Source organism: Carettochelys insculpta, chromosome 5, assembly GCF_033958435.1.
Source record: "Carettochelys insculpta isolate YL-2023 chromosome 5, ASM3395843v1, whole genome shotgun sequence".
NCBI lineage: Eukaryota > Metazoa > Chordata > Testudines > Carettochelyidae > Carettochelys > Carettochelys insculpta.
This window is the reverse complement of record NC_134141.1, coordinates 64759761-64903939: the sequence shown is the minus strand read 5'-3', so window position 1 is coordinate 64903939 and position 144179 is coordinate 64759761. Positions and strand designations below refer to the sequence as shown.

At 42.0% G+C, this 144179-nt stretch overlaps 1 protein-coding gene across 3 annotated transcripts; it reads right to left on the bottom strand.

Moving 5' to 3' along the window:
* Positions 1–43527: 43527 nt before the first annotated feature.
* On the bottom strand, positions 43528–112751 carry PJA2 (praja ring finger ubiquitin ligase 2). Of its 3 annotated transcripts, none has more exons than XM_074995244.1 (9): positions 112721–112751; positions 96980–97180; positions 91254–92313; positions 70574–70759; positions 62858–63043; positions 60425–60536; positions 48941–49055; positions 48508–48629; positions 43528–46454 (listed from the first exon to the last, which is right to left on the bottom strand). In XM_074995244.1, the coding sequence occupies exons 2-9, from the start codon at positions 97176–97178 to the stop codon at positions 46326–46328; spliced, it is 2109 nt and encodes a 702-aa protein (XP_074851345.1). In that variant the 5' UTR covers positions 97179–97180; positions 112721–112751; the 3' UTR covers positions 43528–46325. The 3 variants fall into 3 exon arrangements, with proteins under 3 accessions (XP_074851345.1, XP_074851346.1, XP_074851344.1); XM_074995245.1 differs by lacking the exon at positions 112721–112751 and adding an exon at positions 112272–112280; XM_074995243.1 differs by lacking the exon at positions 112721–112751 and adding an exon at positions 106163–106184.
* Positions 112752–144179: the final 31428 nt, after the last annotated feature.

Sequence of the window (144179 nt, the reverse complement as noted above, 5' to 3'; positions counted from 1 at the left end):
CTGATCCTGGTCCTGGTCCAGCCCTGCTAAAAGATCAGAGAGAACCCGGGTTGGCAGGGAAGGAAATGGGGCAGAAGTATCCAACAAAAAAACCTACAAGCAGTAAGAAATCTCTAGTCTGTGCATATTTTTGTTGTGCATTTCTAGCACGCTTTCCTGAAATAGTCCTTTTTAGGGTGAATGTCCAAAAATCAGGAAACAAAAAAGAAATAGGAAGAAAAAATAAAAACCTTCTGCAATAATTTTTTCAATTTGTCAAAGGATTTTTGGGCTTGCACAATAGGCAACATGTTAAATATGCTTAGGCTTTAATTAAGCTCTCTAAACCTCTAAATTGAGGCCTTCCAATTGATCATACAAGGCTGGACTAGAGCAGTTTGTGATCTAAATCCCTCATGAGTGATCCCAAAAGCCAAGCTTCTGTGCCCCTATTTCAGGTACAGCAGGCCACTTACATAAGACTAGTCTTCTAGGGTACTGGGGCAAACACACCACTGGATTTTTTTCCTTGAAAGAAGCTATACCCTTGGCCTTATCTGTTTACAGATGAGTTCTACTCTGTCCAAAGCAGGGAAGGGTACCCTCTCCAACAGAAAACTTACTGGGTTAGTAAATGTGTTACTGCTATCTCTTCCTATACCAGCCAAAAAACAAAAATAGGGGGTGGAAACAAGGGTACTTCATACACAACTCTGGCACCACAACTCTGCACTACTCCCTATTCCAGTAGTATAGGATAAATGCCACTATCTTTTATAGGAACACTTTGCTTGGATACTATTCCTACATATTGCAAACCCTACAACATGTATATATCTGCAGAACAATTGATGCTGGGTGCATACACTCAGCATGCACCTGCAAGAAAAAATACTGCAAACACTGTAAGAACTTTATAATGAGAATTGTACTAAATTCTTACATGCACTAAATTCTCAACAACAAAGCAGAGACCTTATTTTTGTCCTTAATAAACTAAACTTCACCTACAAATTACAGTTCTTATGCATGTTTAAAATTACCTATAAAGACATAAATCAACTTTATTTCCCCTGTAAGTGCTATTACTTAAATATATCAAAAGACAGAAAGCTTAACATATTACCTCACTATTTTATGTACAAGGTGGTATAACCTGTCAAATAAATGTAAATTTTACCTTCACATGCAATTTCTCTTCTCTGTGAAGGAATTATTTTAAAGCCCCACTTTAACTAGCAATAGAATCGGGGCAGTTTTTGAAAGAATCATTATTTAAGTTTTCACTAAGAGAGATGGGGAACAAGGAGTCCTTTGCTACTCATTGAGAACATTTAACAATGCATCTTTTGTCATTAGGGCAAAAGAAGATTTGCAAAATGCTTTACTTACCCAATAAAAATGCTGCTGTTAAATACCAGAAACTTCTACTGCAACTGAAATCCATTCCCACCTTGCTCTGGAGAGCAGTAATCATGGTGACTGATTCCACTCATGCACAAACTCTCAGCACCTGATCCTTTCTACTGCAGCATGAGGGACACCTTTGCAGTGCTTGAAAGGCATATCTGACAGTTATACAGTCCAAATGAATAATCGTTTTAAATGAGGGGAAAATACTTTAGAACAGTCCTGTACAGTGTCATAGTGAAGAGGGCATGATAAAATTACTTTAAAATTTAATAGAGCGGCATGTGCTTTCTGCAGAATGATTAAACCATTCTACAGTATTTAATGGGGCATAAATATAAAGTCACATTTCTGTCTAAGATTTCCATTTTTTCAGTGTGTTCACTCTTTTACTTACAACAATTTGTGTTTTATCTCTGATCATGGGTATTAGCTGATTATGCCGATCTTACAAACATTTATATGGGTGCAGACTCCTGAATACAGTCCAACTGATTTCAGACTGCCTTTTTAATCAGTTTCCCCCTTTTTTTTTTTTTGAGGGAAGGGGGCTCTTCAAAACTCAAATAATTAGCAGGGAGCTGTCAGGCAGTACCTGAAAGTAGATAATGATTTTAACATGACTAGATTTCAATATATCAGGGTCCCTTTTAATAAATAAAGTATCATCTTGCTATAAAATTCTATAGGTAGCTTAAAAAGCCTATCATCTCTATTAATTTTATCATTTCTGTCCATCTGACTCTCACTCTGCTTTCTTTGCATGGGTCTAAAGTAGCAAAGGGAATGTAAACTGATTGCACCTACAGGGCTTGTGGACTCCCAAACAAATCTAGAGCTGACACAGTTTGCCTCCCGTTGCTCAACCCGCCTCCACAGAGGCATATGGAGGAGGAGGAGAAGTGGCAGGGCATTTTGTTTATACCCAGCTGACATCTTACCCAGCTAAGCAAAGTTTAGGAAAGCCTCAAGGCCTCAGAACCCCCTTCCCCTCCCTTCGCCCCTGCCTTCATCTACTGTTCCCCACTGACTAAAACTTGGTTCCCAGCTACCTCTTCCTGTGAGCAGGTTTCTTCTTCATTCCAGTGAAATTTGGAACATCAGTACAATAGGGTCACTTGCATCTCCATGTCTTAGGCGTTAGATGGCAGGTCTGTTCCTCTTTCTATGCTGTGCTACTTCTCAGGCTTCTCCTTTCCACCTGTGGCATCCTCAACCTCTACCTTGCTCTTCTCAATAAAGCATAGAGTGCTTGTATATGGCAGCTGTATTTGCATTTAACAGAGTGTTTCTCAACCTTTTTTTATAAAGTATGCCCCTTTAAATATATATGTACCCCCAGCACCCACAATTTTCAGACATGCATTTTTTTCTACCATTACAGCATATTTGTTTAAACAACTTAATTGTAACTGGCTGGTTGGAAGAAATTGCCTATAGGCAATAAACTTGCCATTGTACTTATGATTGAGCAAAGAGGATAAATAAAAATTAGATGATCATAAAATGAGTACAATTTTTTATGCATACATATATGTATATTTTTATGCAAACATCAGTGAACAGTGATCAATAAAATTACAAGAATTAATGTGAAATCTGAGATTGTTTGGATGAAATCAAAATGTTCAAACCTAGGTTTCAAGCTGCTCATGGCCACAATTAAATCAATGTTTCTGATACGGTTTCCTGTGTACTACTTTCTTCCAAATCTGCAGTTTTATTCTTTGTTTTCACAAGGATTCAGTCCATTTTAAACCCTTTCAGTTGTAATTATGAATACTAAGCTAAAATTGTACTACAGCAATTTTATCACTTACTTCAGTTAACAAGCATAATACTCCAGGGCCAGGCACCCCCAGCTCCCCGCTTTAACCCAATTCCCCCACACCCCTCTTTCAGAGCCTGGCAGCCCCAGCCCTCCCCCTGCCCCTTTAACGCAATCCCCTGTCTTCCAGTGCCAGGTATTCCACCCCACCCCACTCCCTGCTGTAATCCAGTGCCAGCAACTCACCAGAGCTGATGCCGCTGCCGCTGCCGCTGCCGCTGCCACCACTGAACTCTTCCCTGCAAGTGCTAGGGAGGGACATGTGCACAGAGTGGTGCCCAGCTCTGAGCATTTTACTGGTCAAAGAGCTGCATGTGACTCCAGCGCACGTACTTCCCAGACTTCTCTTGCCTACCCATAAGGGTACAGGTACCACATGTTGAGGAATGATTTAACATCAGAGAACACAGTTTGCACTTCAGAGCCCCACCTTCCAAGAGAGAGATGACCTTTGGCCTCTGAAGTTATACCTGGTACCTTGAGACAACAGTTACAGCAGATCCATATGCCATCCTCTCCTTTTCTCCAGGACACCACACTGTCTGTCCTGTTCCAATAGGTCTCTCCAGCAGAGTTCTCCTTTTCCCCGCCTCCCCAGAACTCTCACTTCATCCCTGAACAGGGCTTGTGTTGCCCCTCTCCTTAGAGCTGGCGAGTCTATATGAAGAGCACCATACTCAGGGTGACTAGCCTTTACCACCGTTTGTATTGCTCTGGGTCCACTTCTATTTATAGCCTGCCAACTGGATCAGAGCGAGCACAGGTACGTCTCCTTGAACTGGAAATTATGCCCCCCAACTTCTGTATAGGTGCACCTTGAGGCACTCATTGGGGAGTAAAGCAGCTGGTAAGAGGTGCAGGAACAGAAGCAGATTTCGGCAGCTCAGCTATAGTGGGAGAATGGACCCTAACAACAACAACAACCAAAATGTTCAGTCCCCGCTGCCCAAGATGGAGAGGTGAGCCATGATGCAAGACAGACACTCAGAACACTGAAAGAGTTGACAAGTACATTCAATTGCTCACTTCCTTTCTTCTTTCCAGAGGAATTGTAGCTGGTTTGATAAAAGTTTTGGTGGTGTATCTATTGATTGAAGTACAGCTGAGCTACTTGGTTAGTCATTTAAATACAGAATCCCAGTTGCGTGTAGTAGTTTACTGACATGTGATGTGCCAAGAGCAGCCAAAAGAACAGCCATACTGGGTCAGACCAGTGGTCCAAATAACCCAGTAGCCTGTCTTTGACAGTGGCCAGACCCAGATTCTGGCACTTGGAGGTTTAGTGATACTTGAAGTTACGCCCCAACCACCTTAGCTAGTGACCATTAGACAAAAGCTATTGAAGAATATATCTCCATTAATTTATCTAATCCTTTTTTGAACCCATTTATACTTTTGGCCTTTACTATTTCCTTTAACAATGCGTTCCACAAGAGGACTGTGCATGGTGTGAAGAATCACTTCTTTCATGTTGTCTTGACCAGCAGATGATTAAGTGGAATGACAGTGATTTTCTTGGTGAGAATTGTACAGCAAGGTTATGTTAGCTCTCCAAGAGCAGTGGTGAGGGACACTGTGTTTTAACATGACTGCCCTGATTTTAAAGTCCTCAGAAGAGGCACTCCTAGGGAAACCATGGCTTTGCTAGAGCTTCTCCTCTTCCAGTCAGGTTCTCCACCCAATGGCATGCAATCAGGGAGAAGACGTTGCCCACCACAGTACAGTGGAGAGACAGAGCCCCTGTTCCCTCTGCCAGGTAAGGTGCTGGGACGGAGAGTGAAAGGATGGGGCAGCAGCACTCTCTGGAGTCCCAGACAGACTACAACCCCCACTGCCTGGGAGTGATGCTGCTTGTGAGTGACACAAATACACACACACACACACACACACACACACACACCCCCCTTGTGGGGAGCTATCATGTACACCGCATGTCTCCTGCTGAAGTGAAGTGTGCACACAACCCATGTTCCTTTCTTGGTGTTTTTCTACAAAGGTTGTCAGTCATGATTCCACACCTGAGTTTCAGTTACATTTTGCAGTCCCAACAGAGATTCAACCTCTGTGTTGTGTGTGAAAAATACAGTCTATCCTCCCCAAACTCACCACACCCACTGAGTGAAGAATAAATTTTCTAAGAATTTGCAAATAAATCCATCACTGAAACCTGCTTACTGTTCAATTCTGAGAGAAAGAAAGTGAGAGGGTAGAAAAGCAGAGAGGAAAGTGAAAAAACAAACAAATCCTTAAGTTCCTTGGTAACACACACTCACTCTACAACACTTTCTCCACTTCTCTTCAGGGGCAGCGTCCTCGTTCTTCAATTTGGAAAGGGTTTTCTTACACATGTCTGAGTAATGCTCAGTAAGATGATGAAAACCAAGGGAGCCATAAAAGTAGTTAAAGTGTAGCATTTCTTTTCTGTGAAAGAAACATATGTAAGTTTTTCTTTTTTATTTTACTTACATACAGTGAAAGCACTTCAAGGCTCCACAACAATACAACTTCCTTTTTGTTGCCAGAGATAGTGAGAGAACAGAATAATCTCTTCTTGACCTGCAAACAGACGTGTGTCTTTCCAAGCTAGCCACAATGAGCCAAACTGAACCTGGTAAACCTACGGAATTCAATAGTTTTCACATAGGAGAAACACAGCCCAACATCTTAAGAGTATTCATGAAAAATGTATGAGCAGTTTATTACTCTGACAGCCTGTTATTTGAAAACCAACACAACAGCAAATACAGACACCCAACAGAAAATAAACTGAATTCAGTTTCGCAGCCAGTAATAAACAAAGTATGTTGCTGTTTGTGCTGTTTGGAAAAATTATTTCATTTTAAGCAATATTGCACTTGGACATAAAACCAGCAACACTGAGCTCAGGTATAATGAACAAAACATTATAATTATATAAGAAATAACAAAAGTTAGATATGTGCATTTGTTAAGAGATTACTTTTACATTTTGTATATAAAGTTAGGGGGTACATTATAAATACACATACATACATCACACAGTGCGAGACACACTATGTTCAAAAACATAAATGAGTATGTGGGATGCACTTATACGCCATCATTTTAAATTCCATAAAGTGCTTCCAAATTGCCTCAGATCAGGATAAAATTGTACTGCAGCTTATGAGGTTTTTTAAAATTGTCTCGACACTTCCCTGCTAGCAATCACTGGCACAGCTTTTTACTACCATCTCCCAGGATAATGGGTGTAGGGTTACTGTTTGAAGTACACCATCTGCCCAGAAAAGAAAAAGTACCATCTAACGCGGCTTTTGAGTATATCTGCTGCGTACCACCAAAGACATTTCCATGAACATGGAGTATTATAATACCTAGAAAATATGTATGGTTTCACAAGAGGACTAAACCAAACATCCAACTAGTCTTCCGAATCGTGACTTTACTTTTTGTTAATTATTTCTGGGGGGAGGGGGCAGAAGAGGGAAGGGAAGGTGGACAAACTAGCTTAAATTAAAAAAAAAAATGAAATAAGAACCCCAATCAAATTGAATTTTTTCCTGATATTTAAAAAGACATTGCTACTTTTTTTTGGTGCTTTTATTTTAATTTTTGTACTACAGGTTAAAACTCCTTTATCTGGCACTCTCTCGTCTGGCAACATCCCTCATCTGTCAGGACAATGGATATTGCTGGGCCAGAGAGTAGTTGTGGGACCCCAACTGGGGTAACCCTGGCAGCCCTGCAGCAAGAAGACATCTGTGGTACAGAGCCCTGCTGGCAGCCCCAGCCATGGGTACTCCTGCCTAGCAGGGAACCCTGGCAGGGCTGAGGTTGGGAGCCAGCTGGGGTGTATAGCCCCTTCAACAGCCCCAACTGCAGGGACCCCTGCCAGGGTGAGGGTACTCTGGCAGCCCCGCAGCTGGGAGCTGCCTGGGGCACAGAGGTCGCACCGACAACCTGCAACTGTGGGGACCCCTTCTGCATGGGGGGAGCCCAGCAGCCCTTGGGGAAAGCCATGCAGAAGTGGGGGGGCCCCCTTTCAGGCAGCTGGTCTGACTTCCCCTTGTCTGGCAAATCCCCTTGTCTGGGACCACTCAGGTCCCAAGGGTGCCAGATGAGGAAGGTACAACCTGTACTCTTCCAGAAATGGAAGTGAAAGAAAAGCTTCACAGCTCCTAGGTTTGTGCCTTCTTTCGTTCTACCTGCTATGCATAGAAGCACCTCTGAGACTCGAGTACCAGTAGCTACCTGTTCAAACCACTTCTAAATTCTCATTTCTTCCTGAGTGATTTTTTAACTACTTGTAAAATGTTATATTTACATGAGGGGAAACAGAGAATAGAAAACTGTAAAACTGCAGCTCCTCCCTCTGCAGCTCTCTGTGCACTTTCTCTTTGTCTGTTTTCTAAACCATAACACAGGGAGTGGCTTACTATTTTGTTTTGTGTAGTGCCAAACCCATTATTGCTACATAATAAATAACTCATAATAAAAGGTGTTGTAATAGCTTTTCCCAGAAATTTCATATGAAAAAGATTTGTTACAACAATATTTCTAGGCCTCTACTGGAGCAAAGAAATAAAGAAAAGTTTCTCAGCCAACTCTTCTGAGGTTGCCCATCTCCAGATGACAGGCTGCACAGTTCCAGACTGCCAGACAAGAAGTATTTGCCACAGTTCTTATCTCAATAGTGAACCTTCGCATAGGAACAGCCCAGAAACATCACATTTCAGACACATATTTAGCAAACCCAAAGTTTACAACCATATTCTTAGAGCCAATTTCTACTAATTTTTTTGGGTGACACTGGACTTGCTTGTGTACTTGCTAATTGGCAGAACATCATCAAAATACAATGCATTAAAAGCATCTTTGATTGTGTCCTTCTTATCCTCCTGAAACTTCCCCTCCTCTGCCACACCAGTTTAATTTTGGAGCTCCTGTAGAATGTACAGAACAACATTCTGAATACAGTAAGAAGTTCATTGTTAACAGGTTCAACCCTAGCCACAAACAAAAGCATAAAGGTCACTCGGAACCCTCTTCTTCTGGGGGGAGCTTTGCAGTTCAACATCAGATTTGCAAATTGGGGCCAGACTTTTCCCCCTCCCTCTAGTTATGCTTTGAGAGTGGGAAGCTGACTCCATTCCTGGAACCAGAATGGTAGGTCTACTCTTTGCAGGGCCCCACTGTTGCTTAGTAACTTGCAAATAATAAGGCTTATCTGCTTCTACATGTATCTGGGGCACATCACTTCAAATTAAACAGTAACAGGAAATAAAAATAACCAAGAAACTCAGTTGAAAAGTCCAATTACCAAATGAATTTGTCTTGATAATGTAAGAATTAGTACCAGAAATCTGATCAAGGATTTCTGTTGTTCTGAACTTGTCAAAAAATAAAAATGGTTGAGAGCGGAGGAAGAGCTGCAGGACCATCCGAACTTGTTTTTTCAGAGCAGCTTTGCTTTTCTAAATTGGGATTAGAGATGCCATTGAGTAGTTTTTTGTGTTAATGAACCAATTTATGCCTTTGTGTATGTTTGCCTTGAGGTGATGCATGGTGGGGTTTTTAATTAAGGATAAAACAGATGAAATTGATCTTCTTGAACAGAAAAACTTCCAAGCATGATGGAAATCAATTGGAACAATGTTAACTTGGAAATGGTTTTCAGAAATGGTTTTAGGTAGTCTGTCATAATATTAGTCACAGACCTCAGAAGACATTCAGAACGTATTACACACATATTATGCATATTGAGCCTTTCCCTCAACTATTTAACTTTAGAGTAAGATGGTCTGTCATTTCATTTAGATTTATCCAGTTTGGAGGATCCTGTGGTTCTTCCTATTTTAACGTAAATCCTTGGACTGATATAAGGAAATTATATTGGTGCTTTCATGTTAGAATCCTGAAAAGCAAAACAAAGCGAGAGAAAAATTTATCTTATACACAGGAAGGAATTTTTGAATAATCGATTGGGCACTGAGAGGGGATCCAACTGACACTCTCTACCCTGGTGCCTGTAGCTGTTGCTCAAGGATTGCCTCCATTGACCAAATCTAGGGAGGAGGTGGTGTCAGACTGAAATTGCAATCACAGCAAAAAACTGTCCTGAGACTCTCTGAATAAATGTGTTGCTGTTTCTGCACGACTCCATCCCTACAATGGACAGTAGCATCCAGGCTACAGATTTAAAGCTTGCACTAGCCAGCTGACATCTTCCTAGTGATGCTCAGTTTGTAGGTCTCTTGCTACAATGTCCTCCAGGCTGTCCTTCTAGTGCTGGGGGTCCTATTTCTTTTGGCAAATCCTAGAGTTAGGTCTGTTTCCACAACTTCAGAGCACTGTACAAGAGTTTCATAATTAATCATCTCAACACTTTTGCAGGCTATTATTAGTTTATCTAGGGTCAACTTTGTGCTAGGCCTTCAAATCCCTAAACGTTATTATCCCATTTTTATAGCTATAAAACAGACAGAAAGGTTACGGTTCTATGCCCAAATAAACATTTGCAGAGACGAGACTTGGAACTCCACAGTTCCTGGTTTCCAGATACAAGGGAACAAACTGCCAACCAGTGGTGAGTGCTAATGTTTCACACAAGAGAATCCTACAGAATTTCTTCTTCTTAGTGCTTGAAAAATCAGATCTAGAAGGGGAATGGGTGCTGCAGAGAAGTGGGGAGGGGAGGTGCTGGGTAAAACGCTGGAGATGTTTTGAAAATGCTATTTGGTGCAAATACCGTTCTTCAGACATATTTAAAGAACCTCAGAGACTGGTGAGGGAGGTCCCAGAGGGGGCACAGGCCATTCTCCACTCCAGTCTGGGGAAGGGCTGGAAACACCCCCCCCCCCCGCCCCAAGCCCTGCCTTTCTCCCCTCATTCTCTGGCCCCACCCTGCCCTTGCTCCACTCCACCTCTTCTCCATGCTGAGGCAGCACAGAAGACTAGCGAGGCCGTAGGGCCAGCACCAGCGGCAGGAGGTGCCACCCCTGACTCTGCACTCACTGGCAGTGAGCATGGGAGAAGTACAGCAAGGCAGCTCCAGCTCACGCTGCTGTCCGGCTGCTGCATCATGCCGCTTCCAGGAGGTGCGAGGATGGTCCTGCCCCTCCCCCCAGAGCAGTGGTTGGAGAGCTCTTTGACATGGGGCCACCTTGCTGTGCTTTCCCCACCAATGTTCCCATCGCTTCCCCAATGTTTCCATTCCATTATTCAGGCAGTTAGTTGCATGTTGTACTATCTGCAGATTGCAAACCATGGTGACTAAGGAATTCTTTCAGAGAGATTCTTCAGGCTTGAGACATGGTTTTGCTTGTCTGTTAGTAATTTGGATGATTCATTAAGTTAAATTTATGTAAAATGATTAAGTTTGAAACTGTGGGCCAAATCGCCTCCTACATAAGGGAAAATCCCACAACAGGTGGTCTGGGAAACAGCTGATTTTTCATAGCATCATTCAACAGTAGGAAAATGCTCGCAATGCAATAGGTGGGGGAAGGAGGGTAGGACCTGACAAACCTGTGAGATGTCTCTTGTTTATGTGAACATCAGAAAGCACTTGATCTATATATATGATAACTGCTGCCCAAACGGTTTAGTTACAGAGCTGAACAGTGCCTTATTCCACAAGTGCAGTACAGAAATTCATGGGATAAAAATAATCCAGGAACAATTATCTCTGGTTTGAATTGTGTTTCATAGTGAGTAGCTATCATACGTTCTGTGAAAGATGGAGAAAGATCTTAGGATTATTGTAAGAAACACAATTTATTACTCTAGATCCTGCAAGGCTTTTGTGTGTCATTTGCCTACAGACCTGAGCAGTTCTGGAGTTTTGTAGAACTCTAGATCACTCTGGATCTCTCCACATGAGTTCTTTTGAAATAATGGTCACAAGCATCATAATGGGAACTGAGACCATTTTTGAAAATTTGGCTCTTGGTTAGGTGTCTCTTGCAGCAGGATGTCTGAAAACCAGGTCTCAGCTCTTTAGACAATTGCAGAACAGTTTCTAGCCTACTACGGCTTGGTCTACAACAGTGGTTCTCAACTAGGGGCCCATGGCTTGGTTTCAGGGGAGATGCCATACGGGACTGGCATTAAACTTGCGAAGGCCCAGGGCAGAAAGCCAAAGACCCCCGCCCAGCCTGGGGCTGAAGCCCAGGGTCCCAAGGCCTCTCACCATGGGGTGAAGCCCAAACCTGAGCAACATAACCTCATGGGGCCTCCTCTGGCATGGGACCCCAGGTAACTGTCCTGCTTGCTACCCCCAATGGTGGCCCAGGCTTTTATATGTAGAAAAAGAATTGTTGTACCCAGACAGGGTGTGGGGTTTCGAAAGCATGTTTTGGGGAGGGGAAGGGGGAACTCAAAGGAAAAGGTTGAGAACCCTTGGTCTACATTAGTTAGTTACAGTAATGTAATTGTATCATTCAGGGGTGTGGAAAACACACTCCTGAGCAACTAAGTTATACTGACTTATACCATAATGTAGACAGCACTATATTGAATAGAAGGTTTCTCCCATCAACATAGCCAATGCCTCTCAGAAAGGTGTAGTTACACAAGCAGCAGAAACTCCCACCAATCTATTTTCTGATTTCCTCTTGGGCCCACCCCTCAAATCTCCATAAGGGATTTTCTCACCTCCTGTCCTTTTGTACCACCATTATACCACAGACTGCAACTTCTGCTCATGCTCATTTGTAATGTTGGGCACTTTCTAAGCTCTGGTAATCAACTTTAATAGCTAAGTAAACATGCTTCCCTCATGTGATATGTTCCAGTACTCACTAGGACCCAGATTCAGACATATTTGGAGTTTGTAAGTCTAGCCATTTTAAAGTTGGGTGTGAGCCAAAACAAATTTCAGATAAAAGTAGTAAGATCACTGTGGAAATTGACCCATTGTAACTCCAAATGCTTTGACTAATTCATCTCAAACTTCACAGAAAAATTGCTATCCCAGCATAAAATCATGGGTGAAATTTCACGCAGGAAGCTTTAGCACTGATAAAATTAAGGATAAGCTGGTAAAAACCAAATTTATAAAAGAAGGTTAGCTTCAACCTTAATGAAGAAATTAATGTCTTTCTGTAATGTTAAAGTATTCTGCCACCACCTCTGTCAGGTAGGGATGCAGAGAACTACAATATAACAAACAACATATTTTAGGAACTCCCCATTTAAAAAAAAAAGATGTTGTAATGGTGAATCAGGCATAGTGGTTGAGTGTAGTGGACACAACCCATTATAGCACATGAAGCCTTCTATTCTTTACTGTCTCTCCAAGAGGCAGTGGTAAGCAGTAAATTCTTTCATTTTTGTCCTGAAAATTACACCCTTTCCTCAAAGAGGAAGACCCTCTTACAGTGATGTGTGCTTTTCTCTCCTCCCTCAGACTAGAGCAAGCATAGCAAGAAAGATCAGCAAGAACATATCATGGGGCTGACTCAGCTTTGCATATGCCATTGACTTCCCCTTTAATTTCAAAACAGGACTGAAAGTCCCAGTTCAAAAATCCAAAGCTCTCAATTCCCTTGGAGTCCAGTTACCCTAGAAACTACAAGACTCTCTGAGACATTGGGGTATCTACATCGCAATAGAATGCCTGTAGTTGGCTCATGTTAGCCGCCATGCCCTCAAGGAGCTTTGGCTGTGGAGCTATAAAATAGCAGTTTAACATTTGGAGAATGTTTGGAGAACATTTGTTGGAGAATGTTGGGGATAACTTCTTGGTACAAGTGCTGAAGGAACCGACCAGGGGCTGTGCGAAACTTGACCTGCTGCTCACAAACAGGGAAGAGCTAGGAGAAGAAATAGAAGTGGGAGGGAACCTGGGCTGCTGCGACCATGAGATGGTAGATTTCAGGATCCGGACAAAAGTAAGAAAGGTGAGCAGTAACATACAGACCCTTGATTTCAGAAGAGCAGACTTTGACTCCCTGAGAGACCTGATGAGCAGGATCCCTTGGGAAATGAAGATGAAGGGGAAAAGAGTTGAAGAGAACTGGAAGTATTTTAAAGAAGTCTCACTGAAGGCATAAGAACAAACAATCCCACTGCGTAGTAAGAAATGCAAACATGGAAGGCAACCAGCTTGGCTTAACAGGGAAATCCTTAGTCAGCTTAAATTCAAAAAGGATGCATACAAGAAATGGAAACGTGGACAGGTGACTAAGGAGGAGTATAAACATACGGCTGGAGAATGCCGGGCAGTAATCAGGAAAGTGAAAGCACAATTGGAACTGCAGCTGGCAAGGGATGTGAAGAGTAACAACAAGGGCTTCTACAGGCATGTGAACAATAAACAGGTTATCAGAGAAGGTGTGGGGCCATTACTGGATGAGGGAGGTAACCTAGTGACAGATGATGCAGGAAAAGCTGAAGTACTCAATGCTTTTTTTGCCTCAGTCTTCACAGACAAAGTCAACTTCCCCATGATGGTCCTAGACGATGCAGTATGGGAAGGTGGAGGGCAGCCATCTGTGGGGAAGGAACAAGTTCTGAGCTAGCTAGAAAAACTAGATGTGCACAAGTCCATGGGTCTGGATTTAATGCACCCCAGGGTACTGAGGGAATTGGCAGAGGTCATTGCTGAACCTTTGGCCATTATCCTTGAAGACTCTTGGAGATCGGGGGAGATACCGGATGACTGGAAGAAGGCAAATGTAGTGCCCATCTTTAAAAAAGGAAAGAAGGACAATCCAGGGAACTATAGACCTGTCAGCCTTACCTCAATCCCTGGGAAAATAATGGAGGGAATCCTCAAGGAATCCATTTTGATCACTTTCCCCTCTTCCAAGTGCTCCAAAAGTAGCCAACATGGATTCACCAGGGGCAAGTCCTGCCTGACCAATCTGATTAGCTTCTATGACGAGGTAACAAGCTCTGTGGACATGGGGAAGTCAGTGGATGTGATATACCTTGACTTCAGCAAGGCTTTTGATACGGTCTCCCACAACATTCTTGTCCATAAATTAAGGAAATATGGATTGGATCCTTGGACTATAAGATGGATAGAAAGCTGGCTTGATGGTTGGGCCCAACGGGTAGTGGTCAATGGCTCAATATCTGGATGGTGGTCTATTTCAAGCGGAGTGCCACAAGGCTCGGTTCTGGGGCCGGTGTTATTCAACATCTTTATTAATGACCTGGATGAGGGACTGGATTGCACCCTCAGCAAGTTTGCGGATGACACAAAACTAGGGGGAGAGGTAGATATGTCGGAGGGTAGAGAGAGAATCCAGAGGGACCTGGATAAATTGGAGGACTTGGCCAAGAGAAATCTGATGTGGGACAATAAGGAGAAGTGTAGAGTCCTGCACCTGGGGCGGAAGAATCCCAAACATTGTTACAGGCTGGGGACCGATAGGCTCAGCAGCAGTACAATGGAAAGGGACCTAGGGGTTATGGTGAATGAAAGACTGGATATGAGTAAACAGTGTGCCCTTGTAGCCAAGAAGGCTAATGGCATACTAGGGTGCATTAGGGGGAGCATTTCGAGCAGATCTAGAGAAGTAGTTATTCCTCTTTATTCGGCACTGGTGAGGCCACATCTGGAATATTGTGTTCAGTTTTGGGCCCCCCAGTATAAAAAGGATGTGGATTTGCTGGAACAGGGTCAGTGAAGGGTAACAAAAATGATTAAGGTTCTGGAGCAAAAGACCTATGAGGATAGGCTGAGGGATTTGGGCTTGTTTAGAAGAGAAGACTTACAGGTGATTTAATAGCAGCCTTCAACTTCTTGAAGGGGAGCTCTAAAAAGGAGGGTGAGAAACTGTTCTCAGTGGTGTCAGATGGCAGAACAAGGAGTAATGGTCAGAAGTTGAAGAGGGAAAGGTGTAGGTTAGATATTAGGAAAAACTACTTCACCAGGTGGGTGGTGAAGCATTGGAGTGCGTTGCCTAGAGAGGTGGTGGATTCTCCATCCCTTGAGGTTTTTAAGTCCTGGCTGGACAAGGTCCTGGCTGGGATGACTTAGTGGGGGTTGATCCTGCTTGAAGCAGGGGGCTGGACTAGATGACCTCCTGAGGTCCCTTCCAGCCCTTTGATTCTGTGATTTGTGGATACTGGGTTCCAAGAGCTCAGGCTGCAACCTGAGCCCAAATATCTGCATTGCAATTTTATAATCCTGCAGCCTATGCCCTATTAGCTCAAATCAGCTGACACAGGCCAGTCGTGGGTGTTTTATTGGACTATACACGTATCCTCTGAGACAACCAAACTCCACTGCAATGAGCCAGCTAGAGACTATAACCATGGACTGAACTTTTTCAGCAGCCTGATCCTGACCATAGACCTCCTTACCAGAAAAGATCTGAACTGGAACAACGAAGCCCAACTGTGTTCTAATCAAAGGCCATGTTTAGACTGAAGAGATCTGTCGGCGAAAGATACATACATTGCGCAAGGCACTTGTATCTCTCCTGATGACAGTTCTGTCGGGAGAGGCTTTTCCGATGTTTGGCCCCACGTACATGGGAAAAAACCCCTCTGCTGAGATCTCCCTTCCTCCTTGTAGAACGAGGATGACCAGGATTTTGGCAGAGGGCTCTCAGAGTGGCAGATGTATGTTGCTGGAGCTGCAACAGCCATGGAGAGGCACTTCCCACCTGGCCCTAAGCTGCCGTAGTGAAAAGGGGCTGGGGTTGTTCTCTGTCCCCAGGGCAGTCTGCATAATGAATCCCTCATCTCCCAGCCCCACATGAGCAACGATTCATATGAAGCATGTACATTTTAATTTCGTTTTCCAAAAACCAAAAAAAAATTAATTGAATTAGGGACCTGAGCAATGCCAGATAAATCTTCTAATGTACACACACACACACACACACTATTACAAATAAAAGCCTATCAAGAGCATTACTTCTAACAAAGTTAACAAAAGAACATGTTTAAGTGAACATACCATCTGTTTCCACTGCCTTTTCGTCTTAATATTGACATTTCACTGTTCTCACATATATACCTACATGCATGGACGCACATTGTATATTAATAACAGGGCAAGCAGATGCTATGACTTCACTTGCACATATAAAATGTAACAGATTGTATTTATTCTGAGATTATATTGTCTGAATAATGATCAAGGTATTACACTGATTTTTAAGTAGACAAATCTAAACAGTAATCCATCTTTTTTGTTACCTAAGGTGACAAATGATAAATTAAGAGACGTTTTCAAAGATGATAACATAATGAAGAGACAACAACCCTTTCAGCCTCCCATTAACAATACTTCAAAATATACAGAAGATCATAATTTCTTTCTTACAGTGAAGTCATAAAACTGATTGAAACAGTGTTGGCTTGATTCCCTTCTTGAACACCAAGGTACTACATTTGCTTCTTCTTGCCTGGGCAAAATAAGTATTTCTGTTCTACAGGAAGGCAACACGAGAGAGCACACGTGTGAGACAGCCTCTAGCCACCACAGACCACCTCTGTGAGAGATCCCCACGTGTGCCATTGTGCAGAACGCACCTGAAGACATGACGGCTAAAGGTCCAAATGGATATACGGCTGTCCAAAGGCCACTTCCCCTACCCAAGGACTCAGGGAACCAGCATCATTGGTACTACTGCAACCCTAATGTCATAGCAGCAATTTTGAGCATCTTTCTGCTACACTGCAAAGTGAGGATCTTTTCTTTCCTCCTGAGATGTAGCCTAGTGCACAGTCTCGCTGTTCAGTGTGAGCACCAGAGAAGCCATTTGGATCATAGCGGCTAATTCTTCAGGCCTGACTCAGAACTTCCTCTGACAGAGAGGAATTTTTACAAGTGTAACAGCACATATAACATAAAAACTCTCATTCAGCACCTACGAGGCCAGCCACTCTCCCCTACTAGTTCTCAGCTACCTCAAGGACAGTATTGCAGGAAGTGTGAAAAAGTAATTTGTTAAAATCTATAAAGTGACTGTCACCCTCTCCTTCAAATCCTTCCTTAACCCTCTGTCCTGATGACTAACATTGCCAACTGATAACAGTTAGACAGGTGGAAGCAAAGACTAAATATGTATGCAAAACACGTTGACATTCTCTCCTCCCTCTATCCCTCTCACCTCTGTTGCATTTTATAATCCTAGATGTGTACACATTAAGCAGCAACCATTTCTTTCTCATATTTTCTTTTAATGTGTTCAGCCCTACCGGGGCCCTAATTTCTGACAGGGACCTGTAGGAATTAGTCATACAAATAACTATAAAAATAAAAATAAGATGACTAACAGTTAAGGAAAACAGATGGCAGATTTCTTGTGGTTAGTGGCAAATACTGAATGTTTCTATTAATTCAACAAAGAGGTATGTTTCTAGATAAAATGACACTAATGTGAAGAAAGCCAAGCAACGCTATTTAAAGAAATAGGTATGGGTTTTATTACATTACAGTAAACCCTTGATTTAACGGACCAATGGGGGGGAGGGATGTCCATTAAACCCAAAAGTCCATTAAATACAAGGGTTTACTGCCAACCCACCACTGTGAGGCTCCCCACCCCTCTCCATTCCTGCAAAAACATGTTGGTGACTCACCAGAGACAACGCCATGCAGGGCTGGAGTGGCTGGAGCCCGCCACTGCGTGAGGCTAGAGCTGTCAGAGCCCACCTTGGTTGGAGCTGCTGGCGCCTGCCACCATTGGAGCAGCCCTGCTGCCGCACGGCTGGAACAACTGGGCCACCATGGCTGCAGCTGTCAGAGCCTGCCACCACTGGAGCGGCCCTGCTGGAACCGGCTGTGGCTGGAACCGCCAGAGCCTGCCACCTCTGAAGCAGCCCCAGTACCAGCCCACCCTGGCTGGAGCCACTGGAGCCCTCTGCCATGTGATGCTGGAGGGGCTGGCCTGCCACGCTGCCGCCACAAGTGCCTCCCACCAGTGGTGGGGGTGTACACAAGTGCCAGTCTGCCTGTGTATGTGCCCCATCCCTGGTGGGAGAAGCGCGTGGTGGCTCGAGCGGTGGCAGTCCAGGCCACAGAGGAGGGTTCAGCAGTGGCAGCTCTGGCAGGTAGGGTAAGTCGCCTTTCTTTTTTGCGGGGTGGTGGAGGCAGGATTTAGGATTTTATGGGCACTAGTTAAGCGGACTTGGGGAACAACAGGGGTTCTGGGAGATGTCCGTTGCTCCTAAAGTCTGCTAAATCGGGTCCATAAAAATTGAGGGTTTGCTGTAATTTCAAGAAGAATTTTGCCTGAATAAGGACCGCGTGATTGTCCTATTTTCCAGTAATTTTACAGTTACTGGCTAATTGCAGGCCATTTCTTTCCTATATTTTTAAACTTATTCCTCTTAGACAGTACATTTTCTAAACAGACTCTTCATTACACAAATGTCTGTGTAAACTAAGAATTTTGTGATTCTTGCATTAAAAATACCCATTTTTACATAATCCTTTGAAATACAAAACCATCTTCTAGTCATTTTATTAATTGATCAGAATTTTTGAATGAAAATCTATGGTACTACTCCCTCCATAAAAGCAATGCTGATTCTGAAAATAAAAAAAAAACCCAACAACCCCAAACCCTGACAATCTAATCTCTACCACTGTTGGCACTAAGCTTCATGGATAGTGATCTGTGTATGTCCTTGCCTCCCACAGAAACTGTCAATTGACTTTATAGACGTAACTATATGTGACAGCAGGAAAAATCTTTTATCTCTTTTCACTCCCTATACTTCAGGGCAAATCATTACCCAAGTGTGACGACTACCTACTCAGGGCAGATGTTATCATATAACATATACTGACGTAAAGGACATCTTTTCAAGCAGTGGTTTAGTAGTTTAACAGCATTCTGTTAGCTTTGTTTCCAGAAACATAAACCATCAATTAACAAATATCACTGTGTTACATTTTATCATTTTTCCCCAGGCTCTTCATTTTTGCTTCCCTCTTCTTAATTATGTAACCACAATATAGTAAGAATACATTTTACAGCATAAAGCCATAAGTGATGCCTACTCACCAATTTCCACCAAAAATAAAATAAAATCCTTCACACCAGAAATTGTTTACATTTTGCAAAATTTAAGGTGGACCAATTTACTGACATCATACTATACAACTTCCAGGTGGATTGGTATTCTGTTCTTGGAAAAAGCTTAACTTTTTCCTACAATATATCTCAGAAATGGCTAGGTCTGGGAACTTTCCCTTTGGGCTTAGTCAATGCAATAGTTGTGATTTTGAAACACATCACTGAAAAGTATATGGGAGATTGAGATCGGCTGCAAAAGAGCAGAATTAATGTTGCACCTGGAACCTTAATGAGCATTTCCATGGTTTCTGGTACCTACATTTTGTTATTGCTGCAACTTTAAAAAAATACATTTTACAGTTAAAAAACTGTCTGAAATGTCAGGAAATTATTAAGTTACTGGAAACTTATAAACATGTTCTAAAGCATGCTGAGCATTTAAACATTCTTCCCTGGAACTCCTCTATAACATGTTAGTATATGGGGATGGGAGGGATTGGAAGGTTATGTGCTCATTCTGGGGAATTAAAATCTCCTTTCAAATAGGAGACAATTATCAAGAGTATAAATGGCAAACAGCCCAATATTAAAAACCCCTGTGTGATTCTGTAAATCTATCTGAACCTCAAAAGGGTTAGAGTTCAATTAAGTAGTCTAATATCTGGATACTCAATTTAACCATCAGATCTCACAATCCACAGCAGCACTCCAAAAACCCCTCACAACGTGCATCTGTCTTCCTGGGAGATGAGGGATGCAGAGATCTCCTGTTCACATGCAGTATATTCAGACAGGTCCTTCCCAGCCTCTCCAGATTCTTCAGCACTCAGATGAGCAGCAATGCCAACCAGTCTCGTGTGGGGCTCAGGCGGGACTCATGAGAGCAGTGACCCCACCCTGGCACATGAGGCAGGCAGGCTTTGGAAGACCAGTAGCAATCTCAACACTGCATAGTGGGGTGGGGGAGGGGGTTGGGCTAGCCCCATGCAGTCTCCTGTTTTCCCAATGGGAAATATGGTCACCCCTTCCGGGAGGATAAAGCTTTCCTCGCTCACCCCAGACCCTGCAATACCCCATGGCAATAATTTAAAGGTGCTGCAGTTGTACATAAAGGGCAGGAGGCAGCTGTCAGGGATTTTTTATCCCTGGGGCCTATTCGCCCCCATGTGTCAGGGAAAACAAGCCTCTGGCTGTGGAAAAAACAATACAGGTACATGGAAGAACTAAAGTCTCACAGGCTGCCATTTCGCAGCCCCACCAATGGTCACTCTGAGGCAGTTGGTTTCCCCGGTAACTTGAACTCATGAAGCCAGGATCAAAATGGAGTCCTCCGATTGGCCGGAGAGGAAGACCTTCCAGAACCTTCCGCCGAAAGGAGGACCTGCTTGAAAATCGTGGCACAGAATCATAAGTATGCTAATCAATTCATAAATAATCATGAGAACCCTCTATAAATTCTGAGCCCTCAGCTCAGTCGGGGCCCTTGGGCTACGTCTACACGTGCACCCAACTTCGAAATAGCTTATTTCGATGTTGCGACATCGAAATAGGCTATTTCGATGAATAACGTCTACACGTCCTCCAGGGCTGGCAACGTCAATGTTCAACTTCGACGTTGCTCAGCCCAACATCGAAATAGGCACAGCGAGGGAACGTCTACACGCCAAAGTAGCACACATCGAAATAAGGGAGCCAGGCACAGCTGCAGACAGGGTCACAGGGCGGACTCAACAGCAAGTCGCTCCCTTAAAGGGCCCCTCCCAGACACACTTTCATTAAACAGTGCAAGATACACAGAGCCAACAACTAGTTGCAGACCCTGTATATGCAGCACGGACCCCCAGCTGCAGCAGCAGCAGCCAGAAGCCCTGGGCTAAGGGCTGCTGCCCACGGTGACCACAGAGCCCCGCAAGGGCTGGAGAGAGAGTATCTCTCAACCCCCCAGCTGATGGCCGCCATGGAGGACCCCGCTATTTCGATGTTGCGGGACGCGGATCGTCTACACGTCCCTACTTCGATGTTGAACGTCGAAGTAGGGCGCTATTCCCATCCCCTCATGGGGTTAGCGACTTCGATGTCTCACCGCCTAACGTCGATTTCAACTTCGAAATAGCGCCCAACACGTGTAGACGTGACGGGCGCTATTTCGAAGTTACTGCCGCTACTTCGAAGTAGCGTGCACGTGTAGACGCAGCTTTGGAGATTCAGGTAAGAACCCTGATATCCAACACAGGGAAGTGTGGTGGCACCAGCCATGTCTGCTAAACCCCTGAGGCCCAGCTTCAAGAAGAAAAGCGAAAAAAGAGCTAACAAGCCTGCACCTCCCTCAGGGGGAGCTGCCTCAGAGCTGACAATCACTGTACCAGCAGTCTCCCTCGGGGGAGCTGCCTGAGAGCTGATTACCACAGCTGCGGCTTCCCACAAGGGAAAGACCTAGGCAGCTGTGAAGCGGTGCCATCGTACAAGCACCCCCACGTTCCCTAGCCTCGCGTTTGCTTCAAGGAGCAGCAAGTGGGTCTCCAGGTGTACTCACCGGGTGGCGAACTGGCCCGTGGCTCCGGCTACGGGTACTGTGTACCCGGTGAGGAAACTGGGGGCCCACCAACGTCATCCAGCCTTCCTTGCTCCTCCGGCAGCTCCACCGCCTGTGCATTTACCTCAACGACCTCGCAACCAAACTTGACTACTGGACACGACCCTCTTTACCGGATTCGACTACCGGACACCACCTTCTTTACCGGCTTTGACAACTGAACACGACCACTCACCTGATCTTGACATGTAACTAAACTAGACACCCCATTTAAACCCACCTGAGACATTGGGGTCCCCATCGGGGAAGCATTTGGTCAATATCTTAATTGTATATAGTTATTATTATTTGCTTGTTATTTCTTAGTTAATGATAGTTAAGTAGGTATCATAGTTAAGAGTTATATAAAATATTAATGTTTATGGTGCAGTGTAATACATGTAATTTGTAGGCTATAGTATAAGTACTATTGATTACCCTATCCTAGTTTTGTTGTCCACATTCCCATGCTATTACTGTTGCCCGGTGAGTAAGCTTAAGTGCGCCTCCGGGTGGCAGGGTTGGTGTGGACAGATTACCGGGCACCAGCATGGGTCGGGTTTAGCACCTTGGCCCCAGGGATTCAGGCGGGGAGTAGCTCTGCCGCCTGCCCACCAATAGCCTGGAAATCTGGACACTTGTTCCCAGTTTCCTATTTCCCTCAATCAGTGTATATTTGTATATTATAATATAGCATAGTATAGCAGTATAGGGATTTTAGTGTTGAGTCATTATAGTTAATATTATAGTTAACATAAATATATTTGTATAAGTATATGACATCTTTGCTGTTAAATTGTGTCCTCCAATAAATCCTCCCAGTTTCTGCTTCCTTTAACCGGTGTTTTCACTCTCTCTCTCTCTCTCTCTCTCGCTCGCCGGCCACTGTCCGCCAGCGTGGGTTAGCAAGTTCTAGGCAAAGGATACGTGCTAAACCCCAGGTTCCCCCACTCGTCTGGGGGGCGGAGTGGGTCTGCACTAGCATCCCTCTTTGAGGGAAGGCTCCCGGGGTTCCAGATGGACGGAGCGGGCGGTGAGGCACCTTTAGGTGGATGCCCGCTTTCCGCCCGTGACATGGCGACCACGAAGGGACCCTCGGAGCAGCGGACCCCCTCGTTCTCTCGGGTGGGGGAATTGGGATCGCAGGGGCACGACCTCCGCTGCCCCTGGCTGGCTGGGGCCCACGCAGTGGGCAAGACTGAGACTCGACAACACCTCTCTTTCCATCAACTGGAAGCGGCAGAAAGGGGAGGTGGAGATCAATATGATATTACGTTTAATAAAAATAAGACAACTAAAGTTTATACCATTGCTAATTTAACATCTGCAGGTTTAATCTGCCTGTTAAATGATCATCCTACTGTAACTTTTAAATTACATAATAATCCCTTTGAAGTCATTGGTGTAAGTGCAAAAAATCTCAGTTCTGTGGAAGAGGCATTGCAAACAATTAAAGGAGTTATGTCAAAAGTGGGAGTATCTAATGGTGAGGGTGATGTGGCCCAGTTAGAACCACCCACTCCAAGGGTGGTCAAGTTGTTTTCTGGCTGGGCTGAGGCTCTTCATCGTATAAAAAAACAACGGGCCTCCAGGTGGTCTAAGTACTTTAAAGTAAAACTTACGTTCAGAGAAGAAATCATGTTAAAATTATTACAATCATTGATTGAATCGGCCAATACTATCTCCCAACTGGAATCTCAGTTGGAGGTGGTAATGGCCCAGACCAGTACTTTTAGCAATTGTAATCAGGATGTTTCAGTTAATCAGGGTAATCTAAATAATCAAGAGTTATGTATGCCCCTTACTTCTGCACACCCTATAGTTGTTGCCAAAGCGGTACCAAACTATACTGTAAATCAAATGGCAATAGGTGCACCGCAGAGGGAAAGCTGCAAAGCTAAACTACAGACTCCTACGTTGGGAAGGACCTCCAAATCTGGCCAATTTGGGGAGGACCTTCCTAACTTTAATAGTGGACCCCTAGATGCCACCCTAAATAATCATGAAGCGTTGTGTTTTTTAGAAAACCAAAGACCACCCCTACAATTAGGTAAGAGTAATCTTTTAAAAACCCAACAAAGTGAGGATAGTCCCTTTAAATCCACAAAGTGGTTCTCTTAGGGTCAAAACTAGTACTATTAATCAAGTTAAGTGTCAATCTTTGAAGTCTTCTATCCAGCTAACGCTGGGGTCTAACCCAAATTCTCACCCTTCTCTTTTAAAACCATATTGAGATGCTTTGATTACCTATTTGTTGAAAAAGGGTAATACTATGGAATTCTTGAAGGTTGAATCAACTACTAATTTAGAGAAAACAGCCATAGCCTTAGGCTGGCAACCTGAAAGGTGGCGTGGATGTCGTCAAGTTAAAAAATCAAAATCAACAATCGGGGTGCAATTAGTAGAAGAGCAATTTAACATATATTAAAGGCTAAATCAACTTGTTTGTATATTCTAATAAGATTTGTAAATATGTTCTTAATCATGAGCCACGTATTGGTGACTCTCACTCTAATCATTGTTGTAATTAATATGATTGTAAAGAGTTTGTAACATGTTTTCAACTTATTGGAAAAATCAAAGGGCTTAAAGTGACCAGTAATTGGCATTTAATTGGCTTAATGGAACTCCTTGTGTTCCCAATCTCCATGTTACCTGTGAGGCCAGAGAGACTGCCCTTCCACACGTGGCTGCAGGGGCATGTCAGGGATTTTTTATCCCTGGGGCCTATTCGCCCCCATGTGTCAGGGAAAACAAGCCTCTGGCTGCGGAAAAAACAATACGGGTACATGGAAGAACTAAAGTCTCATAGGCTGCCATTTCACAGCCCCACCAATGGTCACTCTGAGGCAGTTGGTTTCCCCGGTAACTTGAACTCATGAAGCCAGGATCAAAATGGAGTCCTCCGATTGGCCGGAGGGGAAGACCTTCCAGAACCTTCCACCGAAAGGAGGACCTGCTTGAAAACCGTGGCACAGAATCATAGGTATGCTAATCAATTCATAAATAATCATGAGAACCCTCTATAAATTCTGAGCCCTCAGCTCAGTCGGGGCCCTTGGAGATTCAGGTAAGAACCCTGATATCCAACACAGGGAAGTGTGGTGGCACCAGCCACGTCTGCTAAACCCCTGAGGCCCAGCTTCAAGAAGAAAAGCGAAAAAAGAGCTAACAAGCCTGCAGCCTCCCTCAGGGGGAGCTGCCTCAGAGCTGACAATCACTGTACCGGCAGTCTCCCTCGGGGGAGCTGCCTGAGAGCTGATTACCACAGCTGCGGCTTCCCACAAGGGAAAGGCCTAGGCAGCTGTGAAGCGGTGCCATCGTACAAGCACCCCCACGTTCCCTAGCCTCACGTTTGCTTCAAGGAGCAGCAAGTGGGTCTCCAGGCGTACTCACCGGGTGGCGAACTGGCCCGTGGCTCCGGCTATGGGTATTGTGTACCCGGTGAGGAAACTGGGGGCCCACCAATGTCATCCAGCCTTCCTTGCTCCTCCGGCAGCTCCGCCGCCTGTGCATTTACCTCAATGACCTCGCAACCAAACTTGACTACTGGATACGACCCTCTTTACCGGATTTGACTACCGGACACCACCTTTTTTACCGGCTTTGACAACTGAACACGACCACTCACCTGATCTTGACACGTAACTAAACTAGACACCCCATTTAAACCCACCTGAGACATTGGGGTCCCCATCGGGGAAGCATTTGGTCAATATCTTAATTGTATATAGTTATTATTATTTGCTTGTTATTTCTTAGTTAATGATAGTTAAGTAGGTATCATAGTTAAGAGTTGTATAAAATATTAATGTTTATGGTGCAGTGTAATACATGTAATTTGTAGGCTATAGTATAAGTACTATTGATTACCCTATCCTAGTTTTGTTGTCCACATTCCCATGCTATTACTGTTGCCCAGTGAGTAAGCTTAAGTGCGCCTCCAGGTGGCAGGGTTGGTGTGGACGGATTACCGGGCACCAGCCTGGGTCAGGTTTAGCACCCTGGCCCCAGGGATTCAGGCGGGGAGTAGCTCCGCCGCCTGCCCACCAATAGCCTGGAAATCTGGACACTTGTTCCCAGTTTCCTATTTCCCTCAGTCAGTGTATATTTGTATATTATAATATAGCATAGTATAGCAGTATAGGGATTTTAGTGTTGAGTCATTATAGTTAATATTATAGTTAACATAAATATATTTGTATAAGTATATGACATCTTTGCTGTTAAATTGTGTCCTCCAATAAATCCTCCCAGTTTTTGCTTCCTTTAACCGGTGTTTTTGCTCTCTCTCTCTCTCTCACCGGCCACTGTCCGCCAGCGTGGGTTAGCAAGTTCTAGGCAAAGGATACGTGCTAAACCCCAGGTTCCCCCACTAGTCTGGGGGGGCGGGGTGGGTCTGCACTAGCATCCCTCTTTGAGGGAAGGCTCCCGGGGTTCTGGACGGACGGAGCGGGCGGTGAGGCACCTTTAGGTGGATGCCCGCTTTCCGCCCGCGACAGCAGCTGTCAGCTTCTCCCAGCTCCCCTTTCTTTCTGCCACAGCCCAGTGCCACTGGCCAGAGAAGCCAGGCACAGCACTGTAGTGGTGGGAAGCCAGGACCACTTTAAAAAGGAAGTGGATGTTACAGCTGTTGGAACAATAGGACTGTAAGTACCACAGACAGGTTAGTCTAACATTTGGCACAATGGAGACCCTTTTGGTGCTGTTCTAGGCTCATTGATAAACTCTGTTAAATAAAATCACAGGTTGCATATAAGAGGGTGCAGCTGCATTTTTATATCTATGTTCCAACCCAACTTTGTTTCTGGCAAACCTGCTACTAAAACATGCATCTGAACTCTACTACAATGAAAATAAAAATACTAGCTGTGTTCGACCTAGGTCCAATCAGTACATTATTCCAAAGCCATTGAAAAAGGCTTCAGTTTTTAGTCAGAAAGACCAAAGGCTCATTGCTGGCTGATCAGCACCACCAGGTAAACTTTGTGTCTTTTGCAGAGATAGTGAGGTCAATGTGACATGCTTCCTGGGGTGTTGAACACCCAGAAGCTAACTAGTAACAGAGAGGTAGCCCTGTTAGCCTGTATTCTAACAAAACAAAGAAGCAGTCATGTAACACTGACTGCTACACTTACCTACATGCCTCCAGCTTCCATCCTGCACACATCACATGATCCTTCCTTTACAGTCAAGCTCTTAGATACAATTACATCTGCTGTGATCCTACTGACAGAGACCAAAAACCTCAAGATCGCTAATTAAATGTTAATTACCCATCTGGAGAAGTAAAAAAACCAGATTGACAGGGCCAGAGGAATACCCAGAAACCAACTACTTCAAGATAGGCCCAAGAAGGTCAATAACAGAACACCACTTGCAGCCCCCATCTCAGAACTCTGCAGCGCATCATCAACCGTCTACAACCTCCACTGGAACACGATGCTACACTCCAACAGGTCCTAAGTGAGAGGCCTGTTCTGCCCCACAGACAACCACCTAACCTCAGGAAAATTCCTACAGCAACCACAGGCCATACCTCAGTAACACTAATCCTGGAACTTTTCCTTGCAACAAACTCTGTTGCCAACTTTGTCCACATATTTATTCTGGAGACACCATCACTGGACCTAACCATGTCAATTACATGATTAGAGGCTCATTCCTCTGTACCTCCATCGATGTTATATATGCCACCATGTGCCACCGATGCCCCAATGCTATGTATATTGGACAAACTGGACGATCACTTCGCCAAAGAATGAATGCACATGAAGCAGACATTAGGAATCTGAACACACATAAATCTGTCAGTGAGCATTTCAGTGGAGTGGGCCATACTGGTAAAGACATGAGAATATGCGTTTTACAACAAAGAGACTTTGTCAGCAGATTACAAAGGGAAATGCGTGAACTGCAGCAATTACCTCACACACTCACGCTGCATTACAAAGACAGCTTCCCGCTTTTGGTATCCACAGGGATCTCAGGCAGGACACTTAGTATTTTGCTCCCCTCCTCCCCACCCTTCCTCCTACCCCACTGCTTTCAGACCTATGGATCTGATTTGTCAGTTTTTATTTCAATTTTTTGTGTATTTTTATGCTATAAAACCATCAGTGCTAACTACATAACTCCAGACCTGAAGAAGCGGGTCAGACCCATGAAAGAGCATCACCTACTAAATTATTTTGTTAATCTTCAAGGTGCAACATTACCCAGACACTAGAGTGTGGGAGGAAGGAAAGAAAGCATAACTGGTATTAACGGGGATTTGCAATTTGTCACTACAAGCTATAAAGGAAGAACAGCTTAGATCACAAAGTGTAAGGTTATAGTTAGATAATGGTAAAGATAGGGATATCACATTGAATGCTTCAGCTTTCTTGATAATTGCTAGCATAATCTGCCCACTCTCCCCTCATTCCCCATTGTACAAATGTCAGTTTCATTTTTAGAGAGCAATGCCCAGATTGTACAGGATACGGATGGGGGTAGGAGACAGAAAATAAAATTGAATTACCAATTTCTTATTTAATGTACACTATCCCACAAGCATAAATGAGCTTGCCTAGCCATTCTTCAAACAAAATGGACTTTTATGTACTAGAGTTGGCTTTCTGTGTGTAACAATTCTTTACTATTACTACTGAATTTGGACAACCTTAAGTATCATGCATAAAAACAGTTCACAATTAACTAGAAAATTTTCAGTTAATATAGCATCACCTACGGCATTTAAAACTGAAATATTTAAAATAAAATATTTAACTTTTTCCTAATTACGTACACACGCAACAAAACTGATATCTGGATAAGAAAATATATAGTCTGTGTAGGTAAAATTAGGTGACATTTTATATTCATAAGTTAATTCTTAACAAAAGAGCTATTGTCTTCATCAAACTTAATATTGAAACTGTATTTCCAAGTCAACAAAATTCAGCATCTTAATAAACCAATCATATGCAAAATGAAGGGGTTGACAGCAGAAAGTTTGGGTTTGAACGCATTAGAATATAATATTCAAAAACTTTACTATGCATGAATCAATTATTGAAATTTTTTTTATGGAAGTGACTTACGGTGTACACATTCTCCACCATATCACACCACTATGCTGCGAGAAGCCTTTGTTTCCAGCACCCATTATAGGGGATCTGCCTCTGTGTGCAGTTCACAGAGAAGGTGTTTCATTCAAATCCCTTTACCTAGCACAAACTAAGGTCCAAGACATTTCATCAAATCAGCCTTCCTCCCCTTTCTCAGCTACTCCCTTCCTGAGCATTGGCTCCTCAGACTAGGTTTTCCAGAGGTGTCTGTTCTCCTGCAGATGCTGGCTCAGGTCCCCTCACAGTACTCCCTCTGTTCTCTTTCTTCATGCTGAACTCTTTCCCTCTTCATAAGACCCAGGTGTCCATTAAGTTATCACCTCGTACCTCTTACTTACAGTAGACCCCCGAGATGCATGCACTCGAATTGCATGTATCTCGAGTTAATGTGTCTGAGTGTTGGGGAAGGTTTCCCTACTGCTGTCAGGGGCAGCAATTGTGTGAAATTTGACTTATGCGAGGTTTGCAAGAATGCAATCCCCATTAAGTCAGGGGTCTACTGTATTCCTGCTCCCCTGGTGGAGCAGCACTAACTAAAGTAGAGTTGTAATTGATGTAAGTAATGGATCACAGCCATTTCTAACCAGCAATGGAGTTTCATTCAACAGCAGCAGGTTAGTGATTTGTTTTCATTACAACTAGATTATTAATCTGAAACGTACTTGTCACTTTTGGAAAATACTGGGAAACAAAACAAAACAAAAGAAAACTTCTCTTTCCCTCGAGGTCTGTCCACAAGATATGCTACTAGCAATGACACATGTAAGTTACATGCCACACTGAAAAACAGACTCTGCCCACACTGATGCTTGACAATGGTAGGGAGTAGAGAACGGTTCCAGAGACTTTCTGTGCTGCCTCTCCCCTGCCAGTGCCTTTTCTCACTGCTGGAGTCTTTTTCTGTAGCCAGGCAAAGCCCTAGGAGCTCCCTACTACAGGAAAAGGCCTGTATGGGAGGAAGATGCCAAAGCTTTTCCTCCATTGCCAGAGCCTTTTCTTGCAGTGGGAAAAGGCTCTGGCAACAGGACACTACTCTGCTAAAAACAGCAGGGTAGATGACGGTGGGGAGGGCACTGCTTTGGCATGTAAAGAACTGTTTAGGGTACATACTCTGATGTTTGGCTGTCTCTTTACTCCCCAGATCAGTACCTCACCATCCACACTGCTAGGGAGGCAGGGAGCATTTGTACTTTACACACCACTATGCGAAGTATGCAGTTTAGAGATAACCTTAAGAGGCACACATAAAAATGTAAATACTTACAAACCTATAAGCCTCTTTGCAATGATTATTTTAAGATTTAAAACAACTTCCACAGTATTATCCTGCAAGCAATACCATAATAAGTCATTTACTGATATTCCCCCAAATTAGTTACTAAGTCAAAGACAAATGCAAAAGATTTACTAATTTAAAGCTAAAGGCTTTGCATCTTTTTTACTCTACCAGCGTTCTGTTTTAGTACTGTGATGGAGGAGTGCAATGGCCTTTTGAATTTGGGATTATGAATGAATACTAATTTGATACATTAAAAGGGTGACAGGGATTTTGGAACATTAAATCCTGACCAAAGCTTGGCTCCTACGTGGATACAAAATGAACAAATCAGTTTTGACAAGGACCGTCTAATGTGAGATGAAATTTACATTGGCTCCCTTCTCAGTGGAAATAATTCTTCAACAAAATTAGTCCTACTTCGTACTTGCTATAATATCAGCTTGCTATTTTTCTAGAAACTTCTTGGCCCTCGAAAGCACTTTCTTCACAATCACATAAACCTTCTAGGATTTACACCACCTTCAAGGCTTTAAAACAAACCAAAAACAAACAAAAAAACAAACCAACCCAAGAACTGCACTGTGTTGCAGTACACAGAAGAAAATCTTTAAGATCGGGTTATTTGTGGAGTTCTAAATATTATTCAGACATTTTAAATCCAGTCAGGTGCTATTATCATACGTTGGAGTATCTAGAAGGATTTCCAGTGAGTGTGGAAATTTTGTAAATACTGAGCTCAGCCAGCTCTAGTTACGGGACCCCACTTGACCCCAGTGGATGCTTTTGGAAATACTGTCTAGCATCCCATTGAAGAGCTAGCGTGTTCTGGTGAAGTAGCTTTCCTGAATTTGGCACCTCGTGTCAGTTTGGGTATGTATAGACTACAGTCAAAATGTTTTTAGTATGCTAGGGTGTTCTAATGAAAATTACTTTGTAGATAACCCAAGTTGTACTTAGCATATGTAAATAGCACTTAAGTTCTAGGCTCTCCATTAGGCAGAGTGTTGCCCATAGAAGTCTAGTTACACATGTTCTTTTCTAGGGTTCAACTCATCCAGCTAAAACTTATAACTTTACTGTGTGTAGACGAGTTTTAGAACATGTTGGATACGTAAAAACCTTCACAAATCCTTTCCAGGCAAACTCTCATGGAAGGAGAACATTGGCACTAAATCTAGACAGTCTCATCCTTACACTGAACATAATGGCTACGTCTACACTAGAGTGCTACATCGAAGTAATGTATTCTGAAGTCGTGACATTGAAATATGCTACTTTGACGTGTAGCATCTCCACAGCCGCGGGGGCTGGTGTCGTCGATGTGCAACATCGAAATAATGATGCAGCACTTCGAAAGGACAGCAAATGGCAGCAGCCACAAACACAAGTGGCCCCTTACGCAATAAGTGGCAATATTTCAATGGAGGGCCCAGTGAGTGCTGCCCCAGCCACCTCCCCCCGGGCCTCCCGCACTGCCCCCACCACCCACGCACTTCCCCAACCACAAGCACGTGTCATACAGGGGGTTAGGAAAAATAAAACTGTGAATTATTGGTAACTAATTGAACTAGTTGACTGTGATTTTGGGACAACAATTATCACAACTATATACATGAGGTGGGGCATGTGGACGGGCCAGCTGTTGGCCCATCACTCCGGTGCAGGGGTGGATAGGCATGACCCCTGCTGGGTCTGGGTCACAGGACCCCCTTGTCCAGAGTTGCTGGTGAAGCTGGCTAGGAGCCGGAAGGACCAGGAGGTTTGGCCCGGCAATTGGCCTTGGCCCGGCAATTGGCTGCAGTGGGCTCCTGCACTGTGGGGCTGGCAGGTGGGACAGCAGGGAGGGTGGTGGGGGGTGGCAGCCAGGCCACTAGCTCCTCAGAGGAGGTGGCCATCCTGTTAAAGATGGCCATAAAGGCCCCCCCAGGTGTGCCAGTGCCAGGCAGCCTCCCATTCCTCGAAGAGCAGCTGCTGCTCCAAGATGTCCGGTGGCCACCTCAGGGTCCATGCTGGCTCACCCCTGGCCCTGGCGGTCACGGTTCATGGAACCTGGCGGGCGGGGGGGAGGGGAGTGCTGTCTAGGACAATGGGTGGCACATGCTCTCCTGTCCCTCGGATGGTGCAGCTGTGGAAATGGGGGAAGAGAGAGGAAGGCCGTGAGTACTGAGCCCTGCCCCATGTCCCATGCCCCCCATCACCCCCTTGAGTGTTGGTTCCCTGTCCCCTCTCCCCCATTTGTGAGTATGGTGTCCCTGTGGGCAGCCCCTTCGTATGGTCTGCCTCCCCACCCCTCCTCCTGGGGGCTGGGTATGGCGCTGTCTGCATGTTGGGGTGCTGATGGGTGCTGGCAGCCGTGCTGCCATCCTGGGGCTGTGGTTTGCCTGGGCCCTGATGAGCCAGGGTCTGCTGGGGGGGTCGCTGCCCCATGCCCCGGCAGTGTGTGCCCTGTGGGGTATGTACCTGAGGGTCCACCACTGCAGTCAGAGGAAGCCCATCAGGCAGATGCCTGGCTGGAGTTGCAGGAGGAGAGGTCCATCACCAGCACCCCCTCCTCGCTGGACCACTGCAACAGGTCCATGGCTGGTCCCGGCTCTGGCCCTGGGGGTGCAGGGGCGGCTCCAGTCCCGACTCCAGCTCCACATCCTACTGGGGCTCCTCGGACAGGGTGTCGAGGATGGCCGGAGGGAAGGAGTTGTCCTGGGGGCCCAGGATGGCCCTAAGTTCCCAGTAATAGGGGCAAGTGCTGGGGGTGCCCCTGACTTCCTGGCCGAGTCCTGTGCCTGGGTGTATCTCTGCCGCAACTCCTTTACCTTACTCCTGACATGGTCAGGAGTGCAGGCAGGGTGACCCCAGGCAGCCAGCCAGGTGAATGCCTCTGTGTTCTGCTGCTTGCTCCCCATTACGTGGAGCACCTCCTCCTCACCCCAGAGCCCCAGCAGGTTGTGGAGCTCGGCGTCAGTCCAAGAGAAGCCCTGATTCCTGTCCTGCTGGCTGGAGGCTTGGGAGCCCTGTGATGGCTCAGAGGGGGAGCCCTGGGAGAGCTTGAGGGGCTGGTAGGCTGCCATTGCCTTCATTTGGGCCATGCAGGAGCACCTCATGGCACAGCTGCTGCCTGCACGGTCTCAGCTTCTTGCTATGGGGTTTCCAGGTCTGGGGCGCTTTAAGAGCTGCTGCGTGCAGAGATCATAGAGCCCTGCAGGGGCTAGACAGCACATCTCTGCGTCCCAGCTCATTGCTGCCATGGCAAACCCTGCTATTTCAAAGTAGCAGGATGCAGATCATCTCCGAATGCCCTACTTTGATGTTAGAAGTTGAAGTAGGGCGCTATTCCCATCTTCTCATAGGAATAGTGGTTTCGACGTCTCCGCCCCAACGTTGATTTCAACTTCGAAGTAGCGTGCGGCATGTGTAAACGTGGTGCGCACTATTTTGAAGGTGTGCCTGTGACTTTGAAGTAGCGCTCTAGTGTAGATACACCTAATAGGTGATATCTTAAAAATATAGAGTGAGTGGCATTCACTGGGCAAGCAGAGCAAATTGCAACATAAAAACAGAAGAAAAAGAAATGATAATTGTTTAGAAATCAGATTACTGTAAATTGAATTTTCTGATAATCATTTTCCAGCTGTCAAGATGAAACATCTGCTAGCTGCTTTTGAATATGTAGTTCTGGAGTAATTTCTACATAAAAAGAAATATCTTCACTCACTGGTATATAGATTCGAAAGTAGCAACTTTCTGGATCTTCATGCAGAATGAGTTTCTCATGAATATGCATAATGATTATACAGATTATAATATTATGCCTTTTATATTTCATCTCAACACCTCAAATCCTGTAATTCACCAATATTTCTTCTGTAAAGTCATAGAAAATACTTTTAATGCCAATTGATCCAACTTTGAAATATAAACAGTAATGTTTTCTGATTCTCTTTCCATCTGTCTCACACACAAAAAAGGGGAAAAAAACCCACAACATATCAGCAGCCTATTGTTTCAGTGCTGGTTTTGCCATATAACTTTGGCAAAGTTATATATAATTAGCTATAGGCAAATATTAATGAATATTCATTTACTATTTGAATTATTCCTTTGTTCAGGCAATGTCTGTTTTAGAAGTCTGGCCGCTCACCATTATCCCAAGTTACTCAATTCATTAAAACATTCATGGCTTAAGTTCTGATCTTTTTGTATAGAAATTTCCAGATTTTCCATATGGCATTATAGTTGAGCTTTTTCCTTAACTCACATAGCCATGATTGACGTGTTTAGTTGTTAATTGTGTGTCAGGAATTAAAATAAATTTAAGGGTCAAATTTCAAAATAGCACAAAGTAGAGAAATTCCCATACAAAATCTAGTTCAATGCTAGCATATAATTTACGTGTAGGTGGGTTTCCTATGTAGTGAGTTTGTACATGCATGTTTTATGCATGTACAAATGGGACTCACATTCGTACATATGCAGGTAAGTGATTGCAGGAGAAGATAGAAGGGAAGTAGTAGTAGGCATCCTTCAGTCTACGTAGACTATGGATCGCACCCTTCATAGTTCCATTTAGAATCATCATTTGCAGCGTCGACTGCGACTGTGAAGGCCCACACGAGAGTGACAGTCCTCGCTGCATCTGTTGCATGTGTAGTGGGTGTCTGGCAGGTCCTTACTGTGCTTTCTGTGGGCTCGCTTCTCCTCTGCTAGCTGTCTGATCCTCATCTCACCCTTCTGAAGGCCCTTGTGTAGTTCCTGCCTCCATCTGCTGCGATCATCTGCCAGCTCCTCCCAGCTGTTCAGCTCAATGTCTATTTCCCTGAGGTCCCTCTTGCAAACATCTTTGTAGCGCAACTGGGGGCGTCTGGGAGGTCTTTTGCCAGAGGCTAGCTCGCCATACAGGATGTCTTTTGGGATCCTTCCATCATTCATCCTGTGGATGTGGCCAAGCCAGTGAAGCTGCCGCTGCCTGAGGAGGGTGAGCATGGTTGGGATTCCAGCTTGCTGAAGGATGGCAGTGTTGGGCACTCTGTCCTTCCACGATATTCCAAGGATGTGCCTGAGGCAGCACAAGTGGAAGACGTTCAGCCTCTTTTCCTGGCGGGCGTACAGGGTAGAAGGGAAGGGTAAATAAATAAATGAATAAATAAATGGTGGTAAGAGAAAGACAGGGACTGCGTCTACACTATGAGATACATTTGAATTTATTTATATTGATTTTCTAATTCTGGAATTTATAAGTTCGATTTTGACCATCTTCACTTCACACAGTGCTCCCCACAAAGTTGAGTCATTGCTGCCACAAACATGTTGTCTAACATTGACTGTTGTAGTAGTGCACTGTGCTATCCCCCAGTTCCCTCATCCCTGTAGCATTCTGGATATGCTCGCTGGTCTTGACGTCATCTTCCCTCATTGCACTTATATCACTCCCCACCCAATCCCTGAAAATAGGTCAATCCATTGGAAATAATGCAGAAGAAACTCAAAATTACAAGAAAGAATTTTTAGTTTCCCCACACATTATATAGGCAACTTGGGTGCAGAGACTGTATTCTCAACTGGCCGTCCATCCCACCTCCCATCATTGCTGAAACGTTATCCCTGAATATAATGCCAGGGCCCGGAATGTTTCATACATTGAGAAAAATGCAGGCAAAAAGAATTTTTGATTTCCCATATGCCATAATGGTGTTGGGGAGAATCTTAATGCGGGATCCCAGACTATTAAGGAAAAAAGAATTGTTGGTTTTTCCCTGGTGGCAGCAAGCTCAGGTATGGGCCAAGTGGGTGGTCACTGGATGACCAGCTGAAATGGTCCTCCCCCAGCGGCAGTAAGCCCCTTGGCCACCAGCAGAGACATCATCAGCAGCAAGCCCAGGTATGAGCCAAGGGGGAGGGGATCAGTGTATGACTGGTTGAGCTGTTCCTTCCCCACAGCAGCAGCAATGCCCCCTGTATCTTAACCGCCAGGGGAGACTTTCCCACAGTGGCAGCAAATTCCTCTCTTTCCCACATGACTGGCAGCATTGTCAGCACCGAATGGCAGGCACATTCTTTTATTGGGCTGGGTTGGAGGCTACCCATGTGATGTGGCTGAGCGTGGGAAAGACCCAGACTACGTGGCGCCTGCTGGGGAGGTTAGGGGGTTCACACACAAATGTTAACCACTGAGAAGAAGTTTCTTGATGTGTTATGCAAGCATGACTCCCAGCACAGCCTTGTTGACACATGGTACGGTGGGGCAGGGGCTGGTGCCAGGCAGCACAGAAAAAAATAGCAAGTGTACAGACAGAGCTGCGAAGTCCCTGCAGGGGCTATTTGAATGGGTAGATGAACTCACACCGCTAACAGCATAGAAAGAAAGAAGACATTTCTCAGGTTGTCATACTAACATAAGCCCACAGCTAAAGGCTGGCTGGTCCCGCTTGGAAATTCAGGCTCTTCCTGATATGGGAGAGCAGTGGCCAGAGCAGAGCACTGAGACGGGCATTATGGGTTACATGCGGGACACCTCTGGAGACTAATAAATTCGCTTTTAAGACGTGATGCTTCCACACTCCCATTTAATCGAACATCTGAATTCAAGCTTAATGCTATACCCATCAGGTGACTGCAATTTTGTAATCTCGAGATTAGTGCACCCAAAATCAGACTAATCATCTTTACAGTGGAGAAAGTCATGGGGTAAAATCAAGGTCACTGAATTAAATCTGATTTTCTCTCATAGTGTAGATGCAGCCAGAAGGAACTTGAAAATACAGGGAAGAAAACAAAAGGGAGAAGTAAAGAGTTAAACAATTCTTCTTGTTTAGCTTCTACAATATCTAGTGACGTGCCCCAGATAGGAAGTGTTACATGCAGAACAACAGATTTACACAGTGGGAAATCACAAGAAAGGCAGAAAATAATCTGACCTAAGGTATGAAAACCAAACATCAAAGTGAATACAGAGACAGAGGGTTGACTTTTCCTTTGGCATCAAAATGCTGAGATCTGTTCTTGCCCCAAAAGATGTATAGAAAGGTCCTTTCAGTTTAGGATTTTACTTTTAGTAAATGCATCCTTCCATGTCTCATTCCCCACATTTACATCTGAATTAGGGGCCAGGTACATCCCTCCTCCCACTGTGAAAATACCCAGCTACCTAACTGTGAGCATAGTAAAATCTGGATGTGTAATGCCTAAACTGGGCACATGCTGGGTTAAACCTGAACCGCTGGAATTAGGACACTTCACTGGTACTGATTATTGATTTGGTACTTTTCACACAAATGAATTAACTTCAGATAGTCAGAAAGTCATTCCACTCAAGTGAGCTTTACTCACATGAGTAAAGTTATGCTCCTCTGCAAATGTATGCAAGATTCAGGCCCTTAATTTTCACAGAGCACAAATTGTTGGGGTTGCCAGTCTTCTAGCAGCAGAACAGTGCACCCTTGTGGAGCCCCTTCCCGAGGCACTGCTCCTTCTGAGGCCCCCACTCACTCCATTGTCCCTCTCTCTGTTGCTTGCTCTCCCCCGCCACACTCACTCGCACTGCCCTGGGGCAGAGTGTTGGGGTAGGGAAGGGATAAAGGCTCTGGCTAGGGCTAAAAATGAGGGATTCAGGGTGCAGGAGGCGGCACTGGGCTGGGGGAGGGGATTGGGACACGCTGCAGCTGAGGTTATGGGCTATGGGACGAGGGGGTTGAGGTGCAGATAGAGGTGAAAGAAAGGGTGAGTGCTGCTCCAGCAACAGCTGGCTGGGGAGCAAGACCCAGCAGTGGCTGGACTGACTAGAGTGTGCGGGCTGAGAGAGGCAGCGAAGGGCAGAGAATGCTCTGGCTGGGATAGGGGGCTGGGGTGCAGGAGAGGGCTCAGGGATGGGGCAGGGCTGGGAGGGTTTGGATGCAGGAAGTGTCCCAGGGCTGGGCTAGGGTTTTGGGGTGCAGGTGCTGGATAGGAATTAGGGCACAGGAGAGAGATCCAACCTAAGATCCCTGTAAGCTGCACAGCTGAGACCCCATGCAGCTGCTTATTTTGCACTGTGCAGGTGCTCAGCGAAGCCACACGGGTCAGGGATGTGTGGCAGCCAGAGAAGGCTGCCTCTCTTAGCTCCCAACTAGCCTGCCCTCCAACAGAATGGAGCCGCTGGGCTCCAGCCTGGACCCTGCCACAAGCTGGGTGGCTATGACCTGGCACCTGCTGCAGCAACCCAGCCCTGATTCTTCTGCAAGGGGGCTATCTACTGCCCAGCCACTGCCCCTCTGTCCTGGCCCCTGGGTGGCCACAATATCTCCAGTCTAAGACCAGTCCTGGCCCTGATCCTGCAGCAGGCTCCAGTGGCCTGGTTCCCACCCAGCTGCAGCAGCCTACCCCCTGACCCTCATCATTTCTTGTGAAAATGGATACAATCAGAGACACCAGTGGCTCTAGCCCACCTGTAATGCATTCTATGGTAATTCAATTGAGCAATCTACTTCCAATGCTGCTCACAGTGGTGTGGCTTCTTTCTAAGCTTACAAACTGGCATTTTGATTACATTTAAGACAGAATTTGCATTATAGGGATTTGGCATAAGTAAATATATTTCTTTCAACTACATACAAATATTGTTGCATCTAATATACTGTAATTTTAAAGAGTCATTAGAAAAACACACACCCTGATTTCAGATTTTTGTACAAGAATTCTACTCCCATGCAATGAAGCTTACCTCCACTTTTAGAGCATTCAATCTTACACATTAACGGGTCACAGTAGATACTGTTATTTAATTTATAAGATGAAAATTCTCCTTCACCATAATAAAAAAAAAAAGAAAAATATCTGTTTTTTCCTATTTCAGGGCTCTCAAGCAGCCACTAGGTTCTAAAACAACATCCCTGAAAGGTAGAGGCTTCTAGATTTAAATAAAAGAAAAAAAACCATTCAGTAGGCAGCATGCCTGGCTAGTGTGGTATATTTGAATATCACACATAGACACCCCAACTCCCTGCAGCAGGGGGCGTGAGGTGGTGTTTCAGAGAGGGAATGGCAGTATATTTAAACAGTTTGCTTTTTACTGTTGTGAATCTTAGTTTTTGTAAAAAATCAACCAGGCCTTAGAGTGTGTATCTAGTATTTGTGTCAAATAAAGCAAAATAAAATGAAATGAAAAAGGTAATATTAAATCCACCAACATGTGACCTCTAAAAATGTAGTTATGATCCAGAAGATGAACTAGATCAAAATGGGGGGCAATTTTAGTTTTGATTAGTAGTAGTAGTAGGCATCCTTCGATCCCGAGGGATCATGGGTTTGCGCCCGAGTTGGACTGATTCAAGCAGCGTCTTCTGTGGCTGTGCAATCCAATCTGGGAGTGGCAGTCCTTTCCACACCGTGAGCAGCAGTAGGCAGATGTCGCTCTGGTATCACGGGCACGGATCTTCCCGAGGGCTCTCCTGTCTTCCGCTTCCTTCACCAAGGTAGTTTCATACATAAAATCTTCCTTCACTCCCTGTTTCCAGGCATGCCTGTCTGAGGCAAGCGAATGCCAGGTGTTCACACTGATAGAGAGAGTGATGAGGTACAATGCAGGATGAACGCACATCCCTCCCACTGACTTTCAAAATGAACTAGGAACTTCTGACAATTTCACCCATTGATGCTAATTAGTTACAGAGAGAGAGCCATGCTTGTCTATATACCAAAAAAGCAGTTCAGTCTTTAAAGAGCTACTGGACTGCTTTTTTGTTTTGATCTCCGTTACATACATATTAAAGACCAGATGGAGATCCTTATGATCCTGATAGCAGAGACCGTAGAATCTCATCTACTAACTTCTGTACCTTTCGATTGAATTATAGCATGGGTTTTTAGGGAGGGGGGGAACCAAACCAAATCAAACCAAACCAAACCAGTTTCTTGATTTCAAGGAAGCCCAGCAACCTGGGGGAGATCCCCAATACTCTGCATAATCCTATTTAAAGTGATTTTACAAGAAAGGAATCATAAGAGTATTACCTCTGAGGTATAGAAACATGCAGACAAAGAGGAAACATCTTCATCTGGTCTTTTTGGTTTCTTCCTTTTCTTTTAGCTAAGATAGGCTGTAGTATAAATATTATTTTCTTCTTATAGAAGGATGGACAAGCAAGTCTTTTAAATATTTGATTACTGTGATTTTAACTAATGAAAATATCCACAGGTTCCAGAATGGTTTTCAGAAACTGATTTTCTATGAAGCAAACTATCACTCTTTTATTCTCTTAGGCCAGGGATCAGCAACAAAAATAGCAAGAGCCATTTTTTCCAAATTCAGTGGGGGGGGGGGGGGGGGGAAATCAGTAATTCAAGACCTGCAAAGCATGTGAACACAAGACAGTCAAATCATACTGTTTGTAACCCCTATTTGCTGCTTTTGAAATGCAAACTAGACAAGCAGATGGGGTTCTTTCAAAAGGAAGCCCCGCTTTCAAAAGCACCATTAATATTTTTCAGGAAGAAAATGCTAGTTTGAATTTCGAAAGCAGCACTGGCCAGTGGTCACCATTATGCAAATGAGGCACTGAATATTCATACCAGTGCCTCATCAGCATTTTCAAGCCGCTGCATTTACATGCCCCTTCTGAAAGGCGCAGTGTACACGCAGCCTGAATGTCCATAGTAAGTGGTTTTATAAGAATGCAGAGAAGAAAAATAATTTCCTTCATTTATATAAGACTTACATCTTGCAGTTGTAAGTGAACTAAGTCAGACTCTGAGAAGTACATGCATCAATTTCTTGATCAACTATCTCAAACCTAGAATAAATGGATAATTAGAATTCTGCACCAATAACACTTGAACATAGATTTAGTATTCTAAGAGGGAAGTTTGCATCAATACCATACACCAACGAGCCAAATCCAGTGAATTTAGATGAGGCATATGAAACTTTAAGGCAAGCGTTGAGCACACAGAGGCATAATGTGGTAAGAAAGCGATGCTACCAATAAAGAACTGAAACTCCTGATGCATCAAGCACCAAAGGACATACAAAAGGTCAGTGACCCAGAGTAGTCCCCAAGAGTCAACAGTGAACTGAGGCAGCAGCAGAACTCTCATGGTCTTAAAAGGGACACCACCATCTGAAAGAGAACAAAAGCTCCATCACCAAAATCAAAGAAGAGTAGTGCCATGGAGGAGCAACTTGGGAGCTGATGGGGGAAAAAGTTAAGAAAAATGGAGATCAAGAAACTAGCTTAAATGATTGCAGATTAGACAGACAATTCCTTATCTTAACAGTTAGAAAAGAACTGGATGAGTGTCTTGGAGAGGGCAGAGATGTCCACAGTTGATTGCAGAATAAGGCTGACTCAAAAGGCGATTTAAGTTGATAGGTAGAGAAGCTCCATCTTATCTCACACTAGGGAGCTGGGACCCAAAAGGAAGAAAATAGTATCTTTGCACATAACTATTCCCAGGGGTGCTGTCAATATAAACTGGTGTTGTCAGTATCTGCTTCAAGTCGCAAATATTTTAAAAAATATTAAATGACAGCAATACCAGGCAATAACTTGAATTGTAATACAATATAAAGTTTTCCAACATGTGTCACTAAAATTCCTGTAAAGTAATTCTTGATATAAATAGTTTATTTGGCTTGGAAGGAGACTGGCCTGGACAGAAATGGGTAAAAATCAGTTATTATACATGAGTACCTATGAAAACTAATAAAAATGATAAAAAGTTGCCATGAATATGGCATGAAATCATTTGACAGAAAAACTGAGTTTCCTCTGGAGGGTATCAAATAGGATAAATCAAAATCATAAACAATCCACTAGTAAGGGTAACAATTCTTATCATATAGTTCTTTCAGTGCATGATAAACAGATATGACTAACTACCCTTCATATGTATTGTACTGAAGCATTTACCCAGACTGATAGCTTTCACTGCTTTGTTTTACTACATGGAACTTGAGTTCTGAATTTTGCTATCTTGATGTTTGAGTAGATTGGCTGGGCTTGGACAAGCCTGATTTTGAAGGCAGAGGATATTAATATTGTGGGATTGTGTGTACTTGCATACGTGTAACAACCAAAAATTCTAAAAGCACAATGCCACGCTCTCAGTGTCTGCCATTTCAATTGCGATACCTGAAAATACCTCTAGTAATTTACTTACAATGTACACATTTCTCAGACGGCTTTCTGGGCACATATAATGAACCTCTGCAGTAAACAGAAATCTCAGTCTAAAAGTACCTTTCATGAGTTTAAGCAAAAGCAAAATGCAGGTGGCTTTAAACAAACTGGTGGTTTTACTGCAGTTCCCAGCAGAGGAGTATGGACAGACTTGAAAAGTTGCTAAAACTACCCTCTTACTCCTTTTATTCCATTACGGCTACATTAGAAAGCTTGCAGTGCTTCAGACAGCTCAACTTTGTGCACAAATAGACAACTTACCTTCTAGGTCTGGCTTTTGCAACCCCCCACTAAGTCTCTTTTTTTCCCCCAAGGAGGGGTGTGGAGAGAAAGAAGGGGGAAGGGATGAGGGGGAAAAACAGTGACTAATACTCGATTTTTGATTTAAAAAACCCTGCATTCTAATTTTGGAACTAGAGATGTTTCATTACAGTATTACGTGCATTCAGTTTATATAATATTTGTTTTCTAAAAGCAGTTAAATATTGCATTATTGACAAAAACATTCAAAATGGGGTAATTTGTTGTTGTGCTGTTATTCACTTCTGTGGTCTTTTCTTGAGACTACAATATATTGCTGTATGCACAGATGACTAGGATCTCACCTCTGCTGCAATGTCTTCATCTTACCATGGCACCATGTGAATCAGTGTTGTCACTGTCCACCTTACCAAAGTAGCATTTTATAGTAGGGATTCTGTAAGAGTCAGTGCTTCTTGGATCAATACTTTAAATAAATGAGTTTAACTTGTCATGTTACTTCTTTACCCATGTAGACAGACGAAGAGCTTGAAAGTTTTGCTTTACGTGACAGGGCAGAATAGAAGTATTTAGTATGGTGATTGATCAGAGTTCCTTTACGAGAAGATGAGTGGATTACTGTCTGGGGACAAAATTAAAGTCACCATGTACAGAATACAGCTCTTTTCATGTTATTTATGCCCATACAGAGGCTATTTTGGCCACATATATTTTTATATTCAGCCATAGGATATCAGTTTCTTAATGAACAAAACAATAGCTATAACATTTGGATACCAGTTAATCATTTGATTCTTCCTCTTTTATATGGCAGGTGTAAATCCACTGATTGTCTTTGGTTACAATGTCATATTTATGGATTCAATCACGAGTTGAGAGATTTTATGAAGTATCCCTCACTTCAGGAAGACCTGCAGATACAGATTTTAAAAAGTAGTCTTTAAACAAATTTTATTTAAACAGCTGTTTAGAGACAGCAGGAAGCCAAGGGCTGAGGCCAAGAACAGGTGGCAAGAAAAAAATATTTTAACATGTCTCCCAAGCTAATATTTTGACACTGCTAGCTCAGTTCAGAATTGAAAACTTTAAACAACTGGCAAATAGTTTCTAAATCATAACACACAAGCTAGGCACATGATCTTTGGAACAACAGCCCTTTAGGAGAAAGAAAGAAAGGGCATCTTACAGAGCAGAGCCAGTATACAACAGCCAAATAATACATCTCGGCTTGTAAAAAAAATCTGCATTATCAACTGCACGTAGTATAGAGAACAGTGACATTAACAAGGAGTAAATGCCCCACAAAACTCTAGACCCCCTTCTGCAGCTTCTTCCTATGAAGAGGACAGGACACGATTTTAGATACTGCACTTCTCCTGTCTCTTCTCTTAAATCTTCAAATGCCCCAAGTTTGACATGGACCTTTGAAAAGCCATGGGGATCACACCTCTGCCTCACTGTTTTCATCTTCCCATGGCACCATCTGAATCACCGTTGTCATTGGCCACCTTACCAAAGTAGCATTTTATAGGAGGGATTCTGTAAGAGTCAGTGCCTTTTGGATCAATACTGAATCTAGGTTTTTCTCACAGGGAAGGTGACAGGTCAGTTAAATGTACAGTGGTTGTCACCTGCTCCCATCACATTCTTACCCCCAAAATGTCTGTGGAAGCCCACTTCAGTGGAATTTAGATGAAAAGGGCTTTCTACAAGAAGGAAAATCATGGAACTGTGGAACTGCGTTATCTACCTTTTCTGTATCTCTCCACCAGGATCCAACTGCTTTGGCTTCATTGTACTCCAAGGCCAAGGAATGATAATTCTGAAGGTAAGCCACTGAGCTAGGACTCAGGACTCCTAGATTCAATTACTTATTCTGCTACATACTTCACGTATGACTTTTAGACAAGTCACCTTATTTCACTGTCGTCCTGTAAGATGAAAATACTTCATCTCAGAGCAGTATTGTGAAAATACATTAATATTTGTACAATTTTTATTGTACTGGGGGGGCTATAATCAGGAATGTTTCTGAGTAGTTAAAGCATGGGACCAAAATTTGTATGAAAAATGGGTTATTCTCCAAGATTAACTCTTCCCTAAGGACCCAGTCCCACTCCGATTAAAATAAACTGAAAGAAACCCACCACTGATTTTAGTGGGAACGGAATTGGACCCCAGATGTATTGCTCCCATGGAACCATGCTGTAAGAAACATGCATTTAATTCAGAACTATGGGAAGTGCTTGAGAGCTGGGTGTTGGAGAGAACGTACAATACCTTGAGCAGTACATTCTTTGCCACGTAAAATTTACTTTCAGTATATCCAAAACACAACCACCACCACCCACAAACAAACAAGCAAACCTCATAAACCATCAAACCATGAAGGATTAATGAATAAATATAGTACTATCTGAGAAGTCCATTACAATCCTCTCAGTTCAGTGGTTTGGTTTTTTAAAATATTGAAGCTAGAATAGTTTATTGCAATCAGTAGAAATCCTGAGCGTCTAACCCTATCTTTATACTACTGGTAATGACTGTCGTAATTATCCCACTGAACAGTTTGAGCTGCACAAGTAACTTTCCTCCATTCCAGTGAGCTGCAGCAGCCTGTGGCTCACTGAGTGTACCACCTCCAGCCCCCACCCCCATGTGACCACTCCTCCATGGAGCTCACGCACTGGAGGTACACACTTAACCTGCTCCTCCCCTCTCTCCTAACACTTTTGTGCTCCATCACCACGCCTCCCCTCTTTCAGTACTGGGAGAGAGAGGCAGGATCAGGGATGGAGCATGAATCAGGTGATTCCTGGTACTCTGAAAGGGCTGGAAAGGGAGTGGGGAGGCTTAGGAAGTGCAGGACTCCAGTGTCCTGGGGCACAAGGAGTCCATGGAAGAGGGAGGAAGCCGAGGGTCTGCAGGCCACCCACCACTGGTTTATTTCATTACCATATTCCATCCCTTGCCTTAGTGCAGTTACTACAGTATACTGAATTTTTCTCATTTCAGTCTGAAGAGTCTAAAGGAATTGGTCACCTGGTTCACACTGATTTAATTCTTTATGCTCCTTTGAAAATCCCAGTTTTAAGTTTCACACACTATTTTTTTTAAGCTCAACAACAGTGCAAATGTTTCTAAGAACTCTAAAGTTGTGATAATTGATAACCAGTGGTTCACACATATGAGAAGAAAGAGTATTATGGAAAAAGTCATGAAATTAAAAAAAAAAGGATATATTAGGCAGTTTATTTCCAGTGAAACCAAATTTTACTATAGCTGTGATCACAGAACATCTTCACATTTGATGCAAATGAGAGGTCAATTACAAAGTCACTTGGTGTCACTATCTTTGACAAAACCAAAAAAATCACATAGTTCAGTTGTATTATGTAAAATAGGTTATAAGCATAACTTTAATAAGCTCCAACTGCACTGCAGTTGCAAAAACTTGAACACAAAGTGCCACATTAATGATCCTTTTTTGACAAATTTGATGTAATACAAGTTTTAGATATATGGTTAACAGCAAAATGTTCTATTGCAGAAAACAGATGCAAGTTTTTCTAATGTTCAGCTTGAAATTTTTACCTATTATTGTAAATCTAAACAGTTTAGAAAGTCTTACATTCTCTTTCTAAACTAAAATATATACTATATATAGCATTTATATATAATATATTTATATATAATTATCACATTGTAGTTAACACAGAAGAAATTTACATTTTTAATTGGTCAACATTTTATTCCAGAGGCTAACTTTATTGTGTTCCTGCCGCACTGTGGACTGAAGAAGGGGAATCCTGATCAGAGAGAAAAGTAGCAGCAGCAGCTGCTGCTTCAGGGAGTACAGGCGCAAGCACATGACGGCAGACAGGGCATGTTCCTGACTAGAAGAGACAAAAGCACACATTGCAATTAACCTGTTTCAAATCTACATTCTTACAGATAAGACACAGAATTTCTGAAATGAAAAATGTTCTAGTACAGCCATATTTCCATTTAACATTTGAAATAGAGCAACAAGTTAATGAAAATGAGGTCATCCCAAGTGAAAGCAGTATTTTACTTTGAAACACCATTATCTTTAACCAAGATAATATAAATCAAAACACGTATCCCGAGAAATGCAATAATTTGGACAAAATTTTCATTTACTGCAGTAAAGGCATTTAATATTATATTTAAAATCCTTTATAAACTGACTTAGCTTCAAATATACTCACAAAGAGTAACTATTTTAAGAAAGTGCACTAAGTATATTTTCACACATGACCTACTATGAGATATATTTCCAAAGATATGTGCCTGTTACAAGGGACTTCCTATGTTGGCCTTGATTCACCACCATACTAATGCATATGCTTAAAATTAAGCCTTTAAGTAATCACATTCTTATTCAGTGAATCGTTTAAACAAGAGATGTGCCTTCTCAATTTCAATGCAACTACGCACACGATAAAACACTTAATTCAATAAATGGGATAGCATCATTCACATTTTAAAAGTTAAGCATGCACATAAACACTGTATTAAATCTGAGCCTATAATTATATATCACACAGAAGCACTTAGATGAGTGGCTCAACGTTCATAGTGTTTATCTTTCATTTTCCATGGGGGAGGGAAATCAAGCTGAAGATTATAAATTGAAACCAAACCAAAAGGAACAGCCACTAGTAGGAAACAGGTCCAAACCTGGCTATTTTGTGAATATCTTCCTCAAAATTATTTAAAATAATTGGTATTAAAACAAATAGGTACCTGCGATCACTTCTGGCAGTTAATTTTTTTTTTTACTGTAAACTTATTAGAGCAGGGCCATGTTTTCACATGCTTATATGGTGCCTAACATGGCGTGGCCTTGATTGGGTTCTCTTTGCACTTTGGCAATGCACACACACAAGTATTACACTAGATTACAAAATAATTAGTCCTTTTATGTGACAGCTAAAGGGTATGCTTTGCACACTCTATTTAAGCCACCTCTCCATTGGAATATTAATCTGCAAGCAATTTAGATAACTAAAAAAGGATACTATTATGCAGATTATTTCCAGTGAAACCAAGCTAGAAGGGGTTTCTTCCTTTGCTGACAGTCCTTTTTTTATTATGGATCTAAATAATGCTAACAATTTAGAAGTACTAGAGGGTGGTAAAAGAACCAAATAAATTATAATAAGAGAAATATTATGCTGTCTCATCCACTCCCCCACCTTTGCAGGAGTGTTTGCCAATAGCAATTCTCCACTGCTTTATTCTCCAGCTTGCAAATATCTCAACTAGTAAGGATTTCATCCCTGTGCTGAAGAGACAATTCCACAACCAAACAAACCTCAAGCTAAGTTTTTCAGTGCAGTTATTATTGCTAGTTAGATTATTCTCAACCACCTTCAACAATTCCTCATTTTTAGTGATACTGCACTCTTCTCTCTGGTAGTTCGCTATTTTCTTCCTACGCAAGTTATGAGGAAAAATATAAAGTTAAAACAAGTCAGATAATTCCTCCACTCCAGGAAGAATCTGTTGTATCTAACTTATTTAAATTTTCTTTTCCCCTCCCTAGTAATGAAAAGCACAATATGGTGTTCTAGAGGCTGGTCATTCAAAAGAATATTGGCACCATCCCTGATGCAGTATTACATTAGAACTCTACACACACTGCGAACAACATCTCACTTTAGTCTGGTGATAGATCATGAATGTCAAATACTCAAGACTAATCAACTTTGCTCCTGGTATTACAGCTATGATTTCTGTGCACACTCCTACAGATCTCTTCTCACCACCATCACCAAAACTGTTTCTAGAATCTTGAAATCATTCAATTAATTATTTTGTGAAATAATATCAGAATAAGTTTTCAGAAAAAGTTACATGTTGTTTTAACTAGAAGGGAACAAATTCTCAACTAATAACGCAAGCAAGCAAAGGAAAACTCACCTTCTGTAACCAAAGTGTTACACAGGGTTTGTGAAAGAAATGATGGCAGGGCAGCTCAGTTATTATTTCATCTTTCACATACTCACTGCAACAGATAGCACAACACTGCTCCTGACCAAAAGCTTGAGGGGAAAAATAAGAAAGCACAAATTTTAAAGTTTAAGTGTAATTCAAAATCAAATGAAATATGTTAATTAGAAGATTCCACAGATGATCATAGTAAGATACAATTTACCAATGTAAGCAAGTCATTTTACAAAGTGCCCTTAAGTTCTACTCAAACAGATACGTTCTCAATTTACCACTTAGTATTGTGGTGCATTCTCTCAACATCAGTTTCCTTCAAATACTTTACGTACATTACCATGAAATAACACATTTAAGTTTAGGTATTACAGAAATCAAAATGTTTAGTGAGCCAGTTTTTCCATACCATTGTGATTTTCTGTAATAATAATCTGCGGCAGACAGTCTATGCTTTCTTTGCTGGCTGGTGGATGAGCTTGCTCAACATCAACTGCAAGAGATTCCAGATGAGCCAAAGCAGTCTAAAAAGGAAGTATTTTTAAAAAAGGTTATATTTCCTTCCTCATGACAGAGATACTTTACATTTATAAAACCCAAACAGACAAAAAACAATATAGGTAATAATGTGTTACTTAGTTAAGCCAAAAGATTGTGGAAGTTATGCAGAGCAGCATTACTGCTAGATTTTTAGAGGTCAAACAGGACAGACAGTTAATGAATTAGCTACTTATTTCTGGAACTCTGGTTTCAAATATCAGTTAGATTATGAGCAAAGAGTTATGATCTCAACCTATTCCATAATGAATATTTATTCATATCAAAGTGGCTAAACAAAATGGCATTAAAATATCTTTCCAGAAATGATTTAGAGGATGCAGAAGGTCAGGGTTGACTGTTTCCTTAGTAACACACACTGCTGTTCTCCTCTTTTGAAAGCAGTATCAATGGCTGCATAACAGCAGATTTCTTAGTTTCAACTACAGCATAGCCCAAAACTAGAAATTAAGTCTAATAGTAGTGAGCTTGACCATGTATCAGCAACAATACTAGTTTTCAGGAGGAAAGCAGAATCCACTTAGAACATAATGTGCATGTGTGACATTTCAAGAAGACTCAGGGTAATATAAGGAGTAGGAATATTTCAGTAAGATGGTACTTGTCCTTGCTTGTCAACTGATGTTCGGTGGAGAGTGGAGAACCGCAATTCTCTTTCAGTAGCCATCTCCTGGTTGAGACTTACAACTCCAGATCTTGACCAATACAAAGTCATTAAATATCACTTTTCATAAAAGTAAGGAATTGTTAATGCTGGTGTTCTTGGCCATATATGACAGTCACATTCTGGCCAGCTAATATTAATTTTTCAGTTTCCACTAGACACGCCATTCTTTATTTCCTGACCTTAACTTATGTAAGCTTAATGTAAAACATGTTCCACCTAGTTTGTGGGCGCATTTCAGTGTACAGAGAGGTAGTATGCATGTACATTTTACTTATCTTACAAGGATGTTGAAAACCATAATTGTTTATAAAATAATTTTACAATTCCTGGATGAAAAGTACTGTAGAAGCATACTGTATATATATTGCTTTCTTGGGCCGTGGCCATACTAGCCCCTCCTTTCGGAAGGTCTATGTTAATATGGCACTTTAGAATATGTTAATGAGATGCTTCCATGAATATGCAGTGTCTCATTAGCATAATGGCAGATGTGCACACTTCAAAACTGCCAGTTTTGAAACGCACACCACTCTTGTAGCCGGGGGCCTTTCTAAACGGCCCCCTGATTTCAAAAGCCACTTCTTCACATCTGGTTTTGGGAAGAAGGAGTTTTCAAAATCGGGGGGGTCATTTTGAAAGGACCCTGGCTACACAGGTGGCATGCGTTTTGAAACTGGCAGTTTTGAAGTGTTTGCGGCTGCCATTATGCTGATGGTGCACTGCATATTCATGGCAGTGCCTCATTAATATATTCTGAAATGCCACATTACCACAGCCCTTCCTAAAGGACAGGCTAGTGTGGCGATGGCCTTATTGTCCAACTTAAAGAAGATATACTGCATTTATAAACATGGAAAGATGGAATGAACATAGCATAAAACTGAACTATTACATGAAGGAATGCATTAAATAGATTTCTGCCTTTAACACATAAAATAAGAAAAGGTAAGTCCTTAAAACTGTACCTGATTTTTAAAAAAAGCTTAAATCAAGCTACAAAGCAAAGAACACTGGGATAATGGATCATAGGGAAAATCCCTGAGAAAACAAGACCTCACAAGTCTGCAAAAAATATCTTTTAAAGTCAGAAGCTCATATTTAGTGGAGCTAAACTCTGCTTAGCACAAGTCCAGATAGGGTGGATGCAAAGATGTTATTAAAGCCACTCCTGAAGATCTCAAATCCTAGACCTCACATCAATGGCAGCAACTTTTTGGCTGTGCTCTCACTTGCTAGTTACCATTGGCTCCAAAAACGTACAGTGGCAGCAGATGATCACATAGGTACCAAGCATAAGTAGCTGGTGTCACACGAAAGTCTCACTAGGTAGGGAGAGTGAAACTGGCTGGTCACAAACATTTTATTACATTTGTACCTCGTGGCTCTCCCTGCCTAGTATCTTCAATTATTATGATACTTTAAAAATTATTTTTATTGGCGAAAAATTTATCAACATTAACACAGACACACGTTTCTGTTCATGTAACATATAAAGGGTTCAAGCAATAAGAAACAAAACAAGATAAGCCACCTTACACTATAGTCCTTAATTTTTCCACCCAGAGGCCACATCTACATTACAACAATCTTTTGAAAGATGATCTTTCAGATGAGCTTCTTTCAGAAAAGCACGTTCCACACACAAAAAGATCAATCCGCTCCTTCGATAGAGAAAAGCCACACGGCCCCACTCTTTCAAAAGAGCCAGACAGGGATCAAAAAATCTGGTGCCATGAGAACTGCTCTTTTGAAAAGACCACCTGTGGAATGTCTACACGTTTTTTTTTTGAAAAAAGCTTTTAAAAGAAAGTGCTCTTCCTGATATGGGAGTGGAAAAGAGCTTCCGGAAAAAGCCACATTCTTTTAGTTTCAGATCGAAAGAGCACATTTTGTGCGTGGACACTCTGTGTGTTTTTTCAGAAAAGGCCCTGATTTTCCAAAAGAACTTTCTAGTGTAGACACGGCCAGAGACACACAGTTTTTCACTAATTACCCATCCATCTTATGACCAGATAGATAAGCACAAATGACTCATAAGAACAAATTTACATAAGAACAGCACATTAAACTAATAAATGACATTTGATCAGGTTTCCAAGTTAAGGTTGTCAGAAATGCACTGGAATAAACATGTTTTGTATGAAGTCTGACTGAATACTTGGGAACTCAGGCTACTGTCCAAAATAAGTCTTAGACTGAGATGGGGCATTATATTTACCTAGTTATAAAATTCAGAAAAAACAGAAGAACTGCTTTAGACTTGAATAATAACTCATGTCAAATTCTCCAAATTTTTAAGACATATCAGCAGATTGAAGCAAACTAACATCTATTATTCCTCAAAGTATACATGAGATGGTAAGAACAGCCATGGGAAGAAGGGACCTTCAGAAGGACGACTTCCTTCCGGAAGCCCCTGCCCCAGCAGCCGCACTTCTACATGGCGTTTTGGAGTCCAGAAGAACGGTCTTCCGGACTCCAAATCACGTGATGTTATGCTAATGAGGCGTGGGGAATTTGCATCCACACCTCATTAGCATCTTTCGCTCCCTGTATTAGCATGCCACTTCTGAAGGAAGTGGCCTGTGAAGAAACAGCCTTTGAGAGTGTCTAAACTTCTTCCCTACTTAATGATTGAGATAGAGAATCTAGTTCAACAGCCTAAAGAGTCAGAATTGGTTTAATCTCTGTTCCTCTATGAGATTACCATTCAGAGCTTAAAAAAACAAACCTTAAAATACCGTTATGTAATAACGGTATTAAAATGAAAAACATAAAAAGCAAAAAATAGACAAGACATTTGAAAAACTATAAAAATAAAATATTGAAGGGTAGCAGGGGGAGAGGAAACCAGGGAGGGATTAGAGTTCATTTGATGCTTCTCTGGAAGCCCCAATATCAAAGTAGTCCAAAGAAATGGCTATCCTGAAGATACAAAATTTAGTTATGTATACTTTTAAAAAACAGTTAATGAGAACACCTGGGAATCAACCTCATCTACATCCTCCCCTGACTTATGCATTTCCTAATTATTGCTTCGTTTAAAAGGATTTTTTTTCTGGGGGGGCACCCCCTCTGTAGACTTCCAGCCAGGTTGCTGCTCTCATCCTACTAACTGCGCCTACAACCTACTCTGAAATAAGCAAAAGAAGATATCAGCACCTATTATACAGCTTAATTAAAACAGCTAGAAAATTATCACAAATGGTTTGTAAGCTTACTAAGTGTGGGGCTAATCACAGAAACAGAGATTTCTTTGGCGTTCAATAAAATTCTGAAATATATTAATAAAAATGGGCTAACCATAAATTGGAGGGAAAGAAAAAGGGAGAGAGTCGTGCTTAGTTGTGGCATCTTACTCTCCCTTTTTCAGAGAGGGATCCATTTGGTGCTTTGCAGCCCCACAGTTTCATGTTTATTTCAAGTGCCCCTTAGTGACAGCAAATTGGGTTTTGCTAAGTAGAGAGATTTTCTGAATAACTTCTGAACTTTAGCAGACTCAGATAAAAGTTATGTTGTCACACGGGAAATATCTAGCTAATGAATTTTCTAGCTCAGATAAGGAACATGACAAATTTTGGGAAGTCTGAGGAAAGGAAGTTAAATACATTAGTACCTCTCAAAGAATGACTCATACCATCAAAAAAACAGACAGTATTTATGGATGATATAATCAAAAATCAACCCTTCCATGAGAACACCCTTCACACCACATGAGAAATTCTGCCATACTGCGATACTCCTGGACACATCATTGCATTCTGACAAGGAGCAGCCAGGCTACCATCTGAAGTGTGGAACAAAATGCTATTTACTATCCCATCTCCAAGAATTTCCTATGTTCCCTATACGTAGATAATCAGAAATTGCTGATACCTGTAGATGGTGATAAGTCATTTCCATGAACATGCTTGTTACCTGAATTTGAAAAGACTCAGATTAGTGAAGGGGAGTAAAGGATTCTTAACTGTTTGTATCCCAGAACACGCTAAACTTGAAAAAAAAAAAATCTAAAAAACATAATTCCAGGGCCGGACTGTTTGTGGGCATTATGACAGTCACACCAAACATATGAGAAAACCTCTGTTCCATTATGCTAGTATTCTGACAAATTTAAGTCAACCTCTGTTCCAAGGTTTTTTTGTTTTGTTTTGTTTTGATTTCACTAGCTTCACTTGCATTTTAAATTGTCCAGTTGCATGGCGTGTTCTATCTACAATGGCCTAAAAGCAATATAAAGAATCGTTCGAACTTGGTTTAAAAAAGTACCAGAAACACTAATTTCTAGCACTGTATGCTTAGCCAAAGTGAGATTAGTCTGCACCTGTCCAACACTCCTATGCTAGGCATCTTGCCTTAATTCAGATAACACTAGCCAGCCAAATCACGTTAGAATCCATTTTCTAGAACCTTTTTATGAGAGAATTAAAAACATTATTTCCTTTTTCTAAATCAGGCTACGCTCATCAAATACTGGACCTTAGTACCTCGAAAGCCACATGACATCTGAACACAGTCCTCTTTGTGGCAAAGGTTTTAAGTCAGTTTCCTTTTCAAGCTCCAGAAGGTCCAAAGTTTTCCCAAAGGAAAGAAGAGCCATATGTTGGATAATCCTTGCTTTTTCAAGGCCAATTTTTGTAACCATCTTAGAGCTGGGAGCAGATGTGATGTAGTTATGCTGAGATTTGGAGTACATATTAGACGGTTTCTCAAAATTCCTGTTGTTTCTGGTACAAACAAACAATAAAATAGCTGTAGGGTTTCTTTTGTGGGGTTTTTTTTTCCTATTTTGAAAAGTATCGTCGCCACGCTCAACCATTTCTGAAAACATCTGAACAGCCTGGACAATATTCTGTACTTCTGAATGCAGTAAATATACAGAAACATCTAGGACACTCTACTGATCAGAAATATTCCCAGTGTAGCTGGACAGTAGAGGGTCAGTAACTTAACATATCTGAAGATAATGTGACCAGATGGTAAACATTTCCTTCCTTCTGTAAACCAATGCGATAAAGCTGTTCTTTTGGACAAGGCAGTCCCAAAACAACAACCCTGGACATATGCCAGGTTTTCAATCAAGAAGCAGATATAACTGGTGAATCAGGAATTGGCAATACCCATTTTTCAAATTGCAAAATGGATTTAAGTTTTCAGAGGACAAGGAGTTGACATTAGCCATATTAAAAGGAAGGAACTCTTAGGAGAACAGAGATGGGCAAAAATGCACCGGGTTAAGTTACAGAATTTAAGGAAAAGATCTATAAAAACATGACATATATAGTCCCACCTCATGACTACTGGAAATGCAAATCTATGTATCACTGGAAGTTTTGGACAGCTATTCTTTACAACATAAAATGTTTATGAAAAGGTGTACATTAGCACTCAAAATCCTCAAATTAATAACTGTACCTAATGATGATGAATAATCAAAATGCTGAAATTGTTATATTGGTATGGAACAAAATGCTATTTACTATCCCATATCTAAAGAATTTCCTATGTTCCCTATATGTAGATAATCAGAAATCGCTGATACCTTGTGTCAAAACTGGATAAATACGGAATTGCTAACTCTGTTTACCTGGAAGCATACAGCCCACCCATACCTTTACAGAGCTACTTTAATTTACAAATGAGAATGACAAAATTTCACAATGGGATATTCCAAGAAATGTAGGGAAGTGTATATACCAGGTATCATAAACATGTCAGTTGTTAAGACATCTATGATGGCCGAGACATTCTAATGGGAATGTGTATAATGCTGACAAAAAAAATCAATTAAATGACGCTCTTTTGTTTGCCATAATGTTTCCAAAAAATTGTACCTAATTTTAAACACTGCCATAGTTTAAAACAGTGTTTCTTAAAATTGTTGAAACCATGGAACACCAAACAATATTTTTTATGCAGAACACCTATGAAAATTTACTTCATTTGTTAATGGTGTTGGTTCCTCAGCAGTAGTATTTTCACTCACTTCTGCCTTTTTAAAAAAAAGAAATTTAACTCACTCTGTTTACTCGTTTTGGTGGAAATAAGAAATTTAATATATCACCACAAGCCACATAAGGAGCTGACTGACAGTGTAACCACCATAGTGACAAACGTGTGCTGCTCATTGTTGCTGGTTGCTATGCCGCTGAACAGACAGAGGAAAATTAGAGGATAGGGGAGGCTAGCACAATGTTAGTCAACCTTGCTGTATTGCCAGACTACTACCGCTCTTGTGAGATACAGAAATAAAATTATGTTTCACTATCTTCTATTACTGTTACCATTGTAAAATGGTTATTTATTGTAAAACTTGGAATTACTTTTCCAAACAGTCAAAACAGGCAGATTTCCATGACCAACATCTGATGAAGTGAGTCTGTGCTCATGAAAGCTCATGCTCAAAACTCTTCTGTTAGTCTATAAGGTGCCACAGGACCCTTCGTTGCTCAAACAGTCATGGTACACCTGTGAGTTGTTCATGGAATACCAGTGTTTCATGGAACGCAGTTTAAGAAACCCTGGTTTAAGGGAATTGCCAGATACCTTAATTGACTAGGTAGGACTTGTGTCACTCTCGAAGACAAAATAAGAATGTTTTACAGTCATCCATGATTTACTAAGTGGTCAAAATGCACAGCAGCTCCCAATGATACTAACATAATTATAGCAGTGCTCTCAATCAACCAGGCACACAGCCCCCAAGGATTGCCCTTATAAGTGCAATTTACTAGGAGTGCATACATTCTTCCCCCCACCCGAAAGAATAGCTTCAATATGTTTCATGCTAACGATATAGTCCTTCTTCCTCAACATCCCCAGACTTTTGGGTCAGGTATACATGTATGAATACAAACATTGATAAAATAAGATCTGACAAATACAACCACCATAAAGGATTTGCCCTCTCCATGCAGGCTCCCCTATTCTTCTGCAGAGAAGCCACTCAGGTCACCTTTGCCCTCTTGGAAGAAAGAAAACTTTTGACTAGGTAAATGGTTAAAAGGGGGTCATGCACTTCTCACATTCAGCATGGTGGGGAAAAAAAAACTGGTAGAAAGTTAACATAGCCATTAGGTATTCCATAGCTCCCTATATACTTGGGAACATCCCTTAAAGAGCAGTGGTTGTCCCCAAGTATGGTGTCAAGGAGCTGGGTGGTAAAGGGACTGGAGCAGATGTACAGGTATGACCTTTTTTGAATGGCCCTAACTTCTCCTGGATCTTAGGTGTGGCATGGGAACAGAATGCAAGAGAGCTACAACCCTTGTCTCCTGATCAAATGACGTGAAGAAAAATGTGATGGCAACGCCCTGGGCTCTTCATCTCCCAGATCTCCTCCCACGGCTAATATCAGGAGAGGACTGCAGAGGTCCATGATCATATATTAAGGGAGTGAGTTGTAGACATAGATCACCTACCAGGTATTCACTGTAGCAATTATAATATTACTGTACTGTGCACATCTAAAAGTACTATTTAGTACATCTTTTATACAAAACAATCTAAACTTGAGGGTCAAGGAACACGGGAATTGCCGTACTGGGACAGACCCATAGTTCATTTACAGTTCAGCATCCTGTCTGACAATGACCAGCATCACTCCCCACAAAAAGGGCGAAGAATCTCACAGCAGGCTAGTGTGGAATAATCTTACATTAGGTCTCACCCTGGCCTCTAACATTTGCTCTTTAGCTAATCTCTACCTCTTCCAAATACTATATGATCATACATTATAATTCTGACTAATTACACATTATTCAATCTCCAACTGTGAAATTTGCTGCAAAAATATTTTTATCTACAGTAAAAGCTTTGCTATCCAGCATGCTTAGGGAATGAGGATTGCCAGTTAATGAAATGTGCTGGTTACTCCAACTCTTTCACCAAACTCAAAAAATATTTAAGAAATGGAACAACCTTACTACACCTTTTAACACTATTACTGTATACTGTTCTGCAATTTACTGCTCCTCTACTGCCTCTGGGCCAACCAACCACACACAACTTCCACAAACACTGGAAAATAATACCGAATAGCTATCAGAATTTTTCTGGTCAACAGAATGGGGAACTGCATTGCCATCTATGACAGATGCCAGTTAACAAAGTTTCTGGATATTAAAGTGCTGGATAACAATTTTTTACTGTATTTTGAATTTCTCATCTTTTTAATTTCATCAAACGTTCCCTTGTTCCTGTGTTATGAGACAGGAGAACAGAAATCCCTAATCCACCCTCTTTAGCCCCTTCATTCCTTTACATATTTTTTCCATGTATCCTCTCATTCAATTCAAACTTTTCAACCTCTCAGTGTGAAAACTGTACTCTTTCCTTATTCACTCTTGCTTTTCTTTGAATCACTTTTTTTCAATATCCTGTTTGAAATGAGACCACACTACCGCACACATTATTCCAGAACATTTAATATTGTTTGTACTATTCACAAATCCTTTTTTTTAAAATGCACCCAAACATTAAAAAAGAAAAAACAGAAAAATAAACAAGCAAACAAAACAACAAACCAGCAGCTGTACGTCAAGAACTTTTCATTGAGCAATCAACAGCGATGGCCTGGTCACTTTCTTGAGCTGATACAACTAAATTTAAAATCTTTATGGTGTATGAGTAGCTTCATTTTTTTTCTTTCCAATGTGCATTACATTGTATTTACAGTAAACCCTAAATTTAACAGACCCTGATTTAATGGACTTCAGAAGCAACGGCTGCTGTCCACCAGCAGCCGACCTCTAATAAATGCTGGTGACTCACCAGAACAGCTAGGGCCACCGGGGCTGGAGTAGCCGCCACGGGGGCTGGTGCTGCCAAGGCTGGAGGAGCCACCAAGGCTGCCGGGGGCCAAAGGGCCACAGAGCTGAGTGCGCCAAGAGCCACAGGAAGTGGAAGGAGTCAGGCTAGCATGCAGCTACTTTCCCAGTAATTGGGAGAGGGAGATGTGAAGGGAAGAATGGGGCAGAAGACAGGAGTGAGCGATGGGCTAGGAAGGTCAGTGCATTGTCATACAGTATAATCATTCAGATTTAACGGACTTTCGGCATTAACAGACACCCCTTCCCCTCATAAATCGAGGATTTACTATATTGATAATGCATTTTTTTTTTTTGCCACTTCACTTATTTAGGTCTCTCATATTCTTCATAGTCCTCTCACTGGCCCTAAATTAGCCTAAGTCACTTTATGTTATCTATTCATATCCCCACTCACTCCCACTGCAGATCCTCAAACTACATAGGACTTCAAAATCTTCTTATGACAGTAATACCAAACTGGACTACAAACTTGACTTTCGGTTGTAGCATGAGAAGCCTAAGTGCCAAAATGTTCTGTATAATACTTTAGAGAACAGATCTGTTGTCCACCAGAGTAAGGTAATTAATATTGGGGAAAAAAAACATTTCTTAAAATGTACCTGAGCAATCTAAAGCAGAAACATATTCCGCACTATTGAGGGATCATAGGGGAAAAAAAGGGAAAAATGTATTCAGGCATATGTTTAAGCAGAAATGATTTCTGGACATGAATCCTGCCATTACTGAATGTTCCATACTAAGATTTGACACAACGCTCTGACCTTGGTGGTTCCCGATGGATTAGGCTTGTCTCAAGGATTCGCTATGTCCCTTAAAATGGCCCTCTCTCTCTCTCTCTCTCTAAAGGCAAGGCTGAGTCACTTATCATAGCCCAGAAAGGGGGCTGGTGTGAAAATTCCTACACTTTCTTGCCCCTTCAGGCTTAGCAGGAGAAGTTCAACCTCCCATCCCAACAGAGGTCTGTCTTCCTTTAAAGGAGATGTGTCTATAGTGAATTGCTAAGAGCTGGGAGAACCCAGGCCTGCCCTCTACTCCGGGTTCCATCCCAGGGACCCTAATGGAAGCACTGGTTGGCAATGTTTTCCCTTCACCTCTTGAGCTGCTACAATTCCCTGGTCAGCTTCCCTATAGCCCCCTCTCAATTCAGTACCTCTTTCACCCTTACCTCAAGGCTTCCTTTCTTGTAACTTGTTGGTGTTTGTACTTCCCAGTTCTCTGGCATACTTCCCACCCCCCGCCCCCAGCTCCTTCCCTCAAAACCAATTGGAGAGACAGCATTTAAACAGTAAGAGCAGGGCCTTGATGGGTTCCAGGTGTCTCCATTAGCTTAACAGCCTCAAATGCTTTTTTTGCGGGTCAATTGGAGTCAGGTGCTCATATTAAACTAATGGCCTCAACTGACTCTTTGAAGGTTAACTGGAATCTGGTGTCCACATTAGCTTATTGGTATTAACTTATACTTTGGTAAGTTAATTGGCATCAGGTGTCTTGATTGGAGATGCACAGTCTTTGTTTGGCTACCCAGGGAACAGGGTTATGCTTATCTTGAGGAAAGCAAAACTTTTTTTAAATCCTTCTGGTCAGCATCCATCACAGATTATACATATAAAAAAACCTGCCAGAATTCCTAGAACAATTTGAACTGTATGTATATGGCTATTATTATTATTTCATTGTCTTCTCTTCATGAGGAGTAACACAGTGATTTTAAGAATACCTTAAAAAGTATTTATTCCCTGTGTGGTTTATAGACTGGCATTAAGTAACTCCATAACATGTTAAACTGAATAAACAGACCTCCCTAAATATCCAGAACTCAGAAATCATATTTCAATACCTCCATGGCCTGTGCCAAGCGCTCCTCCAGTGCCATATATGTGAGAAACTGAGGATCCACATAAGAAATGGCTTGAGCAACTCCTAGGCCATCACCAAATTCATCAAGAAGTCTGTTAATACCAAAAACGCAATATTAGGAAACAGTGCCTCAATTTTAACTACTGCTTTAACGATATTCAGTTGAAACATTTCTTGATGTGGCATACAAAACACAAACAAATCCTTATGACAGAGAGAAGATGTGTGAAGTAATATTGTTCGACTGAACCAAAGGTATTAATTCAATAAAAATATTACCTCACTCTCTCCCTCTCTCTCTCTCTAATATCCTGGAACTGACTAAGCTAGAACCATGCTGTATACAAATCCTAAGGAGTACTTAAAAGCTGAGCTTGTCGAGTTAATTAGAGGCTATCTGTGAAGCAGTCAGGAATGTGCCCATTTGAAAATTTTGCATACATACGTTCACACAAATGAAACAAAGGGTGTCTATAACTGTTTAAAAACATTTACGTGCATTTAAAGGAAAAATGTGCGCTTTGCTATGGAACAGTGTTGTATCAGGCTTCTGATGCAATTTTTGTATCTATCTAATGCTTTTCTATATCGTGCTCATGAAAAATAAAAGGCATTTATTTTAGAGCTACTTTTTTAAATTCTATCAAAACAATTTAATGGCAACACTTTGTTATGAGCAGATACCACAAGATGCAGATATCAGCACTCGCAACGTATGAGGGATACGATTTCTGTTTTCTTATCATCCCTAAAAGGTATCATCAATTTTTGTTTTTGAAAACATTGAGCCAAGACTCGGTGCTGTGTTTTTTTGCATCATCATCATAAGCCACACTTAAAGCTCTTGCTCCTGCCCACCAAAAAAAAAAAAAAGTTTATTTCTTGCCTATTTTTTAAATTAGGTATTCAGGTCCTGTCTCACCTGAAAGACACTATGATGTCATTAAAACAAGAAAAATGAAAAGTCACCTGAAAAGTGAACTACTGTGAAACATACGATTTGTTAAAATTCTGTTTTTGTTCACACATTGAACTTTAATACCTTTAATTTTTGAACGAGGACTATTTGAAAAAAAATCAATTTTCTGAACCTTTTGAATGAAGGGCTGAAAGTTAACACTGTACTTGTTCAGACCCCTCCCACATAGCGGTCTCTCAGACAAACCTTGGAAGTCCAAACTTGACATTCCTAACTTTTAAAAAAAATTGCGCACGCACACACGCACCTGCATGCGCGTGTACACACACACACAACCATAAAGTCTGATAAACAGACTCAGAGTTTAAGAACAGAAGAAATCAGCAGTTCATCTTATGCGACTTCCTGTACATCACCAGCCATGGAATTTCATCCAGCTACCCTTATAATGAGCCCAATAAATTGTACTTCACTAAATTGTTTTGCTGTCTTTCTGGAACCCAGTCTCAGTTTAGACAGCAACAGATGAAAAATCCACCACTTCCTTTAGTGGTTTGTTCTACTTGTTAATCATCTTCATTGCATAAAACTGGACACTAATTTTTAATCTGAATTTTTCTGGCTCCAGCTTCAAACCATTGGTTCTTACAAAGCCTTTCCCTGCTAGATTAAACAGCTCTTTGGCACCTGCTATTTTCTCCCCATAAAGTTACTAATACATTGTAATCAAGTCACATCTCAATCTCTTTTTGGATAAGCTACACAGATTGAATTCCTTAAATCCTGCATTCTTCGGCATTTTCTCCATCCCTCAGAGAATTTTAAAACTCCTTTCTACAATCTCTAATTTTTCAATTTTTGTTTTAAAATGCAGATACTAGACTGTACAAAATATTCCAGTACTGGTCATACTAATGGTGTACTGAGGTAAAGTCATCTCCTACTCCTACTATAATTATCTAGGCATTTTGCAATATTTCTAAGTAATCTAAACAGAGGAAATGGAATGAAACATGTTAAACAGCATCATAACAATTATCCTGTGTGTATAGCACTGAAAAGAGAAGAAGTGAGACAAGGTTCATAATGAAGATCTAAATCCCTATAATTTCAGAGAAGGAACTACAACATAAAAATCTTCACTAAGGGCTTCTGTAGTTTGACATTTAATTAGATTCACATTCTTATGTAATCAAAAGCTTGTATAATAAGATGTATACAGGACATTTATTAACCTGGAAATGAATACAAAATTATATCTCCAGGATCTCCAATTTGAAATAACTATGTGGTAAATCAGAAATATCTTCAATTTGAATTTGATCAATATGACAATGTCTCAGTCTTCTTGTTGAAAGAAATAGCACTTATTGTAAGTTAAACCTAAAACTGCAGTATCATTAGTTTAAACAACATGAAGTGCAATGTGACAGAATAACTATAAATAAGTTCTCACACACAGAGAACCCATCTCTTTCATATTCAAATGCATACCTCCACTCCATGTCTAAGTCTTCACTCATACTGGAATCATCTTCAAGGTTGTTGTTCCCATCCAACATGAAAAATCCTGGATGCACAAAATGGCTAACTGGATCATTTTCCTCATCACTGCTACTTTCAATTTCTTCATGGTACTGTAGCCAAGGAATCTCTCCCTCCTCCAGAGAGGTCTGTTCCCTATAAATAAATATTAGAATAGCTGTAACCTAATAAAAATCATTTCCAAAGTAAAAGGTAAATAATGGAGGATACTTCTTTTACTCTTAAGGGCTGTAAATGCACCTTTCAGTAGAACTAGAATCTGAATCCAATAGCTCTGAGAGGTATCACCTGACTCATTCACCAAAAATCAGTCCTGTAACAGACATGATTCTGTAGTCACAAGATGCCACTGAACAAAAATCAACATTTCTATTGAAAAATTTATTTTCTTGCAGCCAAAATCAGGCATTTGTCTCACTGTCCTGCGAAGATCTGCTACCCTACTGAATTTTGCTATCCAGCTGTTTCCTAAAAGAGGGCAGTTAACTGGATTACAATGCATGTTCTTTGAAATATTGCATGGAACCAGGAAGCAAGGGATTGGTAACCAAGTATAAGAATCTAGCTTGCAAAAGCAGGGATGGGAAAACCAAAATTGAGGTTGACCAACTGGGCAGTCAGGAGAATAGCATTAAACTGTTACAGTTTTCTTGCTACTAGTAATACAAGGTAGGGAGAGAGAAACACTGTTTCGTAACGAACAGATCTGTATAGGTTGTTCTATGAAGTAGGTCTGGGGAAGATCATAGGGAAAATCATCAAGGATCTAAGGGAAAATCTAAAAAAAAATATCTTAAATTTACACTTTGTTGCCCCAAAAATCTTACTTTTGTACAGGACCAAAAATGGGAGGGAAAAAAGGATGCATTGATAATAACCCTTTTGAACTGATTGTGTGATGTCCAGTCAGCAAAATATAAACTTAAAATATACCTTAAAATTGAACTATTACGTTCAGTAATTAGTATACTATATGGCAATTATGACCTGGCTTTGCCACTGGACTTGTTGTATTACTGTGTGCAAACTTCTTTTGGTCTCTGTGCCTCAGACATACTTCATCTGTGATTAAAACATGCTGGGTCATAGAAGGCATATTATGAAATTAATTTAGGATATTTGTAAAGTGCTTTTAGATCAAAGTTGCTATAACACAATGCCGTGTTATTTTACACAGAGTTGGATACTGAATAAATTTAGGTACAAAGACATTTTAGAATTTTCAGCATCTACAGTCTGTGAGAGTCCTGTTTACTTTTGGATTTATCACCTTTGTACATTTTCATTCTTATTTTGAAAATCATTGATATTTCTCTTCCTATATTTCCATCCATAACCTTACTGAATAATATGTTTCATCCATGAAGATCTGAAATCTACTTTGGTGGACATGAAAAATGGATCAGATACAGATATCAATATTGATATTAAACATTAATATTAGATATTAATACAGTAGTATACTATACCTGTTCCACTGGCAAATCACCTGTAAAAACAGCCAATGCATTTATAGGATTCTGGATTCCAATAGTAAGCAGGAGTCAGATGGGGAGAAGTAGGAAACAGCACTCTCCCAAGCTCCACCCACCATTAGCCCAAGAACAACAAGCTCCTGTTGCCAAAATAAAATGCTTCATATAGTAAATTGAGAGGATGACCATAATAGAAGGTGACCATCCATCCTGTTTTCACTGGGACAGTCCCATATATTAGGCAGGTGTCCCACTTTAAAAAAACAAAACAAAACAAAAACAAAACATAATTTTCCCATATATTCACTCCTCCCTGCTGAGCTGCCCTTTCCCCAAGTTAGCGTAGCTGCAGGTAAAATCAGTCAGGATCTAGCTGGACAGCAACGTGAAGCATGTACTGACTGGTCAGGTAGATACATTGGACGGTAGAGGTGGGGTCTAGAGTGACCTAGATAAATTGGAGGATTGGGCCAAAAGAAATCTGATGAGGTTCAACAAGGACAAGCAGAGAGAGAGTCCTGCACTTGGGATGGAAGAATCCCAACCACCGTTACAGGTTGGAGACTGACTGGCTAAGAAGTAATGCAGCAGAAAAGAACCTGGGGATTACAGTGGATTAGCAGCTGGATATGAGTCAATCGTGTGCCCTTGTAGCCGTGAAGGCTAATGGCATATTGGGGTGAATTAGGAGAAGCATTTCCAGCAGATCTAAAGAAGTTATTATTCTCTTCTACTCGGCACTGGTGAGGCCACATCTGGAGTATTGCGTCCAGTTTTGGGGCCCCCAGTATAGAAAGGAAGTGCAGCCACTGGAGTGGGTTCAGCGGAGGGCATAGAAAATGATTAGGGGTCTGGAGCCCTCCAAGGGCTGCTCACCTCCTTCCCATATTGCATTGCCTAATGCCGTAGTCGGGGAGCTGACCTTCCATGAAGACTGAGACAAAAAAAGCATTGTGTACTTCAGCCTTTCCCACATCATCTGTCACCAGGATACCACCCTTATCCAGTAATGGCCCCACAATCTCCCCGATAACCCTCTTATTGTTAACATACCTGTAGAAGCCCTTGTTGGTGCCCTTCACATTCCTTGCTAGCTGCCATTCCAATTGTGCTTTTGCTTTCCTGATTACTCCTGGCATTCTCCAGCCATATATTTATACTGCTCTTTACTCATCTGTCCAAGTTTCTACTTCTTATACGCATCCTTTTTTAGTTTAAGCTTGCCAAGGATTTCCCTTGTAAGCCAAGATGGTTGCCTACTATATTTGCTTTTCTTACTGGACATCAGAATGGTTTGTTCTTCCATAAGACCTCTTTAAAATATTGCCAATTCTCCTGTTTTGTTTTTTAAGTGTCATTCAGACTTGCCCTCACCTACTCTATTTTGTGTGCTGCAGATCAAACTGAACTAATTCAAGTGAAGGAAGCACTTTTTTGCTTACTCTACAGAACGACTAAACTTTAACTTTTTAAAAAGAAAGAATTTTCAATTAACTTTTCCCTGAAAGGGACACCAAGATTAAAATTTGACAAATTACTAGGTCCATAACTGAGGACAAAGTCAAAATTAATAGTGTGACATTGCCCATGTTACTGTTCTTTCAGGTAAGATAGTTTTCAACAGACTTCAAAGAAATTTAATTAAAAAGTCAGTTTTGGCTCTATATGGAACAGTCACTTTGCCAGACAATGAGGGTCAAGGTCTATAATTGACAATTATGGGCATTTTAAGGTGTTTCTGTAATGGAAGATTGAGGTTATGGGCCTCCAGGAGTCCCTGTCCCCCTAAACCTCATTCCTTGAAAGAGCATTAGAAGGGGCCCTTCTGTCTGCAGCAAAGGACAGATAGCAGGAGACAATTCAATACCTGCAACTTTCATGCCTCTCCTGGAGCGTTGCAGCTATCAGAGGGGTACGATTGGACTCAGTATGCTACATTACCGGGGTAGGGACAGGAAGACACTGCGATATTGCCAGGATAGGCTCAATACAAGTATCTGAATAGAAGAGATAGGCACCAAAACCCCTGAAATGTTACTTATCTGTAGTCCCCTCCCCAACACTGTGCACCAATGTGTCTCATATACTACCGTGATGATGAACAGTGACAAAGAGATAGCCGTGTTAGTTTGTATTCTAACAAAACAAAAAGGCAGTCAGTCATGTAGACTTTAAAGATTAACGAAATAATTTATTAGGGGATTAGCTTTCATGCTCTGTCCCACAAAAGCTCATCACCTAATAAATTATTCTGTTAGTCTTTAAATTGCTACATGACTGCTTTTTTTTTTTTTTTTTTTTTTTTTTTTTTAAACCATGATGGGTCTATAAGAACTTACACAGAAACATACAAATGGTGTAATCAGGAAATGGCCAGCTCTGCCCAAGATAACCATCTGTGATCTTTTTCCCCATTCCCTCCCTCCTATTTGACCCAGGGTTATCCTGGCTTCTCCTCACAATCCAGTGGTCCCTGTGAACCACACAGCAGGCAAAGCGAGACAAAAAAAAGCTTCTCCCAACTCAGCACAGATAGTAAAGGAATGCTTGGCACATAGTGCCCACAGCACTCAGCACCATATACTACACTTCAAACAGACTGCCCCACTACAATGAAAAAACTCGGATAACCATGTTTGTAGCAGAGGACAGCAGTTTATGTTTGAATTCACACATCCAGAAGGCAGCAACTTTCCCTAATCCCCTTTCAGAGGTTATAACATTGTGACAAAACTTATAAGAGCCCAAAAAGTTGTCTGGCAAGAGGCGAGAGCGCAGAAGAGAATGAACCCCTTGATTATCGCTGTTGGTGCTCCTTCCCTTCCCAGCCCCCCAGCTTATTCAGCATATTTTATGTATGCTGTCCCTCAGCGATACAGGGTTTGGCGTATAAGGGAGTGTAATCCTGCCCACTGCTATCATTAAATTGCTGCTCACAGACCTTCATGGCCTTCCTTTATAGGGGCAGGAGGTAGGCTTTCTCCCACTGTCATTAGGAGATTATAGGAGCCTTTCAAACCCAGGTTTTGCTGTTTTTTTTATTAAATGGTAGTCATAGAATAGAACCAAACAGGCACCAACACTGATCCACTTTGTGTGTGTGCAGATCAGGGAATTACTGAGGGTAACTGCCCTTTAAAGACTGTACTGTATACTATTCTTAGAAATAGGATCTTCACTTCCGAAACACACCTCTAAAAAGTCATAGCTTCTTTGCTATGTAATTCAGAACTATGTGCTTTCTAAAGAGAATACAGAATTTTCTTTTTTAATTGTCGTGCAGTTTTGGTAGGACAGAAGAAAAGCCTGTGTGTCTGTATTTTTATTCCAATTTAGAAAAAAAATCCTACGTATGAAGAGAATCACATTAAATCTCAGCCATTGTTTGTACAGATTACCATAATTGGTCTGATGTTAGTTAAGCAACACTTTTATTCATACACCAAGTGTGAATGCAGAGGCTCCATAGAGACCACTACCATCAATAGGACTATGAGTATTGTGTAGCTGTTTAACATGACGAGCCACCAGCCCTACTTTGATGAAAAGCAAAATTCAGATGGTAAGTTTACCATGCCAAAGTGTATGCACTAGTGCTTAGCAGAAAGGAAAGATACACTACAAAACTTTAGGTATAGTCAGATAAGTCTACTTCATACAACAAATAAGAAAAAATATAATATAGTCTATGGAATGGAAGATTATAATTCAGAGTTTGTTGATGACACCCTCCTCAAGAATGCAACTTGAATGGCGTAAATGACAAAGCAAACCAACAAAGACTTGTGCAGTTTTTTATAAAACTAGTGCATTTATTTTATTAGGTAACTGAATGCACATTGCCATAAATATCTAAAATAACCTAGTTTTATTTTAATCAATTTTCCTTCTATATTAGATAGTGAATGATCTTTCTCATACTGTCCTGAATGCTTACTGATCTTTCAACTGTGACAGACAGTGCTACCCAAAAAAAAAAAATACTAAGTCTGGCCAAAATTAATGCTTTTTTTAATATAATATTCTTTAAATATTTATGTTTTGTTGCCATTTTTAATCCAGACTGAACATATTTTAGACATGTATACAAGAAATGCTCTGCCCAGCATAGAACAAAAAAAAGCTTCATTGTCACTCGTATTTGTGTTTTTAATAAACAAAATACCCTCTTCTCCCCCTGCTGGGGCCACCGATGACACCTAAGAGAAAAATCACAGCTTTATTTAAGAGACTGTATATTACAGACTCCTTTGTAAATTAATATCCACCTCAGGGTACGCTTCCTTTGCAACCTTCAAATCTCATATATTTTAAACAGGTTTAGTTGCTGGTTAATAGAAAAAATTCTGTAACACCATTGGAGGATTAAAGTAAAGTAACTAAGTAGTATTAAAATCAATTTCCATCCCTAATCTTACAAAATAATCTGTTATTTGTCTCCTCTTTCAGGATTTAGAACCAATTGTTATTAGTTCCACGTACCCCTTTATTGCTTATGACCCACTCTGCCCTAGTTTCTCCAGGTTGCCTTGTAGAGTGTTAGTAGCTGTTTTTCAAGTCTTACAAATTAATTTTTGACCAAACTTGACAAAAATGTATCAGACTTGAATTTGAACCAGAAAAAAATAAACACATTCAAAGACTAATTAACAGGCAATTTTTGGCACAGCAACCTGGACACAGGGATAAAAAGGGTCTCCCATAGCAGCAACACAGACCTCCTATAGCTGACGACTTTTCCAGACACAAATAAAAATTTCTAGGATACAGAATTACCTTTTGCTTCAGTTAAGCATGCTTAATCATTGTGACAGAAGCAGCTCTATAGAGTAGTTTAGGAACTGCTGATTTAGAAAATTATTCACCGCACTGTTATTGTCACTATAGCAACGCTATGTAAACTGTACCAACTGTTTTAAAAGTATCAAGATCAGTATTTTCAAACATAAGTGACTATATTCGGACACCTATATCCACCTTTTAAGTCAGAGACCAGACTTTTTTTTTTTTTTTTTAATTATTTTTGAAGTGCTGAACACGTGCAATCCTCAGAGTCTGCGGAATCAGGCCATTCTGATCTAGATGTCTAAAAATAAATACAAAGTAATCAAACTTAAGTTCTCATGTTCAAAATTCTTAACATCTATAACAGGCTCAAGAGTCATGGAAAGCCAGATATTTACCCTTCAAATACGAACTGAACTGCTAATTTTTTCCATTAATGTGAAGACAGAATTTTGTTACTTGCATCTTATTGAGGTAATGCGCATATGTGAAACCAAAAACCCAGATATCTTTTTGAAATGTACCATAGGTTTAATTATTCCTTCCAGACAGGTTAAGCACATTAGAACTCTCTACTGAAAGAATTACATTTAAGAGAGAGAATTATGAAATGAGTAGAGTAGACAAAAACTAAAATAACACTTTGAAAGAAGTGCCAAGAACGAACAACAGTAATACAAGTTTGTGTTGGAACATGAGTATGTGAGACAGACGCAGACACAGTCTTTTTAAGTACACTACTCCCACTTCAGGTACGCTGCTTTTTAATTAGATTGGCATTCACCAGTCTGAACAACTTTGTAATCAATTAAGAAACAATACCAACTGGATCAAAGAGGAGTTTATCGTCTGGCTCTCAGCTGGAAGCCCTCACAGTTTGCTTTGAAGAACAAATTGTTATGATCATTGATATATATGACTGAATAAACAAAGAACTAATAATTGGCAAAATCTACGATCAGAGGAAGAAGAGTAGCCAGGTAAAGAGAGGAATCAGAAAGAAAAACAAAGAAGTAGAGGAGCAGTAGAAGCTACCTAAAAAGCAGTAAATATATTGTAAAGAAAAGGGAGCAATCATTACAATGAATTTGGACAAAGAATATAAAATACCTTCTCACTGTTTTAATGTTACTTGTATAATCATCAGTATTTTTTCGAGTTTCATAGTATTACCTTAGGTACCATTCAGATGTCAACAATTACCAACAGTGGGTCTGTATGAAACACTAGAGCTTCTTTAGGTTTTAAATATAGATAAATACTACTTTCCTTCGAATACAACTGTAGTAATCGCTGGTAAATTAAGGTTTATTAAAAATGGCAACAAATATACTGTTGATACACATTATATTATTAATTCTCACTTATTAGTAGAAATCACTTTCTGAAATAAGAAAAAACATACCCGCCTTGAAAACAGAACTCTGTGTTTTCCTCCTCTAGGCCACTGCTGTTGCTCTGCACTTCAGGTTCACGTTCCTCCCTGCCTGGTAGAGTTTCCCAGCTTTCATCACTTGAGGACTGGTCTTTTTCCGTAGGAACAAAATAGGAGGGCAAAGATGCAGACCACTCCCCATCACTGCATTCAGAACTGCAATTTGAGACAAGCCAGGTTGTGTTTAAAGTATTGGCAGCTTTAAAATAAATAAAGATGAAGTTAAACTCCATTATTTTCTATTACACTACAAGGGAAGAGAACAGTTTCTAAATATTAACAATATTTCTGAAATACATTAATTCTGTACCATTCATGTATCTTACCATAATGAATAAAAGCAGATGCTTCCTTATAAAAAGGAGGATTTATCTATCTTCTTATAACATTATGTTTTTTTAAAACCATGTCCGCAATATTGGGCACAATTTTTCGCTTTCCCTCCTCCATCCATGACTGCAGAGTCCATGAAATACCTTCAAAACATTCATTCCAGATACTATATAACAACCCTTTCTCTTGCTGCCCTGGGAAAAGAAAAGGATGGCAAAAACCCTTGAGAGGAATCAGAAAGATATAAGTGAATGGCAATGGCCTTATTTCCATTGCATGCAAGATTTCACACCTGAACATTGATCCTTCAGTTGTAAACACTATTTGGTACTTTAAAAAAAAATCTCCATTCAATTTGACAACTATATTGAAGGAACAGGAAAAAATGATTAAGTACTGAAGGTTACTATGTGCATGGGTCAAAAAACAAACACCAGAAGTTTTTTGTAAGAATGGGGTAATGGTAGAAGTTCAATCTTTATCCACAGCACCATGCAGAAGGAGCACAGTGGATGATAGTTGACTGGATGCCACTCTTATGGCTTATAACAGCATTAACAGTGTGAAGTCATTAGTTGAATTCCAGAAGTAGGCTATGTAACTTATGAAACAACATGGTTACATACTCTGGCATCTTTTGCCCAGGGGACAGAGGACACCTACCAAGATCAAAGCAGAGGAAATGGAATGTCAGTCAATAATAATAATATAAAAAAGGGTGGTGGGGGAGAAGTACAGAAAACTGTAAGTGGTTGGCAAGCAAAAAGTCTATGGCCTGATGAAAAATCTCTCTCTCTTTTTATTTAAGATGCAAGGGGCCCTGGGACAGCTACAGACCAGTATTTAATCTAGTAGTCATTATGAAGTTGACATGAAATTTTAACCTTCTTCCCTCTGACAGAGCTCACTGGGGAGAGCAGGGAGAGAGAGAGAATTAATTTTCCTTCTAATACTGTGTATACACACAAACAGAATTTACTGAAGAACATGTTTAACAAAATAGCAGTATATTGGAAGCTACACATGATAAATGCAAGATGAGAGAAAAATGTTACAGGATCTGTAAATTTATCTAGCTCCTCTTTCTCCCCTCCCATCCCATCCCAAAAGAAAAACATCAATTGTTTTATACTAACTCTACTCATGCATGTTGAAACTACAATGCTAAATAAAAGGCTATTCAGTAAGTGTCCTATACTGTAACATTAGCTGCCCCTCGGGAGTAGTCCATAAGTACATCTAACTGTCTGTATGATCTACGAACAGTTATTCTCCAGAAGACATAGTTCCATGAAGCTGGAATGAAAATTCAAAAGTCACCAATAAAAACAAAAGTTAGAAGTTCAATAATACCCCATTTAAAAAGGAAATCAGACCGTCATGAGAGAATGACAATGTAAAAGACAAGTTACAAAATAGATCAAGTTATCACAAGTGACATCAACTAATCTATTCCCTAGCTCCCACAGTCAGTCATCAATATACATCTTTTCACTGCATAATATAAATTATTTATCCTTTTTGTGTGAGTATTTACAGCCAAATAGCACGGGTATTCCAAAGCTGAACAGTTCAGTGAAAATGTTAAAATTCCATCTATAGAATACAATGGAACAGGGATTACCTTGTTTAGGGACAACCTGATCCTGACACATTCTTGAGAATCAGGACTGCAGCATAGCTTATCTCCAAACAATCTCATCAATATAGCTATCCTGTAGCAGCAGGCCATCTGATTTGGCCATGCCACCTGGTAGAGTAGAAAGGCCATCCATCTGGCTTCTGGGACAACAACAGCTGAAGGATATTCCTCAATATCCACTACAGTACTTTGTTACCACATTCCTGATACTCCTGTCTGGTTCCTAGACTTGCCTCTGTCCTTCCCTGCCCCCTTGCCTCTCACAGTGTTCACTCTAGATCCTGACATTCAGTTTGACCATGACTTTGATTTACGACTATTTCTCCAGCACGCCCCAGGAGTTCCTTGCCTCTGGTTTAACTCTTGATTTCCTTGTACTGCCTCTGGCTTGACCCTGGGTTCTGGCATGTAACCCACTGTTAGTTTTTGCATTATATCAACTGAAAACAAAACTGCACTCTCATCCAAAAAGTCTGTATCCACTAGTGTCACAAGTGCAAGCTACTACAGCAAAACCAAAACTCTCTATCATATTGTCTATTTTATATATTTGACAGCATATCAGATGGAGACAGCTACATTGTTTTGTTGATGGTGTGCAGCCTCTTCCAAGCCGTATGACAGGGTGCTCATCCATAATAGCACCTCTCGCGCAGAGGATCTCTCTCCGGGGGAGGAAACACCAGTTGTTAGGAAGAGGCAGGTGTTAGTAGTGGGGGATTCGATCATTAGAAATATAGATAGTTGGGTTTGTGATGACCGGGAGAACCGTTTGGCGACTTGCCTGCCTGGTGCGAAGGTTGCGGACCTTTCGAGGCATCTAGATAGACTTATATGCAGTGCTGGGAAGGAGCTGGTGGTCGTGGTACATGTAGGTACCAATGACACAGGGAAGGGTAGGAGAGATGTCCTGGAAGCCAAATTTAGGTTGCTAGGAAGGAGACTGAAATCCAGGACCTCTATGGTGGCACTCTCAGAATGCTTCCAGTTCCACGCGCAGGGCCAGGTAGACAAGCAGAGCTTCAGAGTTTCAATGTGTGGATGAGACGATGGTGTAGGGAGGAAGGGTTTAGATTTATTAGGAACTGGGGACACTTTTGGGGTAGGGGTAGCCTATACAGGAATGATGGGCTCCACCTAAAACAAGGTGGATCCAGACTGCTGGCATTAAACATTAAAAAGGACATAGAGCAGTTTTTAAACTAAGAGATGGGGGAAAGCTGACTGGTGCAGGGGAGCACGTGGATCGGATGGAGACTTCTCTTAGATGAGACTCCATTGATAGAGATTCCCTAGAACTCAGTCAGAAAGAGAAGATGGGAGATGCTAAAGTATGGGCCAGATCAGATGAGAAAGTCACATATAAAAAAAAAAATCCAAGGCATTAGTGAAGGGCAGACATATAGAGATAGTGGTAGTTTTTTTAAAGTGCTTTTACACAAATGCTAGAAGTCTGTCTAATAAGATGGGTGAACTAGAGTACCTCATATCAAAAGGAGGAGATTGACATAATAGGCATCACAGAAACCTGGTGGAATGAGGACAATCAGTGGGACACAATCATACCGGGACATAAAAATATATCGGAAAGACAGAACGGGTCGTGCGGGTGGTGGAGCGGTACTATATGTGAAAGATAATATAGACTCAAATGAAGTAAAAATCCTAAATGAATCAAATTGTTCCATAGAATCATTATGGATAGCAATTCCTTCCTCTAATAGGACTACGGCACTAGTAATATATTATCAACCACCTAACCAGGACAGTGATAGTGATACTGAGATGTTAAAGAAGAATAGAGAGGCTTTCAAAATAAAAAATGCAGTAATAATAGGGGATTTCAATTATCCACATATTGACTGGGTACATGTCACCTCAGGACGGGATTCAGAGATAAAATTTCTCGATGCCTTAAATGACTGCTTCTTGGAGCAGCTGGTACAGGAACCCACAAGGGGAGAGTCAATTCTCGATCTAGTACTGACTGGAACACAGGATCTGGTCCAAGTAGTAACTATTACAGGACCGCTTGGAAATAGGTGACCATAATATAATAATGTTTAATATTCCTGTGTTGGGAAGAACACCGCAGCAGTCCAACGCTCTCGCATTTAACTTCAAAAAGAGGAATTATACAAAAATGAGGAGGTTAGTTAAACAGAAATTAAAAAGGTAGAGTAACTAAAGTAAAATCCCTGCAGGCTGCATGGAAACTTTTCAAGGACACCATATGAGAGGCCCATCTTAAATATATACCCCAAATTAAAAAACACAGTAAGATACCTAAAAAAGAGCCACCGTGGCTTAACAACCATGTAAAAGAGGCAGTGAGAGATAAAAAGGCATCCTTTAAAAAGTGGAAGTCAAATCCTAGTGAGGACAATAGAAAGGAACATAAACACTACCAAATTAAGTGTAAAAATGAAATAAGAAAAGCAAAACAAGATTGAGGAATAGTTAGCCATAAATTCAAAAAACAATAGTAAAATGTTTAAGTACACTAGAAGCACGAAGCCTGCTAAAAAAGCAGTGGGACCCCTGGACGATAGAGATATAAAAGGAGCAATCAAGGAAGATAACGCCATTGCAGAGAAACTAAATGATTTCTTTGCTTCAGTCTTCACAGCTGAGGATATTACAGAGGTTCCCAAATCTGAGCCGTCCTTCGTAGGTGACAAATCTGAGGAACTGTCCCAGATTGAAGTGTCAGTAGAAGAGGTTTTGGAATTTATTGATAAGCTAAACAGTAACAAGTCTCCAGGACCAGATGGCATTCACCCAAGGGTTTTGAAAGAACTCAAATGTGAAATTGCAGAGCTATTAATAGTGGTTTGTAACCTATCCTTTAAATCAGCTTCGGTACCCAATGACTGGAAGACAGCTAATATAACGCCAATATTTAAAAAGGGCTCTAGAGGAGACCCTGGCAATTACAGACCGGTAAGTCTAACGTCAGTACTGGGCAAATTAGTAGAAACAACAGTAAAGAAAAAAATTATCAGACACGTAGAAGAACATGATTTGTTGGGCAAAAGTCAGCATGGTTTCTGTAGGGGGACGTTGTGTCTTACTAATCTATTAGAGTTCTTTGAAGGGGTTAACAAACATGCAGACAGGGGGGATCCAGTGGACATAATATACTTAGATTTCCAGAAAGCCTTTGACAAGGTCCCTCACCAAAGGCTCTTATGTAAATTAGGTGGTCACGGGATAGGAGGAAAGATCCTTTTATGGATTGGAAACTGGTTAAAAGACAGGAAACAAAGGGTTGGAATAAATGGTAAATTTTCACAATGGAGGGGGGTAACTAGTGGTGTTCCCCAAGGGTCAGTCCTGGGACCAATCCTGTTCAACTTGTTCATCAATGATCTAGAGAAAGGGGTAAGCAGTGAGGTGGCAAAGTTTGCAGATGATACCAAACTGTTCAGGATAGTCAAAACCAAAGTAGCTTGTGAAGAACTTGAAAAAAGATCTCAGCAAACTGAGTGACTGAGCAGCAAAATGGCAAATGAAATTTAATGTGGGTAAGTGTAAGGTAATGCACATTGGGAAAAATAACCCCAATTATACATACAATGTGATGGGGGCAAATTTAGATACAACAGATCAGGAAAGGGATCTTGGAATTATAGTGGATAGTTCTCTGAAAACATCCACGCAGTGTGCAGCGGCAGTCCAGTAAAGCAAATAGGATGTTAAGAATAATTAAAAAAGGGATAGAGAATAAGACGAACAATATCATACTTCCCCTATATAAAACTATGGTACGCCCACATCTTGAGTACTGCGCGCAGATGTGGTCTCCTCACCTCAAAAAAGATATACTGGCATTAGTTCAGACAAGGGCAACTAAAATGATTAAGGGTTTGGAAAGGGTCCCATATGAGGAGAGGCTAGAGAGACTGGGACTTTTCAGTCTAGAAAAGAGGAGATTGAGGGGCGATATGATAGAGGAACATAAAATCATGAATGGTAGGGAGAAAGCGAATATTGAAAAATTATTTACTTGGTCCCCTAATGTAAGACCTAGAGGACACCAAATGAAATTAATGGGTAGTAGGTTCAAAACTAATAAAAAAATTTTTCTTCACACAGTGCACGGTCAACCTGTGGAACTCCTTGCTGGAGGAGGCTGTGAAGGCCAGCACTCTAACAGAGTTTAAAATAGAGCTTGATACATTTTTGGAGGTTAGGTCCATAAATGGCTATTAGCAAGGGTAAAGTATGGTGCCCGCAGCCTTTAGTCAAAGGCTGGAGACAGATGGCACGAGACAAATTGCTTGATCATTGTCTTCGGTTCACCTCCTCTGGGGCACCTGGCACTAGCCACTGTCGGCAGACAGGACACTGGGCTGGATGGACCTTTGGTCTGACCCAGTATGGCCGTTCTTATGTTCTTAATATAATGCATCCATGCTTACTATTTAATGGTTCAATTATTCTCACTACTCACAAGTATGTGATCTATATACTTTTCCTTCCCTGCCCTTCTACAACAGAGGCAGATTGCATAGGAAGAACCCATGCTTAAGTTATATAAATATGCCTCATGCCTCCTCATGCTCTCATATGAGGGAATAAAGAGTGGGATAGCCACAACCCTTTGTCAGTGTCCTTACAATTCAAAGCTTATGTATCTGAGCAGTCAAAAAAAAAAGCCCACACCCTGGGACGGAGATGGGGGTGAGGGGAATGTCAAAGAATCCACATTGAATACATCACCTCAAAAGAAGCACACAGTTACTTTAGGTAAAGTCACTGTATTCTTGAGTATGTGTCAGCAGGGATCCACTCTACGTGACCGGCAAGTAGCGTCCTCCTTAGAGGGTGACTGTCAGGGGCTCAGCTATAGCAAATGGATTCAAGTAATGCTTTTGCAAAATTGGCATCTGTCCTGGTAGCTGTGTAGCCACATCAAGTGCATAAGGTTTCACAAAAGTCTCTGGGATTGCTTCACATGGCTTCTCGACAGATCTCAGAGATGAGCATATTTGTGAAACAGGGCAGAGAAACTGCCTGCGTGCTAATGGACAGTGCTTTGATATTTCGAGGAAGAGGCTTGCAGGTCAACTTGTAGCAGGTAAAAACATATTATGAAATTCACTTACAGATTTCGAGACAAGACGTCTCGACCTTTTGATGCACTACATTTGGCCAACACCAAGAGGTGAGAAGGAAGCAGAGGGAGGCATTCTTTGGTCCTGTTGATGAATAAAGACAGGTATTAGACACATCTAGAGTATGAAGCTTCTTTTCTCCCAGCAGCAAGTGCAGTCTTGAGAAGCACACCTGGCAAGGTGATAAACTAGTTATGTGGAATTCTGAATGTCCACTTTAGGGATTAATTTAGAGTGTGATCTCATCACCACATGAAAGAATAGCAGGACGTGAACTTGCAGCTCACTGACTCTTCATGCTGATGTGACAGCTATGAAGAAGACAGTCCTAATGGTGGAAACGATAGAGTTCAAATGAGTTATGGAAGAAAAACATCATGATTCTAGGTGGTAACAGAGTCTCAAACTAGAAGGCAAGTATGGAGAAAAGGAATCTGGACATCACTGAGTGTGGAAGACCAAGTGTGATTGTACTGATTGCTTTCTGGTACTGCTGCCAGATAAAATTTAAGGGAAATAAAGATTATTCCTCCTTGTTTCAGGAGCACTGCTATAATACAAAAATTTGGCTGTCAGAGCATCAACTAGGTTCATTTTGCACTGCCCATGTGGACAATCTTTAAAGAACATGTCTTCTTGCTGGAGGGTTTCTGATTCTATGGAAGAATCTCATAGATCTACAAATGAATAGTCTCTTTCAGTCCTATTTGACAGGTTATTTTTGAACAGATGAGAAGGCATTGGGTGAGAGGAAAACCGGCAGGTCAGCTGCAAGAGATCTTACAGCCAAACTGCTTCAGACAGGCAGAGGGCATCATGACAACCACAGCTTTGCCTCATCAGATCTTAATCATCCTGGGGATTGATGGGAAGGCATTAAGTTGTACTTGATACCGCCAAAGTAGAAAGGCATCCAGAAGGGACCTGGAGTTCACATGGTCACTGGAGCAGAGTCCTTGCACTTGTTATTGTTCACCATCTTGAGAAGGCCTATAGTGCAACTTTTACCCTGGCGGAATAGGAATTCCAGGACTGATTTTGCATGACCACTCATGGCTGGTCACCAATTCTTGCTCTAGAAGCCTGTCAGGTCACTGTTAACCTCTGGTGTATGGAAAGATCTGAGAGTCACTCAGTGCTCACAGCACCAGTTCCAGACTCATGCACTTTCAGGCAGCAAATGGATGACTGAGTGATTTTCCTCTTGTTTTTACAGTATATAGCTGATCTGTTGCATTCCATGATCTGCCCCACTACTTTTCATAAGCCTGGTTGGATCACCTCATAAGCCAGTAGGATGACTCTCAGTTTCAAGTCATTCATATATAGTTTCAGATTGTTCTGAGCCCAGGAACCCTAAATGCTTGCATGCAGTCCATGCAGCATATCAAATTGACCCTGATGCATCTATAACACAGTCAGGGAATAGACTGAAAAGGATACTTCCTTTATACATTTAGCTGGTACAGCTGCTGCTCAAGATCCCACATGATATAAGTTGGGACTGAGATTCCTTTAGTTATAATACATCTGGATGAAAAGCAGACAGTGTTGTTGAGACAAAAATCAAAATCTGGCAAGCAATAGCGTGTATTTGTATGTGGACACACACTTTGGGTACTGGTCAAACCTAATGCTTGTACACTACCTACAACGAAGACTGGAATCCATCATTGGGAAGAAAGGCTCTCTCTGTAGTAGAGTGGCACTTTTTTTGGAACTTTTATCGTCTGCACCAGTATGAGACAGCTTCCCGTAGTTTACTTGGGGCCCCATCTATGAGAGCAAGAAGATGATGTGATTCAGGGCTGTTTCAGTGTCCTCTTGAGGCCTGCTCCAGACCATCTAGCCTCGATGCAGTCAAAGATCTTTGTTTCCATAGCTGCACTGGCATGACAATTAAACACTTGGCAAACACTCTTAATGCTATGGATAGTCTGAAGTTCTGTACAGGTCACACTGTGAATCTTAAATACTTCCTGTGGACCAAATGTATGTCAACAGGGAAGTCTGTGTCTTTACCTACAAGCAAACAGCCATGCACCAGTCTTGGGCTTGGAGTGAGGACATGATGGAGTCAAGTATTTCAGTAAATTCTTTCACATCCAGCATTCTATTATTCAGAACTCTCAAATAACTGGAATTTTAACAATAAGTAAATTTTAATTACGTTTTCCGTAAGTACAATATAGTGAGAATAAATACAAATAAATACAGCAAATACAGTGTAAGTCTACAGTGTACAATACTACTGTTGTTGGTAAATAAAGTACTCTGCACACATTTGTGTTTGTTTCTTCATATCCAGTTTTGCTTTGTGTTAGTGTTTTGCCTTGCTAGGTATACTTCTCTGTTATTTAGAATGTTTGAACAATCAGCAACCTCACAGTCCCATGGCTGCTGGATATGAAAGAGTTCACTGTACAGTCTTGAGCCTGAGATAGCATATATGTACCTTGAATCTCCTCGGGTCTAGGACAGTACAAAAAGCTCCTCTTTTTTCTTTGGTGTAAGATTACAGTGGGACTTGGTCTCTCTTCCCTTGTATTCTTAAGGAACCTTTGCTCTAGCTGCTAGGTGAAGCAATCTGGGCATTCTGGAATTGTAAGGGGTAGCCATGGGCAATGACCTTCTATACTCATCTGTCTGATATTATCAACAGATCACACCTAGGGGAAAGAGTGATGCAGTTGCTAAAGGGCTTGCTCTGTGCACTGATTTCAAGGGCTATGCTTAGGCATATGCAGAGTACACACTCTCACAGAAACCACTAAATTTGGGGTACCAATGTGCCCCAAATTAAGTAATGCCTGTAATAGGAAGGGGTTTCTGGACATAGCTAAGGAAATCAACCCAAGGTATGTTTGCTTGAAACTGGGCCACTTACGGCCCCAGGCTGGAATTTCCTTCTTACTAAGGCAAATCCAATCAGCCACAAAAGTATCTCTTCCAGCCCACTGGCCAGCCAGAAGCCACACAAGCAAACCCACAGACTTCCCAGCTGCTGTACCAGCCCACACCAACAACCCTCAAGTTAGGTAAGTGGTTTTTAAAATCTATTTCACCAATATCATACAGGTTCTCCAGTGCCCCAAAGAGTCCAGCCACAGTCCCGGGTCAATATATACTTGGATTTTACCCCAATTAACCCACTTACCAACCCTTCAGATCTAAACAGCTAAAGGTTTATTAACAACAACAACAAAAGGGAACAGGATTAGAGAGAAAAATTATTAAAGCAATACTTCACATAAAGCAATTACAGCAATTAATGCAGGTCAGCAATGTTATATGCTGATCCTTACAAGTATCCGAAAGTACACTCCATAAGGAGCGTGAATAGTCTTAGTTACTGGAGAATTGCAGATCTGGTCAGCAGGTGTCAGCATGCTGGAACATGGATCTTTGGAACAGGAACAAAGACCAAGTTCAAGAGGGACACTGCTAGGTCCACTTTATTGTTTTTTCTATGGAGGGAAAATCCCACTCCTCTCCCATAGGTCTTGGCTTACCACCTGACCAGGTGGGTTACTGTGTTGTGTTGCCATTTGTTGCAGCCCAAAAGGAAAGTCCCACAATTCCGATATGCGTATTGGCCATCTAGGCCTTTGTCTTTATTGTCCAATGCCCTGGCTGCAGACGCCGCCAACCACGCCTCCCATTGTGTATCTTAGTACTAAAACATTGCTAACATGACTACAGAGCTAAAACCTAAACTCTACCTACAAACATGATACAGACATATAAGTAGACTACACAGATTCAAGGCGTTCTCAGCTTTCATTAGACACCTCACATAGTCCCCAGCACAATATCTGGTGCCAATAGATACACTAGGCACATAAAATGACTTCCATATCCAATATAAAACTCCAGTCACATGACAGTGCCCTATGTTGCTAATGCCTAGTGCTGGCCGACTCAGATATCTCCAGTCTTCCACCTTGCAGTCTCTGCTCTGCCTCCCAGCCCCTGCAAGTCAATTCCCCAGCCCTCTGCTCTGCCACCTGGTCCTGGCAACCGCAATCCCCAGGCCTGCAGCTCTAGTGGGTTGTACTGCTTTCCTTTCTGCCTGTTCCCACCAGCCTCCCTCCCCTGTTCCTGCCTCTGCAGGCCTCAGTACAGTCCTCTCCCCCTACAGAATTGCTGCTGTGCTCCTTGCGGGGGGATGGCAAATGCAGGTGCTTGGGCTGTATAGAGCACCAGAAGTCAAAAGGATGGTTCTGCTGATTTCCATGTAAGTTTCAAGAACAACAAGAAGTCCTGTGGCACCTTATAGACTAACAGATATTTTGGAGCATAAGCTTTTGTGGGCTAAGACCCACTTCATCAGATGCAGGAGTGGGCATTGGGGGTGGTGGTTCAGAAGGGTATTTAAAGAGTGGGTCCTAGTAAAAGGGAGGGCCAGAGCTGACAAGGTCTATTCAGTCAAGGTGGAAATGGCCCATTATCAGCAGCATGTATCAAATGAGTCAAAAACAAGTCAGATGAGACAGGGGGATATGGCCCATTGTCAGAGTCTAATGTGGAGATGTTAATACCCACAGCAGAAAAGCTGCTTTTGTAAGGGGCCAGCCACTCCCAGTCTGTTTAATCCTTGGTTGATGGAGTCAAATTTGCAAAGAAATTGCAGCTCAGAGACTTCTCTCTCCATTTGATTTTTGAAATATCTTTGTTTTAGGACTGCTACTTTTACGTTTGTTACTGAGTGTCCAGGGAGATTGAAATGTTCTCCCACAGATTTCTGCACATTACCGTTCCTGATGTCCGATTTATGTCCATTTATTCTTTTACATAGCAACTGTCCAGTCTGACCAATGTAAATTGCAGTGGGGCATTGCTGGCACATATTATATTAGTAGATGTGCAGGTAAAGGAGTCCCTGATGGTATGGTTGCTCTTAGGTGCTGTGATGATACTGCTGGTGTAAACACAAGAGCAGAGTTGGCAGCAAGGTTTTTGCAGAGATTGGTTCCAGGTTTAGAGTTACTGTGTTGTGATCTATAGTTGCTGGTGAGATTTTGTTTAAGGTCAGCAGGCTGTCTGTAGGCGAGGACAGGCCTGCCCTTCCAATGTCTGTGAGAGTGAAGGATCATTGTCCAGGATGGGTTGCAGATCACTGACGATGCACTTGGGAGACCTTAAGTAGGGTCTGTATGTGATGGTTAGTGATGTTCTCTTTTTTTTCCTTGTGACGACTGTCTTGTAGCAAGTGACTTCTGGGTACCCGTCTAGCTCTGTCAATCTGTTTCCTCACTTCCTTAGGTGGGTATTGCAGTTTGAGGAAAGCTTGGTAAAGGTCTTGTAGATGTTTGTCTCCGCCTGATGGATCAGAGCAAATACAGTTGTACCTTAGTGCCTGGCTGTATACAATGGATTTTGTAGTGTGCCCTGGATGGAAGCTGGAGACATGTAGGTAAACATAGCAGTCCATGGGTTTTCAGTTTTCTTGTTGTCCTTGAAGATATAGACTAACATGGCTACCTCTTTGATATATGTAAGCTTCAATCAATCAGCCTGTTAAAATTTGCTAATGTATCATGTCAGAAAAGTCAAGAAGCAGGATCATGCTCCCGATGTTATACCTGTGCATTTCCTGGCCTGGTTCTGTGTCTTTGATAGGATGGATACATAGTGTCTGTGGGTGTGATAATTGAAGGGTGTTTGACATATGGAGGAATGCAGCACCCTAGCGAGGATAGGGACCCTGAAATAGATCCCTATCCATTCAGAAAGCAGCTCAGAACGCTTGAAGCACACTCTGCTTCTTTCTACCCTATCACCAATGCAGTGCATGATTTGGCTGGGACATCTCATGATGCATTCCAGTGTCCCTCTTTGTAAGAGTATGCAGTGCTCCACCTAGAGCTCCTGTCCAAGTACTCGCAATTAGCCATTTCAGCACCCTGCTCCAACACCTGAGATGCCAATTTTTAAGTCAGGGTCAATACTAGTGTCAATGTCAACACCCAACAACCTTTCACTGCAGGGATGGTCACCTGCAAATCAATGAAAGGTTGGAACATGCATGCTTGATAGTTAAAAGGATCTTCAAACTTGGTTCTTCTCAATCCAGTCCCTCTCTGAGATTGCACCAGGAGATGGAGTTTTAGCCTTGCATCCCTCAACTTGCAGATTCTTTCAGAAAATGAAAGGCAGACAAAGTACCTGCTTTGATTCAAGAGTCGCTCAAGAACAGACACCTACTGTACCTGTCTCCTTCAGTAGAACTAGTCCATTACCAGCCTGCCAAGTTTCAAGCCCACCATCCTAAGAGCCCATACAAAAGGTCGTGTATGGGAAAATCATTGTACAAGAGGATCAGCAAGCAACTTCTATTTGACAAATGCTATAACACACTAGTTATTACAGAATAAAAATAGTTAAGAGGAACTTCAGAGTGCTTGAACAAGCATTAAAAGAAATTTAGCCAGAGCTAAAGTCTAGAAAGTCAGCCATAAACTAGGTTCAATGTACAGCTGCTGCCTCTCCCTTTATGACCTTGTATGAGCACATAAGGTGGCACAGCACACGTGCAACCTTGAAGGATGCTATTAAAAAAAAAGCAACTAGTTTTGCATGCATGAGGCGCATCCTTGAATGGGACCTGCACAAACACACAACTGAATAATACAAGAAACCCTCAATTTAATGGACTAATGGTGGGGGGAAAGGGTGTCCATTAATGCCAAAACTCCATTCAATCTGCACCTGCAGGACTGGCAGCACCTTGCTTCATGTATCAGGGAGCGCTCCGTCCGACACCTGGGAGGAACGCAGTGGGCTGGGGAGAGACAGCAGAGCAGAGGCTCTGGGCTCCCCTGCCATGAACCACTCATCACCCACCCAAGGCTGGGCAGTCATGCAGAAACTAAGTTTCCCTGTAGCGGGCATTCCCCTGCCCAGGACTCTGGCTGGCAGGACATATGCCAGCTGTCCGGTCCGGGCACCTGCCCTTCTGTGGAGGGGGCAGAGCGCTCTTCCATGCTCAGCAGGTGGCTTACAACAAGTTTGCCACTCACCTGGCATTGGTGCAGTTGTTGTCTGGGGTGACTCTGAGGGGTTGGGGGAATAGAGAGGGCCTGCCTGGAACAAAAGGCCCTGGGCCCCACCGCACTGCTGCTGCCACTGCTACTACTGGCAGTGGTTGAGATGATGGGCAGAGTGGAGGGGACAGCCATGGTGACTCAGCACGCCTGAGCCTTCCACTCCCTCCACAACTGTGTGCAACACAACCAAACTCAGAGTGTCCCGCTCGCTGACTCACTTGCACAGCAGCCGCTCGCTCGGAGCCCTTCCCATCTGCAGTGGGGAGGGGGGTGGGGAACAGTGACTGCCCCCTCCAGCCAATGGGCCTGGCTCTCGGGAGCCATGACCCGGCTATTGGTTGCTGCCGCAGAGAAGTTGGCTGCTGCTGGGTGGGCGGGGGGAGAGGCACGGAACTCTTTATGGCTGTAATGGTGCCATATTGCCCCACAACGTACAAAAGGTCTGCAGAGCATCAACATTGCACAGCATTGTGAATGCGACACAGATGCTAAAAGTGCAAGAGCTGATAACCAGATAGTTTCCATAAATGCCAGTGGTCAACAAGAAAACTGTATCCCTTTTGCACATATTAAAATGAATGTCTTCCCACAATTTATTTCTCTTTCCAACTCCACTAAGGACTTATCTACTCTACCTCCCTACTTCGAAGGGAGGATGGTAAGTAGGGTGTTGTGAGTTTATTAATGAAGTGCTGCAGTGCATATGTAGAACTTTATTAAGCAAATTCCGCCCTCACAACAACTTTGAAGTGTTCAACTTCGAAGTGCTGGCTTGTGTGTAGTACCGGCGGGTGAGCCGTGGCTTTGAAGTAGTGGGGCAACTTCAAAGTCCCTTTACTCCTCAAAATACTTCAAAGTACCGGTGGGTGAGATGGGGCTAGATACAAGCCAGCACTTCGAAGTTTAACACTATGAAGTTGCGGTCGGGGGGAGGGGGCGGGGAGAGAGACGATTTGCTTAATGAAGTGTTGCATATGCACCACAGCACTTCATTAAAAAACTCCCAACACCCTACTTACCATCCTCCCTTTGAAGTAGGGAGGTAATGTAGACAGTGTAAGAATGATATTTTTAACACAGTAGCATTTATACAGCCCACCTGTTGTAAGGGACCAACTGAACCAGGCACTTTTAGAAATATATGAACCAGACCCTTCCGGCCCTTAAAAGCTTTCAGTTTAAACAGACATGATAAAGATTATCAAAAGAGGAAATATTATGCTCATCTTACAGGTGACCAAACGAGGCACTAAATGACTTACAATATATATGGAGATATACTTATCTCAGAGAGGTGAAGGGGACCTTTGGATGTCATTGAGTCTAGTCCTCTGCAGCCTTTGCAGGACCAAGCAACATCTCTGACAATTTTTTTTTAAATCTATTTGCCCCAGACCCCTAAATGGTCCCTGTAGCCAGACATGAACCCCCCCATTTGGCCTTTTCTTCTTCTCCCCCCCCCACTGGGAGAGACAGAGAGAGAAACAAGCAGGGGAGACAGGCAGCCTTTGATGTCCTGGGAACACAGGTGTGCTGTCTCGCCCAGCCTCTCTACTATACACAAAAACCAGACAGTGGATGGGCTAGCTAATGGCCGCCCGTCTGGCTGATCTTGGTAATTGACACTCCTGATCACTGCCCCAGGAAGAACAGGGAATCTCTGCCCATCACCTCCAAAGGTGCCCAACTGTCCACAATTCACAGGTGCAAATTGAGCCTTGCACCTTCCCTGGGAAACCTGGGGTTCAAACACATTCCTCCCGATTGGCTACTTGAGACCAGGAAAAAGCCTACGTGACAAAAGGGGTATAAGAGGGGTTTGGGAGCCCACCCCCTTTGAGTTCCAATCACCTACACCTGCTGGCCAGGTTTGGAATTGACTCCCGAGACTGGGGACGCCTGGTTCGTATCTACTTCTTCCCGAGGGATTGAGAGAAAGATTCTGGGCCACACCAGATCTATGAGGCAGGGGTAAGACTTATACCTGTATTACACTTATTTCCTACAGGAATTGAGGGAAATACTCTGGTTCCATCAGGTCTAAGAGGCAGTGGTGAAAATCACACCTGCAGTGTGCCTTTCTTGTGTACACAGTAATTGTATTAATTTAAGCTAGCTAGTTTGTCTAAAACTTTTCTTAAGTTAAATTGTGTTGTTTCCCCTTTAAAAACCACGAGTACTAACTTGTACTTTAATCATTTGTCTTAGTTAAATTGTTTCTATCTTTGTATAAATAAAAAGTAACTGTTAAAGCCTCTCTAAGTGTAATTTTCCTCTTGCTGCTGTACCCGAACTAAACACAAACCAAAGAACCCAGCCTGCCCTGGCTGCTTAGCGTAGCTGCTGGTGCGGCATCACCCCCTTTGCCCCACCAGACCCTTAGCTGGCACCTGGGCATCGGCTCACAGTCCCCTCAAGGATTGAGCTCACAACCCTGGGCTTAGCAGGCCAATGCTCAAACCACGAAGCTATTCTTCCCCCACAAAACTGTAACAGAGTCTAGAACTGAACCCGCGTCTCCAAGTACAAGGTTTAATTTTCTTTGGGAGTTTTAGCCACCATCACAGCTATTCCAATAACCAGTGCAACTTATCCCTCACTTTGCAGTCATGCTTACCCCAGTGTACCACACCTACACTATAGGCTAGCTATTGAGCAGCTACACTGCTGTAGCTACACCAGTGCATTAAAAGCCATAGACAGTACTAAGAGCAGAGGTGTGACTTGTATCACAAGGAATCTAACAAAACAGATGCAAAATTAAAAGAATTGACCATTTTTACCAAGTATGATAGTAACTATGTAAACGAATGCATAATGCAGTCAGTTCAAAATTGACAGGTTACACTACTTCCGCTTGTAAAAACAACGCTTTGCTTCAGATACTTGTAGCCCTTCATAGCTGAACAGGTGTGTAGACAAAGTAAGATATGAAAACTCCAGAAAAAATAGAAAGCCTTCTTGACTCAAGATATGAGAGCCCTACATCTACTTAACCTTCCAATTACAGTTACATGTGGTACTAAGAGAGGGGTGCGATGACGGAAACTATGGAGCAGCAGCAACGGAGTTGAAGAATACGTCAAGCTTTAACTGAGTCTCATGCTGGTGCTGCTTCCTTATTATAATTTCCCTAAATGTAAAGAAGTGTGCATAATAAGGCTGCCCTTCGGGGTCAGATGACAAGCCAATGTAATTAATTATGCACTCTTACAACAGAGAGTTTTAGTTTGGTAACCATCTGTTCTTCCTCCTCCTCCACTTCACTCTCCTCTTCTTTCTCTTTGGCAGCAAGAACTTCTTCTGAAATCTCCCCTTCAGTCAACATGTGGTACCCAGGATCACCCTCATCACCATCTAACCACTGCAGAACATCACTCTCAGTTGTGTCTTTTTCTCCAAATGCTAGCTGTACCACACAACACGGTTAGGAACAATAGGTGAGATGGAGGCGCACACCATCTCAGTCTCACATGCAACCCGCCCCCCTCCACCCCGGCAGCTCCTCTGGCCCTGGCGGCTCTTAATCCAAAATAGGCTCTGTTGTGTGTAAACACACTATATCAGAGTAAGTTTTGCTTATTCTGGGGCTTCTCTGTAATTTAGATGTATTGTTCCAGAATAGTTTATTTTGAAATAATGCCAGAATAAGCTATTCCACAATAATTGCTATGTAGACTACCCTTAGGCCTTGTCCAAACAAGAAGTCTCTGTCCACATAAGTAACTGCTCAGCAAAACTTCTGCTGACAGACTGAATCTACACTTTAAAAGCAGACTGAAAGAACAATCCACTCTGTTGACAGAGAGCAGCCAGACTGCCCACCCCTCTCAAAAGAACGGCTAACCAGAAGCTTTGCAAACAGGGCTGCCTGGTGAACCAGAAGCTCTGTCAGTCAACAAAAGGGCCGTGGAGCATCTATATGACTGTTCTGGGGACAGAACACTGTTGAGAGTCGTGTTATACCTGACCAGACTGAGGTATAACTTTGCCAGTGGATGTGCTGGGTTTTGTCAACAAACTGTTAACAATGAGCATTTGCTGTGTAGATGCTGTGGTTTTTTCCAGCAAAAGTCCAGTTTTGAAAAGAAAAACTGTAGACATGGCCTTAGTGTCCTACTAAATTCCCTGTGTTAATAAGTGCTCATCAACATGAGTATTACAACTGAGCCCTAAAAGAATTCTTTTCTCTGAGCAACAGGCAGCTGAGACATGGTTGTGGGTCCATGAATGCTGCAATGAAGTGCTTGGTCATCTGTCAGCTAGAGGTTGTCACTCCTGAACCCTTGTTCACTTTTATTTAAGGCACAACTGTTATCAGAAAGAACTGTTACTATCTGTAACTACCTGTCAAAAAAAAAAAAAAAAAGGAAATGGGCAAGGAGCAGAGAGAAAAATACATTTGTCTTGGAAAACATGAAAGATTTTGACGAAGAATACCATGCACACTTCCAGAATAACAACACTTAAAGGGAGTTCAAGTGATTCACAGCAAAGAACCAACCTTTCTGAGCAACCAGGCTGGTATCTGAAAGAAATTACCAAATTACACAGACGAAAGATTAACAGCTTGCCCCCCTTTTCTCTATTCCTATCATTGTAAGAGATAGCCATCTATGATAATTAGGGTGCTCTTAACAACCACAGCTTGCTTGGCCAGTAGTTTAAAGGTCCCAGTTTAATCACCTATATTTTGATAGCGGTTTTAAAAGCTGGCCTTGGGAACTTTAGGCTAGAGAGTGCTACATAAAACATGTTTATGGATGGCCTTTGAACTTCAACTCTAAGTTTAAACAGAACTGGGCAAGCCCAATGTTCCATTAATGTGTTTTTATAACTAGTATCTTTGCAACATCAACAACAACAAAAATACAACAAGTAAAAAGTTGGACTATTTTAAAAAAAACTTTAGGATTTCAATTTAGAAATAGTTTTAGAATAATTCGCCTTTTGGATATCACACCTATGGTTTTTATCTAGCTCTGGATAGGTCTTCTATTTATAGCTCTTGCAGATCATTAAAACTTCAGTGAAGATTGTGTCAGCATTCTGCCATTCTTACAAATCTTAAGAATTAATGCTGTGTGTCATTTTCAAATGCAGAAATTATATGTTGTGCATTTTTAGCGGTTAAGATTTACTCACAGCATAAGGGGCTTATACAAGGTGGATTTGCCATACTACACTAACCACTAGTTTCTTACTGTCATGAGGTACACAAGCGATCGAAAGAGTGAAAATAAGACGTGCATGTGATGATATTTATCACTTTCACTCTACAGCTGACTACAAGGATTGGCAGTGAAGCTAGTGGGAGCTATGGGAGGAAGGAGCAGGTTTTTTTTTTTAAAGTTGTATTGCACAGTGACCAAACTTTCTGAGCCACACACAATGATCTTCATAAGCTCAGTAGCTGGGGCACACCTGTTCAGGCTTATGATTTCTGCCCCTCCCCTGCTAAAGCCTGAAGCCCCACCAGGTGCCCCAGCATGGCCGACACACTGAGATCACCCTTCCTACTGGGCAGAAGCCCTGACACCGACCTTGCTACTGGCAGAAGCCCTGAGACATCCACCACCCCTTCCTGCTGGGCTGAAGCCCCTAGTCTAACACCACACTGCAAAGCAGAGGTCCCTGCTCCACTCTGATATGTGGAGAATGGGCAAGGGGAGATGGGGGCTCCATGAGCTGCATTTTAATGGCAAAAAAGCCACTCGAGGCTCCCAAGCCACAGTATATAACCAACCAGCTAAATGGACTACTACAGGAGAGTTCCAAAAATTCTCTTTATAGTAGATTATACAGTATAGGTTTTCAGAAACAAAATGATTACTTCACCCAAATACACTTCCACAAATCAATCTTCAAAATGTTTCTTTTTTGAATGCAGGTTGCTAAATCTATGTTTCTGAAGTGGTACATGGGGAGTTTCAGCTTAAAGACCACTTTGGTCTGAATACAGAATGGAGACCCTGAAGCTTAGCAGAATGTCAGCTTTTCAGACATCTAAAACCTCTTCATTCAACACAATTTGCAGCAGCTAAGTCTCTCTCTCTCCCTACACACCTTGCCTAGCTTTTAAAATAAATGCTTTTACAGCAGTAAGTTACAGATAGTATTTACAGGTTATTATTTAAATACTGTCTCTCACAACAAGCTGTATGCAGAAAATTTTAATTAGGTGTCTTTTCAAGTGATCATTTCTGACTGAAGCAGAAATACCTTGTGTATTAGTGGAATGAAAAATGGGTTGGTTAATATTTTAAAATTAAAACCCCCTTATACGCAATGAGGCATTTCTGGCTTTCAATACATCAGCAGATGTTAATATTGCACCATAATCTGAGAAGGAAAAAGATGGTAACTCATGACAAGGTCCTCATTATGTATTCATCCCCTGGATTTTTTAAACCATTACTATCTCATATTTGTTGTTAAAGATATATAAGTTAGTACATTATTTTTACCACTTAAGATGCTACATTAATATATATTTTAAATCTTACCTGTCTTCATCTTTGTTTGAGCTAGATAAATTCCTACTGCATTCTTCAAATTCATCCCAGAAAGCACTATCATCTACTAGAGGTGTTCTTTCTTGGATGGTTACTTTTTTTTTTAAATCATTTTTTGTTTTCTTTTGAGCACCTTCATAGTCTCTTGGGTCAAAGAACATACTGGAATTCATCTTTTCCTTGTTATTTCTGAAGGCACATCCTCCACTGCCTTGCTGGGCTTCAAAAATTTCACTCCTCCTTCTAGTCCCGCTTCTCTCTTCATCATCACTATTAAGAAGTTTTTTTCTCTCCAACGGGGTTACAGCATTTTGTTTTCTAACTTTAGGTCTCACTACCAGTTCAGGTGAATTTCCTTGATCAGTCTTGTCAGCACTCATGTCATTATAAATCCCCACAGGTGTCCTTGCAGCATCAGCTATAATTTTCCCCTGTTGTGTTTCACAAGAGGCATTACCACTTAAATTATTTATTATAGCTTTATCTTCCGCAGAGGACTTCTGAAATGTCCTATTAGTTTGATGGCCAAGATCAGAGTCTATGTTAGAATCTCTCATTGAAGGCACTAGCCCTAGCTCTTCAAAAACTTCTCTGGAAGCACTGTGATTAAAAGCAGACAATCGTGATTCAATGCTACTGAATGACTCTACCTCCTTCTCCAACTCGGAAAGCATGTGATCTAGCGTTTCTTGAAATAAGCCTGCTTCTTCTTTTGCTAAGGAGAGATCAACCTGTCCACCATCATCCTCTCCATCACTGCTATCTGGCTCATAGGAGTCAATGTTTACAAAAGCAATTCCATTCTGACCTTTCAGATCACTACACTTGTCCGAAATATGCTCTACACAGTCTTCATGAATTTTATCAGGATTCATACTGCCCCTTGAAGTTTGGTTGCCTTCCTGATTGTAGCATACTGGAGAAAATGGTGATGTGTTTTTCTCGACCGTTTGCCTCAATACAGTTCTACAAACAGGAACTTCAGAGCCATCATTCTGCAATGAAGGTTCATCTGATAATGCAGAGCAAACTTGAAGCAACGGACTGGGACCTTCATAGAAAATTGCAAGAAAGAATACATTGGAGTGATTGAATTGTATATAAAGTCTCTCGTTAACAATGATTGCTTATGAAAAAGCTGGCAGTTAACTAAACAACTGTGCTACGCAGGCACGTTTACCAGAGATCAGACATGCTTACCACAGTTATTTTTATGTGCAGCTAATACATCTTTGTTTGCATTTATTAAATTAAGTTGAAATGTACAAACCTAAATAATACCATTTCAGCTTCACTCATGACAGCAGCAGAAGACTAAGGCTGTGTTTACACTACGAAAATAACTTTGAAGTTACTTACTTCGAAGTAAGCAACTTCGAAGTTTAACTTTAACTTCGAAGCAGGGTGTGTGTAGACACTGAACTTCGAAGTTGTGCACTACTCCATTCCTGGGAATTGGGTAAGGACTTCGAAGCTGGGCTCCCCACTTCAAATTTAACTTTGAAGAAAGGGAGATTTGTGTAAATTCTCTGCTGGCTACTTCAATGTAGTGCTAAACTTCAAAGTTAACTTCGAAGTTAGTTCCTAGTGTAGATTCCCCTTAAGAGTGCTATACATAAAAACACATTTGCAGGAACCCTCTTTAAATTAACAAGATGTCTTGTGGCGCCTTATAGACTAATAGATTTCTTGGAGCATAAAGGTTTTATGGCAAAGACCCACTTCATCATGCATCTGACAAAGTGGGTCTTTGCCCACAAAAACTTATGCTCCAAGAAATGTGTTAATTTATAAAGGTGCACAGGACTTCTTGTTGTTTTTGTGGGTACAGACTAACATGGCTACCCCTCTGATATTTTTCACTTATTTAAATTGCCTCCCGATAATGGATGCTTCGGATAAGAATTATAGGAATTTAGTGTTTCAAAAGGTAAGGAAACTAAAAAAAATTGCTGCTGCTACTAATACTGCAAATAGACTATTCTTACATGAACTTGCTACAAAGCACATTCTGCAAGGACCTGAAGAAGCAATTTACTGATAACCTTATACTTGCAAGCAAGAAAACCAGCCTTGATTTACAAGGATAAATTAATAAATGAAGTAAATGTGAAAGCTTCAATGGGCAGCAATGATTTCACTGCAGTAAAGTTTAATACACGTTGAACCTCTCTAATCTGTTACTCTCAAGACTTGACTGGTGCCAGATGAGAGAATTTGCTAAAGCATGGGAGATCAATATTGTCTAGCAGCATCACCAACACTTCCACTGCTTAATGGGCTCTTAGAAGACATCTGGGGGTAACTTACAGCTAAGGAACAGCACAGAACACAGAGCCAGGACTGGCGGCTATAAACAAACCTTGTGGGACTGTGGGAAACTTGGCCACACTCACAAATGGTTGTCCTGCTAACTAAAATCACATTAGATTACAGATGCTGCTGGACACGAGAATTCTCAATTAGAGAGGTTCAACCTGTTGAAACTGAGGATAGACTCCTATGTTGTAAAATGAAAATGAACATCGAGAATGCAAACTTTAAACTAAGCGGAAAAACAACAGGAAAAGGGTTGAATAAGTATAGCACCTGATCAGTTTTTACAGTGAACAGTGACCCAAATCTTCAAAAAGTTTATACATTTTTGCATACCTCTGCATATGCAAAATCGAGGTTCAAACATTTATATTCAAGTTTGCATGGAAACCTCAAGTGGCATGTAAAATTGAATGAATGCACTTATGCAAGTTAAACCACTCTTAGAAGCACAGAACGTACGTACACATCTGAGAAAAAAAATCTGAATAAAGAAGAATGAAATATGTATGATTAATGGATGTATGCAAATATATTTTAAATATATGGGGCGTACTATATAAACAGATAAGGTGTAAATTGGAAGATTAAGAAAAGCTTGAATTAAAAATGCTATACATTGTGTAAATACATGAGAAAACTAGGGAAATGTGATCCAAAGGAAATTATTATAAGGTGGGTGCACAATTAATTGAAAGACTGTATTCAAAGAGTACTTTTCAATGGTTTGTTGTCAAATTGGGAGGACACATCTAGTGAAGTCTCATGGGGTCAGTTCTGGGTCCAGCACTATTAAATATTTTAATTAATGACTTGGATAACAAAGTGGAAATCATGCCGAAAACAAATCTGCAGATGATAATAAGCCAAGAGGGAACGCAAGCACTTTGCAGGACAGGTTTAAAATTTAAAATGACTTTGGTAAGTTATAGCAGTCTTCCAATATGTTAAGGGTTGAGAGAAAAGTTGTCAATTGTTCTCCAAATCCACTGAAGCCAGGACAAGTAATTGGATTAATCCACAGCAAGAGAGATGTAGGTTAGACATTATGAAAAACTTACTAACCACAGGGCTAGTTAAGCTCTGGAACAAGCTTCCAGGGGAGGATGCGGACTCTCCTTGATAGGAAGCTTTAAAACCCAAGGTGGATAAACACCTGTCAGGGATGACCTGAGTTTAGTTAGTCCCCTAGCAGCACAAGGGGCTAGATGTGATTACTTCTCAAGATCTCTTCCAGCCTACATTTCAATTATTAGAATTAAGATGGATGCTTGAGACCTTTGCATTATAGAGACTCAGCTTTCTGCAGTATTCTGAATTATAAGTAGCACAGACAGCGTCACCTCCAATTATGGCAGCCCAACATTTTAGTTTCATTCTTCACTGTTATCTGAAAATAGATGTGGCATGTCAGAATGGGCGAGTTGATAGCACTTTCATTTCGAGAACAGAAGGATGATGTTTCCCTAAACTAGAATTTGAGCTTATATGGCATCTTGTCACTGCAATATTAAAAAGGTGCCGCCTTTGATGAAATATTCAACTGAAGAGCCTTCCATTTATCCCTTGTGACTGTTTAAGTTGATATTGAAGAGGGCATGGAACTTAGCAGGAGCTAAGGCTTATGTTTTGGTCAGTATTCCTAGCATAAAATGAGAATCAGCTTGGAAACATGCAAGATCATATATCTAGGAACAAAATAATCCAAAACACAAATATTCAATGACAGAAAAAAAATACAGAATATAGAAAGGTCAAGAAGAGATTTAAGGGCAACAGACATGTGTTTACAAGGTAATAGAGAAGCGAAAAAATAAAAATGAAATAAAAAAACAATGAAATTATGAGCTATATTTATAATGAGTTACATCATAGAATAGGGAAATAATATTCCTTTTACCATATACCTTCTCAGAACACCCAAAAATATGTTCGGTATGGGCATTTTATTATTTAAAAAGATAATTACAAACTAGAGTAAGTTTAGACAAAAAAGCAACACAAATAGACATGGGGTTAGCATTGATTTATGAGAAGAACTAAAATGCAAATAAGGTAATTAATTGCATACAACTATGAACATTTAAAAGATGGATACAAAAAAAGGTGAACAAGAATTTCTTCAAATAATCAAAAATGGTTCCATAAATAATGGAATGCAATACGAAGAGCTTCCAAAAAGTGAGATATTTTGTTTTGTGGAATATTTTCTTAGGTGAAAGAGTGAAAACCACATTACGGCTACATCTACACGTGCCCCAAACTTCGAAATGGCCACGCAAATGGCCATTTCGAAGTTTACTAATGAAGCGCTGAAATGCATATTCAGCGCTTCGTTAGCATGCGGGCTGCCGCGGCTCTTCGAAATTGACGCGCCTTGCCGCCGCGCGGCGCGTCCAGACGGGGCTCCTTTTCGAAAGGACCTCGCCTACCTCGAAGTCCCCTTATTCCCGGGAATATTCTTATTCCCCTTATTCCCGGGAATAAGGGGACTTCGAGGTAGGCGAGGTCCTTTCGAAAAGGAGCCCCGTCTGGACGCGCCGCGCGGCGGCAAGGCGCGTCAATTTCGAAGAGCCGCGGCAGCCCGCATGCTAACGAAGCGCTGAATATGCATTTCAGCGCTTCATTAGTAAACTTCGAAATGGCCATTTGCGTGGCCATTTCGAAGTTTGGGGCACGTGTAGACACAGCCTACATGGCTTGTTTAAGACTAGACTTCTACACACATTTATTAATGTGCAATAGATTCAAAAGAGGAGGGAGCATACATATGATCTAGTAGGTCATTCTGAAGTTCTAGATTCAATTATTCTAACTAAATGCTACTTTACATTACTCAGGAATAATTGATGAAGTTAAAAACATTCATAATAAAGTAAAAATAATGACCATTTTCTATCAAATATATTTTTCTTTCTTATACTTTTCTTGTAAAAATTAGTCTACCGTCAAATTAATTTCTGGGTGTATTCTGCTAAGTTAATGGACTTATACGATGAGCATTTGGCTCATAAAATATCAAGTGTTCTGCTTCTTACTTCTCTTTGAGGCAGCATATAAACATTAAGTATTTTTTTCTCTTATAGGCCACAGTAATTAGAGAATGCAGTGCCCACATAAGATGGTAAAAATGTCTGTAATATATTCCTGGTTACAAATTACATGTTTTATAAAATGTTATTAAATTTGTATCTTATGCTGCTCTTATGCTGCTTTAAATTTATTTTAGGAATTAAATTTAAACGTTTCAAAGTAAATATTACTTTTCATTAAATTTCACATTGAACTTTTTGATGCAGAATGTATGATCTCATTTTTTCATGATTTAAAAATACTCTACACATTTACATCTCCCCCTCACCCCAAGAAAATGTCTCAGTTTGAAATGACAGAGCACGCACATAAAGACTTCTCTTTTTGAACATCGCCTAATTCTAGTCCTTCACATTCTCCATTCTGTTGGCTGGAATTTCTCTCTTGATTCATCAAAGATGGTCTAAAACTGACATACGCATGTCTTCTTCCATATCTTCTCCCTGTAATCGTCTGATATCCTCCTGCTGGTTTGGGCCAGGCAGGTTTGCCACCTTCTTGGCCCATTGCTGCAATAAATAAAACAGGAAAAGCTGAATACATAAGAGGGATGAGAAAACAAAATCCATTCCATCCTCTCCTACACTTTGATGCAAGGTAGTTTTGAGAAAGAAATTATTTTCCAGTTTTCCTCTTTAAAGTGTTGACGTGCAGTGGCATGAATATTTAAAAAAAATCTATGTATAATCAATAAACACTAACATCTTAAAGTTTAGTTCTTTTGATGCTAAGGGCATATCAAATATACTTTAAATCAGACTTTGGTCTTATTTTAACTATTATTTACTGATTAGAGCCTGTCAGAATAAAAAGACTGAGCCGTAAATAAAGGCTCAAAAACAAACAGTGGGCCAAATTCATCTCTAGTGTAATTCAACTCAAATCACGAATTAATTTAACAGGAAATGTTGCTCTAACCCTGATTTCTATCATTCCTCATCCCTTTCATTCCTATGTGTGATATCAGTGCCTCAATCTGCAATACTCAGCACTGTCAAGTTAGGGCTTGGTTATTTGATAAACCATCCGAAGCAATATTATGAGCTACTTACTTTCCAGTGCAATGTATGCAAAGGCTTTGCTTAAATAACATTATTTTAATTTAACAGACACACAAACACACGGGGGGGGGCAGAAGTTACTGAACAAAATATACTCACACTTTATATAAACTTAACATTTTGTCATAATGCTACAAAAGTCTAATTAAGAAAAGCTTTAAGAGCAATTGTAGTGTGCATTAATTATTTCTGAAGAAGTGGTAATTTAAGAATTGCTGCCTCAAAGAGGGAAAAAAGTTACTTGTATGAACCAGGTAAGGCAACTACTGAAATAGGGCAGAACAGCACATTGTACAATCCACCCTGTGAAGTCAACAGATGATATCTAAATTTCAGATCTTCACTGCAAACACCTTCTGGTTCATGTGATTAGGCTTTTTCCTTATAATGTAAAAAAATACAAACAAATAACATAGAACACTCAATTGCTTTCAATAAAATGACAGGCATTACTGTTAATCTGATACAAACATAAAAAGTTTTATTACAAGCGCAAGTATTGTTGAAAATAAGGCCATCAGTAGTAATAACACAAACATTAGCTAATCTCTCTCATTTGGGAAAAAATATTAGCACTCAAATCACATCTTGAATAAACATTTCAGGTCACAACAGGGTATTAATGGGTTCTTTACATTAGGTAACTTCATTAAGCATAGCCATGGCAAGGTAATAACCTATATGAGATTCTAATATGGTAATAAGACCCATGCTAAATGGATCCTACTTACTTTACCGAGAAGGTATAAGATAAGTCAAAGGTATAAGAAAACTTTAAGTAATGGGAAAAAGTTAGTATACGATCATAAAAAAGTTTCTGGTGCAATATTAACATCAGTTGCAGTCTGCCTGACACAATAATGGTCATGCTGAATCATTTTCTCAAACAATTAATGTAATTAACAGTCCGGTAATTTAGAGGTTCAGTGCTTTCTTTAGGGTTCAATATATGTAATTTTTCTAGTCAATAGGTCACCTTTAACTTTCCTGGATATTTAACTACAGTTTGAACATCTCTTGTCTGGACCTGACCAGTGCCGGGTGAGAGAATTTGTTGGGAGATCAACGTTGTCTAGCACATTACCAACACTTCCTCTGCTTACTGGGCTCAGAGAAGATATTTGGGGTAAATTATAGCTAAATAACAGCACAGTACACTGAGAACCAGGACTGATGACTGCAAACTAACTTTATGGGACCACAGGAAACTTAGCTATGCCCATAAGAAGTGGTCATCTGCTTAACTAAAATCATGCCAAACTACGGATGTTGCCAGTCAAGGGAGGGCTGGACTAGAAAGGTTCAACCTGTAACACCTGAGCTTCTGTGTAACCTTGAGAGTAACTGACATGTGGATGGAGCAAGGAGGAGGAGTTTAGTTTCTCCAAGAGCCCACACTCACAGAGGGGAAATTTCTTTTGTAATTCAAATGGAAGTTCCATTTTTCCCCATCTGTTGTAAATATCGTTTCTTTAAGAACCATAGTTAATTTAGGAACCATACTTAATTCAGTGAAGACAAGCAGGATAAAGTTGTTTAGCCATATGGGGCCACTGATAAGGAGGTTTCCTCATATTTACTCCAATGTTTTTTCCACTAACAATGTTAGTACCCATATTACGTCAACAGTCAGGAATGATACAACTGCATACGTCAGGGTGGAGATTAATGAGTATTAATTATAATCAACACAAATACCCCAAAGGAGACAATTATTTTTTTCAAGCAGGATGAAGCCAAAGTCTGCACTTACAGAAAAATGTGGAGGAAAATGGAAAAAATATTTCTGGGGCTTCACTCAACTAAGATATCCCCCTTTCAAATTTCAACTGAAGAAATGGATGTAGGAGAACTACCTATTACAAACTAAGCATGATAACTTTGAGCAGAGGCCATTTTAACTGCAAATATATCAATATTCTCAAAGAAAAGCTTAAAGAATAACAGGCACAGTCAGGGTACTAGAAGATTTTTGGGGAAGACAGTGGTTACACCGTTTTCAGTATTAAAAGACAAATCTGACAAATATCTGGTTGGTGAACACAAAAGATGCATGCAAGGTAAATATCAACGGAATAATTCCACATAGGTTTAAGGAAATCTGTTACAAAGTATCTATAAAGGATCTAAAGCCAGGTTAAGTATCAATTACAGATGGATTAATATTAGATAATATTCATGTCAGGTTGAAAAAGGTACAAATTTGCAAGACTCATTCTCTCAGTTTAATGACTTCTTTTGGACTTGAACTTCATCAATAAGAATAGGCACTGTGAGTCTGGATCTTGTTACTTGTATTTTTTCTGAGATGTTATTTACAACAAACAGCATCTAAAGTAAACTAAACTAGGAACCAATTTATTATTTATGCTTCATTACTGAAAACACGGAGAGCCATTTTGTGTGTGACCTATTCCCTTTTTGGAATATGTAACTTACATATATTTTAATCTATACATCAAACACATCTAGATTCATGATATTTACGGGAATTCCTGAAGGCTTAGAGAAAGACATTTAGGATAATAATTTTCATCCTATTTTTCAGAGATGAAGTGACTTTAACACTCAAGAAAGGTACTAGCTATAATTGGATAGGCATGGAAGCTGGGACACTACTTACTCAGTGATGTACAGCACAGATGGTGGGAGAGCAAAACTTCCCTATACTATTCAAGTAACATGTCTCATTTCTGCTCTGAGATGGGTTATAGAGTTAACAGCCATCTTACCCACTCAAACCCCGGCTCCTCCTGCTAATAAGGATGTCAGATATGTTGGAATTGTTGTCACTAAGAACTGTGCTTACCTAATGAATTAATTCACATGAATAAGTTTTCGAAGATAAGAACCTTCAAGTAAGTATTAACCTGAGATATAAGATTTCACATAATTTATATGCACAAAAAATTTTATAGCTGATTCTCTATGCCACATTGCCTTTTTTTCGCACGGGATCATGTTTCAGGCCCCTCTCTAGTTTACTGTCTGTTACATTACTTAGGAAACAATAAGCAGTCCTAAGGCACCTTAGAGAATAACACATTTATTAATTCATGAGCTTTCGTGGGTAAAACCCACTTCATCAGATGGGTGGAATCCATTGTGCCATTGTTTTGAAGTTACAGACCAACAACATAGCTATTCCTCTGAGACTTTTCACATTCCCAATGTCCTTTGCAGCATTCTAATTACTTTTAACTACTTTTTATTCACTGAATCCATGTCTGAATTATTCTGAGGATCATTAGATTTCTACCACCACAAGTACCACATGAACTATTCAAACATAAAACTTTCCCTTCTGGTCATGTTGCCCACATACTGAAGTGCTGAGCAAGTACCTTAGCTAAGTATAGCACCGCACATCTTTTTGTAAAAGCCATCACTATAGGAAAACAATTTAAAAGCTGAAAGCAACAACATTTACACAGAAGATTAAGGGCTAATGTAAAAAAAAATCCTTTCTTGTAGGTACAGTACCAGATTCATTTGACATTTCAAGCTTCTGGCCAAGTTATAGGCAGTTCCAATCTCCCATCACAGAATCTAACTTTGGGCTCTCATTTGTTTCCACCATTCTTCCCACACACAGTTTCTTGGGAAAGCAACTCAATTCCCAAAGCACTGCTTGAACGAGCGAGTGAGCCACTAATCATAGTGTAGCTCTAGAGCAACGGCAAAGAAGATAAATGATCATTTCTTATGTTTAAAGTTACAAAAGCTTTTCAGTTATTTGAAACTGTTCTGCAATTGCCAAGCCTTTGGCCATTATCTTTGAAGACTCTCTGTGATTGGAAGAGATTCCAAATGATTGGACAATGGCAAATGTAGTGCCTATCTTTAAAAAAGGAAAGGAGGACAAACCAGGAAACTATAAACTGGTCAGCCTTTCCTCAGTACCTGGGCAAATAATGAAGGGGATCCTCAAGGAATCCATTTTGTACTACTTGGAAGAGGAGAAAGTGATCAAAAGTAGTCAAAATAGATTCACTAAAGGCAAGTCCTGCCTGAACAATCTGATTAGCTTCTATGGTGAGGTACCAGGATCTGTGAACATGGGGAAGTCATTGGATGTGATATACCTTGCCTTCAGTAAAGCTTCTGATACAGTCTCCCAAAACATACTTGCCCATAAGTTAAGGAAGTATGGATTGGATACATGGACTCTAAGATGGACAGAAAGCTGGCTTGATGGTCAGGCCCAACGGGTAGTGGTCGACGGCTCAATATCTGGATGGTGGTCAGTTTCAAGTGGAGTGCCCTTAGGCTCTGTTCTGGGTCTGGTGTTGTTCAAAATCTTTATTAATGACCTGGATGAGGGAATGGATTGCATCCTCAGCAAGTTTGCAGATGACACCAAGCTAGGGGGAGAGGTAGATACACTGGAGGGTAGAGATAGGATCCAGAGTGACCTGGATAAATTGGAGAATTGAGCCAAAAGAAATCTGATGTGATTGACCAAGCAGAAGTGTAGACTCCCGTACTTGGGACGAAGAATCACAAGCACTGTTATAGGCTGGGGACTGACTGGCTAAGAAGCAGTACAGAGGAAAGGGACCTAGGGATCATAGTGGATGAAAGGCTGGATATGAGTAAACAGTGTGCCCTTGTAGCCAAGAAGGCCAATGGCATATTGGGGTGCATTAAGAGGAGCATTTTGAGCAGACCTAGAGAGGCTGTTGTTCCCCTCTATTTGGAACTGGTGAGGCCACATCTGGAGCACTGCGTCCAGTTTTGGGCCCCCTAGTATAAAAAGGATGTGGATGAACTGGAGCACATTCAGTGGAGGGCAATGAAAATGATTAAGGGGCTGGAGCACATGACCTATGAGGAGAGGCTGAGGGATTTGGGCTTATTTAGCTTGCAGAAGAGAAGACTGAGGGGTGATTTAATAGCAGACTTCAACTTCCTGAAGGGGAGCTCTAAAAAGGATGGAGAGGAGTAGGTTGGATAATAGGAAAAACTACTTCACCAGGAGGGTGATGAAGCACTGGAATGCATTGCCTAGACAGGTGGTGAAATCTCCATCCCGACAGATTTTTAAGTCCTGGCTTGACATGGTCATGGCTGGGATGTCTTAGTTGGGGTTGATCCTGCTTGGGGCAGGGGGCTGGACTCGATGACCACTTGAAGTCCCTACCAGCTCTGTGATTCTACGATAAGTTTGCACCAACAGCCAGTTTTTCAAGCCATGCAACAGCACTGACCAAGTTAAATTGTATCAATTCTTCAATAGCATATGTTCTAATAATCTTATTGCAATAATGATAAACTAAGATGCAATGTGAGACATTGGGGGAAATCATCAGTTTGTAAGCTGAATCAGCTTAAATGCCAATTTATAGTTAGCTTCATTCTTGTCATGGATGAGCAGTACTTTAAATATACATTTTAAACAGGTCTAAATTTAAACTGTCTTTGGTGTCGCGTTCATTCTGAAACGATAACAAGTTCCCTCCTCACCTTCCAGTTTCTATATAACACCTCCTCACCTTCCAGTTTCTTATATTTACTTCCCCTTATTGACTTGTGATCAACAATATTATTCCCTAATATATACTCATTTTAATTTATAAGATAGATATGGAGGAAAAAATTAAACATAATTGAGAAATATAGTTTAAAAGCAAAAAGCCACAGAAGAAATAATCTTTTGTAAGAGACAACAGTTGAAAATCATTTCCTATGCTCTGCAGTGCTAACTACATTCTAGGGATAAAGAAAGACTTATTTCGGCATCGGTGCCCATGGAATACCAAATAAACCATTCTGGCTATGTCTACAGTAGGCCCCACTTTCAAAAGATGGATGGAAATGAGACACTTTGGGATATGCTAATGAGGCATTGTATATTCACTGCAATGCCTCATTAGCATATCCCAAAGTGTCTCATTAGCATTCCCTTTCAAAAGGGGTGGGGGGTGCTAGTGTAGACATAGCCTCTGTGACAAGCTCATTCTTAGAGAAAGTTTGACTCCTTTCACGATAGATTGTTAATTCATTAATTAATATTAATGAAACTTGGACATCACAGGTGTCAATAAATGTTTGGTCTTCCAAGTGTTACAGAATCAGGAGCTTTATCTCATCAGTATCATAAGAATAAACATGGCGATAAAAGATTCCACAAATCATAAAAATCAAAAATAGATAGCGCAAGATGTTTAGCCCTATGACTTGCACCATAGGTTTAGGGTTATATAACTTATATTACATTGCCTGCTAGGCTGGAGACCCTGAAGGGTTAGCTATCTCATTTATCATCTTCATTGTTATTATCACCACCCATGATTGTTATCTCAGGACAATCTGTGCATTACCCCTCCATCAGCACACTGCTAGGCAACTATGCAGTGCTCTATGAAACCATTATAAAATTAAAATAGTAACAGAGAGGAAGCCGTGCTAGTCTATACACTATCAAAACAAAAAGTCAAGTAGCGCTTTAAGACTAGCAAAATAGTTTATTAGGTGAGCTTTCGCGGGACAGACCCACTTCTTCAGACCAAGTGGGTCTGTCCCACGAAAGCTCACCTAATAAACTATTTTGCTAGTCTTTAAAGTGCTACTGGACTGCTTTTTGTTTTGAAAATTAAAATAGTGTGATATCACAAGAAGTGGTAGTTGTAGTTTTCAAACCTCTGCACCCACGTTTGTCCCAACAATAAAAGAAACCCCTCCAAACTTAAAATCCCAATGACAGTCATGTGATATAAAATATATATCTCCAACAAAGAAATAATAATAATAATATTGTTATGTGTCTATATTTTTATTCATATATATATATATTTATTTTAGAGATGTTCATCTCTCTGTCTGCAGGTCCATTTGTTCAAGAACTTCTCTTCAACAGTTAGAGTTAGGGCCACCAAATTCGGTATTTAGCTTCCTCTTATTCCAATTTAAAGGAAGGCCAGGACAGGCCTTGGGAGTGCAGCAAAGGCTGGCCTCAGTACACCTCTTCATTCCCTCCTCACCTGCCTGGGTCAGATTGACCCAGGGAATGCCACCAGAGCCAGTCTGCATGGTCATCACCCACCACCCCCACTGGCAGCACCACAGCAAAGCCAAGACAGACTCTAGTCATAGAATCTAGTTATAGGAGCTGAGCCTCTCTCCTCAATGTATTAATTACATCAAAATTGCACTTTTCTCACTGCTTTCCTAACACTCATCTTAACCCTAAAGTACACTTTCACATTCACTGGTCACCTAAGTTTTCCATTCCATGATTGATTCATTTCACTGTAATGCACTCTTTATCAAAGTGAACTTTAACACACACACACACACCACATTAAGTTTGTCCTAAAAGAAACACCAGTACAGAGACTTACAATACTTCTTTAATAGCCTTCAGAAGCAGATTGTATACAAAAATTTTCAGCTTCAGGGTATTTTTTAAAAACTGTGTTGCTTTTTAACGTTATTTTACAGTAACTGCAAAAATATTCTATAGGATTTTTGCACTTAAACAAAATTACTCAGAATAGAAAGTGAAATATTTCAGACTAAATGTCTTTATTATTTATGAATAGAAAGATGATTAAATAATTGAAGTACTAAAAGCTTTCAGAAGTAACTACTATGCACATACAGTAATTATGATTCCTAAATATAGACAAGTTTTGTTCATCAGAAACCAATCTACAACTTATTTAAAAAAAAAATGTAGAGTGGATTGTCTAGCAGTCACCATGGAAGAGTTGTGGATTTTGCTAATAGGAAGGCAGCCATGACAGCTCTAAAATACTGGCTAAGCCTTTGGTGATTTGCTCCTTACTCCAATACCAGCAGAAGAATTGTTTCATAGACAAAAGATTAAAACTAAATTAAAGAAGCGTGAAATTACTGTTTCCTTGTGTATTGTTTTCCAACTAAAAGCTACATTTTCACCTAAATAGGGCCTGAACTAGAGAGATGCTACTGGTTAACCAGTAGCCTCATCCTAAATGGATGAGGCTTACCAGTTCCAATTAATGAGTAGGGGTTGGAGCAGCCCCGCGTCCAACTGAAGCAGGGGTTTTGTCCAGCCCCCAAGGGCTGCCACAGGTCTGGGGGTGCACCTTCACCATGGCCGGAGCAGCTCACATCTGCAGCATCTGAAGGAGGAGGGGGCTGTGGGGAGGCAAGCTCCAGCCCAGCCAGGCTGGAACAGCCCCCCTACCACCAACAGGGGCTACGATGACCTGGATGAAGAGTCCCTGCCCATGGCACACGCAAGGCCACTGTGGACGGGCGCTGTTCCAGCCAGTCTGGAGCAACCCTGCCTTCAGCACACCCAAGAAGCCGTAAACCAGGGCTGATCCAGCCTGGTTGGAGTGTCCTTTCTGTGGCACATAGAGGACTTGGCTGGGCAGGGTCACCCTCCCCAGACCCGACCCTCCTCCCCACTATAGTTGGTTACCTGCTTGGTTTACCTACCATTTAACCAGTTAATCAGTACCTGGGATTCCACATCCCTAGTTGGAACTAATGGATGTATTCCATCTGGAAAAATAAAAATCATATTCCTGTATGTAAGATGATTTGTTTCCTTTCCCAATTGTGCTTTTGTCTGCTATAATCAAAATTAGACAATATGCAATATGATTGTAAGCTCCTGGGAGAAGAAACTGTTTAAAATCTAGATACCACCACACAGAGTAATAATGCTATATAATATTTACTAATATAGTGAACTAGGACTTGGGAGACCTGGATTCTGTTCTTAGTGCTGTCACTGACCTCTTTTGTGACCTTCAATAAGCCACTTCCCTTTATGTCTCCATCTCTGCTCTCACCCTGTCTGTCTCACATGTCTAGTTGGACTATAAGCTGTTTGGGATAGGGATTGTTTCTCACTATATGTTTGTATGGTGCCCAGCAATAACAGGACTCTGATCACAGTTGAAGACTTCACATTTATGTTGAGTTCGGCTGGTTCCCTTTATGTCTCAGTTGCAACGAGAAATTTACCACCAACAAAAAAAATACAATCTTGAAAGGCAATTTCTGAAAACCACAATCCTTTTGCTGAACAGTATCAGCTCGAGATGCCCGGAAAAAAGCCACTGAGGAGCCGCAATGCAAAGCGGAGCTAAGTAACTGCACATTCGCAAAATGGGTGAAATCACCAAGTAGCATAACTGTGGCTAGTTTTGCGGCAGCTCAATAGATCGTGAAACAAGGAAAGCCATTCACGGATGGCGAATATATAAAAGAGTGCTTTATCAAAGTATCAGAGCAGCTGTACAGTGATTTCAAAAACAAAAACTAAATTGTTCAGAATCTACTATCCTGGGGGTGGGGGGGAAGGTTCATGAGTGAAAGTCAGGAAGATAGTGGTACAAACACACGTGTAAAGTGTGAGGGAATAGAATACATAAAAAGTTTGTAAATGTCCATGTATCACATTACAAATTATCGTGTGTGCACTGTTCTCAAAATAGGGGTTACAAAAAGTACAGCTTGATGTTATTTATTAAGGACCATCTCATAATCACATGCATTGCAGATCTTGAATTAGAGTTTTTTACCAAATTCAAAAAAAAAAGGTCTCTTCTTGCTATTTTGGTTGCCAACCCCTGATCACAGCTAACTTAGTTAGAACATAAGAACAACACTGGGTCCAATCAACGATCTATGTAGTCCAGTACCCAGTTTTCCAAGAGTACCTAATTCCAGATGCTTCAGAGGGAATGTACAGAACAGGTAATCAAGGGGCTCATCCACTTCCAGCCATCCCCAGCTTCCGGTAAACAGTGTACAGACACTTCCCAGCAAAATTTTGCTTTGAAAATGCTACAGCCTTCGGGTGAATTAAATGTCATTAGACAGGAGAATTTTTTTGTTAATTAAACCCAGGCTCTAGAATGACTTATGTTTTCCTGTTTTACAAGTAACCACTTGTTTCCAAAACTTTTATTTACTACTTCTCAAATCTCTAATATGTTGTTGTCTAATGCATTTTTAAAGATGTCTATACTGAAAAAAAAGTGCTGTGTTTTATTTAGAGTGGTGATCGGAGGGGCAGCTAGTAAGAAGAGCCCTGCATGGATACAAATTTGAACCCATGGATGTAGATCTCTGCAGATATAAGTCAGTATCTGCACACTACAGGAGTCTCCCAGGAACCACAGTGACAAAAGGAGCAGAATGTGGGGCTGCCATTGCCAGCATCCCATGCTAGCAACTCCGCTGGAGTGGCTGTATTGCCTCCACTGCCACTCCCAGGCCTACATATGCCCCTTCCACTCAGCTGTCTGCAACGTCTGTGCCAGCGAGTCTAGTGCCTACTCCTGTGGGTGAGACTGGGAGCAATAGAGCTGCATCAGAGGAGCTGCAGACATGAGTCACTGGCTCCTGGGAGTAGCAGCCCCATATTCTGCTCCTTTCGCTGCTGCAGTTCCCAAGAGAGCCCTGTGGGTCCACGGATACTAATTTATACCTGCGGTTATCTGCACCTTAAGGTTTAAGTTTGTATCAGTGAGAGGCTCTACTAGTAAGCTGGGAGGTTCTGTTCCTTTGGGAGCAGTTAATCTCTGAACTCCAAATGTACAGTAAACAAAGGGCTATACGATCCAAGGGGACACTTGGAAGGTTCAGGTGCTGAAGCATGCCTATAACTAACCTGCAAACAGAAAACACAGTCTGTGTGAACTAGGAGTGGAGTTCTTATGCTTCCTATGGTTGACGGCTGACAGTATGCAGGCACGGCAAGCTCTCCTTGTGCTAAGGGCAGATGGTAGCAAGGTACCTCACAGTTCTCGGTACCAATAGGAAGCATCAGAGACAGCCTCTGTTACATGTATATACTGAGCTTAGCACAACGGACCCCTGATCTCTAGGCCCTACCATAGTACAAAATAAAGTAATGATAATACTTCTTTCCTTCTATACTATAGTGACCAAAGCAAAAGTGACAAAGAATCACCAAAGGAAAAAAACAAACAAATTAAACAAAAAATGGACCAACAAGCCAATGAGTTCTTTCAATTACATATAAAATAATATATTTATTAAAAAGTGGCAATAGCGCCAGCTTGAACTGCTGCTACTAATACCCATTGCAGCATTCTCAGAGTTAGTGCAGTACACCAGATCAAATACTGTCTTCACTCCAGTACTTACTAACTTCATTAGCAAAATAGACAAAAATCAAGTTACCTGTGGAAGAGCACCATCTACACAATGTTAAGCTTGACGTTTTAAGTCCAGAAGTATTTTAAAAAGTTACAAAGTTTCCTAAAGTAACAATAAATTCATCACGTTGCACAGGTGTAGTCATCTGTACCACACGTACACCATGTGCATTTCTCTTACTGCCTTTGCAATATGGTAACAGTAAACTATCTTCTTGATCTCTGTGTTGATTTTTAAACATTTATCTTGCATTAACTATTTTAGGGGAAATTACTTGTGTACACTCTCTGATTCAAATATATACATGTACAAGCAAATTAAAAAAGTTTATATCTGAGGTATTACATCACAGATATACAAATAATTACACCACTCATTTTAAACCATGTTTTCAGTCACATCACTAATCTTATATGAACAAGAAGTCCATGAAGCACAGAATTTTATAAAGGCACAAGAGCATAAAAGTAAAAACTGAAAGGTCTCTTTTACTGCTGGGAGGCACCATTTTCCTCCCAGGATGGTCACATAGAATTTTATCAAATTTAACAAAAGAAATTCATATGCAGCACAATTTCAACCCCAAAGGTAGTACAGTTTATAGGGGGATAAGTATATATAAACTACAAACGCAGTTCAAGATTCATACCAGAAAATTGCTGTCCCTGCAGAGACATTAAAAACTCAGAGAAGCACCTTAAAAATAGTCCAAGTCAGTAAGCCTGAGCGCCCTGGCTCCTCAGTGGACTACACTGTATCACATGAATACTAAACTAAACCTATTCCCTGTGTCTACATGAGTCCCTTCCTTTTGGAAGGGGCATGTTAATGAGCAGGTTCAAAAGATGCTAGTAAGGCACTGCTATGAATATGCAGTGCCTCATTACCATAATGGCTTTCGAATCACGCACCACCCATGGAGATGGGGACCTTCTGAAAGGACCCCCCAGTTTTTGAAAGCCCCTTCTTCCTAACACCAGATAGGAAAAAGGGGCTTTCAAAAACTGGGGGGGTGTCCTTTTGGAAGGTCCTCGTATATTCACAGGAGCGCCTCATTAGCATCTTTCGAACCTGCTTATTAACATGCTCCTTCCTTTCGGAAGGGGCTCGTGCAGACTCAGCCATTAAGTTTACAATTTAGATTTTTTTAAATATTGTTTTCATCCTTTGTTTTCATTCTTTGCATATGCAGAGACTGCAATATTGTGTATTTACATGAATGTATAACTGATGTCTGTTTTATACGTTTAGTGGCAGCTAATTTAATATTATGCAAGTGTTCAAAATGTTCTTCATTTTAAAATAACTTTAAGTTCATTATAACGAGGTCACTTAGGGTATGTCTAAACAGCAAATAAAAACCTGCAGCTGGCCTGTGCCAACCAACTCAGACTTGTGAGCTGTTTCATTGCTGAGAAAGCTATCAGGTTTAGGCTAGAACTAAGGTTCTTGGGCCCTGCAAGGTGGAAAGGTCCCAGGGCTTGGACTGGTCCCACCTTGAAAGATTCTAGAGTCAGGGCTGCAGCCCAAGCCCAGAAGTCTACAAAAAAACAGTCATACCCAAGAGATGTAGTAAAATCAGCCTATACACTAACACAGACATATTGCATCAATGGAAATTTTTTTCCATTAGTCCAGGTACCAACTGTTGAGCAGTGGGTCAAATCTACTAGAGGATGGTTTAAAACATGTGAACTCAAAAAAGAGGGGGTAAACTATGCCCAAGAGTCCACAAAAGATGTTACCATAGAACACTGGTTTTCAAACTCTGCTCTGAAGATGGCTAGGGCTCAAGTGCCAAAAACTATGTTGAAGATTTCCAAAAGGGCCCATGCTCCATTTGTAATGTTTTAGGGAGGGTTTGCAGATGAAGGTTAAAAACCACTGTACTAAAGCTACAAAGAATATACTTCAATTGCTGTAGCAATTGTCACACATTGCGCTCATAGCACAGAGCAGGGTAGCCAAGCTTTCTGACCCTCTGAATCACGTACAACAATTTTAAGGAGTTTGGAAGCCAAGGCATGCCCACTAGAGCTCAGGGCATCACCCTGCCCCTGGTAAAGTTCCAAACTCCATCAGGTGGGTCTGGGTGAGGACTGAAGCCCCAAAAGCCACTCCCACTGGGCAGAAGCCACTATCCCACCACCCCAAAGCCAGGTAAAGGTCCTGAGCTTCTCCCGAACCCCCAATCTCATAGGTGAAGAATGAAACAGGGGAAGGAGGGCTCCATGAACTGCACTTAACAGATGCATATGGTTCACAAACCACAATTGGGCCATCTCAGCATAGACATAGCCAAAGCATATATAGGCTGTCACCATAATAAATAAATAAATAAATACATACATACATACTGACCATAAGGGGTCAAACCAACAGCCCTTCTAGACAGTATCCTTTTTTTTTTATATTGGCCATTAGCAGGTGCTTCACGGGGAATGAACAAAACAGGTAATCATCAAGTGATCCACCTTTGTCATCCATTCACACCTTCCAGCGAACAGAGGCTAGGGATACTTCAGAGCCTGATTTTGTATCCATGCCTCTCCTTTCAATAGTCGTTGTTTGACCCATCCTCAAGGAACCCACCCAGTTCTTTTTTGAACTCTGTTATAGTCTTGATCCTCACAATATTCTGTGGCAAACAATTCCACAGGCTGACTCTGCACTGAGTGAAGAAATACTTCCTTTTGTTTATTTTACACCTACAGCCTATTAATTTCATTTGGTGACCCCCTATTTCTTGTGTTATACGAAGGAATAAAGAATACTTCCACATGTACTTTCTCCACACCAGATCTGATTTTATAAACCTCTTTTATCTCTATTACTCATCTTTTCCCCAACCAGAGAAGTCCCCATCTTATTAATCACTCCTCATATGTAAATTGTTCCATATGCCCTAATCAGTTTATATCCCTTTTCCTGTCCCTTTCCAATTCCAAATATATCCTTTTTAAGACAGGACTACCAGACTTGCACACAGTATTCAAAATATGGGCATACTACAGATTTATATAGATATACAATTTATGTATATGCTTCTTATTATGCCCCAATCCTTCAGACACCAATATATCAAACGAACTGGCTGAACTCTAAGGCCTGTTTTAATCCTCCCTGTCTATCTATGATTCTATATAGAATTCCCAGGAGCTGCCTCATTTGAGTGAAGTGTCTCCCTGCATAGAGAGGTTTCTGACATGGACGTCCGGACGGGATCACTTTTTTTTGGTATATACACAACTGATGCAGCAAGCGAGGTGCTGCCAGAAGTATGACCTGTCAGGCAGCCAACTGGGGCCAGGGCTAAGCCTTGGCACACATTACATATGGCATCCACCCCAATTTCCCGGCCGCCCAGTAACCCGCCCCAGCCACCCCGCAGCTCCCCTCGCCCACACACCTATTTTCGCCTCTATGGGCCACTGCTGCCCGCCCTTACCGCCTGGGCCGTGCGCAGCCCCCTCGCCCAACCCCGAAGCCGCTGCCGCAGCACTGGCCCGTCCCCGCGCGGGCCTGCACAAGCCTGGGGGGCCTGCAGCCGGGGCCGCTGTCAGGGCCGGGAGACGGGCCAGTCCCGAGGGAGCGGTTCCGGCCGCGGCGCTCCCCTCAGGGCCGCGCTCCTGCCCCTCCCGGGACCCGGGCCCAGGGGTCAGAGCCGCCGCCGCTCCAGGCCCGGCAGGACGGCGTCCCGGTCCCCCTCCACCGACAGGCCGCGGCACGGAGCCGCTGGGCCCAAGCGCCCCGAGACCCCACCCTGCCCCCCAAGCCAGGGGCGCTAGCGCGCCGCGGGGCCCCTCCCCCACATCCGCACCGACCATCCGGCCCGGCCCAGCCGGGCCCTGCACTCACCCCTCCCCGGTCCCGTCTCACCCGCCTCCGCCAGGCCGGGCCGGCACCAGAGCGGCCGACGCACGCCGGCCAATCCCGTGCGCCTACACCGTCAACGCCGGCCAATCCCGGCCCGCGCTAGGGAGGTATCCGCCAATCCCGGAAGAGAGGGGCGGGGCCAGGAACAGATGGTCACGCCCCGCTACTGGCTGTTGTAGGCTTCAGGGAGGGAAGGGACTGAGCTCTGCAGAATGAGCTGCTCCAGCTCTTCCTTCATAGCCTCCCCCGCACCTACCGCTACAGGCACAATCTGCCAGCCTTCCGCGCAGCTACAGCCCTCTCTACATCTGTAGACCCAACACTGTCCCCTGGAGCCACAGCACAGCTACAGTCCTCCTTCGGGCCAAGCCGCACAGCGATCTGTCGGCAGAAGTTCCTGTCGGAAGAGACCTTCCAACAAAATGTCTGTGGACAGATTGCAGCCAGGCTGCCCAGCATTTCCTCAACAGACGGGCATCTGGAACCCAGTCTCACAGGGTCGCATGGCTGGCAATCCTTTTGGGAAGCCCCCACCAAGCATGCCCTTAAAGGGTCCCCTCTGCACCTGATGCATGTTCCCTGCCCGTGCTGAGACTTGCCTACCTCACTGAGGAACAGCACAGCTACCATTGCAAGGCTCGCACACTTCCTGAGAGACTTTGCACTTTCCAGATAGCAATGTGACCAGAGCAGCCCCCAGGCTTACACTGACCCCACCCAGAGGTGCTTCAGCTTCTGCTGACACTCATTGTGGCCATCCTCCTCCTCGCAAGGGAGGATGACCCAGACAACATTGTCAAGGAATGCACCATTGCTACTGCACAGGCCTACCTGCACTCGCCCGCCTGGGTGCACAGGCAGGTCTGGAGGCACAGCACCGGTTCCAACTCGTGGGATGGGCTCATCCTGGGGCAGTGGGATGACCAGCAGTGGCTCCAGAATTTCTGCATGTGCATGCAGGACACTTTTCAGGAGCTCTGTGCCTGGCTTGCCCCAGCCCTCTGGAGTCAAGACACCCAGCTGCAGACCACCATCTCTGTGGAGGAGCAGGTCGTCATCACTCTGTGGAAGCTTGACACCCCCAACAGCTGCTGCTCCGTCGGGAAAGAGTTCACTGTGGGGAGTCCACTGTCAAGGCCCTCTGCATGCGGGTAAGGCACTCTCAGGCTGCAGACCCTGCATGGAGGAGCAGGTGTTCCGCCAAAGGGGAACTCTCAGGGAGCGGGGTCGGAGGTGTGAGAGGTGTGGGGGAAGCTCCATCTCCGGGGGACCACGCCATTCTACCCTCACACAGCCCTGCTGCTGGAGGGGGCAGTCTCACATGGGTCTCCTGGAGAGCTTGGGAGCAAGGAAATCCCCGGGGCCCAGTGGTTCCCTCTCTCAGTTCCTGGTGTGTGTGCTTCGTTCCCTTCCCTTTCAAGTCATGACGGCCATCAACACACTCCAGCTACGGAGGACCACCCGTTTGGCAGATGTGGACGCAGTCATGGCTGGATTTGCTGCCCTGAGGTTCCTTGACCCATATCCCCATCTGTGCTCCAGATCACAGTGTAGCCAAGTATATTGACTGCAAGGGATATTTCTCCATTGTGCCGCAGGCCCTGTCTGACCACCCTGGACAGTTCCTCGACGTGTATGTTGGATGGTCATGTTGGTTACACGATGCCCTAGTGTTCCACAACTCCAGCCTGTGCCGGAAGATGGAGGCAGGCATCTTCATACCCCACTTGGAGCTGGTGGTCGGGGACGTGCACATACCACTGTGCATTGTGAGGAACGCCACCTACCCCTTCATGCTCTGGCTTATGAAGCCTTACACTGTGCAGCTGGACCCAAGCCAAGAACTCTTCAATGCCTGACTCAGCCAGGCATGGCTACAGACCAAGTGCACCTTTGGCCACCTGAAGGCATGCTTCAGGTGCCTCCTGACCTGCCTAGATGTGGGGGTGCACAACGTCCCCAACGTTGTGGCTGCATGTTGTGCCCTCCACAACATTATGGAGGGGAGAAGGGAGGCCTTCCTGGGGTGAGGGTGTATGCCAGTCACAGGTACGAGCAGCTGGACACTGTTCCAGTCTGCCAAGCCCATAGGGATAGGCCACAGATCCACGAGGCCCTAAGGGGGATCTTCACCCGTGGCCCCCAATGACCCTCCCCAGAGCACTCCCAGAGGGAGCATTGGGCCCGCAGCCCTATCCCACCCCCACCACGACCCTTCCTTTTACCTTCTCACCCCTTCCTGACTCCCACACAATGAGGAGGAACACAGGAGTGGTGTTCAAATGAGTGTTATACTCAAATCAAGATAAACGGTTAAAAAATAAACATTGTCATAAAAAGCTATTTACAAAGTGCAAGAACAGTGAACTCTATACTGTGGGGGGGCCTTGGGATGGGGTGGGGGGCATCAATCCATGGAAGGGGAGGGAGGCAATGGTCCTGCAGCGGGTGGGACCCCAAGTGGTATAAGCCTCAGGATCCCCTCCTGCCATGGATTTGGGGTCACCATCAGGGCAGGGTTGGAGCTGGAAGCATGGGGGAGGTATGGAGGCAGTGGGGCTGTGGCAGGGTCTGAGTCAGTGGGGGGACCAGAGGGGACCTGGATAACAGGGAGGGTGGACATGTTCTCAACCATTACAGGAGGTCCAGGATGCCCTGCAGTATGGCTGGGGGAGGGGCAGGGACAGTGGAACCGGGAGGAGCAGGGGCAGCGGGTGGAGTGGGAGTGGCAGTCAGATGATAGCCAGTGGTGGTGTCAAAGCAGGGCATTAGTTGGTCCCAGGCTCACAATCGCCACTCCTAGTCCCTTGACCACCACTCCTGGTTGTCCCACTGCTTGAAGGGGTCAGTCAGCCTCCAGAGGGCATCATTGTGGGCCCTCTGGCGGTCCTCATCTGCCCGGTGACATCCCCTCCAGCCACAGGCCCACCTTGAGAGGTCGGTTGGGGGAAGAGGTGCTGACTTGCCCTGGTTGCTGTCTCAGGGCTGGCTTGCCCTGTCATGGAGGTGGCTCAACCCTCACTCGGTGCGGGTCCAGCTGTCAGGAAAACGAGGGGAGATGGTGAGTCATTCATGCAATACAGCACCCAGCACCCAGCTCCCTTCCAGAACCTGCACCCCAATCTCCTGCCCCAGCTCAGATCTTGCATCCCACACCCAAACTTCCTCTGAGAGCTCACTATGTATCTCTAAAGAGTGGTGTAGCCAGGGCAGATTGAACCAAACTATAAACCCTATACAAAATGGAAACCATTTCAAGTCAGGATGTTGCAGCTTCCCTATGTCTAGCGCTGGGGCTATGTCCACACTAGAGAGTTTTGTCAACAAAACTGGCATGGTGACGACAAAACATGCAGAGCATCCAAATTACCAAGGCGTTCTGTCAACAGTATATCAACAGAATGCAGCACTGTTGTCTACAGCATTCTGTTGTTCCCCCATGATCTCTGTTGACAGAAAGCCACTCTGGTTGTTAAGCTATGATGGCACTTTTTTGATTCTCTTAGGCCGTGTCTACACTAGCCCCAAACTTCGAAATGGCCATGCAAATGGCCATTTCGAAGTTTACTAATGAAGTGCTGAAATACATATTCTGCGCTTCATTAGCATGCGGGCGGCCGTGGCGCTTCGAAATTGATGCGCCTCGCCGCCACGTGGCTCGTCCCGATGGGGCTCCTTTTCGAAAGGACCCCGCCTACTTTGAAGTCCCCTTATTCCCATGCTAATGAAGCGCAGAATATGTATTTCAGCGCTTCATTAGTAAACTTCGAAATGGCCATTTGCATGGCCATTTCGAAGTTTGGGGCTAGTGTAGACACGGCTTTAGTGTGCTTTTTAATTCGGGTGTACATTTAAGTTGGGCCTCTATAATGGTATCTTTGAAAAGTTTCCCTGCAGCTTGCAGGGATTTTACTTTTGGCACAATACCTTTTAATTTCTGTTTAACTAAGCTCATTTTCATGTCGTTCCCCTTTCTGAAATTAAATGCCACAGTGTTAGGTTGCTGAGGTGCTCTGCCCACCACAGGGATGTTAAATGTTATTAAACTATGGTCACTGTTTCCAAGCGGTCCAGTTATATTTACTTCTTGAACCAGATCTTGTACTCCACTTAGGATTCAAAGAGTCGGGTGTACATGCCATCTGCTGTGTGTGTGAGGATGGGAAGCACAAACTCAAAAGCTTTAGTTTTGGGAACCGGCAATGTGTGTTCCTGGAGCTTAAGATGCAAGAGTGTGAATTTACAGCAACTTGCATTTTTGCTTAGCTTGGCAACACTATACTTTTTATGTGAGTAAACAGAGAACTTTTGTGTCTGGGGCTGTCAGTACAGCACTTTTTACATGCACTAAAATTCATTAGAGCAGATTAAAATAAAGAAGATTGTAACAGAAGGGTAAGTGAGCATAATAAAAGTGCCTAGAATAGTTAAGGGATAGCAGGAACCTTAATAAATATTTAGGTAGTTGAGAGGTTTTTGCCACTTTAATAAGGGGAAAGAGGATAATTTGTCAGTTTTGTCATTTTGTAATTGTAGTGGTGAAATTTCCCTCACTTTTTTGTAACATAATTTTAGGAAATACTGTATTCTCATACAGTACCAGAAACAATGTAGTATAATTCCTGGGTATCACATATAAAGGGAATATTTGGTTACTGTACAAAGAGAGGACACTCCTGGGAGGGAGTGTATTTGTATCAGTATCTACCAACTCACTTTGTATTAATGTTTTGTGGTATATATAGAATGCATTAACACAAGGTGAGTTGGAAGATATTGATACGGATACGTTCCCTCTCAGGGGTGTCCTCTTTTTTGAGTGGTCAAATATGGTAACCCTAGAATATTAAACTTAGGGCGAAAAGCAATGAAATGATGCCAAGTACATGTGGAACAGCTATTTATGCGTTTCTCTAAACATGGTGCAGGGAAGCTATTGTGATTTGGACACCAGAAATGTGTAGATAATCTATTTTCTGGTGTACATTAAACCCTCAATTTAATGGACTAATGGGGTGGGGAGAGGTATCCGTTAGAACCAAAAGTCCATTAAATACGAGGGTTTACTGCCCACACACTCCCACCAGGCTCCCCCAGCACCTCTGTGCCCCACCCTTAAAAAATGCCGGCAACTCACCAAAGCAGCTACCGTTGGAGAAGCTGCTGAAGCCTTCTGCCACTGTTGGAGGAGCTGCTGAGGCCCACTGCCACATGTGGGTGCAGCCCGCTAGCATGTGGGGCTGGAGCCTCCGAATCCTGCCATGGCTAGAGCTGCCAGAGCGGCCCTGCTGCCACACAGGGCTGGGGCAGCTTTGGACTGGCCTTGCTGCTGCATGGGGCTGGAACCGCAGGAGTAGCCCTGGAGCAGCCCACCTGCTGGAGCCCGCTGCCACGTAGGGCTGGACTGGCTGGCCCGCTGAGCCACTGGAGGAGCTGCCCTGCGTGCCCTGCATCAGCGGTGGGACATGTACACAAATGCCATCTGTCTGCCTACCACCCCAGCTTCGGTGAGAGGAGCACATGTGGCTCCGGTGGCAGTGGTCCAGGCCACGGTGGAGGGTTCAGCAGTGGCTGCTCAGGTAAGTCACCTTACTTTTTTGGGGTTGAGGGGCTGGATTTAGGATTTTACATGCCCTAATTAAGCAGACCTGGAGAACAATGGAGGGGCTGGCAGATGTCCATTGTTTCCAAAGTCCGCTAAATCGGGGTCCATAAAATCGAGGGTTTACTGTATTTCAGTGCATCACTTTAAACTAGATCCTTCCAGTGAAAGATATCCACAGCCCACTTTGTTTTGATTACCATAAATCAGTACAGAAAAGGCACGTGTAAATTAACAACATACATAATCTGAATTTCATGACATGACAATTTCACTGCCATTTTTTTTTCGTAAGTAGAGAATAAGTTATCAACTTGCTGACTGTCACTATATAAAGAGGATTAGATACAGGGATTATTGCTGTCCAGACATATCTAACACAAGCATTTATATTAGAATTAAAACTGCTTCGGGAAGGGGAATATTTGGATAGTATGTGGCTTCCAAAGAGGTCATTTCTGAAACTATTGAAAGACATGACATGTAAGAGTTTAGTTGTATTGCTGAGCTTGCAAAGGCTACTGCAACAATAACCAGCAGTGTCAGCTCTTCTCTCTCAGGCTGCTGTAATAATCCACTACTGGGAACTGTTGCTGTGAGCATGGGATCAAGACACATGGTTGAACCTCATTAAAGAAACACTCCATAAGGTCAACAGACATATGGCTGAAAGGCCAAGAAGTCAACATGTTGGGAAGTTACTAAGCCAGAGAGCTGAAAGAAGATTAAGTATCCTCTTTTTCTCAGAAAGGAGGGGGACTTAATGTCTCTCCTTAAAAGACTAATCTGAGGCTTTATTTGGAATTTTCAATCTTTTCTTTTCAAAATCAGAGCAACTTCTTTGTGCAGTTTTTCTGCATAGTAAAGTCCATTTCACTGCATAAGTAACACCACTCTTGCCTGGGCTTTTAAGAAGGGAGAGGAGGGCCTAGAAACGTATTGCCTAGCAACAGGACATTAACTCTTTCTTCTCCAAACCACAGAATACTTATCTTCCAGTCAGCTTTCTGACTCATTGACATTTGGGGAATGGACTCTTGGCTTCAAGGACTCAAGCACACTGTCAAAAACATCTCAGCTCAGAACTCTGGAGGTTACTTTAATAAAATAAGGAAGAACATAGTATTGAATAATAAGAGGCTCTAGCTTTTCCTCCACTGTGTCTTTGAATTGTGGAAGTGATAGGTTGCTAAACAATAACTTAAAATCAATGTGCACGTTACTTGTTAATACAGAATACATTCACAGTCAGCAGGCATTTGGATAACTTCAAAACTTACTTGACTTCTATTTACGCTTTCTTTTCCTGGTTTCATTTTTGAAGAAAAGCCAATAGATATTCCACCACATGACAATAAGGGAAACATCTGGAAATATCATCTTACTCATGTCTGACGGTATGATTCCATTATTTATAAGCTTGATGTCATTCTTGATCCTGAACTATCCTCCTTCTACTGCTGCCTCCTGCATCTGCAAATCTTCTTGGTACCTCTTCAGCTGCCTTGAATCTTGCTCTGTTGCAATCATTGTCTCTCCTGTCATTCCTTTCCTCATCACCCCTTCTTTTCTATGCATCTTTATGCAGGGAGAGAAGGCACTAGGGTTAGGAACGCAGTCCGTAGAGGCAAGTGAGATGAGACGTATCTGCCTTGCAGCAGCACACCAGGAGTTAACCCATCTTTGTTAGCAGAAAAAGCCAGGTCCCTCCTGCTCTGCTGGGCATGCTCCACTTGGAACCAGGGTATAAAAAGCCTGAGAGGAGCTCAGCCTGGACTGACGGCCAGAGGAGAAGGAGGTGCATCAAAAGCTCCAGCAAGTGTGCCACTTGCACTCCAAGGCTTAGAGACCAGCCGAATGAGACAAGGTCTAGACATCCAGATAGGGGACATTGCAGCAGGTGCAGAGACTACAAGACCAGGGACACCACAGACTTCATAGACTTGAGTGGGAAGAACCTCAGAGGACTTTAGAGGGGAATCGGCATTATAACTGGCTAAAAGCTTGGTGGGTTGTTTGTAGATCCCTGCTAAGCTGGTGGCAGGTGAATCCACCACCGATACGGCCCTGGGTTGGAATCTGGTGGAGAAGGAGGGCACAGGTTCACCTACCCTGGCCAACCCCTACCTTAGGGTGGTAGTCTGGCCAGGGCCAATCTGGGGGGAGGAGCAGAGAGTACAGGAGAACCATTTGGCTTCGGCCTCAAGCTCAAAGGAGGCCTCAGATTTAGACACTTGTTTATTTTTTGTCATTTTATAAGTTTTGCAGCTTGTTTTTATGCACATCCCCCAATCATTGACACAGAAAAAAGGCTAGGAAAGCATTTGCTCAATTTAAAAAATTCAAATTATGTCCCACTTTTTGGGTGACTTATTTTGTTTTCATATCTCATCATTTTCTATTTGTATTACGGCTAGAGGCCTCAATAGCTGGAAGTGGCATAGGCCTCTCTGGAACTCTGAGAGGGCCTGGGCTGCCATATAATGACTCTGGACATTGGGAAACACTACCCTGATGGCAAGGGATTGCTCCAGTGACTCTGGCCATTGGGTCACCTGACCGTAGGAACTTGGTAGAGGGAAGCGTAAAATGAGATGTGCACTGGACTGCACCTTCCTGAGACATAGAACATCCTTGGGTCTTGGCTGTGGGGCTCTGATATACCTCTTCCCTGCCCTGGAAGGCAACAGAGTGTATCTGCCCTGTGACAGCAGACTGTATAACATAGATTAGTATTATCAGCTATGTTCCCTTTATGTTTTGGCATTGTTTCATGTTACATTGTAGTCCAATGTTAGCTGCCTTTCTTAAATTACAGTGAAAGCACCCCATTGGGAATGCATGTTCACATACTCATTTAATCTGCTGCCAGAGCTATCTGCTGCTAACTTCCTTAGTTTACAATATGTTAATAGATCTTTTCTGACATTTGTATTCCTTTTTTCATGGCCATATCCTTCTACTGGTACACTTATACATTAACTATATGCAGGTGATAATGCCTTTCTCGGGTGGTGGGGGGAGGGGTTGATACTGGGCCCAAATTCATAGGGTATCCATATTCTTAACCTCACCTATAGATAATGATTTTACGGTTTTTTTGCTGTTGGCATCAGTTCTGCTGCATGGATCATTATATCTGTTAATGTTCTGATATTTTTAATGTGACTTGATTCAGGAATCTGTGCTTGGTTTGTTTCATGACTTGCTTCCTTTGCAGAGGTCAGCAAAACAGAAGTAAACCTTGAAGGAGAATACTGGCATTATGTAAAAGTTGTTTGTGTCTGAGCATGTGCATCTAATATTCAGGACCTGCATCAAATGGAAAATGTCACTTACATATTTGATACCACAATGTTATGCAGGAAATTGTCAATAAGAAACGGTAAGGAATGAAACATTCTAGTGTGCATTAAAATAATCAAATCTGTTTAGAACAAATAAAAGAGATGCAAACTTTAGTCCAGCAGCTAATCCAGACAGAACCTAAACCTTTATTAAAATGACTTGCAAAGAAAATGATCAAAACTTCACAAGATATACTGAGATTATAGTTTCAATAGTAAGCACAGCTAAATTGGCTGTAAAAATATACCACTTTTGCCCACCCGAGGAGAAATATTTTGAAAAGTTCGCATTTAACGTACTCAGACAAAGCAATTGTAAAATATGAAAACTTAAAATATGCTTTCCAGAAGTGTCTCATATAAATCCATTTCTCAACAGGGCCTAGCACAAAAATTATTTTATTCCATTGTTCTCAGTGAAGATGGGCTGATGACAAGACTAGTTTGAGACACAGAGCCCCACAAACATAAATATGAGAGTGGCCATACAGGGTCAGACCATAGGTCCATATAGTCCAGTACCCTGTCGTCTGATAGTGGGCAGGTGCTTCAGAGGGAATGAACAGAGCAGGTAATCATCAAGTGATGCCTCCCATATCCCCATTCACAGCTTCTGGTAAACAAAGACTAGAAACATCATCCCTGCCCAAAAATGATGACATGTGAACAAATGCAATGCTCAGATCATTTTGATAATGCAACAGTTTCCAGAGATCCTGTTAATTTACCAGGAAGCAGGGAAAGAACTCCTGCTTAGACTTCAAACAGGTATACAAGACTGGGACCTGTACGCATAAGCAGCCTCCGTTGTGTCTCTGAGGGAATAAAAGAAAATATTGTTTAGTTAGGAGGCAGGGACATGCACCAGAATTTAAATTTGATGGTTTTTGGAGGGGCACCTTAAACATGTGCCATTAAAGTTTTCTGTGACACTCCCTCTCCCTGATTTGTCTCTGGGACACCCAGGACCAAACTGGCAGCGGGCAGCAGCAGCCTCCCTATCCCTGCAGCCAGGGGAGGGAGGAAGCAGCAGGATGGTCCTACAGCTGCTGTTTCTCCTTCCCGGGTGCCACATGCTTTGCAGATCATGCACTGAGGTGAGACACAAGGACTGGGACTCTAGCAGCAGGGAAGGAATAACAGCAGCTATAGAGATGAAGGGAGGAGAAGCTTAGTTGTAGGTAGCCAACCACCGTTCTGCTGCCTTCCTCCCCAGGTTGCAGGGACACACACCAAAGATTTTTGTGGGGGGGCACCGCTTAGGGAAGTCTTTGACAAACTTCCCATCAAGTCATCATGGGTTGCTTTGGCTCCAAGCTGGGAGAGTTGTTTGATGCTTTTCTTTATGTAAATCCACCTTGGTTTGTCTCTCCTCCAATCAATACACTTCAAAATCTGTCAAGAATGAAACCTACAGGAATAAAATTGTCTAAAATGAGTGTGTAATTTTTCTGAGCCATTGATTTGCATCATCCACTTGTTAGGGTTGCCAGCCTTCTAATGGCATAAAACTGAACACTCCTGTTCCACTCTCTGCCCCTTCCTTCCATGCAGGCCTGCTCCTACCCTACCCCTTCTCTGAGGCCCACTCACACATGCTCTATTCCCCTGCTCCATAGCTCATTCTCCCCCACCCTCACTCACTCTCACCAGGCTGGGGCAGAGGGTTGGGGTTCAGGGGGCGGTTTGGGCTCCAGCTAGAAGAGAGGGCTCTCGGGTGGAGCCGGGGTGAGAGGTTTGGGATTCAGGAGGGAGCTCAGGGAAGGAGTTTGGGTGAGAGAAGAGACTCTGGTCTGGGGCAGTGGCTTGGGGTATGGGAGGGAGTGTAGGGTCTGGATTCCCAACAGCACTTCCTACAGCTCTGAGAAAATCCTGCCAGGTTCCTACAGCCCCGACGCACATGACCTGCCAGGGACGCTCAATGTGCTACCCATGTCTGTAGGTGCTGCCCCCATAGCTCATATTGGACACAGGTCATGATCAATGGGACTTGCAGAGCCAGCACTTGGGGCAGGGACAGCTCATGAAGCCTCCCTGGCTGTCCACGTGCCTTGGGTCTTCAGGGATCTAGCAGCCACTTCTGGCAGCCATGTGGAGCCACTGCAGAAAGGGTGCTTGCCTTAGCCCTGAATCCCCATTATTCTATGTGGTCTGGTCAGCAGTGCTGATCAGAGCAGCTAGCGTCCTTTTCCGACCAGGCATTCTGCTCATAAACCAGATACCTGCTTACCCTAGAGCTTATAGGTAGTTTTTTAAATGTTATATTTGTGAAATGTCCCAAACTACGAATCGTGCTGTGTGCTATACACCTTCATATTGCAAACTAAAGCCTTAAACATTCAATGTGCTGACTTTCTGCCCCCACATTCTTCCAGATTTTCAAAATAAATGAGATTTAGAAGAAATGTTCTCCGTGGGCATGTTCCATAACTATCTGTGGCCCACTTGCTTGCATCTTTTCTTGATGCATCAGGAATGGCTGCTGTCAGACCCAGAATGCACATATAGATTATACAGGCCATTCAGCATGGCTCTTCCAGTATTTCCTACATGAAGCAAAGCCATGTGCGTGCATCTACACAGACCGAGGACATGTGAATTTGATATGTGAGTTTTGAGTCCACCAAGAACTGGACATTCTATAGATCACAATGGAAAACTATACAATTGTAAGGAGACTGGATAGAAAGGACAACAAAATAAGAACGCCTAAACCCTTCACTGCAATGTAGAAAGGTTATGGGACTCCCCAACAGCATCAGGATAGAACAGGAGCAGAAGAAGAGGAACCTGGTGCAATCCTATGTAATAGGTTTTGCCACCCCACTCCTGAGCTTCCCAATGGCTGGGGTCACTCTTGAAAGCCCTGCTTCAGCTTCCTTAAACAAGCCCCAAACCCCAGCACGCTTGCTTAAGGCCAGAAGTCATGTAATAGTAACAACAGTAGCAAACTAAAATAGTATTTGTATTGCTTTTTCACATTTTGGAATCCTTGTTTTCTGTCATTAGGCAGAAGTTCAATGGGGCCTTGGCTGGAAAGAATCTTTCATCAGCAAGGGGGAATGCACTTGATTAAAAAAAAGGATTCAGGTTATGACTAATCTTTAAAATTATGGAAATCATTCATGCACACACAAGATAGCCACCATATAACCCTAAGAGATTGAGGGGAGTGCTATTTCAGTACACAGGATGTCAGTAAAGCAATGTTAAAAATCACTTACATTGAACAAAGACCTTCATTTGAATTAAAACAAGAACAACAAAACAATACTGTTTTGTCACTCCAGCTGCTTTACTATAGAACCTGATTAGAATATTACCCATCCCCTCTCCTGCCAGGCTTTGCTACAGACCTAAAGGAACAGTCCACATCCCTTCACCTAGGACAGTATTATCCTGTCCAAAAAGCAGCATAAGAAAGGGAAAAAGTTAAATCTGCTCAAAGCATGCTTCTCGTTTCTTTGCCCCTCTGCTCCTAGCAGATACTGGAATGGATGTGTTGTTACTTGTCAGTGCAAGACTAGATACCTGCAGCATCTACTTTATTGATCTGAATAATTTGCTACAAGAAAGTCATATGTCTTAGTGCATTGATTATGCAGACAGGCTTTATGCAATGATGATGTATGGCATGTGATGCTCACTTTGTGTTAATAGCATGGGAGCATTGTCTCTATCACTGGTTTGTCTCTGGACTGATTTGTCTCTGAAAATATCTATTATGGATAGTTAACCTTTTCATCTGAGTGTGCTGCTGAAGAGTTTTGACTGAATATAACCTTACACTGCATAATGCCCCACACTATAATCATGAAGTGAGAAGAACTAAACGTTCCATGGTTGACAGCATTACATAAGTGCAGCATAAACCATGCTGTATCTGCAGCACTGTTAAACACAGCACCATGACTGCACACCAGTGTGCAGCACTACAAACTTTCATATCAGAATCAACTGAGCATTTATCCTTTCATACATCTGCCTTGTTGTGGGCTCTCTCTTTGGATTTGGGACTGCATTCTTACCATCAACTCAGCTTCCACATTTGTACTGTCTGTCAACTGCCACCACTCCAGCAAGTGAAGAGCAAAAATACAATTAGGAAGGGCCACAAAGAATTTGAGGACAAGCGAGCCAAACACTGTAAAAGTCATACCAATGTTTAAAGTGCTTCTGAAGCAGAAGCCCTGTTAAACAACCGGTAAGTCTATTGGATGATCTAAATGTTAAAAGAGCATTCAAGTTTATTGAGAATTATTCACGGAGTCACAGTTGTATTCTATGTAGGTAACAAACTTATTTTCCAGTGAGTTGGGAAAATGCACTTGTAATTTCCATACATACTTAGTTATCGTTAATTTGAATTGCAACTATTAGTCAAGAGTCAGATTTTAAAAACTGAAACATAAATCCATTATAGGCAAGAATATACATCACAGTGTGTCGTGAATATAATTTATTAGATATTTACATGGTAACAAACCTCATCAACAGGTGCTGATGTGCAATCTGCCAAAGCTGAAAAAACAACTGTTTAATGAGTTTATTTCTTACTCAGTAGCAGCATACCCACTGAGCTGGTAATTATTCTTGCTTTTAATATAACTGTTATGGGTTCACTTTTATGTCAATAGAAAACAATCTTCTTGCTTTGCTCCCCCGACAGAACATGTTCAAAAAATACTACTAGAAAATTTCTATAAATGTGAACCTAAATTATTGCTTTTTTGTGCTAATCTCTACAATGAACTGTGCACAATGCAAGATCAATATTATAGGTTAACTTCCTGGTGGCACATTCAGGACTTTAGTTTGCACTATGAACTTAATTCCTCAGGAAAATTTAACATAACAAAAGTCTCACAATCCAAAAATGCATAAAAACCATATTTGCTGAGAGTGAATAATTGTTTTTAACTTAAGTTTTATGACTTTGCTAAGGATTAAATAAATGTCACCACTAGGAGAAAAAACACTTTTTAATTGCATAAATAGATTGAGTCCTTACCCCATTTTCAAAAAAGTGTGCCAAAGTCCACTGAAAAAACTACTTTTGATATCAGTGAATTTTGAATCACCCTTAAGGGACAACTTTACTTAGATTTTGGGATTCAGCAAAAACAACACCCCCAACAAGGTTAGCTTGTCACGTGTCCCAAAGCCAGATGCACCTAAGCCTTATCCTTTGCTCAAAGAGTTACGCCAACTCCATTTATATGCTGGCTGATTGCTAGGAAGATTCAGGAGTAACTATCCTGATTCTTAAAGCAAGGTTTCAGAACCTGAACTTAGGATAATTAAATAGAAGTGTCCAGCATTCCCATAAAGGATCCTGGAGCCTCTGATCTTTTTGCAGTTAGTATAAAGGATGGATTTAAAACAAACAAACAAACAAACACATATAGAAAATCCTAATAGGAAAATTATTCAGCATTGTTTGGCACATGCTTCATACTGTAATATGCCTTATGTATTTCGAAGGGCATAGGAACTTTAGTTTTGCTTAACTCTGGGCCCAATTGTCTCTTTCCATGAGAAAACCCATAGGTAGATGCTACAAGCAATGAAATCTCTCTTTAGTGTTCTTATCGCTTGCTGTGTTGCAGGGTTAGTTGCTCTACTAGGCCTAAGACACTCTGGATACAGCCAGAACTAATCTTAAGTGGGTTCTGTTTTGTGAGAAAGGACCAAGGAAATATAAGACAGCTTCACACTGTGTTATGTTTCCTGGGAATCTCTGCAGGGGTACTGGAAGGACCATGTGTATATCTTTGGTCCTGGTTTACCCACTCCCAGCATCTACTGTTGACTGAGTCAAAGGCCTCCAAAGAGACAAAGAAAAGACTATCACACAGGCAGCTGATCTGTCATTTCTCTCTGTTTCTCTTAGATGAGGGAGAGTCATACACAGATAGCATGTGAAGGCTATAGGCTCAAAATTTAGAGGTCTTTAAAATTAAAATATGATTCTACTGAATCATGGGCTGATGCTAAGATTCTAAAAGATTCTAGATGAGTCTAAAAGATTCAGGGGCCCACATTCCATTGAATTTCAATGGACCTTGGGGTTTAACTCTCTTTGAAAGTCAAAGCACACACTTCTGAATCCCAAAATCTGAGTAAGTTTGGCCACTACGGGTGGTTCAAAACCTGCTGATATCAAAAGTAGTTTTTTCAGTGGACTTTGGCACAGACCCTGGAGCAGTTTCTTGTGAGATTTTCAAACTGAGTCTCCTATATTTACATTTGTAAATATTTACTCTCATTTGTATGTGGATCCTGGGTTGCTGTGCACCCAAATGTGTATTTGTGCACAACATTACTTACACAGGTTGAACTTCTCTAATCCGGAACTCTCTTCTCCATAATCCAGCATGATTTTAGTTTGTTGAATGACCACTTATCATGGGTGTGGTCAAGTTTCTTGTGGTCCCATATAGTTTGTTTACAGACACCAGTCCTGGCTCTCAATGTTCTGTGTTATTGTTTAGCTGTAATTTACCCTTAAATGTCTTCTAAGAGCCCAGTAAGCAGTGGAAGTGTTGGTAATGCTGAAAGACAATATTGACCTCCTGTCATCTGGCAAATTTTCTCATCTGGCATTTGTCAGATCCCAAGTGTGCTGAACAAGAGAGGTTCAACCTGTACTGTAAGCTTTTCAGAGCAGAGACTAACTCATTGCTGTTTGATGGCACACCACCTACCATGCTGGGGTCGTGACTTCTGGTACTACTGTTTCACCAATAATATAATGATAATTAATATAATGATAATTAATACAAACTTTGCACATTCAAAGTGGTGTGCTAGCAAATTTTGCAGGTATTTAAAATCTTATTGAAAGGAATTAGGAGACTAATTCAGAGTACTTAGAGGCTGGGGGCTACAGTCTACAAAAGGCACTTATGTTCAGCATTCAAAGGCTAGTTTTGACTGTCTTGTTACCTATGAGAAGTGACAGCCCTGAGTTAGGTATACAGGCTCTCTGTACAATACAATGGAGAGAGTGGGATAACTAAGATGGGATTCACAAGTCAGCAAGCTGAGCAGGGAACTGCTTAAACTAGTGTGTAAAAATACTGAGGAGAAAGTTGAGGAATTTCCTCACCCCTCGAAGGGAGTGGGGATCCCCCCAAGGGAGTTAGGTACCTAAGCCCATTGCAGAGAGAAGCACCTACCTCTAGTTAGGATTCGCGACTCTCGTGGAGTTAGTGCCCAAGCCAGACCAGTGCTTTCCCATAAAGGCCAGAGAAGGAGGTAGGTCAGTGGTTAGAGCACTCATCTAGGATGTTAAAGATATAGATTCATATATCCATGCTGCCTGATGTGGAAAAGGTACTTGACCCTAGGTCTTTCACCTTCCCATTGAGTACCGCCATCTCTCATGCTCTTAATATTTCTTGTTGATGCTGTTCCACTGGGAATAGTATTAGAGCAGGAACTGGGAGCTGGGCTCTCAGGTGAGTGTCCTAACTACTAGGCTGTAGAGTCATTCTCATTCAGACTCCCTGCCACAATGAGTATTGAAGTATTTTATTCAGATACTTCAACCAGAGAGATTTAGCAAAATCCACTCCAGAATATCCTGATTAACCTATTTACCAGGAGGTGGAACATGTTTGCTTGAGTCCCTGCTACATCAAGCACATCAGGGATTTGTCCTTAGCTCCTTTCATGTTCCAAATGAGTGTTTTAACCCCTGGGCTATAAGTTTAATAGGTAGCAGCACCATCTCCTCTGTTTTATGCAGGACTGAATTTGGGAAGCAACCTCTGAGCGCACTTGTTGGATCAGTCTTTGTGGACAAGATAGCCAGGGAAGCACCTAGTTTGAGGATCCTGGGGAGAGATGAGCCCTGAATAGCTCAGCAGCATTGGAATTCAGGCAGCTATGTGCATACCTACCAGAAGAAATCTAATTACCATAGTGACTTCACCTGTGGAAACATATTTCATGGGAACTTAGACACGTCAGGGGTAGGTGAGAGATGAGCAGGGGATCTGAGGATCTAAACAGATAACTTAGTGACAGTTAGGTTCCTAAATCCCCATCTCAGTTTAGCCTTGGGTGTCCATATTCCTAGAACAAGATTCAAGCTGCTATCTCAGATGATTTAAATGGAAGTCATCAGCCCATCCTATCAGGATTTCCAATATTTTCTTGTGCCAAAAACTGTGGAAAACAAAAGGCAGATCAGAATAATATTTACAGGGGAAGGAATGAAAGAAGAATCAGGGGAAGAAAAAGGAAAATTTAAAGAAAAAGAAAAGTAGATAATTACAGAGAGATAAAAGCAGCATATGACATATGGTAAAGGAAGAGAGTTATGCCAAAACCAGTAGTACATGTAGGGTAATTGTTTCTGAGTGAGCTTCTCCTGAAAAAATTTCAGGGGTAGTTCATTTTCCTTCCTGTGTGACCTTTTCTCTATTGGAACCTTGCAGGTTGTTATCTCTCTCCTAGGTTTTTGTGACCTTTCAGGGTTTCCTGAACGATTCATGAGTGACTGGTAGTGAGTTGTTTTTTCCTCCCATAGAAAATTAATCTTACATTTTCCATAAAAATATCAAAAAAGTCTTATCTTCGTCTCAGCTTGATTCATCCTATTTAAATAGTTCACATCTTGGGGACACTGACAATAATTCCAAGTCAGGTATTGCAGTGTCAGAACCAAAAAACACTCAGATTTGCTTATACTCCTAGTGTTCTAAATAATCTGTCAAAGTAAAATGTTTTTTAATAATTAACATCATAAAGGCCAGTGATTCTTTTTAAAACAGAATTCTGAACAGTTTACATATATTGCCTGTGTAAAATATATACGAAAGCAGAGCAACAAATCAAAAGCAGCAGTGAAGTGAGTCATATCAAAGTGCTGAGAAACAACAAAGAAATGAACAGCCAGAAAGGAGACAGGGGATCCACATGGCTTGAAACAAAAAGAAAAACAAACTGGATAATGGACGGCCTACTGTGCAGTACAAGCAAATACAAACAGCACAGGATAATGCATGGGAAAATCACTGAATTAGGGAACAGAAAAAAAGAGAGGCATTAATGATGCTGTTAAGATGGGATCATGAAGTGCTTATTAAGGATTATAAAAAAAAGGGGGGAAAACTGAAAGCATAGTAAATCCGAAGCAAAAATGTTATCCCAACTTCCTAAACCTTTTGTCTTTACTTGGACAAAACTCGCACTGAAGATAATGGGAATTTTGTCTAATGGAGATCTGCTAGATCAGTGTTTCTCAACCAGAGGTCTGGGGCTCCCTCAGAGGCCACGAGTAGGTTTCAGAGGGCTGCCAAGCAGCCCAGCATTAGATTCTCTGGGGCCCAGGGTAGGAAGTCAAACCCACACCCATGTTCCCTTTAACTTTTTCCATCCATGGGCAGAATAAATGTTATCACACGTACCAAGGCATATGCAGATGTGCTCCACCAATAGAAACACAAGCTGCTGGCCACGTGGGCACCTGTGAGCACTCTGCTAATCAGCTGAGCGGCATCTGACTTTCTGGTGCGAGGCTTCCCAATGGCTCATCTTACAGGAAACACTGACCACACCACAAGGGGCTGAAGACCAGGGCTCTGAGCCTTGTCACCTGCTGCAGAAGCTGACACCTGACTTCAAGACTGAACTGGATGAGTTAATGGAGATGATAGGATGGAATTGCCCACAATGACATTAGCTGATCTGTGAGTGAGCGCTAGCAGCAGATAGCTCCGGACTAGATGGGGTGGTGTCTGTGTCAGTACTTTCCCAGGTGTCTGGTGGTCGATCTTGCCCTCATGTCCAGCTGCAGAGCTGTCCCATCCAGTGGATGAGGTGGGATGGCTGCCTCAGGTCCCACACTTTGGGGGGGGCCCCATGGAGGCATCTCAGCCATCCTATGGACAGGGGGTGGTGGGATGATTACCTGGGGCTGGGGCCAGGGCCAGGTTACAGGAGTGAATGGGTGAGGTTTTGTGACCTGCAGGTTACAGGAGTGAATGGGTGAGGTTTTGTGACCTGCAGGTTACAGGAGTGAATGGGTGAGGTTTTGTGACCTGCAACATGCAGGAGGTTCAGACTAGATGATCATGATTGTCTCTTCTGACCGTAATGTCCATGAGTCTATAGTAATCTACAGCTCTGCAAAGAGTGGAGAAAGAGAACATTAAGTTCTAACATTCTGATCTCGTTGCATTATACACCCACTTTGCACACATGTGAGTTAATGTGCAGGCACCTTCTTAACTGCTTTCTGCTGGCCTCACAGCATCCCTCCATCTAGATAGTGAAGGCTTAGTAATGTGTGTTATTTAGACTGGCACATTTTCCGAGCATCGGGAGAAACAGTAAAAGTGAGAGGAGAAGATGGAAAATGAAACACCTAAGCTGTGTCTACACGTGCACGCTACTTCGAAGTAGCGGCACTAACTTCGAAATAGCGCCCGTCGCGGCTACACGTCGAAGTCGCTAACCTCATGAGGGGATTGGAATAGCGCCCTACTTCGACGTTCAACGTCGAAGTAGGGACCGTGTAGACGATCCGCGTCCCGCAACGTCGAAATTGCTGGGCCCTCCATGGCGGCCATCAGCTGGGGGGTTGAGAGATGCTCTCTCTCCAGCCCCTGCGGGGCTCTATGGTCACCGTGGGCAGCAGCCCTTAGCCCAGGGCTTCTGGCTGCTGCTGCGGCAGCTGGGGATCCATGCTGCAGGCACAGGGTCTGCAACCAGTTGTCGGCTCTGTGTATCTTGTGTTGTTTAGTGCAACTGTGTCTGGGAGGGGCCCTTTAAGGGAGCGGCTTGCTGTTGAGTCCGCCCTGTGACCCTGTCTGCAGCTGTGCCTGGCACCCTTATTTCGATGTGTGCTACTTTGGCGTGTAGACGTACCCTCGCAGCGCCTGTTTCGATGTGGTGCCGCGCAACGTCGAAGTCGAACATCGACGTTGCCAGCCCCGGAGGACGTGTAGACGTTATTCATCGAAATAGCCTATTTCGATGTTGCTACATCGAAATAAGCTATTTCGATGTTGGCTTCACGTGTAGACATAGCCCTACAGTGGGGATCAGAGTGTTAGCACTTCATTTAACAAAACAAAACAAAACAAAACAACCCAAAATTTCCTCCAGTCAGACAATTTTAAGCTGCCACATTTCCCAGCATCCAGTACCACAGAAAGAACAGTAGGTTGCCCAGGATTAAGGCATACAGTAATGACCAATCAAGGCCTTAGAATTTACAAAGCAAATGCATTAAAATGATAAAGGTATTAGCTTAGAAAGCTTTGGATAAATCTGCAAAATGAAGGGCCAAGAATTTTTGGGTGGAAAATTAAGAGCTTCATACAATGCTGAGATGAGTATGTAGTTAAATGCAAGTGTAAGTTGAAATCAGTGGGAGTTTTGTGTAGCCATACCACTCCTTGGCCCACAAACAGAGCTCAATGTTGCATAAAAGCTAGTGGCAAGGTTTATTTTCTAAGAGATCTTTTTTTTAAACAGCACACTTCTTTTTTTTCAAACAGCAGCATGTAAACCAAACAGATACAATCCAGGGCAGTGAGGATAGAGTGGGTAGCTGTCCAGAACAGCTGTATAGAATCAGGGCAAGTCTATGCTATTCAGGCTAATATCTAGCATAGCTACATTTGCAATTGACTTACCTGGCCGTCTCCACAGAGGGAGGTTGATGGCAGAAAATCTCCCACTGACTTTCCTTACTCCTCGCAATATTGAGGAGTACAGGGGTCGACTGGCAACCCCAGATAGTTTGACTTCATGTGTGTCTACCAGGTGTGTGAAATCGAACTCTGGAAGAATGACCCTGACTAGTTTGAATGACCCTTGAAGAATGACCCTTCCATGTAGCTTAGATGTACCCTCAGCATCATTAGCATATTGTAATGAACCATTGATAAATAGTAAGTAAAAGTTAGCAGATGATACTCAGCTCTTGCAGTGTAAGCTGCTCTTATTGTGACTTCACTGCAGGTGGACCTCAACTCGCCTCTCAGATGGACCTCAATTGGCCTATCAGAACCTATCAAAAAGAAGGTCCTCTTTGAAGTTTTTGTCTTTGGAGACAATGTGCCAACAACGGAGGTCACTCTCAAGGACAGATTGAACAGTGATGTTGGATAACATGAATGTTGTAGGCGGCCCAAGGAGATGTCTTGGAGAACATCAAGAACAAAGTGGAGGGCACTTATTCAGGGTACAGATGTGAAGGTAGCTGATCAAGTAGTTGGTAGAGATAGGACCCCTCCTCCAGATTTTTTCAGGCCCAACGGGAGAGTATGGTGCTTGCAGTCCAGGATGCCTGGACCTATTCAGGGATTTGAACAGATGTTCATCACCTTTGTGAGCCACCAGCTATCAGATGAAGATATGGGAAATATTTTTGACTTATGTGTTTAGTGTGTGACTGTAGGGTCCTTTCATTGCTTTCCCTCCTGCATCACACCACCCCGAGCCATCATGAGCTTGCCAAGCTGACCTCTGAGTGCTACAGAGAAAAGTAATTTTGCTCTGTTCTCTTTGGAAAGCATGGCTATGTGTGAGGCACTGGGGGACTGATTTTTTTTTAAAGCCATATGCCTAGTTTGCATATTTAAGTATCAAAATCATACACCCAAATGGCTTATTAGACCCATATTATTAGCACACTGAAGTACCAGAAGCCCGGCTATGGTATTTGCACATTTAACTTTTGTGAAAATAAATCAACGTAATTAGCAGCAGTCTGGAATGGACAAAGTAAATAAGGATGTGCTTTTCGCTCCTTATAACATGAGAACCATGCGTTCCCAAAGTAAATGATAGACTGCAGATTTAAAACAAACAAAAGGAAGTATTTCTTCACACAATGCAGAGTCAACCTGCTGAACTTTTTGCCTGAGGATATTGTGAAGACCAAGACTCTAACAGCGTCCACAAAAGAACTAGATATATTAACGAAGGGTAGGCCAGGGACAGTACCCCAAGACTCTGCTTGACAGTAGCTGGTAAGGGATGATGTCATACACGTGACAGTGTCAACAGGGAATGGATCATTGGATCATTACCTCTTCTGTTCATTTGCTCTGAAGCACCTGGCATTGTCCACTGTCACAAGATGGACTTTTGGTTAACCTGTCATGGCCATTCTTATGTGGCTGTTATGATGCCTTTTTGTAAGCAATGAGTAACAGAATATGGTGTTGTAGAAAAAAGTCCTTCTTGACAACATATAGACTGCACTTGTCTTGTGGTTTAGATACCTTACCTTTTGGTTTCATTCCGTTCTAGTTTAGTATGTTGTCTACATTTATAAAAATATAAAGTTGAAAACAGTTATAACAAACTGAGCATTCTTTCATTCAAATTAAGGTTTATCTGAATCTATCAATTTCACTTCCAATATTTCTTTATGGAGAGGAAGTGTTTCTCTTCTTAATGTCACACACTGCAAAGACTTTGTTGGTTGAAGTAGCTACCATGCATCATTTGACACTTCAGTTTATAATGAAGGCTCATTACCATACTCATTAATGTGAATTATAGAAGTTGCCTGGATGGCCCTCATTAACCATCTGGCAAATAAACAATGAATTGTGTTTATATCTAAAGTTAATTTTAGAAAAGCACCTGAACATCTAGTGAAAATGTTGATTTCATCTGTTTCTCCATATTTCTGCTGTTCCACAAATTGACTATCCCAAAGGCACATTCTGTATATCTTTATTGTTTTATTTATAAATGCATATGATGATGTGACGAAATTGCAAACAGTGGGAAAGGATATTTATGACCTTAATGGCTGTGTGTTAACAAAGCTTATGTCTCTTGTCTTACCTAGCCAATGATTTATTGTGATGTCCATCAGAACCTTTTTTACCACTGTTTTTCATATACCAATAGTTTCTGGACCCATAAATTTGCAGGTTAGCCTTATTTCTTCACATAGGTTTTTATTTTTCTTTTACAGAGTGCTGCTGTTTTGGAAAAAACCTAATTTCTGTTAAAAAGTACAACTTTCCAATGAGTAGCAAGGCACTTAATCTTGTCCCAGTGGGTCTGAAACAGAAATGTCACAAATAGGATACAACCAGCTCTTAATTTCTTTTTGTCTTTTCTCCAATTGTCATCTACTATAGTTTTGATCTTTTGTCATCTTCACAGATGAATCACTTGCAGTTGTCTTATGCTCATTATGAAATGCCTAAATAAACAGAGATTTTCATATATTTCAAAGACATCTAATAGGTATTGGCTATGGTTACAATAGCGAGTTTTGCCAGCAAAATCCTGGTTTTCTTGACAAAATTCGTGGAGTGTGCACACACACAATGGGATTTGTTGACAGTATCTGGACAAAACTCAGCACTTTCAATGGCAGTGTTCTGCCTCAAAGCTTTGAGGCATAACACTGCTGTCGGTAGATTCTGTTGACAAAAAAGCTGTGTGGACACTCATTGGGGGGGCTTCTCTTCACAGACAGGACATCCAAAACAATGGGCAGCCCCGTCTGCTGTGCTTCCTCTTGTCTGTTTTATCGACAGAGCAGCCAGGCAGTCCGGCTGCTCTGTCAACAGAGTGGATCACTTTTCTGATTTGCTGGTGGTGTGTGGCCGCACTCTGCTTTGTTGGGAAATCTCTTCCAACAGTGATGTATGTTGACAGAGTGCTGTAGTGTAACTGTAGCCGTTTATGTAAAAAGCTTGAAAGCCTCAGTGAAGTCACTCCCTAAGCTTTTGGGACATTCATTAGCTGGAAATTATTAGGGTCTGCACTTCAAATGATCCATTTTTCCTCTTAGTGGTATATTCTTTCTAATTAACATTAGTTTGAATCTGGAGAGTAGTGATTTTCTTTGTTATTTTCTCCTCATTCACATCCAATGGAACCACTGGGTTTTTTTCAAGCTCCCAAGCTTTGGCTTCTGTGCCATTTGCAAATGTAAAATTCTCACAAGGAAGTAGAGTAGACCAACAAAACAATGTATTATGGGGCTCAAATATAAAGCAGCAATTTTTCCTGTTGGTTTCCATACTAAAGGACCTCAACAGCCCCGGCTGACCAGCAGGAACCAGAGACCTATCCCACCATTTTGCAGTTAGAAAGTGAATTTGTCAGGCCTAACATAATTCTTTCATAGTATTTGTCCAAAGAGAAAGAAGTAAGGTACAGTAAACTCTTACATATCTAGCAGCCCTGGGACTGGGAGGTTGCCAGCTATTCAAATATTCTGGATAATAGAGAGATATACCTAGCAATGCATAACACGAAAGAAAAACGAGAAAAAATCAAAAATGTATGCAAAGTACTTTCTTTACCAACAACCGTAGTATTGTACACTGTTAACTTATACTGTATTTGCTTTATTTATTTGTATTTACTTTCACAATACTGTACTTATGGAAAACGTATCTCAAATTTACTTATGGTTAAAATGCTAGTTATATGAGAGTTCCAGGTAATAGAATGCTGGATATGAAAGAGTTTGCTGTAGCTAAAATAAGCTAGCCAGTTTCTCATAACTGTTGTGAGATGTATGTACAAATGATATGTGAAGAGTTGTGTATATATAAAGAAAAGATTTTTAAAATCTGTGGACAAACAGGTTTTACCAGAAAAAGGGATACAGATTCACTCTCCATCTTGGTTCATATATGTGTTAAGCTTTGTAAGTCAACACAATGCAAACCTCAACTTGCACATGGAGTCAACACAAAGGTATGAAGGCACCTTGCAGCCAGAACACCACAAACAGAACTAGGGAAAGTTACCGTTACTCTGGGGACCAAAACAATGGTTTTGGGAAACATAAAGAGAAGAAAAAAGGCATTTTGTTATGCATTAACATAGGCAAGTGTGGAGGTGTTGATGAATATGTGGATACTGGTTTTGACTGAAAACAAGTACCTCTATGAAAGTTTGTTTTATATACAACTGTTTATGTTTCCATTAACCTTATTTACTATCTCTTAAACCTAAGCCTTTAATAATAAACCTGTGATTCTTTTCAATATAAAAGTATCTCGGTGGTGTGATGTTGTATTTGAACTGATCCTGAGTTGAACTAAGCAAGCTGGTATGTGTGTGCACTGTTCCTCTGGGGACAACTTATCAAGTATCTTCTGTGAGCGTCCAATTATTGAGGGCTGGACAGCAAAAGAGGAAGACTCTTGATGCGGGTTTGGGAATGTGGTGAATGTATTAGTTAATTTTCAAAGCAAAGTAAAGGCAACCAGGGGCCAGAAGAGATTTTTGGGGTGGCTGACAGCAGCCTGATGTCCAATTAAGCACAAGCAAGACTCTGTCTTGCTGAGGCAGGTTGGTAACAAGGTGACTCAGTCGTGGGCACCCTCAGAAAATGTCTTAGTTACTGCTTTACCAGTAGTGAACTCTTCCTTTTGTGCTACCACTGAAAGCTTCTCTTCCCTTCTCTTTCATTTCTTTCCATTCATGAGCTGACCCATGAGGTGACTGAGAACAAGCATACATGTTTTTAAAGTTGAGTTTTGGTCAGTTAGAAAAAGGGAAGTGAGTTTGAGGCAGTAGGCATAGTACTCATTGCCTGTAACAATCTTCTTTCCCAGAAGGAAAGCAAAATGCAGCTAAAGAGTTAGAAATTTCTATAACTTGTGTATGATGCCTACAAAGTGGATGAAATAGCCATTCAAACCCTAGCACTTGACATAGCCAGACATTGGTAAGCGACACTTCTCTCAACATATTTCTTTCTAATACCAGCCATTTATTTCATGACTAGTTCAAAAAACAAATCCTTAGAAATGGAGTTAGAAAAGCCTCTGCTAACTTTCCAGCCTGTATAAGGTAGGTTTTGCCAAAAACCAATGAAATGCTGACAGTAAAACAGACTTAACATAGACTATATAGTTTGAATAGCTCAAAAGTTTAATTTTAACTTTGTTATAATTCAGTATGTTACTATATTATTAGTATGAGAATTAGAATGCGGAATATTGCTAGTAAATGCTGAAAGGGTGACAAACAAATAAGCCTAGAGCTGGGGAAGCTATAAACAAACCCTGAAACTCCTGATGTTTCTCCGCACTAGTTGAAATTGTGAAGACCACACCCTACCATGCTGCTCACCTGAGCTACTTAAAACATTCCATTTTTTTTTTCAGTTATGTGAAGTGTTCTCCCCTGGTACTACCTAGAATTGGGGTAGCTCTGAGCCTTCTGATTCACCATCCTGGGTTCCTGTTCACGCTATGCTGCTGTGACCAGCTGTATACTGATCCCAGTCCTACACTCCCACCAGCATTCACACAGGCAGGAACATGCCCAGATGCAGTTTCATGTAGGTTGTAGCTAGCCACTGCAAGAAGCAACAATAGGGTGACTACAGCCAAAATAATCCTCAGCTTTCCAGCCTAGGATCTCAGAGCTGTACAGTGCTGCTCTGACGGAAAGCCCAACCAGTATAAATTTATTACCAGTTCACCTCTCCTTCAATGTGGAGGGGAATATGCCACACATTTATGTTAACCAAGCTGACATTTTCCCTAGACACTACATTCAAAAGCACACTGGTTTATATAAAACAAAACCAAGTTTCTTTAAAACCCCTCTGAAACTACCTCCCCCCCACACCACTCATGCATCTGATGAAGCGGGTCTTTGCCCATGAAAGCTTATACTCCAAAATGCTGAAATGTACAGGTCAGGTCAGGTCAGGTCAGGTCAGGTTTTAGGTTTTAGGTAAGTTTCTGTTCATGAAGTAGTTTCTGTGCCACCGTTTATACCAATGCTTTATTCCTTGTATGTCAGTGACTTGCCTTGCCTTCTGATCTACAGATTCTTAGAAGAGTCAAATTTTCAATTTTTTTCTTCTATTAAGTGCATTTAACTGTGAGGCTGAGACATAATAATTTAACACAAATATTATTAAGGGTACAAACTACGATGAAATCCATTGGCTACTTTTCATTCTAGAATGGCTTGCCATTATCCTAGTATCGTGTTGATGGGAAAACACAACAATTCACTTTGATCACAATGCACTTCTTGATCTTTTATTATTATTATTATTATTTGCAATAATAGTAGTAAAATCAGTGTATAGGCCAAAGTGTGCTGGGGCTTGTGTACTCGAGCCCATTCTTTTGAAGGGGGACATGAAAATAAGCATATGCAGTACCTCATTAGCCTAATTCCGGCTGCGCGAACTTCAAAGTTAGCAACTTTGAAACGCTGGCAAGCCATGTAGACGAGGGCATTTCAGAGTACTATTGCAACTTCGAAGTGCCTTTACTCCCAAAGGCTGTGTCTACACTAGCAAGTTCTTTCAAAAGATTTTTTGAAGGAAGAAGGCTGTTTTGAAAGAGCCCATGGAGTGTCTACACACATAGCGTTCTTTCTAAAGTAAATTGAAAGAATGTGGCGCTCCTTTTGAAATCACTCTTCTTTTCCCGTTTCAGGAAGAGCACCTCTGTTGAAAATTTTTTCGAAAGAAAACATGTAGACTCTCCACAGAACCCTTCTTTCAAAGGAACAGTCTTCATTTTCAGTCCTTGGCCTGTGCTTTCAAAAGAGTGGGGCTGTGTGGAAGCACTCATTTGAAAGAAGCTCTTCCAGAAGAGCTTCTTTTGAAAGATCTCTGTAGTGTACATGTAGCCAAAATGTTTTGGGAGTAAGGACACTTGGAAGTTGTGTGGGCACTTCAAAGTGCCTGTGGCTCCATGGCGTGCTGGCACTTGGAAGTGCTAACTTCAAAGTCTGAATGGCAGGAATTAGGCTAATGAGGTTCTGGATATTCAGAACAGCACCTCATTGCTATTCACCAAGCGTGCTCATTTCCATGCCCCCTTCAAAGAAGGGGGTTAGTGTAAACAAGTCTCTGGTGTCTGATTTCAAACCAGGACGTGGCTACATGGTAATGAAACTTTGTAGCATACCACCTCTGGATTTCTCTCTCTCCACTGCATATTATCATCCATACTATCACTTGACAAAACTAACGCATGCTTTCAATAATCAGTACAAAGCATTTATTAAGCACCCTAGAAACATCCAAACTTAAATTATCATTCAGAATAATTACACTGCTTTCCAAATAATTATATCCACAATATTGCTAACATATGCTACTTTCACTTTCGTTTTATCTCCGTTGTAGATCAGTCCTTTGTGAATTGTGCTGTTGTCCCTCATAGGTCTTCAATGTTCTATTAACACTTCTGTCAGCATTCGGTACAGAACATCTGTGTAGTGCTTGTCCTGTGGAGACCTTATTGCAGGTAAGGGTTGTCTTTATGAAGTCAGTTGTTAAGGCACTCCCTCAGCACTGGGGGTTGGAGACCTACCAGCAGTGTATAGGGATGATCTAGAGAAGGGGTGAAAACAAAATTATTTTTTTCTCTGTAAGAAGGTGGGCAACAACTAAGGGGTACCAAGTTATCCCCACATGTGACTCTGTCCCAGCCCAGGGCCCCCATGTTCTATCCCTTTCCCTTTCCTCTCCACCCCATCTCACATAGGCTCTAGGGTGGAGGACTGGGGGCACTACAACAGCCAGAGAAGCTGCTGACTGTTTGGCTGCCTTCTGTGCTCTGCTCCTGCCAACAGGGAAAGGAGCAGAAGCTCCAGTACCTCCAAGGAGCTGTATCTCCTCCAGCTCCCTCTGTACAGCAGGTACCCAGCCAGAGGACGGTTTTGGAGGGGGTGGGATGGACCTGGGGAGGGCAAAAGAGCAGAACACTGGCAGCTCCTCTAGCTGCCATACCGCTGCCCGCTTCCACCCACAGTCCTGTCCTCTGAGGGAATGCTGCCCTAGAAAGAGCTGGAGCAGAGGCAGCTCCTTAGCAGAGCTGTGTGTGGCCGGTGCAATGTCTCCCATAAGCTGTGCTGGCTAAAAATAACTCATATGGCATATCAGACTTTGCCGGCCACTTTCCTGCCAGTATGACCTACCTGGCCACGTCAGCTGACTTTCACCTCTGATCTGGAGTTATGTGCACTAGTTTTCCACAGGGGCTTTGATGCTGCATGGATGAACTTCAAATAAATGCATCTAATACTCTGTGCAGCTCCCCATTGCTAATGTGTGATCCAAGCCAATAGTCACTGACTGAGTGGTCATCCAAATGTCTGCATTATCTTTTACTTCCTGAATAACTGTGAGTTATTATATACGAAAAATGTTTTGAGGACCCTTGACTAAGTTGGCAATTGGTCCCTTATCGTTTTGTGCGATAGCGTCCACAGGGCCTTCAGTCTCTGTAAGTTACGTGATAATGGCTGCCAAAAGTGTTTTCTATTTCAATAGTATTACAGCACAAATTCTGTGCAGAGCAGGCATTTTAAATGGGTGTGAGTTGGGTGTGTGTAATGAATTTTGCTTTATTGATGCCACTTGTGGTATTTCTTGATTTACAATGAAAATAGTTTTAAAATATGCAAATATATTGAGTGATTACTGTATAATTGTATGGATGCAGCAAAGAATTTTCTGTACGTAACCAAAACAGTTGTGCAGTATTTTAATGATGTGAATGATGACATTGCTAGCTGTATAGACATCCTTGAACTAACATCATGCTGTTTATTAATTAAAAGTCAGTAGGTCAAGATCTGTTTTCAGACACATGCACACAGCTCAAAATGACTCAAAAAGGATGTGCGCACAACTATGAATAGGAACGTGGCAAAAGCTTGCACCAAGTCACGGGAATAGAAATTTTAAATATAATTTACAGCCATCTGTGTAAAAAAGTTCGACAATACTTATATTTCTTGTTTAATAGTCCACTTCACTTTGAATGGTCTTTTTAACTACTTAAGCTAATCAGCATGTTCTGTCATGTATTTACTGTGACACCTGGAGTACCATTCCCAGGTATGAAGAAAAATTCTGTATTGTTTGAAAACATATCTCTTTGACCAACAGAAGTTTGTCAAATAAAAGGCGTTACCACACCTATGTTGTCTGTTAAATAATCTATGTTGCATTAGACAGAGAGATGTTTACTCTCATGTACATGAATTTTCTGACATAAATAGTTATTCTGGTCTTTGTTATTCCCAGCCATACCTAAGGGCAAATATTCCATCTGTTTAGGATGCCTAATATATGCATACATTTAATGTAATTCTTCCATCATATTATATATTTTTGATCCAATCTAGAGCCAGTTGAAACTAGGGTATCAGAAAATACTCCATAATTATGCTACTCAGGGAATAAGCTGCTTTTTAGATAACGTATAAACGACACTGCAAATTACTCCTTTGCAACACCATAGATTATATTGGCCTTTAAGTTTTGTTTACAGCAATGATTCCACAGTACTGGCGATTAATGTTTGCGGAGGCAGGATATTTGAAAGTATTCTTGCTGATTTTGAGGCACCAAACTTAAAGGGAAGGAAACATTTAAAAGAGTGCATTCACTTTTCTTTCATGTTTCAGCAGTACTGAAGCCCATTGTGTTTCCTGTTCAGACATGAAGAAACACATTTGGACCCAAAGCATCCTGACATATGGATACTACACAGCTGCTGAAGAACAGCTGGTGAGATACTTTTCAAAAGACCACTAATTATTTTTTCTACCCGGTAGGAAATTTTCACAGTTTTAGGGGCCTTTGAAGGTTATAATTTACTTTCAAAAGAATATCTTATTTCATTGTAATTTCTGTTGTCAAGATTCCATATTTTTATTTCTTTTCTTTTTTTTTTTTCCTATTTCAATTTTTGTGTTTTGGAGCATGATTCTGCAAGGAGTATTGACTTTAGCCTTGATCCAGCAAAGCTCTTGAGCAGATGCCCAAATTTCATTGAAGTAAATGGAAATTAAAAATGTGCTTACATTTAAGCCTGTACTCAAGTGTTTTGCTGAATTAAGGCTTTGTAGGATCAAGTCTTAGATAGTTTGCATATTGTTCTGACTTGTTTATACCCTCACATATTTTTAATTTTCCCAGTGTAGCGAGGAGCTATGTCGATCCAACATAGATCAGGAGGGACAGCAACCCACCCTTTGTGCTGCAGAGCTAGGAAAGCCCTGTCTGCCCCATCAGAAGCTGAGGGGGAGAACAAGAAGTGGAAGTGTAAAAGGTAGGCCCAACAGCTCAGTTGGGTATGAGCTGTTGGAGACAGAATCTTCTTCCCTGCTGCTGAAGCAGACACAGAAGGACTGCTGCGACCCCGAGAAACAGCCAGAGCTCCCAGGACTGCTGGTAAGCTGAGATGCCAATGAATTGCTGGGGCTGCCACTCACAGTCAGCACTGGGTAGACAGAGCATTCACAGTGTGGACGAACTAAACCCTGGGGATGTAGGAAGTAGCCCAGGCCATCTGAACGTAGGCTGACTGCATGACTGCCTGCAGAAAGGTCAGCACGTTACAGCTGGAGTCTCCACTGATGCCCTTCATGGAACACTCCAGCACTGTTAGGGCCTCGGGTGGGGACTGGTGGAATCAGAGGGGCCTGTGCCTCTGCCCCTGTGGCGGTGCCTCCCCACCATGGGGCAATAGGTCAGTACAAGTCT

Bases quoted from the DNA above. Each gene is read 5' to 3' on its own strand.
- PJA2 (XM_074995244.1), bottom strand. From the start codon at position 97,178: ATGGGCCAAGAAGGTGGCAAACCTGCCTGGCCCAAACCAGCAGGAGGA. The intron at 63,044-70,573 runs GTATGTTTTTTC...ATTTATTTATAG, and splicing joins GAGTTCTGTTTTCAAGGCGG to GGAACAGACCTCTCTGGAGG. The intron at 48,630-48,940 runs GTATGGAAAAAC...TTTCCCCTCAAG, and splicing joins TATTACAGAAAATCACAATG to CTTTTGGTCAGGAGCAGTGT.